The 114,919-nt window shown below is 40.7% G+C and overlaps 1 protein-coding gene across 1 annotated transcript; it reads left to right on the forward strand.

The window, feature by feature from the left end:
• Positions 1-3,295: 3,295 nt before the first annotated feature.
• On the forward strand, positions 3,296-107,023 carry ubtd1b (ubiquitin domain containing 1b). The gene is made up of 3 exons (XM_060842218.1): positions 3,296-3,512; positions 85,813-86,040; positions 104,441-107,023. Exons 1-3 carry the CDS (start codon positions 3,416-3,418, stop codon positions 104,821-104,823), a joined length of 708 nt encoding a protein of 235 aa, XP_060698201.1. The 5' UTR covers positions 3,296-3,415; the 3' UTR covers positions 104,824-107,023.
• The last annotated feature ends 7,896 nt before the right edge of the window (positions 107,024-114,919 follow it).

Raw genomic sequence — 114,919 nt, forward strand, 5'->3', positions numbered from 1 at the left:
GTCAACTATTCTCTTAAAAGGCATTGTTAATGACAACAGAGTGGCACAGTGGTTAGTACTGCTGCCTCACAACGCCAGAGACCTGGGTTCAATTCCCACCTCAGGTGACTGACTGTGTGGAGTTTGTACATTCTCCCCGTGTCTGCGTGGGTTTCCTCTGGGTGCTCCAGTTTCTTCCCACAGTCCAAAAACGTGCAGGTTAGGTAAATTGGCTATGCTAAATTGCCTGGAGTGTTAAGTGAAGGGGTAAATGTAGTGGAATGGGTCTGCGTGGGTCCCTCTTTGGAGGGTCAGTGTGGGCATGGTGGGCCGAAGGGCTTGTTTCTACACTGTAAGTATTCTAAACTCAACATCCCATAAAAGGAGGCCATTAGGCCTACTAATAAAAATTATGAATTTTGTTCCATATTACTTTTGGTCTCCTTTAACTTTCTCTGATCCATCCCTGTGGTTTCTTAACCCTAAAACTTGTCAACAAAATAAAACCCTTCTTTCCTTCTTTGATTCCTAAAAAGAATCATTGGATTCAAAATATTAACTCTCTTTCTGTCTCTACATTGTCAAACCTGCTGGGTTTCTCCAGCATTTCCTATTTTTGTTTAATTTTAAATGATTTCCCCTCTCCTGCCTTCACTTCGTAAACGTGCACATGACATACAAACCAGGAGAAGGGTTCGGCTAGTTAATCTCTCCAGCCTGCTTATCATACAACAAAATAATAGCTCACTTTATTGTAACCTCAAATCCACGTTCCCACCAACCCTGTTAACTTTTTACTCTCTTGCTTAACAAGAATTTGTCAAGATCTATCTTAAAAATACTCAAAAGGTGACCCTTTCAGGAACAGTTATTGTTGCTGTTCAAATTGAAATAATCATCTCATTTTAATTTATTTTTAAAATGGTCAATTTGAACAAATTTAACTCAAAATTAATTTATCTTTTTAAATGAGTTTTGAATAATTCCTTAACACCACAGTATTTCAGGCAGAAGGGCTAAATTTGAATTTTGTTTCATTTGTTCATGGGATATGCTAGCATTAATTGACAATCTTGAGTTGTTCTAAGGATCAAACATTTTGCTGTTCATCTGGAGTCATGTTTAGGTCAGATCATGTCAGGACATAAGCAGGAGAACGTGAGGATTGCAGATACTGGAGATCAGAGTCAAGAATGTGGTGCTGGAAAAGCATAGCAGGTCAGGCAGCATCCGAGGACCAGGAGAATTGACATTTTGGGCTTAAGCCCTTCATCAGGAATGAGATTTGTGGAGCGGGAGGAAGTTGCTGAGAGATAAATGGGGGGGGGTTTGGGGCAAGGTAGCTGAAAAGCGATAGATAGATAAAAGTGAGAAAGTGATAGGTCGGAGGGGGAGGTGGAGAGGATAGATGGGAAAGGTGATGGGCAGGTCAGGAGCGCGGTGCTGAATTGGAGACTTGGGACTGGGATAATGTGAGGGGAAAAGGGAAAATGAGGAAACTGTTGAAATCCACATTCATCTCATGTGGTTGCAGGGTGCCAAGGCAGAATATGAGGCATTCTTCCTCCAGGTTTTGGGTGGTAACGGTTTGGCAGTGGATGAGGCCCGGGACCTGCATGTCCTTGAGAGAGTGGGAGGGGGAGTTGAATTGTTTAGCTATGGGCAGTGGGTTTGGTGGTGCGGGTGTCCCAGAAATGTTCTCTGAAATGATCTGCAAGAAGGCGTCCTATCACCCCGATGTAGAGGATGCTACGTCGAGTGCAACGGATACAGTAGATAACATTGGTAGAGGTATAGGTAGGATTCTTTGGGGCCTTGGATGGAGGTGAGGGGAATGGTGTGGGCACAGGTGTTGCAACACCTGCGATGGCAGGGGAAGGTGCCAGGAGTGGGCTGTGGACTGGTGGAGGGCGGGGACCTGACGAAGGAGTCATGGAGGAAATGGTCTCTCTGAATGCTGATAAGGGTGGAAGGGAAATATAGCTCTGGTGGTGGGGTCTATTTGGAGGTGTTGGAAGTGGCATTGGATAATGTGATGTATGCGGAGATTCGTGAGGTGGAAGGTGAGGACCAGGAGTGTTCTGTCCTTGTTTCATTGGGAGGGGTGGGGTTCATAAACAGATTGCCTTCCCTGGAGAGCAGTATTGAACCAGAAAGGTGTTTAAACATCAGTCATTGTAAATTGGCCACCATGAAGCTAGTTTCCAGACTTTTCATGAATAAAAAGCTGAAAATGTGTTGCTGGAAAAGCGCAGCAGGTCAAGCAGCATCCAAGGAACATCCATTCGACGTTTCGGGCATAAGCCCTTTTCATGAATAAAACAAAGACCTGCGGATGCAAGAGATTGAAACAAACAGAAACAGAAACTTTTGACTGCTGAGTTTCTCCAGTCTCTGCAGTTGCTGGAGATCTGATACAAACAGACATTGCTGCAGAAACTCAATATTTGTGAAGTAAAAGCTGAGTTCACGTCTTGAATCTAGTGACCTTTTTTTTCCTGAAGATGCTACGAGATGTACTGAGTTATTCCCCAAGCAATTTCCATTTATTTTCCCCAAATCAATTATCACGCTGGGACTCCAACTGAAGTTATGAGAGGCTGGGTCTGAGTTACTCAACGAGTGATATTGCCGTGGTCCTTAGCCTATCGCCCTAAGTGAAGTCTTCCCCATTCAGAGCATCAGGGGATCGCCTTAGCAACAGCAAGCGTCCGGTTGCTAAGGAAGCGTACGCCAGTGGTGGGGGCGGGTCGTTAGCAAGTGCGCGTGTGCAGCGGGCCGTGCGTCAGGTGCAGGGACGGTGCTACCCAGCATGCACCGGGCGGGGTAAGGGGTCGGCGCAGGCGCGTTGGGTGTCGGTCGGCGGCGACGTCGCTCAGGTGCCCAGGTGGGGAAGGCAGGTTGTCGAGGGTGATCGGCGGCCCGGCTCAGCGCAGCCTTCGACAGACATGGAGTGAAGCGAAACATGTAGATGTATATCGGTAGACAGCGCAACTTTATCTTTGTGACATAGAGAGAGAGAGAGAGTGAGTGAGAGTAAGTGTAGAGTCTGCTTTATCGACCGAGATGGGAAGCTCAGTGAAGCGATGAGGGGTGTAGTTTTTCAGGAGTAGGTAAAGGCCGACTGGTTGCCCCTGGTTACGGGCTGGTACCTGGTTTGGGAGGGAGAGGAGGGTTAGTTCTGTATCTGCACTGCGCCTGGGGTTTGAGGGTAGGCTGGGGATCCTCTTGGTCCTAAACTTTGCACAGACTGGTGGTGATCTTCAGGATTTTGCGTTCTTTTGGCAGGGAGGGTGGGTGGGTGGGGAGTTCGACGCTGAGTCTCGGAGAAAATGATCCCATGAGGAGCTTCAGGGGGCTTGCTGCGAGTTTCTCCCAGACTTCAGGTGGGTTTGTTGCTCGTGGGTGAGACGCACCTGGGCCAAGGGCATCATTGATGGGAGGCTGCGTGGGGACCCAACGCCGCCAACAACAACAGCAGCAGCAACAACATCATCGCTCAGGGAGGCGAAGTGGCAATGGGAGAAAAACAGGTAAGGCAGCAGAAGATTTTAAAACTATGATAGCGCGCAATGTTCAGCGTTGAGGGTGCTCAGCAGGAGGTTAATGGCGTAGGATGTTCTTTTCACTTTTGATCATTTTAGTTCCAGTTATGGGATTTTTCCATTGTATAAGTGTTTTGCTAGCAACAGTTATTACAATCGTTATTCACTAGATCCAAATTATACTTCACTGAATTAATGACTTTAAGACTTAAAGACCGAATTAAAAACTTAAAAACTGTTCACTGTCTGCTTTGGAAGCTACTTCCTTGTTCTTATATTTCCATAAGTATGTAGATGGACTTTGCTATGTAGTACTGTTAGATTTATGTCTGTGCTGATGTTGATATACACACATTGTTTTCATTTCTTCGGGATGCGAGCTCGATGTTTTAATGTAGCCATTCAGTTTAGCCTAATTTATCTTAGCTCTACCGATGAAACTACTTTTCTTAGTTCTCTCTTTTCCCACCCCCATCACTGACCTTTGTATGCTGCCACACACAAAAAGCAGTGTTTATTTGTGTCTCTGAAGATTTGTTTTGCTTCCTGGATGCCAGTTTCATTCCCAGGTTGGCATGGAGATTGCACAGATATGGTGATAGTAGCAGAACTGTTATCAGGAAGCTTTATTGCTGCATACGCAACTCTTTGCTGGACTTGACTGCGTGCCAGCAAGTCTTGTTATCCTAAAATAGTCAAACTTAGAAGAGAAAGTCCCTTGTTTTCTGTGGACAAGTGAATGTTTTTAGTATCCTTGATGGCAAGGGTTAAAGTTTTAATTTGTAGCTGGACTGTATTCTTTTTCACATCAATCATGTTTGCTTAACAAAATTGTTGAACTGTGTTGAGAAGTAAGTTTATTGTCTTAGCAGAAGAATAATTATTTGTTTTGCTCAGCAGGGTGGCTGATATTCATGTCAACATACTATTAAGGTCAGATTTAAGTAGACTGGCAAATATGAACAGACTTCTAGTATCCATACTTGAATGTGCTTGTCCTAACCCAGCAGGAAAACCTTGCCCAGTATTTCATTGGTTTACAGTTTTGGATCTGAGATAAGATGATCAGGCTTAGTAATGTGAATGTTAGGAGCTTGTGATTCATGCGACTCAAGTATTTCATAACCAGTTTTCGTCATCCTGCAGTGGAAGACAAGTCAATAGGGACACACCCCGCTTAATTTACCTGTGGTTGCTTCCGATTAATAGTCAACTAAAATATTTATCCAAAATAGTTCCTAACAAGAGCTGCCATATTCGAAGAGAAGTGGCGATATTTTGCATAAAATTCAACCAATTATCTTTGAGTAGGGTTCATAACATATAATTAGTAACTGAAAAGGGAAATAATTGCAGGGCTTGGGAAAAGGCAGGGGAGGGGGATCAGGTTATTTACTTTAGCAAACAGCCAGCATGGATATGGAAGGCAAAATGGTTTTCTGTGCAGTAATTGTTCTATGATTTCCAACGTACATGAGTATAATCACAGAATAATGATACTGAATGAGGCCTCTCAGCCATTGAATGTATGACAGTACCAAGATCAGTCTCTTTTCTCCTAGCCCAACAATTAATTTCCTTAACATATTTATCCAATTTTCTTTTGAAGTCTCATGAAGTTTTATGCAGATTTATCTTTGCAAACTTAGTACTGATTGCAGTTGAATACCATTACAAGTCATTTGAACTTTTTCGTAGTTGTGACTAGTACAGTTTTTTTTTAAAGATAATTTTATTTGTAAGGTTGACTTTTCCCAGTCTCTCTAAAGTAATATGCTATACATATATTTATCCTAAGTTCACACAATAATTAAAATGATGGCAATAAGGAAGGGGAACATGTTGCTTTCTATATTGCATGACGAAAGAAGCAACTGTATTAGGGACTATTTCTCAATCTAGTGGTTTGATGTAAGAATGTGGTGTGTGATTTGCACCATAGTGATGAACCCTAGTTTTGCAATTAACTCTCCTAAACTTTTGCACATTGACATCCAGTCTAATAGTGAGCACCATTCTAAATTGTGTGCAAGCTTAAGTTCTATGTGAATCTCTTCAGGATTATTGTGGAATGCTGCTGTTTGTGTCTGACAAGAGATATTTATTTTGTATTTTGGAACGAAAGTATAAAAATGATATAAGAACAGAAATTGATGGAAAAATGATATAGCAGTATTTGTGGAAAGAAAGCAGTAAACATTTCAGTCCAGTACCTTCCTTTAGAATCCAGCAATTCCTGTTTTTGTTTGCAGCTCATGGGGTTCTTTGGTTTAGAAATGAAGTTTGGAATGTTGTGATATATATGTATACACGCTGGAGGCACTCAACTATTTCACTTAGATACTGAGGCAATAGTCATGCATGACATGTTAGTGACTAGCTTCATTAATTATAGATGCGATACTGTAATTGTACAATCTAGCCTTGAAATAAATGAAAGAACAGTTGTCTTGTCTCAGGCTGTTTATACTCTATGCAAAAAAAACTGTTTTCAGCCCTTGGTTATAAACCAATTCATTCATTTTTATTTTTTAAAACTGTCATATGACAAATGCGTCTGTGTACGTAGTTTTCATACATTTTGAATGGTATCCAATTGAGCAAATGCTGTTATGCCTGCATATCCAAACTTTTTATGCTAAAGACTTACATTTGTTCAGTTGCTTGTTGGCCCAAGCAAATGTGCCAGTCCAGATCTTGTTGAATTAATAACTTCCTATGCTGTAAATGTCTCTGGTTCTGCCAAGCACTATTCCGTCAAACCTCCACATGGCTGCTTTTCTTTGCATTAAACATTTTAAAACTGTATCTATGTCAGTGACTTTTTTTGTTTGCAGTGTTTTGAAAAGGTTTTTTTGTTTTATGTCAGTTAATTTACTACCTACTTGAATAGAAAAGCAATGATAAATTGGTATTTTGGATGGCTGTGTAGGACTATACATTGAGAACTAAATTAGTTTGAAGCTTTTGTTTCTGGTTATCTTGGTATTCTATCAGATCGAGAACAGTAAATGGTGATGGGTTTGACAGGTTATCCATAGGATGGATAGCCTAGCATCAATTCAGGACTTCTCTGCACCCAAAAAAAAATTCACTGTGTTGTAAATTGATTTTTGAATGTATAACTGAACCGAATCTGTTAATGCAGTTTTTGCAAGTGTCACTATCTAATACAGCAGGTCAATCTGGTGCTTGGATTATGTGAAACATGAGCTTGTCTAAAAGTTATCAAAGTTTTCTTAATCTATACCAGTAATGACTATATCAAGTTACTTTTCTGAAGTTTTTGAAAGAGATTTTGACTTCCTCAACCTCTGGATTGCCCAAAACATTTGAGAGTTAAGTAAATGGCATTAGATTTTTACCACATATCTGCCCTTCAGTAAATGTATGATGTCTGACCAATATTGAGCTTTTGAAGCTTTGAAATAAGTATACCACATTGCACATAATTATCCATGATGTAATTCGCATATGGTCCTCAATGGCTGTCAATTTGGAACTATTTTGGTTCTTTCTGGTGATGAGTAGTATACAAAAACTGGAAGTGTTTTTCAACGCTGCTTCCAACCGTTATCTATTAACCCTAAATCTTGCTGGAGTAAGAGCAAATGACATTCCCTTACACTTTGTCCAAGCAGCCGTCCTTCATGTGTAAGTCTTGACAGGGATGAGGTAGTTGTGAGTTATAGTGACTATTAGAATTAGTGTATGCTTTGATGTGTTCCTTCCAACTCAAAGCACCAAACTGGTGCTCCCTTCATTCTTCAAGTTCTTGTTGGTGGAAGGAAACGTGAAGGCTCTGCACTATTTAGGCCTCAAGTATAGTACTATGCATCAATTGGCAAACATACTTTTAATTCTAGATATTTTAAAATTATATAGGATATAAAGTTCTGTTTTTGAATAATTAACAGCCATTTTGAGTTTTTAAGAGAGAAATCTCCATTCGAAGGTTAATTATACACTTTGTGATGGAAAATAATTGTCAATAATTCTCTTGTCTCCAAATCCTGTGTCTTTTTGTGCCTCTCCATTGATGAGTGAGGTATTAAACATTGGTCAACGGTTCCTAATTCAATGAGGTGTTCTGAAGTTTTAATTTGGGTTAAGTCTGCCATTGAATGGGACTTGGTTTTTTTGTGGAAATATATATTTCCTCCATCAGTCTTCCATTGTAGCACTTTTAGCTATGATGTAGCTGATTCAATGGCAAATTGAAAAACCTAAAACAGTATTGAAAGTGTTGCTGTTCAGGTAAACATGATACTAAACTGAGCCTTCGGTTTTGATGTTTTTGGTTTTTTTAAGCAGCTTCTCAGTGTCATAACCATTCATTATATGGTGTTAATGACCAAGTATCAAAAGAACCTTTGAATATAAAACTGCAGCGAGTTTTGAAACTATCAGGTTTGTAGTCATGTCTAGAAGCTTTAAAAACTACTTTTAACTTTGTTTAATGGGGTGAACGTGGCAAACTTGCAACTCGGTATCATTGATTTTTGTTGAGGTCAACCACTTGTTAGAATGCAACATTAAAGATTAAGAATGCTTACTCATCTGTCCTGGGTTCACTTTTTTTTTCAGAGTAGCAATGGACACTCCAAATGGAGCCAAGAAGAGATCGTTTCCGTTATTATTTGCAGTCACTAGACCTGGTGGTAAACTGTTCTGTGGGCCTCATTCAAGGCTGAGATATTCTGCTCTGTGCTGCCTCCATATTGAATAACTTAAAGATTTTCTGTCTACTATATAAACATCAACCTCATGGGAGGTGGACAGAAAATCTGTTGCCAAGCTTTTATGTTCACTTTACTGAATTTGTGTCGTTCCATCATGCAAAATTGTTTGTACTTTGTTACAAGTTACTGATTAGTCTAAATAGCCCTAGAATAGAGCAATTAACACTTAATGAGCAGAAGTAGTGGAAAAAGAAAGGAAAATATTTTACTCATAACTTTTGAATGATTTTGCTGACCTGTTGAGCTTCTCGGTACAATATTCCTTTCATTATGCATGGAGTTTATCATTCACTTTATTGTTGAAGAGCTTGTCAGAACATCCAGGGAGCAATATCACGTCAGATGCACCTGAAAAAGCACGTTCAATCTTCCATCCAAAAAAATGAAATTTTTTTCAATCATGCTGCAAGTCTGCCATATGTGTATTCATTTCTCAGAACATTTCAATTAAATTTATCCTGATGCATTGGGGTGATTGATGACCAGTCACTTGTATTGTGTTTTAGTAACTGACTCTATTTCTAACTCTTGTTGGATTTGAGTGCTTTATAATTCATATATATGGACATTTGTAAAAAGTCTATAGTACAGAGGAGGAAGTGTTGGATGTCTTGAAACGCATAAAGGTGGATAAGTCCCCAGGACCTGATCAGGTGTACCTTAGAACTTTGTGGGGAAGCTAGAGAGGTGATTGCTGGGCCTCTTGCTGAGATATTTGTATCATCGATGGTCACAGGTGAGGTGCCAGAAGACTGGAGGTTGGCTAACGTGGTGCCACTGTTTAAGAAGGGTGGTAAGGACAAGCCAGTGAACTATAGTCTGATGAGCAAGTTGTTGGAGGGAATCCTGAGGGACAGGATGTACATGTATTTGGAAAGGCAAGGACTGATTCGGGATAGTCAACATGGCTTTGTGCGTGGGAAATCATGTCTCACAAACTTGATTGAGTTTTTTGAAGAAATCACAAAGAAGATTGATGAGGGCAGAGCAGTAGATGTGATCTATATGGACTTCAGTAAGGCGTTCAACAAGGTTCCCCATGGGAGACTGATTAGCAAGGTTAGATCTCATGGAATACAGGGAGAACTAGCCTTTTGAATACAGAACTGGCTCAAAGGTAGAAGACAGAGGGTGGTGGTGGAAGGTTGTTTTTCAGACTGGAGGCCTGTGGCACTGCACTGGTCACAAGGATTGGTGCTGGGTCCTCTACTGTTTGTTGTTTACATAAATGATTTGGATGCGAGCATAAGAGGTACAGTTAGTAAGTTTGCAGATGTCACCAAAATTGGAGGTGTAGTGGACAGTGAAGAAGGTTACCTCAGATTACAACAGGATTTTGATCGGATGGGCCAATGGGCTGAGAAGTGGCAGATGGAGTTTAATTCAGATAGATGCAAGATGCTGCATTTTGGGAAAGCAAATCTTCGCAGGACTTACGCACTTAATGGTAAGGTTGTAGGGAGTGTTGCTGAACAAAGAGACCTTGTAGTGCTGATCCATAGCTCTTTGAAAGTGGAGTCGCAGGTAGATAGGATAGTGAAGAAGGCATTTTGTATGCTTTCCTTTATTGGTCAGAGTATTGAGTACAGGAGTTGGGAGGTCATGTTGCGGCTGTATAGGACATTGGTTAGGCCACTGTTGGAATATTGCATGCAATTCTGGTCTCCTTCCTATCGGAAAGATGTTGTGAAGCTTGCAAGGGTTCAGAAAAGATTTACAAGGATGTTGCCAGGTTTGGAGGATTTGAGCTATAGGGAGAGACTGAACAGGTTGGGGCTGTTTTCCCTGGAGCATCAGAAGCTGAGGGGTGACCTGAGAAAGGTTTATAAAATCATGAGGGGCATGGATAGGGTAAATAGGCAAATTTTTTCCCCTAGGGTCGGGGAGTCCAGAACTAGAGGGCATAGGTTGAAGGTGAGAGAAAAGATATGAGACCTACGGAGCAACTTTTTCACACAGAGGGTGGTACGTGTTGGAATGAGCTGCCAGAGGATGTGGTGGAGGTTGGTACAATTGCAACATTTTAAGAGGCATTTGGATGGGTATATGAACAGGAAGGGTTTGGAGGGATATGGGCCGGGTGCTGGCAGGTGCGACTAGATTGGGTTGGGTTATCTGGTCGGCATGGATGAGTTGGTCCGAAGTGTCTGCTTTCATGCTGTACATCTGACTCTTAAGTGAATGAGTTGAACTTAGTCTGATTTTGCTGATTTAAACTATATGCATTCAATCAAAAATTGCTTTATTGCTGCTTTTTTTCCCTTAGTAAAGTGAGCTATTAAAGGAAAAGATTCCCTGATGTATACAATTGGTAAAATTGCCCTTCAATTGGTGTACTTGGTTTTTTTGTGATAATAAGCTTCTTGTCCTTTCCCTACTGCAGTCAATGACTGACTTGCAACTGCTTTTATTTTATGGCTCATTTTATGCAGTTTAAAATGTGCCATGGGAACAAGCTTAGGACATCAGATCAAATTTTTGACTTTGCTCAATATTTTTAGATTATATAACATAAACCTCAGAAACAGTGCTTTCAGGTGCAGTCCAAGTGGCAACACCGAACAACTATGTACATCCTCCAGTATGGAGATATAATTGCAGTACCATAAATAGATTAACATTGTAGCTTGGGAGTTTATGGTCTCAAATATCCACAGCTCCTTGTATTCTGTTCAGAGTGCTGATTACGCATGCTGCTGGTGCAAAGTAAAATCAGATGACATGGATACTCAGATGGGCAAATAGTTCTGTCATGTCCACTAGCTCACTGTTTTATATGAAGTATTGATTTTGAAAAATCCATTGTATACATATTTGTATCAAAAGATGATTAAAGGGGTGTCACAAATTACAAACCTTTGTTAAAACGTGAGACCAAATTTTTGATGTCAAACCGGTTTAGTGGGAAATAGTTTTGAATAAATAGCAACCCCTCTTAATGTCATTTTATTCTGATTGGGCAGACAACCATTAACAATTGTTCACCACATGGTAAGCTTGCTGTTATCATACCCTTTTAATGTAGGGATCTAAAAAGCCTACTTGGTCTGGTGTGATCAAGGGAAATCTTGGTAGTCTCTCAAGAAGTGACCCTTGTCCTAAATCAGATGTAGTTTATTGCATGTTAGCTATGAAGCAGAAGTTACACTGATATGGTAGACATTGTTCAAGAGACTGAGTCGTCCTCAAGTGGTAGATCTTAGTCCCTTTTGAGATGTTAAAATATTCTCCCACCAGGTCCATGTGACACATTATCATTGGTGGTATGTATGGCCCTCTCCGGTACTAGATTTTTCAGACCCAGGCCCCTTTGTGCAACAGTAATAACTCACCATATTTTTAATGAAGGCAAAAAGAATTTTTTTCCCCCAAATCCTCCTAAAATACACTAGTATGTACACTAAATGGTTTGATATCGATCTACTCCATTGGGTTGAGATATTGTCCTTTTCCTGTGATTTTAAGTGCACTATATATTGTGAATCTAATATTTCTAATCCAGTCAGTGTGTAGCCTCAGGAACCTTACGTTGAAAACTGCACAGAAATTGGTATTTTTACTCAAAATGGTTGGTGTCAAAGGAAATGAATGTTTCCAAGTAATTTTTCTGAGGATTTTAGGCTCTTCTGGTGCAGAGCACTTGGAAATGTACTTCACTTCCAAGAACATAATGTTCATGCAAGCATAGTCATCACAGAGGAGGATGTGTAGGCTGTTTAGCTCCCTGAGGTTGTCCTTCCATTTTTGGTGATCTCTAATCATGATTTGCTTGTCTTTTATTCCAGATTACTTCATATTCTTCAATAAAAATGTAATTCATTAGTTCAGTATCCACAGATTTTTTTCAGGGAGAAAAAGAATTTTAGATGTCTAGCTTCCTTCATGAATTTGGGAAAAAGCCCCAATGAAAAGGCAGTTTCTAATTTAAAAATTATCCCATTGTCTTGAAACTCCACAACATAGGAAGTTGTTTCTCTTAGTTCTCCTTATTGAATTCCTTTTAAACACTTCGGTGTAATGTTCCCTGAGCTTTCTAAACTAAAGAGAATGTAAGATAAGTTTTTACAGTGCATCCTGTCATTTTGCCTTTATAGCAACAGTATTCTGGGGAATCTGCACTCTCCTAAAATGCCAACAAAGCTTCAGTTGGCTCTCCTCAAAATGTAAGTGATAGGCACATGTCACTCCAAGAGCAAGTATTTCCCCAGTCCCCTCCTTTTCAACCTGGCTGAAGAGGGAAGTCAGGGACAACAGAAAAGCAAAAGAAAAAAGCATCCAATGTGGCTAAGATTAGTAGGATACAAGGTGATTGGGAAGCCTTTAAAAATTAACAGGATAACGAAAAAAACAAAAGGGGAGAAAATGAAATATGAGAGTAAGCTCGCTATTAATATATAGGAAGATTGAGTTTTTAGATATCTAAAAACTCAGACAGAGGCAAGAGTGGACATTGGACCTGTAGAAAATGAGGCTGGAGAAATGATGGAAGAAGAAATAGCAAAACTGAGTTGGTACTTTGCAGCTGTTTTTCCAGTCGAAGACACCTGCAGCATTCCAGAACTTCAAGAGTCAGGGGCAGAAGTAAATGTAGTGGCCATCATTGAAGACAAGGTGTGAGGAAGGTGAATAAATCACCCAGACCAGATGGACTATTGTCATCCAGTTTCCCTATCTCAGTATCAGTCAAAGCAAACACTGAGACACAGTGCGGCTTTACCTCCTTCATTTTTATTCCATGCCCTGGAGGGAGAGACAATGATCGCTCGTGCGTAGAGACATGAGTTCTCTGTCTTCTTTTGAACAGCAGATTCTTAAGGAATTATGTAGTCACTTACAGGGAGCAGCATCCAAATAAGGCAACATCAATATTGATTGGGTGACCGATACAATCAGTGAGCGTCAACAGTAAAAATTAATCCATCTGGCATTGTACAGTAGATGTTCTTAACCTTGTTAACTGGCATTACGTAATGTATGCTTTTCACCTTGTGAACCCACTACCCTTGCCTCCAACACCTCATTGTTTACTGTAAGTTCTTAACTGGTCAAAGTCATGGTAGCTGAGCCTTTGTCAAGCAATCCTAAACTTAACTTTTTTCCTACCTGCTCATGCCTTATACAGTTTCTCACTATACCCCAGAGTTCTGAAAGAGATAGCTAAGGGAGATTGTAGAAGCATTGGTAGTGATCTTTCAGGAATCACTAGAGGGGTCAGGGAGGGTTCTGGAGGACTGGAAAATGGGTAATGTAACATCCTTGCTTAAGAAGGGAGGGAGGCAGAAGACTGGAATCTTAAGGTCAGTTAGCCTGACCTTGGTCTTTGCTTAGATTTTCGAGTCCATTAGGAAGGATGAGATGGTGGAGTACTTGGAAGTGCACAGTAAAATAGAGATATGTCAGCACGCTTTGTCTCAGGGAGGTCATGGCTGGCAAACAAGTTAGACAAAGGAAAGCTAGTGGCCTTGATCTATTTGGATTTCTAACAGGCCTTGGATGAGCTTCCAGACAGGAGGCTGCTAAATAGGATAAGAGCCCATAGTGTTAAGTGCAAAGTGCTGACATGGATTGAAGATCGGCTGACTGGCTGAAGCAGAGAGTAGTGGAAAGGGGTCTTTTTCAGGATGACAGCTAGTGACGTGTGGAGTTCTGCAGGGGTTAGTGTTGGGACCGTAACTGTTCCTGACCTGAATTCTATGTTCTGGAAGGAGTAACTGAGGACATTGTTGCTGAGTCACCCAAGAACACAAGGATAATTGAAGGGATAAGTAGTGTTGAAGAAGCAGGGAGCCTACAGAAGGGACTTAGACTCGCTCAGTGAGTGAGCAAGAAAGTGGCAGATGGAATACTAGACAGGAAAGTATGAGTTTGTGCACTTTGGTAGTAAGAATAGAGGCCTAGACTTTTTTTTCTAAGTTGTGAAAGGCTTCAGAAAACTGAAACTCAAAGGGACTAGGGAGTCCTAGTTCAGGTTCTCTTAACGTTAGCTGCAGGTTCAGTTGGCAATTAGGAAGTCGAGTGTGATGTTAGCATTTATTTCAAGAGGGCTTGAATAGAAGAGTAGAGATACTGTATACTGATAAGGCTGTAAAAGGATCTGGTCAGACTGCATTTGGAATATTGTGTATTTAAAGAAGGATGTGTCAGTATTGGAGCAAGTCCAGAGGGAGTTGACAAGAATGAGCCAAGGATAAAGGGCTTGTTTTATGAGGTGTCTGATGATGTACTCAGAAGTTGAGAAGGATGAGGGGTGGATCTGATTGAAACTTGCAGATAACTGAAGGGCCTGGATAGAGTGGATTTGGAAAAGGGGTTTTCACTGGTAGGAGAGAATTGGAACTGAGGCACACAGCCTCAATGAAGGGGTGCCCTGTTTGAACTCAAATGAGTAGGAATTTCTTTAGGTAGAGGTGGCAAATCTGTGGAATTCATTGTCACAGAAGACTGTGGAGGCCAAGTCATTGAATGTATTTGAGAGATGCATAGGCTCTTGGTAAGGTAATTAAGGTTATAGGGAGAAGACAAGAGAATAGAGTTGAAGAACAGGTCAGCCACAGTGGAGTCGCAGAGCTGATCCGATGGATTGAATGGCCTAATTTTGCTCCAATATCTTATGGTCTGTGCAGTTCCTTAGTTTCACAGAACTACACCATGCACGTTTCTCTTTGAGCCACTCACCAACCCGACTTGGAAATATATTGACATTCCTTCACTTGCTCGGTCAAAATCCTGGAACTTCTTTCACACCATTGTGATCTACTTAAGCCAAATGGTTTACACCATTTCAAAAATGCAGCTCACCATGACCTTCTCAAGGGCAAGTCAGGATATGCAAGAAATGCTGGTCCAGTCAGCAATATCCATATCTTGTGAATGAATACAAAATAAATGGATGGATGACCTCCCACTTGCTCATGTTGAATTCCACCTTGTATTTTGCCTTTGACCTATTCTTGCTCATCTGCATCATACTTAGTGCTTTCTTACTTGGTGACATCTTGCAAACTTGGATATAAAAGTTAATACTTCCATCCCTGTTTTTGTGCATGGTGAAAACTAAGATTCCTGGAGAATCACTATCACCAACTTCTCATGATCTGTAGCTTGGTTTTAGCTAATAATTGCTGCATGACAACAGTATGCTTTGAAAAGATTAATTGGCTATAAAGCACTTTGAGACATCCTGAGATCAAATGAACTGTGTAAAATCAAGACTTTAATTTTCCTCTTCTCTCTTCCTTTCTTTAGATCTCTTGTGATACTTTCATAGAGTCATAGAGATGTACAGCACAGAAATGAGCCTTTGGTCCAACTTGTCCATGCTGAACAGATATCCCAATCCAATCTAGTTCCACCTGCGAGCATCTGGCCCATATCCTTCTAAACCCTTCCTATTCATCTGCCATCCAAACGTATTTTAAATGTTGGAATTGTACGAGCCGCCTCCGCTTCTTCTGGCAGTTCATTCCATACACGTACCACCCTCTGCGTGAAAAAGTTGCACCTTGGGTCTCTCTTATATCTTTCCCCTCTCTCCCTAAACCTATGTTCTCTAGTTCTGGACTCTCCCACCCCAGGGAAAAGACCTTGTCTATTTACCCTATCCATGCCCCTCATAATTTTATTAACCTCTATAAGGTCACCCTTCAGCCTCCGCTCCAGGGAAAACAGCCCTAGCCTATTCAACCACTCCCTATAGCTCAAATCCTCCAACCATGGCAACATCCTTACAAATCTTTTCTAAGCCCTTTCAAATTTCACAACATCCTTCCGATAGGAAGGAGGTCAGAATTGCATGCAACATTCCAAAAGTTCTAACCAATGTCCTGTACAGACGCATCATGACCTCCCAACTCCTGTACTCAATACTCTGACCAGTAAATGAAAGCATACCAAACACTGCCTTCACTCTCCTATCTACCTGTGACTGTACTTTGAAGGAGCTATGAACCTGCACTCCAAGGTCTCTTGGTTCGGCCATGTTGACTATCCCTAATCAGTCCTTGCCTTTCCAAATACATGTACACCCTGTCCCTCAGGATTCCCTCCAACAACTTGCCCACCACCCACGTCAGGCTCACTGGTCTATTGTTCCCTGGCTTGACCTTACCACCTTTTCTTAAATAGTGGCACCATGTTAGCCAACCTCCAGTCTTCCAGCACCTCACCTGTGACTATCTATCTATGATACAAATCTCTCCGTAATAGCAATCACTTCCCTAGCTTCCCACAGAGTTCTAAGGTACACCTGATCAGGTCCTGGGGATTTATTCACCTTTATGCACTTCAAGACATCCCGCACTTCCTCCTCTGTAATATGGGCATGGTCACCATCTATTTCCCTACAGTCTATGTCTTCCATGTTCTTCTCCACAGTAAACACTGATGCAAAATACTCGTTTAGTATCTCCCACATTTTCTGCGTTTCCACACAAAGGCCACTTTGCTGATCTTTGAGGGGCCAATTTCTCTCCCTAGTTATCCTTTTCTCTTTAATGTGTTTGTAATAACCCTTTGGATTCTCCTTAACTCTATTTGCCAAAGCAATCACATGTCCTCTTTTGCCCTCTAGATTTCCCTCTTAAGTATACTTCTCCTGCCTTTGTCCTCTTGTAAGGATTTGCTCGATCTCTCCTGTTTGTATGCTTCCTTCTTTTTCTTAACCAAACCCTCAATTTCTTTAGTCGTCCAGCATTCCCTATACCTACCAGCCTTTCCTTTTACCCTCCCAGGAATATACTGTCTCTGGACTCTCGTTATCTCATTTCTGAAGGCTTCCCATTTTCCAGCTATCCCTTTTATCTGCGAACATCTGCCCTTAAATAGCTTTTGAAAGTACTTTATTGAATGTCATGAACGTTTCTTACAGGCAGTATGCACAGAATTGTGGGCTAGTTCAATTGGTTAGTTTGTGATGCCGTGACACCACCAGAATAGGTTTCAATTTCCAATTTGGCTGAACTTACCCAGAAGATCCTGCCTTCTCACTTTTGAACCTTGTGTGTGATCACTGTCAACTCCCTGTTGTCTTCTCTCTTTAATAACTATCTTGCGTGACTTTTTAACCTAATATTCATAGACATTCCCGTACCAACAATGAGTCATCTCCTTAAATCTTGATCTAAACACAGCATGCCATTTATATGCCAATCTGACACTCTGATCAGCTCATACTTGTCCAAATGCTTAGTTGTTCTCCTCTTGATAGGTTCCAGTAACATCCACCCACTCATCTCATGACTGATGTTAGACTCATGGATTGCTTTGCAAGCTTAATGTGTTGTCATGTTGCATAATGGCTACCCTCAGCAGATCACTTCTCACTTGCGTATATAATATATTGGTGTACAGGTCTAAGACTCAAATTTGAGCAACATCTGAAACTAGATGTTTCACGTTGTTATCAGATAGTAGCAACTTGATTGGTGTTTGCCACGCACAGGATGCTGCCATCAAGCTAGAAAGATGTTCTGCATATGCACCATTTGCATTATGAACGTGACTACTGGTGTGATGGTAGATGTGTGGCTCAAAGACAAACTGATCATATTAAATAATATAGTTCATCAGTTACTTGCATTGAGCATGTTGCTCATGATAACCAAACAGTCGGCACTTAAACTGTTAAGTGTCCAACGGTAGATGTGATTCAACAGTTGGAGTGTTTGCTAAACAGTCTTTTACATGTGAAGAAAAGCATTGTGAATAAAGGTGATGAAGAGGGCGTTTGGTACGCTTGCCTTTATTGGTCAAGTACAGGAGTTGGGAGGTCATGATGCAGCTTTACAGGACATTGGTTAGTCCGCTTTCGGCATACTGCATTCAATCTTGGTCTCCCTGCTACATGAAAGATGTTAAACTTGAACAGGTGGAGAAAAGATTTACAGGAATGTTGCCAGGGTTGGAGAGTATGCGCTAAAGGAAGAGTCTGAATGGGCTGAGGTTTTCCCTGGAGTGCCCAAAGCTGAAGGGTGACCTTGTAGAAGTTAATAAAATCACTAGGAGCATGGGCAGAATAAATAGATAAGGCCTTTTGCCAAGGATAGGAAAGTCCAAGTTTCAGGTGAGAGGGGAAAGATATAAAAAAGACCTAAGGGGCAACTTTTTCACGCAAGAGTGGTGCATGTATAGAATGAACTGCCAGAGGAAGTGGTGGAGGCTGTTACAATTGGAGCATTTAAAAGGCATCTGGATGGGTATATGAATAGGAAGAGTTTAAAGGGATGGTGGCCATTTACTGTCAAAAAAGACTAGATTAATTTAGGATATCTGGTTGTCATGGACAAGTTGGACTGAAGGGTCTGTATCCTTGCTGTACACCTGACACACTCTGACTTTCAATACATGGACAACTAATTCAGGATTGTCAGTCTGATTCAGCGTGGAGCAGTAGTGTGTACTCGGAAGCGCATACATTCATATACAGTGCTCTGTTCTTTGTGGACAGAAAGATTGTGTACACACTGTACCTGTCTCAATAATTTTTAAAAATGACAGCTATTTGCTGGTTCTTTTCTCAGGACCAGTTGAAGTCAACCTGTCTGGTTTAAAATGTAAACAATGCTTGGCAGTTATGTCTGTCATTGTCAACAGGTGCATTCTCAGTAACAATCCATGGACCATTCGGTACACTTGTCAACCAATCAGCATTCTCTTAAAATAAACAGTAAATTTTGTTTTCCCCTACATGGTATTTCTTGAAAATTGTCGTATGAGTGTAGGGTGAAAAGCTTGGACAAAATATGCCTTTTTTTTTTCAGGAGCACTCCAATGTCTGTAGTTTGTATATTAGTTCCTTGCAAAATAATGTGGCATTGTAACTTTGCAAGCCTAGAGAACAGTGGTTACCTTCGACTTTTAGCTCCATTCTCTGCTATGAAAATGTTATCAAGTATTAATTTAATAAGTTTGCCAATTGTTTTCTTATCCACCATGGATTCACTTAAATCTGTTTTAATGAGCCTGTTATACTTTACTGTTGACCTTTACTAGTAGCTTTAATTAATTCCAAAATATGAGCAGTCAGACTTGCTTTTATTTGAATTTATTGTCCAACATTTGGCTCCTGTAATGCTGGTGCTGATACATTATACAAGTAATTGCATGTTTCAAGAAGTGATATATACATTCATGACATATCACTTCAGTACTAATCGAGACAGAGCTTATCCATGCAATTCAGCCTGAATGAGTTCCATGTCACTTAGATTCTGCTCCTAGCTGAGTCAAAGATGACTTCTGTGTCATTAATGAGAATAATGCTGTGATGTTGAAGGTGCTGTCCATTGGGTGTAAACTGAGATCAGTTGGAGCTAATCTGTTTTTTTCTTAAATGGATGTGATAGTTTTTTTGAGCAAAAGTCCTTCCAGTTTTGTAGCTGGCAGTTTTTCCTTGAAACGTTAAAACAAATAAACTGGTTATTCATCTCACAGTGGAATCTTGCTTTCTGTTACATGTCTACTGCCTATCTCTCCTGATTTTTCGAATTACAGGAATTCAGTTTGTGAGATGTAATAAGAGTATAAACTGTGTGGTTGAAAAATGACTGAATCGACTTGAAAGAATTGTTGAACAGGCTCAATGGACTGAATGGCCGACTTGTTCCCATGTATATAATGCAAGTTTTAAAAAAATTCTTCAATTACGTGCATGATCAAAAAATTACCCATCCCAAAAACATTGCAGTGCAAACCTCTAAACTTAGCAGCGAGATGAATAAAAGCAAATATGAAATATCCATCCAGTGAAATGCAGGGCAGTATTGGATATTGGGTAGTCATGTCCACAGTTGAGCTTTTAAAATAAATGTAAGCCAAATTTAATTAACTGCTTTTCTCACATAACTCTTTGAAATGTTTCTATCATATATAATTGCATAGGGACAAAACAGGGCTGAAGCACCATCAGATCCATTTCTGCTTCTTCCCAAGATAACTGACTTCACCATGCCAGTCTTCTACCAATTTAATTCTCCTCTTGTGATATTAAGAATTTGCTGAAGACACTAGATATTGCTAAGATGATTGTTAGGACCATGTCTCTCTCTTTTTCTGTGTTCCTGATTATGGACTAAGAAGGAAAGAACTGTTTTAAAAAGATTGTTGAAGATTACTGTAGTTTCTGAAAACAAGTAACTTGGCACTCATTGCAATTTTTGTTTACATGATTGCTGGCTCAAATAAGAGAGGGTTTGTGAATGAGCTGAAATGAAAATAAGTGGTAAGTGACATTGATGCTACTTAAGTGCTAGGAAATAGCCTTGTCCAGAAAGAGACATTCTAACCATTGCCTTTTGACATTCTCTTCTCTGAGCCTCCCACTGTCAACATTCTGATTATTGCTATTGACCAGAAACTGAACTGAATAGTCATGTTGAAATATGGTGGCTTTTTGTTTAATTTATTCTTGGGTTGTTGTTGACATCACTGGGCAGCATTTATTGTCCAACCTGAATTGTCCAAAGAATATTTGGAAGTTTTTGAAGAGAAGGCTGGGTATGCTGCAACAAGTAATTAATCGTCTCTTACCCCAATGCCTGTCCATCATTTGCAAGATGCACTGTGATAACTCAAGAAGGCTCCCTTCACTTCTGCCATCAAGAGGGACAAGGACAGCAGATGCATGGGCATGCCACCACCGGCAAGCTTCTGTCCAAGCCACATGCCATCCTGAATGCCATTAGATCAAAATGCTGGTATCCCCTCCCACAAATATAATGGATAACCATATATCCCAAGGGTTAGCAATTCAAAATGGTAGCTCCCCATCACCTTCTGAGGCAATTAAGAATGGTCAGTAATTGCTGGCCAAACCAGCAGCACTCACATATGACTAAATAATTGCCATTTTTTAATATGGAGAAATACTCCACAAATCTAGAATCATAAAAACTGAGCAAATAAAGAATTTTTGGGAGATGTGATTAAAATCAACTTTGATCAAGCTTTTAAGGAAGAGAGGGGTGAAAGGGAATTCCAGTGATCAGGGACCCCACTGTTCTGACAGCTGATGCCAATAAAGGGAGAAGACATCTGCAAGGAACCATAATAAAAGCAAACATGGGGTTCTCGGATAATTGGAGATTGCTTTCAACATTTGCTCACAGATGTGAGCATTGTGTACAAATCAAACCTTTTATTGATCATCCCTAATTGTCCTTTCTTTGCAGTGCTCTTTTTGAGATGTTTGGAGTGCTAATGGGTGCTGCAAATTAATACTGTATATTGTATTTCTCAGAAACTAATTTCTTTTGCTTATTGAACTTCTTTCCAAATTCATATTTTAATATTTAACCATTTTAATTACATCTGCTGTGGAACATTCCCAAGTTGTGTATCTCAGGAAATAATTGTTGTGATTTTATTTATGCACGATTGTAGTGCTCAGCCTGAGATCTCTGTGAATCAGATACTGGAGGGCTGGTGTCCTTTTTTTTTGTAGGTAGAGGTGGAAAACAGAAGAAACTTGGAATGAATCTTCCAAGTTCTGTTTAACTTAATTGTTATTGTTTTGTGTTCTGTCTTTGTATTTTTATATGGTACTGAAATATGGTTAGTTGGTTTAGTTAGGTTGGAATGTTTTTTAAAGGCTGATTCATCAGCATCAGGGGATTCTGGAGTTGGTTGATTTGAGGATACCTTGGTTAAATTAACCTTTTCACATATACCCTGATCCTCCATTATTCTGGAGATCATAGCTCATTGTGTTGTACTTCCATTTTAATTTCTGTAGCTCAATAGCCATACCTGCAGTAACTATTGGGCCAAGAATTCTATTTTAGCAGGTCTAGCTTTTCGCAATGTCTAAAATTTTCATGGTATGTAAGTTTTTGATCACATTTGTCTATAAGAAAAATCTGTCATCCCATGGGTTCATTTTTCAAAAACAAATTGAACAAATTGTGTTTCTAAATAGTATGATATCACAGCTATAGAATAACTGGCTGCAGCAAGATTTAAGAGATACTCCTATTTTAAGACCACATTCCGATCACTACCCTTGAGTAACTGAATGAAGCATCTTGGCATGGAATCCGATTTTCAGACTTTATTTTCTGGTTCTTGTCCTTTCTCTGGCCAACTGACTGAATCAATTATTGATAGTGATCACACTGAGCAATGACTCACCAAGGCTCTTAAGAAAGTATCTTCTGAGAGATTCACTGCAGCTAACATTGTTTCATCTACTTGTGGATTTCAAAATATTATTTCCAAGATGCTTGTAGTGCTGGCCATATAAACAGATGATGTTAGGCTGGAATAATTTACTGCAGCCCTAATGAGAAAGTTTTAATGATCCATCCTGGTCAGGTGTTGCAGTTTTGGGCCACAATGAAATAAATAAAGATAATGTAATCTAAAACACAGCCTCAACCGGTGGTCTTATTGTGAAGTTGCTGCCCTTGTCCTTGGTGACAAAGGCTAGTTATCAAAATAAGATGGTTGATAGTCCATGATGGAGTTAAGATATTTTGGCATTGAATTTGTGTGCTGACTACAGGTCTAAAAGTAATTTTTATGCTTGCCCCCTTAACTAGAGAAGAAAATATGTTGCTGGTTAAAGCACAGCAGGTTAGGCAGCATCCAAGGAACAGGAAATTCGACGTTTTGGGCCAGAGCCCTTCATCAGGAATGGCTCTGATGAAGGGTTCTGTCCCGAAACGTCGAATTTCCTGTTCCTTGGATGCTGCCTAACCTGCTGTGCTTTAACCAGCAACACATTTTCAGCTCTGATCTCCAGCATCTGCAGACCTCACTTTTTACCCTTAACTAGAGAATAATGCCTGACGTATTGGATGAAATTCAAATTCTTATTCTCCCACAGCAGCTTGATATTTGATGTGTATGTGTCCTCATTTGTTTTTCCCAATAATTAGTGTAAAATGTGGGACTGCAAAATGCAAGCATGGTGCCTGTGTATCTGTCTTCACCAGATTACTGATGGAATCTTGTGTGTATGTTTGCTTTGTCGATGTTGTGTGTAGCAATCTGACAGGTACCATACCTATTCATCCCAAGTGCAGTAGCAGATGTTTCATGGCATTAACTGAAAGTTGGGGAATTATTATGGGTACTAACTTTAAGCATTACTTGCATGGAATCAATGAATCGTTGCAGAGTGAAATGCTGAAGTTTTCAAATTGGTTGCATAAATTTGAATGAGTAATTCCCAGGGTGCTGCAACAGCTGTTAGAGCTTCATAGTTGCATTTATGAGTGTATTTGCTCAGAATAATCTTGTCAAGGGCTGTAAATATTTTTGGGCTGAATGATTTAAATTAGCCAGTCCAGAAGCCTCAAAAGTATTTTTTGTGAATGGCTAGAGAGTATGCAATGAATGTGCACTGATGTAGCCTTTGTTGAAAACCATATGAAACTGGTGCTGATGATCAATGCTCCTGGACTGAGTTCAGGGGTCCTTTGCTTCCACCAATCTAATTCAATTATTTTGGTCATAATCTAATGTGATTGTTTACCCTACAAAAGGTTACAATATTTGGTTCCTTAATTTGACAATGTGTTATTAACAAGACTAACACTTTTTAACCTTCAGTTCCTGTTTTACACTGTTGTTCAACAGTGACTTAATAGTAGTGATGTTTAGAATAAAAAGCATTCCAGTCTGTACAAGTTTTATGTGGATACTTAAAATGTTGAAAACTAGTATCAAGAGTTCAAGGATATTTTGAAAAATCCTCGCCTATATTCTACGAATGGGCACAACTATTGTGACTTAATATTTATGAACATGCAAACAAAAAGCAGGAGAAGGCAATTAAGCCCTTTGAGCCTGCTTGCTCATTATAGATTATAGTTGTGCACTCAAACGCAAGGTAATTAGGAAGAGTCACATGGTTTCATTAAAGTTAAATCATAGGGTCATAGAGATGTACAGCATGGAAACAGACCCTTTGGTCCAACCCATCCATGCCGATCAGATATCCCAACCAGTTGCTGAGTCTTAGAACTTTATTCCACAAGAGTCAATGCAATCAGAATGGCAGAAAAAGGGCCAGGAAATATAGAAATTCAAAATGCAGATCTCAAGTCTGATATAAAACAGAAACAACAATTTCTTCCAAATCTGTGATAGTGGAACATCATTTAGAGCTGGACTGGGAGGGAGAGACTATTCAGAAAAGGGTGAAAGGGAAACAAACACTATTCAGATTTGCAGGGTGCCACAGTACCTCATGGTGATCACCAATGGTGATGCCTATTTGGGCATCAAGATGGGAAACTGATTTGCAGAGAAAAGTTTTCAGCAACTGAAAGATAAACCCTGAATCATTTCAGTCCTGGAGAGGGGATATGGGTAGAGCCAAGCAGAGCAGGATAAAATGCAAGATGCATGAATCTACTTCGATAAGCAGTGCCACAGGAACTTTCACATGAATCACTGAAACAGTTGATCATTGAATCAGGTTAATATTTGATCTAAAGGATTGGAAGGACAATTAAGCCACCCATAACCAATGTCCAACTGTGGATGAAGGTTAATCTGTAGAGCTCCTATGCTTGGATTTTTGGAAGGCATTCAATGAAGTGCCACCTCAAAGACTGAGAAAAATAAAAGCATATTGTGTAAAGGATAACATTAACATGAATAGAATGTTAGCTAGCAGTAAACAATAGGCATAAATAAATCATTGACATGATATGCCAAATACAGACGCATAGGTGTCTGTACTGGGGCCTCAATTTGTCATGAATTTAAATTTACTTGGATGAGTGAAGGAAAAGCATTGTTTCTAAATTGTTGAAGACATCAAAATATGTAGGACGGTATGTTGTGAAGAAGACAAAAGTTGCAGATGGATTTAGTGAGTGGGTGCAAATCTGGTACAGAACATAACATGGCAATACTGAGAAGTTCTTCATTTTGGTAGGAAAAATAAAAGAATCAAAGTATTAAATAGAGAATTGCTGTGCAACTCCAAACTACAAAGGGATGTATGTTCAGGTGTGCAAGTCTCAAAGTTGGTGTGTTAGTTAAGCATGTAACCAAGAAGGCTAATTCGATCATTGCAAGAGGAATTGGAAATAAGGGTTTTATGCTTTAGCTTTCAAGGCATTGGCGAGACTGCTTCTAGCAAACTGTGCAGTTTTGAACATTTTTTATTTCAGGAAGGATAGAAATGCATTAGAGGTACATAGGAAGAAATTTACTCGGTTGGTAACTCGAATGAGCTGGTTGTCTTGAGAATATGTTGAACAAGTTAGGCTTGTTTTCACACAGGTTTAGAAGAGTATTGGATGACTTGATTGCGTTCTTTACCTCAAGCAGGGGACATGCAGTCGTTGAATATTCTAAAGATGGAGGTGGTTAGGTTCTTTTTAGGCAGGGGAGCCAGGGTTCTCGGGGATGGATGGAAATGTTAAATTTGAAATGCAAGCAGTTCAGCCATGATCTTGTTGAAAGATGGAACAGATTCAAGAGAACATAGAACAGGCCCTTCGGCCCACGATGTTGTGCCGAACATTCGTCCTAGCTTAAGCACCTTTTCATGTAGCTATCCAATTGCTGTTTAAAGGTCACCAATGATTCTGACTCTGCCACTCCCACAGACAGCGCATTCCATGCCCTCAACACTCTCTGGGTAAAGAACCTACCCCGACATCCCCCCTATACCTTCCACCCTTCACCTTAAATTTATGTCCCTTTGTAACACACTGTTGTATCCGGGGAAAAAGTCTCTGACTGTCTACTATATCTATTCCCCTGATCATCTTATAAACCTCTCTCAAGTCACCCCTCATCCTTCGCCATTCCAATGAGAAAAGGTCGAGCACACTCAACCTATCCTCGTACGACCTATTCTCCATTCCAGGCAACATCCTGGTAAAACTCCTCTGCACCCTCTCCAAAGCTTCCACATCTTTCCTAAAGTGAGGCGACCAGAACTGCACACAGTACTCCAAATGGGGCCTTACCAAGGTCCTGTACAGCCACTACATCACCTGACGACTCTTGAATTCAATCCCTCTGCTATTGAATGCTAATACACCATAGACCCCAAGATCCCTCTGCTCCTCCACCTTACTAAGAACCCTACCATTAACCGTGTATTCCGCATTCTTATTTGTCCTTCCAAAATGGGCAGTCTCACACTTGACAGGGTTGAACTCCATCTGCCACTCCTCAGCCCAGCTCTGCATCATATCTAAGTCCCTTTGCAGCCGACAACAGTCCTCCTCACTATCCACATCTCCTCCAATCTTCGTATTGTCGGCAAATTTACTGACCCACCCTTCAACTCCCTCTTCCAAGTCATTAATAAAAATAAAAAACAGCAGAGGACCCAGAACTGATCCCTGCGGAACTCCACTTGTAACTGGGCTCCAGGCTGAATATTTAACACCTACCACCACTCTCTGACTTCGACCAGTTAGCCAGTTCTCTATCCAACTGGCCAAACCTCCCACTATCCCATGCCTCCTGACTTTCTACATAGGCCTACCATGGGGAACCTTATCAAATGCTTTACTAAAATCCATGTACTCTCCATCCACTGCTCTACCCTCATCCACATGCTTGGTCACCTCCTCAAAGAATTCAATAAGGCTTGTAAGACAAGACCTACCCCTCAAAAATCTGTGCTGGTTGTCCCTAATCAAGCAATGTCTTTCCAGATACTCATAAATCCTATTCCTCAGTACCCTTTCCATTACTTTGCATACCACCAAAGTAAGACTAACTGGCCTGTAATTCCCGGGGTTATCCCTATTCCCTATTTTGAACACGGGCACAACACTCGCCACTCTCCAGTCCCCTGGTACCACTCCCGTTGACAGTGAAGACGAAAAGATCATTGCCAACGGCTCTGCAATTTCCTCTCTGGCTTCCCACATAATCCTAGGATATATATGTGGACAGTGGCACAGTGGTTAGCACTGCTGCCTCATAGCGCCAGAGACCCGGGTTCTATTTCAGCCTCAGGCGACTGACTGTGTGGAGTTTGCATGTTCTCCGTGTCTGCGTGGGTTTCCTCCGGGTGCTCCAGTTTCCTCCCACAGTCCAAAGATGTGCAGGTCAGTGAATTGGCCATCCTAAATTGGGTTGCGCTTTGGCAGGTCGGTGTGGACTTGTTGGGCCGAAGGGCCTGTTTTCACACTGTAAGTAATCTAATCTAATATCCCATCAGGCCCGGAGGACTTGTCTATCCTCAAGTTTTTCAAAATGCACAACACATCTTTCTTCCTAACAAGAATTGGGGTGGCACAGTGGTTAGCACTGCTGCCTCACAGCGCCAGGGACCTGGGTTCAATTCCCGCCTCAGGCGACTGACTGTGGAGTTTGCACGTTCTCCCCGTGTCTGCGTGGGTTTCCTCCGGGTGCTCCGGTTTCCTCCCACAGTCCAAAGATGTGCGGGTCAGGTGAATTGGCCATCTAAATTGCCTGTAGTGTTAGGTTAGGGGTATGGGTGGGCTGCGCTTCGGCGGGTCGGTGTGGACTTGTTGGGCCGAAGGGCCTGTTTCCACACTGTAAGTAATCTAAGTATCTCCTCTAGCTTATCAGTCCATTTCATACTCTCCTCTTCAACAATACGGTCCCGCTCATTTGTAAATACTGAAGAAAAGTACTCATTCAAGACCTCTCCTATTTCTTCCGACTCAATACACAGTCTCCCACTAGTGTCCTTGATCGGACCTACCCTCGTTCTCATCATTCTCATGTTTCTCACATACGCATAAAAGGCCTTGGGGTTATCCTTGATCCTACCCGCCAAAGATTTTTCATGCCCTCTCTTAGCTCTCCTATTCCCTTCCTTCAGCTCCCTCCTGGCTATCCTGTATCCCTCCAATGCTCTGTCTGAACCTTGTTTCCTCAACCTTATGTAACCTCCTTCTTCCTCCTTACAAGACAAGAGACTTTGACTTCTGCACTTAAGACCACTGAACGCAATGCAATTTCAAATTCTCTAGGGTTCTGTACTTGGTAACCAGAGTAAATATATACAAAATACCTTTTCTCACTGATGCATAGGTCAAAATTCATCCTTTGTATTTCTTGGATCTAGTGTTTGGCTAAGGAGGCTGAGAGATAGAGGGGAGGTGGGGTTGGGTTAGCTCTCAGCCACCTCGCACCCCCCTCCCAAACACCTAAAACATTCCTGATGAAACGATTATGCTCAAAACATTGACTGCACTGCTCCTCGGATGCTGCCTGACCAGCTATGCTTTTCCAGTGCCACATTTTTCAACTCTGATCTCCAGTATCTGAGTTCTCATTTTTTCCTGAAGGAATGGATGGAGATGTGTTGTACAAGTGAAAAATTAATAAGATAATGTAATGAGCAACTTAAAGCTCAACTTGGATGAGCAAGATGCTGAGGCTGCAGATCATGGTGTGGTCTGAAGAGATTTGTCTGGAAGGAGAGTCAATGAATGAATAGAGACTGGTGTGCCAAATTCAGGGAATTCAGTGTCGAATATGTAAACACTTGGTAGCAATCATATTTTTTTAGTTCATATAACAGACATGATACCTTTACTCAAAGACTTTTTTTTAAACAAGGCATGCTTTTATTACAACTTTTGCATTGCCAACGAAAATGGCTGAAGTGTTTTCCCCTTTAAAATTTCATATACCACTTCTTTTGTTGAAGATGTAGGGGCTCTTCGAAGCACACTCTAAGTTGTCATTTCCATGTCCCAGTAATAAGTGTTGGCAAAGTAGTATATCACAATGGGCATGGCTGTGCACATGTACAGTATGGACATGACTGAACCTTAAATACGAACTTAGTCTTTTTTTTCTAAACTGGTATCTTTTCAAGCAGTGAGAAGCAAGCAGTTACTTAATATGGCATCATTAAGGCTAGCAGAGGGTAGGATTGATCCTGAATCATCGTGCTCTGTGTGGTTTAATTGTTTTTAGAGTCAGTTTGGCTGTCAAAGAATACAATAGATTTTTATTGGAGGAAGTTTTAGGAATGATATCCCTGACTTGACAATCTAAAGTGCCATTAATAGACTTGGTTGCAACTTTTGGAAAACAAATTGCTCTTTTTGAGTCAAGTGCGCCTTATGGAAAGCCAACTCAGCAGTTGTCCTTTCTTTTAATTGTTGCAGATTTGTGTAAAGATGTTATAATTTACCCACTTCTTACTGTCATGAAACTTTGCTTTGTTTTCAAACATAAACAATTGTCCTTTTCTTGATGTATTCAAAAGCAGGGGAAGTTTTTTGACAGAAGGGCAATACAGATGACACTGGATAGTGAATTTATTAAAGTTGAATAGGAAGCTGAAGCTGTACTTCAGGCTAAACAGATCAAGAGGAATAAACAATTATTTTCTCACCTTGGGTAATGTGACAGTACGTTAAGATGCAAAAAGTAAAGACTGGCACAAGAATAAACTAAACCCACATAATTCCTTCTGTTTAGCCTTTGACCTGTGCATTGTACATTGGTTCTGTTGCAGCACTAAACATGGTGGATTCCTCCATGTTGTCTCCTCACTGCTTCGTCTGAAACCATGCACTGTTGCTTAAATTAAATACTGAGATTATCAACAGCGCTCTGCTATGTATTTGACCATTCCTTATAAAGCTACTCATTTAATTTCTTTTTCTCTTTTAAAGAGGCTATGTAAATTGTGGTGACCTGACAACTGACCAATTTAATTTGGGATGCTTTGCTTAGGTTATATCTTTATTTTTTTTCAAAGTTGTTTTGGTCTGAAGCTCCAAAATTCTCATTGAGGTACAATTTGATATTTAGCCAGTATGAAGTCATTTTTGTTTTTAGCCTTTACGAAAGATATAAAAGAGACCTACGGGGCAACTTTTTCTCAGAGGGTGGTACGGGTATGGAATGAGCTGCCAGAGGATATGGTGGAGGCTGGTACAATTGCAATATGTAAGAGACATTTGGATGGGTATATGAATAGGAACAGTTTGGAGGGATATGGGCCAGGTGCTGGCTGGTGGGACTAGATTGGGTTGGGATATCTGGTCAGCATGGATGGGTTGGACCGAAGGGTCTGTTTCCATGCTGTACCTTTCTATGACTCTACAAATATTTTTTTCTGAAAATTGAGTTTTAGATTGCATTATTTTGAAAACCAGCATCTTTGCTATCAGTGCGTTTAAATAACAGAAGAAGGCTCTACTGTTTATTGCTGAGTTGGGGAAAGCCAACTCAATTCAATTTTTTAGAAGCTGCGAAGCACTTCGGAGCAAATTGATCAATTTTGTAGGCCAACACATTAGTCAGTGTGAACACAGCAAGGTGTCACAAATAGCAATGTCATGAATGATCTAAATTTTTCTGCTGTTGCTTGAGATATCATGTTTGTCAGCAGAGGTGTCAAAAAGAACATAGAATTTTTTACCTCTATCTGAACAAGAATATAGCATCTTTGGCATGTGACCCAGAAGATAGTACCACTAACAATACAACACTTGCTCAGTATTGCATCAAAAAGCCAGCTAAAATATTGTGCAAACAAGTCCTGGACCAGTGTAAATTCTTTGCCCTCTGCCTTAAATGATCATGACACCCCTGAGCAGGAGCCAATTACTGCAGATGCTTGAATCTGTACTGAAAACAAAAAACTGCTTGAAATCACAGTGGGTCAAGCAGTATGCATGGGGAGAGAGTGCGTTAATATTGAGTCTAGATGACTCTTCAGAGTGAAGTGTGGAGGGGGCAGCATTTACACAATAGTGGGGAGAGAAATGCCAATCTGAAGACTCAGGCACTGTTGTGGACAACCTTGTGGACTTAATATTAAGGTCAACATCTTCAGATTGTGAAGCTGCTCCCAAAATCTTTCCTTTTTAGCTTTCTCTGTTGCATTCTCTGAAATCGTGTCCTCTCTCACCTCCTTACCCCAATCCCAGTGGGACTGTCTGCTTTTACCAGCCTGGCAGTTAGACAAACCATTGTTCTGCCATTCTCACATTCCGATCCCTTAATCTGAACTATCAAAATCCTTTCTTCCTGCAGCACTCCTGCACCACCACATCCCCCTCATCCTTACCCCCAACTATTCATAAATGCCACCCCCTCCACACTTCATGTCAGAGCTGAAGAGTCATCTGGAGTTGAAACAGTAGCTTGCCCTCTCTCCGTGAATGCTACCTGACCCACTGTGATTTCATGACCCCAACCTCAAACCACAGCTAACTCAAGTCCAATCCACTGGTTGTTTTTTACACAAGTATTAGAGGCACATCAGGTTTGCTGTTCTTTTGTGTATATGTTAGCATTCTGAAGTAGCTTTCTGTTTCACTTTTCAAGCTTGTCCTTTCTTAAATTCTAGCATTGGATTTGTGATCTTAATATTTTTCAGATGAAATCCATCGCAACAATTTGATCAAAGTACATGCTAATAAACTTTGGATTAAATAATGCATTGTAATGAATGCTAGAGTGCCTTCTTGCTCTAGGAAATTAACTCGATAGCCAGGTTATATTACATGGTAGGCCTGTCTGTGAACCAACTAAAGAGGCATAATAACTGAATTAGTGATATCAAGTTGGTTTTAAGTGTTCTCATCTTGTTATATGATGATTGAAATAGTGTTGAGGGAAAGTATTCGTGTAGATTCAAGATTGATTAGAAAGAAGCAAAATGCTGTTTCACAAGATATATTTCTGCTGGATGAACCAGTTGTGTTATAACTGTGGGAGAAAGTGACGACTGCAGATGCCGGAGATAAGAGTCAAGTGTGGTGCTGGAAAAGCGTAGCTGGTCAGGCAGCGTCTGAGAGACAGGAGAATCAACACTTCGGGCATAAGCCCTTCATCAGGAATAACTGTGTGTAGATTTGCTATTTTGTTTTCATGGAGTCAAGAATTTTGTGGCAATTGACATTTAATTTGTTTGTCTCGAGACCTGTGCTGCTTTGAATTTGCAGCTCGTTGTCCCCAATTTTAATTGCTGTACCATTAGCTAGCCTTCAAAAATACTCTTAGCCTAGGAATGAACTCCCTCAAACTCTGTACCTCATTTTCTGCCCTCCTTTTAAGCTACTCTTTGAAGTCCAACATTTTGACCTAACTGTACTAATATTTCCTCAAATAGTTCCTTATTCCACCTTGATACAGCTCATTGAAGGGAACAGCCTGTGACATTAGAAATTAAACTGGGATTGGATGAACTGTGGTTTAATATCTTGAATAGAGACTAATTGTTTATCTTATGTTCCATTTACTTTTCCACAATCTTCCTATTGGCAAAGGAGAATATATCTTGAAGTAAAACTGTTTTTCTCATTTTAAGAGCAAGCTTACAAAGGGTCAGGTACTTGGTGATATCACTGGTTCATGGGTAACTTATGCATTTTCACATTTGTTCTGAGGCACTACTTGATGTTCTACAGTTTTCATGCAATGTTCTTCGGATCACTGCGTATTGTGCAGGTCTTGGAAACAGAAGTCTCGGTGTGAGCTGGTGACCCCTTATGTTGTTTCAGTGAATTGGGGAGTAACTTAATAATGTGAAAATATTTAGTTTTTTGAAGTAAAATATATTCAAGCCATTTACACTGAAACTTTTAAGAAATAATCCTTCTAACCAATTCATCCCAAGACACATGCTTCCCCAAATTTTCCTCTACAATGACATTGTAGACATTTGGTCTTTGAAAAGTGGCTATAGAGAAGTGCCAAACTGACATTGCAGAGTTGTTTTATACAAATTCAGATATAAATTACTCAGAATAATTGTGTTGCCATGTGTGGTTTGGTGCAGCTTTGGGGCAAGAATGTGGTCACGTACAGTTTAACATTTTGACTTTATGCCCAACTCCACAAGTCTCAATCTTAAGTACAATATTATTGATTGCACTGAGAAAGATAGAGGACTGTCATGTTAACAGTGTTGATCGGGTGATGGTAAAATTGAGTCAAATTCAGATTAATCTCTCTGTATCAAAGCCATCATAGATTCCTGTCAGGGAAATAGCAAATCTAACAGAATGATACCCATGGTGAGCTGAAGTTCTGAACTGGTAATTCTTGAATTAGCCAATGTTGTCAAGCATCTCCAATAAGAAAGAGTGAGACTGGCTATATACTCTGACACTGAAAGCTAACGTGTCTACTTGTATGTTTCACAGTAACCTGAGCTGAGATGACTCCTCTTTGAACCAAGGAGGCTGATGATGCTCTGGTTTAAATGTTTTCTGAGCTGCAGCTGTAGTGGCTCTGAAGATGCTCCAGGCTTTCCATGTGCAATGAGGGATTGACTGAGTTTTGCCACTGCTAATTCCCAGCATTCCTCAATGCCTTTTATAAATCTGTACCAAATTGAATAACTAAGACCTTTTCAAATTTACTGCTCTCTCGTATTTTCAATTGGGATTTCTTTTTCAGCACTTTTTTTGCAGGCGAGAACGAATGTTAGCCTTACTGGTGACACCCATATCTCTTGAGAGAATGAGAACAGAATGGATTACAGAATGATCTCGTCGACCTTGCAGTTCACTTAACATTGACAGGTGTCCATGATTCAATTCGTTGAGATTTGATGGTTGGCTAGGTCATGAAGTCATAGCATGGAAACAGTCTCTTTGGTCCAACGTGTTCTGGCTGACCAAATATCCTAAATTACTCTCGTCGGATGTGCCAGCATTTGGCCCATATCTCTCTAAACCCTTCCTATTCATATACCCATCCAGATGCCTTTTGAGTGATGTAATTGCATCAGCCTCTACCACGTCCACCGGCAGGTCATTCCATATGCTCGCACACTCTGAAAAGTTTCACTCAGGTCCCTTGTAAATTTTCTTCTCCCTCCTTAAGCTGATGCCTCCCCTACCCTGGGGAAATGATCATGACTCTTCACCCTATCCCTCATGATTTTATAAACCTCTGTAAGATCACCCCTGAGCCTCTGCACTCCAGGGAAGTCCCAGCATATTCAGCCTCTTCCTCTTGCATAAAGCCTCCAACACCCAGCAACATCCATGTATATCTTCATTGAACCCTTTTAAGTTTAACAACATCTTTCCTGCAGTATGGAAACCAGAATTGAATGCAGTATTCTAAGTGGCCTATTACTATACTCAATACACTGACCAATGAAGGCGAGTTGCCAAGTTCTATCTCCACCACCCTATCTACCTCCACTTTCAAGGAACTGTGTACCTGCACCCCTTGGTCTCTGTTTGTTAACTCTCTCCAGGGCCCTACTGTTAATTGTACAAGTCCTGCCCTGAATTGCCTTATCAAAATGAAATGCCTCTAAATTTAATCTAAATTAAGCTCTAGTGGCCACCTATTGGCCAATCAGATCAAAAGTCCCTTTGTATTCTGTGATAACCTACTACATTGTCCACTATACCACTAATTTTGGTGTCATCTTCAAACTGACTAACCATACCTCCTATATTCACATCTAAATCATCTGCTCTGCTTTCATCAGTCTTTGTCACTTCAAAAAATTGAATTAAGTTAATTCACACTTTTCCTTGCATATGTTGACTACCTTTTTAAGTCCTTGCCTTTCAAAATGCATGTAAATCCTGTTCCTCTGAATCCTCTCCAGCAGCTTTTCCATCACTCACATCAGGCTAACCTGTCTATAGTTCCCTGGCTATTCCTTACCATCTTTCTTAAATAATGACATCACAGTAGCCCACTTCTGGTCTTCCAGCACCTGCCCCATAGCTATCAATGCTGTTTCAGCAAGGGGGCCACCAATCTCTTCCCTAGCTTCCCAAAACGTTCTGGGATACACCCTGATCAGGTCACGGTCAGTTGTGCTATTTTAAGAGATCTAGCACCGCCACCTCTATAACATGGAAATGTTCTAAACATCGCAATTTTTATTTCCCTAAGTTCTCTAGTTTCTGTCCCCCCCATGGTGAGTACTGACGTGAAATATTTGTTTAGTATCTCGCCCATCTCTTGTGGTTCCACACATGACGGCTTTAAGGGGGCCCTGTTCTCCCGAGTGACTCTTTTGTCCTTAACATATTTGTAGAATCTCTTGCAATTCTCCTTAACCCCTATTTGCCAAATCTTATGTCCCCTTTTTGCTCTCTCGATTTCCCTCTTAAGTCTACACCTTCTGTCCTTACAGTCTTCTAGGGATTCACTTGATCCCAGCTGTCTATACCTGACATATGCCGTCTCCTTTTTCTTGACCAGAGCCTCAATTTCTTGAGTCATCCAACATTGCCTACACCTACCAGTCTTGCCCTTTGCACCAACAGGGACATGCTGTCTCTGAACTCTTGTTATCTAATTTTTTGAAAGTCTCCCACTTTCCAACCATCACTTCAACTGTGAAATAGCCTCTTTTAATCAACTTTTGGAAGTTGTAGTTTCCATGTTACAGAGTGATTGATATAAAATAGTTAATTCAATTGCCGATCTCTAACGCGTAATAATGTACTTCAGGCTGCACTTCAATGTTTGTCACTAGATATCTTAATCTTGTCCACACAAGTTATGGATTGAGTTGAAACAGTACTTATTCCTGATATGAGACTGCTTAACAAACATTTAGTCTTTGTAAAACTCATTGTCAGGCCACTCTTGAACCATACTCCTCTCCTGAATTCTCTTTATTTGACCTTCATTTAGCAGAATAAGAGATTAGCTTTCATAAAACTGCTGATAAGTATTTTGTTTCAAGATAGTTCACTGTTAATGTAAACACTTGCAGTATTTCAGTGAATGATTGAATGCTATTAGAACATAGAACAATACAGCACAGAACAGGCCCTTCGGCCCACGATGTTGTGCCGAACATCTATCCTAGATTAAGCACCCATCCATGTACCTATCCAATTGCCGCTTAAAGGTCGTCAATGATTCTGACTCTACCACTGCCACGGGCAGCGCATTCCATGCCCCCACCGCTCTCTGGGTAAAGAACCCACCCCTGACATCTCCCCTATACCTTCCACCCTTCATCTTAAATTTATGTCCCCTTGTAACACACTGTTGTACCCGGTGAAAAAGTTTCTGACTGTCTACTCTATCTATTCCTCTGATCATCTTATAAACCTCTATCAAGTCACCCCTCATCCTTCGCCGTTCCAACGGGAAAAGGCCGAGAACTCTCAACCTGTCCTCGTACGACCTATTCTCCATTCCAGGCAACATCCTGGTAAATCTTCTCTGCACCCTCTCCAAAGCTTCCACATCTTTCCTAAAGTGAGGCGACCCGAACTGCACACAGTACTCCAAATGTGGCCTAACCAAAGTCCTGTACAGCTGCAACATCACTTCACGACTCTTGAATTCAATCCCTTTGCTAATGAACGCTAATACACCATAGGCCTTCTTACAAGCTCTATCCACCTGAGTGGCAACTTTCAAAGATCTATGTACATAGACCCCAAGATCCCTCTGTTCCTCCACCTGACTAAGAACACTACCGTTAACCCTGTATTCTGCATTCTTATTTGTTCTTCCAAAATGGACAACCTCACACTTGGCAGGGTTGAACTCCATCTGCCACTCCTCAGCCCAGCTCTGCATCATATCTAAGTCCCTTTGCAGCCGACAGCATCCCTCCTCACTGTCCACAACTTCACCAATCTTCGTATCATCTGCAAATTTACTGACCCACCCTTCGACTCCCTCATTGGTATGGTACTAAGCTGCACTGAATCATGAAAATTGGTTTTATTTTGGTCTGTGCTGCCAGTACATTGCAGGCAGAAGGTGAGAGTTGTTAGGATAATTAGGTCTGCATCTTTGGGCTATGAGTGAATAAATTAACCAAACATTTATAAAACCCTGTTCATAGCTTAGGGATCATTACTGGAAAGCATGAATGTGTGATTTTTAGATGAGGGCAAATTTTACTTAGCTGTGTCAGTTTGCTGTCTATTTTGAACAGCTTGAAGTCTTCCAATGGTGTTGATATGGTTAATCAGTTCAGCTTACGTTAAGCAGTGCACCTCAGGATATTGCTGATGGGGCACACTGCAATGGTATGGAAGATCAAGGAGCATGATTGACTTTTCTCTATTCAATATAGATACAAACTGGCATTTAAGTGGAGCATATGTTACGTGCACTTGTCAGCTCAAAGTTGGCCATGAAATCTTGCTGTAGGCTAGTATCAAGAGTTTATCATGGGAATTGTGATTAGTACTCAGTACAATGGAGTTCTCAATGAACTGATCTCTATTGATTTTAAAAATTGAGACATGGTCATTGAAGAATTATCAGAAGGTGATTTGGCAAAAGATGTTGTCTTGAGTAACTTTTTTTTATGATATTCTAATATTGCATTATCTTGCGACAAATACAACTATTTTCCTTACCTTTTTATGGGAGTTAAAGATTCAGTGCTTTGGTAACTAATAGCATAAGGGGCTTGTTTTTTTTCTGATTGTTGACTTGATTTGTGGTTCCAGTACATGAACCTCAAAAAAGCAAGCATCCAGGTACATCAGGCACTCGAAGGTGAATGGCATGTTATTCTTTTATCTCTAAAGGAATGGAATATCAAAATAGGAAAACATTGCGAAAAATAATACAAGGCAACAATCAGACAACATGTGAATTACTGAGACTGTTTGGGCCCCTTATCTAAGGAATGATAGTGATATTGCAGGTAGTCCAGAGAAGGGTCCCCAGATTTGATCTGAAGTGCAGAGATGTTTTCTGATCAGAGGTTAAGTAGGTTGGCCTTCCACTCTCTGGACTTCCAGAGAATGAGGAGATGTCATTGAAATAAAAAAATCTCAGGGAAAAAGGCTGTTGCTCCCTGTGGGAGAGTTTTGGAACAGAAGGCAAAATCTCAGATCAAGGAGCTGTCTGTTAAAAGAGATGCGAGAACATTCCTTTTGAGGGTGGTAAATCTGTGGAATTCTTTTGAGGCTGGCTTGTTCAGAATTCTCATGGTACAGAGATTTTTTAATCATTTTAAGGGGCTCAAGGGTGATATGGGTAAAGCACAGAAATGGCATTGGGAATTTTTGGGTCAACCACTGAATGGTGGAGTGGACTGAATGGGCTGAATGGCTGCTTCTGCTCCTACTTAACTCAAGTGCTTTCAATTCTGTCTAACCTTTCCACATAAAACAATCCACCCATTCCAAATTTGTTTTATAAACCTCTTCCTTAAATAGGGAGATGAGTACTATAAACAATATTCCACATGGGGACAACCTGTGTTTTATATAATTGAAGCATAACCTCGTGGTCAGTTTGTTCATTTGGCTGGATTGCTTGTTTGTGATGCAAGGTGAAGCCAATGGCACAGGTTTAATTCCTATTCCAGGTTAGACTCACCATTCTTCATCTCTCCCTCATGAGAGAAACAGCCTATAGTCTTCTGGGACAATGGCTATTTTGACTTTCAGGTCACTGAGATCTCTCAACTTTTGTATAACATACTATTTTATTCTTCAGAAAACAAAATGCACAATTTCACATTCCCCACATTATTCTCCATTTACCACATCTTTGCTTACTCATTTAACCTGGTTATATCACGTTGTAAATTTGTCCTTTCACAATTAATTTTCCTAACTATATTTGTCATCAGAAAATTTGGCAACCCCATGCCTTCCATCCCTTCATCCAGGCCATTTACGTAAGTTTTAACCTGCTGAGGTTTCAGCACTGATCCCTGTGGTATACTGCTCATCACATCTTGTCAACACAAAAAAGTCCTCTTAATGTTTACAGTTTCCAGTTAGGTTGTCAGTGTTTTCTCAGTGATAATGTTATTCCATACACCATGAGCTTTTCGTTTCCATAATAACGTTTGTAGCACCTTTTATGATGTGTCTTATGGAAATGGAAATACAAGACATTTACCAGTTCTGTTGTATCCGCAGTACATCTTTCTGCCTCAAAGAAGACCACCAAATGGCTAAACATGATCTCCCTTGCACAAAACTATATTCACTCTGCCTGATTACCTTGAATTTAAATATTCTGAGAGAATGTCTTTAATAGGTTCTAATATCTGCCCTACAACAGCTATAAGGCTAACGAGCCTGTAGTTCACTGCTTTCTCTCTCCTTTCTAGAGTGAACTTAACTCTTTTACTATCTTCCAATCTAATGGAACCTTCCCCGAAACTAGTAAATTAAGACCATTGCATCAACTGCCTCATTTACCACGAAGACCCTAGGATAAAATCTATTCTGACCCTAGACCTGTTAGAACGCGACTGCAACAGTTTGCTCAGTTCCACTTCCTTGTTGATAGTAGTTCTCATGAGTTCCCCCCTCAATCCTCTTTTCTTGATTTCCAAATGTAACTTGAATCCTCCATAGTAAAGACCAGTGCAAAGAAAAGTTTGTTTAATTCTCATGCTGTTCTTGTGGCACAGTGGTAATGTCCATTCCCCCTAGACTAAGAGGCCCAAGTTCAAGTCCCACTTGCACCAGAGGAATGTAAGTAACATCGTTAAACAGGTTGATTTAAAAAAATAGATTCACATGCTGTTTCTTGTCTGGCAACAAAAATTCCTTATCCTCCCTTTCTCTCGCACCAATGTCTACCTAATTTAAACTTTCCTTTTGAATTCTTGATTTTTAAAATATCTTTCTGGCTTGCTTTTTTTCTCCTACTTTTTTTGATAACTTATGACACTTAGTTATCTTTGCTTTTCTATCTTCTGTCCAGCCTTATGACCTGCTTTATAACTTTGTGCAATTGTATTTTTTTAGTTAACAAGAAAAGTAGGTCCTCCCTTAAATTTGTGCTGTATTGTCGATTCTGAAAGATCCTCTTAAATGCTTGTCACTTTATCTCTCTCTTGATATAGCCTTTAACCTAATTGGCCAGTTTACTTTTTAGCTTACTCTGCTTTCATGTTCACCGAATTGCTTTAAGTTTAAAATTCCCACTTTAGTTTCAATTCCACATTCTGTTTAAACAGTTATACTTTGATCAATGTGTTTGAAAGTGTTACGGTACCTCTCAGGTGCAGGTGAGACTTGAACCCAGTCCTTCTGGCCTAAAGTTAAGGACATCATCAGCGTGCCACACGAGCTTGTAGAATTTAGATCTATAATGGTTGCTCTTTACGCAGGGCACCTTCACTACAAAGAAGTTGTATCAATGTATGATTATTCACAGCATCAACTCTTGAGGCAGCTTCAGAACATAATTTTTTTGGGAGAGATTTTTTTGAATTTGATGATCTCCTTATCTAGTCTACAAAGTTAAAAATCTCACAACACTTTGTACGTTTTGTACACCCCAGTCCAACACCGGCACCTCCAAATCTTATCTAGTCTACCTTTGCTAATCTGATTTTTCCAGTTGATATGTTGACGAAAATCATCTTGACTATTGCTGTACCTTTTTGACTAGCTACTATTCGTCCTTTTGTGCTCCCATGTAGTTTGGTTATTTTTATGGGAATCTGTATACTACTCCTACAAGTAACATTGTCTTTATCCTATCTCATCTCCATCAAATGACTTTGGTTTAGGACACCATAAACTATAAGGCATCACTCTCTTGAACTCCTGTCAATTAATTAAAAGGAGCCCTCCTCCTGTTCATAGCTTTCTGTCCATCCTAAATGTCCTGTGCAAGATTTAGGATCCCAATCTGTCATCCTACAGCCATATCTGTCTAATGGCTGATTGTACTTTATTTCTATTTGCGCTTTAATTTAATCTATTTTGGACTGAATGTGACGTGCTTTCAGATACAAAGCCTTTAATTATGTCCTTGTATTGTTTTTATACACCTATCAAAAATGTTAATCAAGTGGTTAAGATATGCACTCCTTAAGTTGGTTAACAAGGTAGGTGATTTGATTATCTGACCAAATAGTGTCTTGCATGGTTGGGTGTCAAATTGTGCTTCTGTGATCACCTGTTGCATTAGAGGTACTGTATAAATTGTTTTATGACCCTTTGTGGTTGATTTAGGTTGCGTGTCAGCAACACTCTTTTCCTCAACCAAGATAGTTTAAGTATTCTCATTACGTCAAAAACATCATAGTCCTACCGAGTCATTCAGGAAACAGATCCTTCGGTCCAACTCCTCTGTGTCGACCAGACATCCTAATCTGACCTAGTCCCATTTACCAGAATTTGACTCATCCCTCTAAATCATCCAGATGCCTTTTAAATGTTGTAACTCTACCAGCCGCCTCCACTTCCTCTGGCAACTCATTCAATAGACGCACCACTTTGTGAAAGTTACCCCTTGGGTCCTTTTTAAATTTCCCTCTCACCATGAACCTATGTCTATTCAACGTCTCCCTATAACTCAAACTCTCCAGTCCCATTAACCTTCATATAAACATTTTCTGTGCCCTCTCACATTTTAATAATATGTTTATTATAGAAATGTGACCAGAACTTGCGGAGTATTCTAAAATTTCTGTATCTTTCCTGCACTGCATCAGTTTCCTCGATCCCTGTCCCTGCTAAGGTACAGTGACTACCCCTTCCACTCAAACTATCTCCAAACTTAAAGGGAAATCTTTGTCTCCATGAACTCTTATCCATTTATGATCTTGTTTTTTTTTCTCCTTTTTTGCACAGTCTCTCTCATTTAACTACTCCCAGCCCAACAACCAAGTAGGAAAGGCAGTTACAATTTGGACAGCCTTGTGGCTAGGAGAAAGTGAAGACTGCAGATCCGAGTCAAGAGTATAGTGCTGGAAAAGCACAGCAGGTCAGGCAGCATACGCGGAGCAGAAGAATCAATGTTTTGAGTTCCTGATGAAAGGCTTATACCCGAAGCATTGAATCTCCTGCTCCTTGGATGCTGCCTGACCTGTTGTGCTTTTTCAGCACTACACTCTCAGCTTTGTGGCAAGGAAGGGTTTGAAGGGATAGGGGTCAAATGGAGGCAAATGGGGGCAAATGGGCCTAGTTCAGTTTAGGAAACCTGGTTGGCATGGTCCAGTTGGGCTGATGGGTCTGTTTCCATGCTGTAGACTCTGAATCAATAACCCACCAACTCCTCTTTGGAAAGTCGATGTTAAGAGTGGCATGTGCATGCAAGTAGAGGTGGCCAGACTACTGGTTCCATAAGCAAGAAGAAAATGGCTGACCACCAGGCAGAGCAAGAGGATTAGGCAGGCTATGCTGGAATCTCCTGTGGATATTCCCCTGCAAAACTGATGCATCACTTTGGAAATTGTTCGGGGCAATGGCTGGTTTTTTTGGGGGTGGGGTGGGGTTTGGAAACAGCAACAAACTCACGACATTGGAGTTGGCTCTGCTGTACAGAAGAGGAGTTAAAAAGTGTGATGGTTCCCTTCTAAGGGGAATGAACAGGTGTTTCTCTGACTGTGAACAGGACTCCAAGATGGTATGTTGCCTTCCTGGTGCCAGGATGTTTCAAAGCAGTTATGTGACATTGTGGATGGGGAGGGTGAACAACCAGTGACGATGACACATATTGGTACAAATGATTTAAATAATTTAAAAGGATGAGGTCCTAAAAAGCAGTGTATGTTGACTTAGAAGTAAGTTGAAAGGTAGAACTTCCAAAGGTGATCTCAGAATTGCTAACAGTGTCACATGCTCGTCAGGGTAGAAATAGGATAGATCAGATGAACACATAGTTGAAGAAATGGTACAAGGGGGAGGTGGGACCAGTACAAACTAGGCAGGTTACCCCAGGGCTGGACTGGAATCAATGTCTTCTGGAGAGTATTTACTAGATTGGGAGGCTTTTACGCTAAAATGGCAGGGGGATTGGAACATGTGCAAAGAGTCAAACAAAAGGGAAATAAAGACCAGAATAAAAGATAAAGGGAAATAAGAAAAGTAGTAGCCAGAGAAATTGAGGGCCTGGATCAAACAGAGCCAGAGTGGAAAACAATGGGAATGGGCAAGTAATGTAAATATGACCAGTTTTAAAGCTTTTGAGTCTTTATGCATGAACATTCATAGTAAATTGGGTGAATTAATTATTCGAGTAAGTTAAAACAGGTATGATATGGTTGGGATTATGGAGACATGGCTGCATGATGACCAGGGATAGGAACTCAATATCTGAGATATTCAGTGCCTAAGGACAGACAGAAAGGACAAAGTGGTAAAGTTGCTTTGCAGGCTAAAGAGGAGATTAATGTAATAGTGAGGAAGGACATTGGTTCTGACATGGAATCTGTATGGGCAGACCTGAGAAATACCAAGATGGGGGAAAAACATTGGAGGTGTATATAGATGCCCAAGATGTAGGGGTGATGTTGGGAATGGCATCAAACAAATTATAGATGCATGCAATAAAGGAACATTGGTAATTATGGGTGACTTTTAATTTATATACAGATTGGGCAAATCAAGGTTCGTGACAATACTTTAAAGGAAAAATTCCAGAAGTCTAAATGGAATGGTTTTCTTGGTCAATACATTGGGGATCCAACCAGCGAACAGGCCATCCTAGACCCAATATTGTGTAATGAGAAAAAAAATTAATTGGCCGTCTAATTGTGCGAAGTGCCTTGGGGATGAGTGGCCATAATATGGCACACCATCTTGATGAGGAACTCTGGTCATTGATTCTGCAACTAGAGTCCTGGATCTAAATGGAGGAAATTACAATGGTATGAGGTTTAAGTTGATGATTTTTGGGGGACATTACTTAAAGGGATACGGTGGAAAAACAATGGCAAGTGTTCAAAGAGTGCATGGGTGAACTGCAACAACTGTTTTCTCCTGAGATCACAGCTGGGTAGGCAGCATCCATGGAGAGAAAGCAAGCTAACATTTCAAGTCTGGATGACTGTTCGTTAGATGAACACTCAAAATGTTAGCTTGCATGGATGCTGCCTGACCCACATGATCTCCAGCATTATTTGTTCTCAGTACAGATTCTAGCATCTGCAGTAATTTGCTCCTAAATTGTTCATTCCTGCCTGGCACAAAAGTCAAATAGGAAAGATAGCAAAACAATGACTAAGAAGGGAAATTAGAGATGGTATTAGATCCATGGATGAGGCATCAAATTGGCCAGGAAAAAACAGACCGACCTAAAGGAGTAAGAACAGCTTATAATTCAGTAAAGGACAAAGGGATTGATTAAGAACGGGAGCCACCACAACCGCACACCACCTCTCTTCTCCCCCACCCCCCCCTCCCCCCAAACAAAAATTTACAAAGAGAGGCAGAGAGAATACCAGGAATTGAGAACCATCAGACTATTGTCAATTGTGAGGCAAATGCTAGAATCCGTAATAGCTAAGCACTTTGCAAATAGTAGTAAGCCAGCATGGATTTATGAAAGGGTAACCATGCCTGACAAATCTACTGCAGTCATGCAGGGCCTTGATGAGACCACACCTGGAATATTTTTTGCAGATTTTGTTAGCTTATCTGAAGAAGGATGCTCTTACTGCAGAGGGCATAGAACAAAGGTTTACCAAACTGATTCCTGCAATGGTGCAATGGCAGGATTGACATGAGGAGAGGTCAGAGTTGTGTTCTGGAGCTCAGAAGAATGAGGAGGTATCTCTCAGAATTCTATAAAATTCTAACAGGATATTGTAACAATGTAAGAAGGATGTTCTCAGTGGTGGAGGACTCCAGGGCCCACAGATGAAGATAAATTTCTTCAAGTGCTGTGGTTCTGTGGAATTTGCTACCACAGAGCATTGTCTGATTTCAAGGAGTTGGATGTAGCACTTGGAAAAAGAAGGAACAGGCAGTTTATTTCTATTATCAGACATGATCAAAATGATGAAGCAGGTTCGGAGGCCTAAATCCTGCTCCTGTTATCTATGTTTCTGTCAGAAGAGAGTCATCAAAAACTGAGTGGGAACACCACATAACTTTCCCTTGAAATTAAAAATGCGTTCAGTTAACTAAAATATGACAATTTTCATTTTGATCAACATCTTCCAGAATTGAATGTCAGTCATGGAAGGTTGGAGATGAATGAGGGATTTGAAGTTTTTTGAAGTTAGCTGGGCATATGCAAGGCCAGAACAGTAATAAAGCTATTGTCTTTACCTGTTGATCCTCTGCATCCACACTAATCTGTATTCTGTTGATGACTGCCTGTGCACCGTTTTGCATTTCTCTTAACACTTCTTCCTTTAAGAAACTCTTGTGTCTCACCTTGAGCTGGAAATCAAGCCCCACTATCCTTGGAATTACCAAAGTTAACTAGACTTTCCCATTGCTTGAACCAACAGCTGTGTAGGCAGTACTTGGAATGAATGTCAGGTAACTTTTTAAAACAAAAACTTCAGTAACCCTTTCACAGTGCTTGACCTTTAAACTAGTTCCTTTTCCATTACGGTCCAAATCAAAAATTAAAAGTGGCCTTTACAAATGTTTGATTGCCAATTTCCATGTTTACTCTATTTCAGCAACTACTTTTTTACTGCGCCTTTGAAACATCTTCATTACTTCTACATTAAATGCAGGGAGCTTAGATAGTGCTTGATGATCCTTTCCCACTTGCTGAGAGTGGGTTTGAATTACATTTGCACAATGTAGTGAGGAATTTCTGTCTGTGTACATATCTGAATGTTTTTTCAATGAGGTTTTAATGGAATAAATGACTATGACTTGTATAAATTTCCAGGTGCAAATGATGTTGTCACCATAAATAGATGGAGAATGGAGATTGAGTATACTATGCACACAGCTGACTGAACATTATACTTGTGTTGACTGCAAAGAAGAATACAATACTGGTTCTAAAAACATTTTTCAACAAGAACCACTTTGTGGTTTACCCTCCTGTCTTTGCCCCTCCGCTTCAGTTTCGGAAAGCTATCAACCCTTAATTTCATCACTTTTGAGGCTATTTATATCTTCAGCCAATGCTAAGCAAGCACACTTCTAATCACGTTTCATAGGACAGTGATTTGGAATTAGTATGTTTGCAATTTTTTATCTTCCTTAGACTTGACACTTATGGTTGAATGTAGAATCTTTTGAGGCTGTGTAACTAAAATACTACAGCAGATGCATTTAGTCAGTGACTCATCAGAAATATCTTGTATCAGCCCTCTGCATCAACTTGGCGAGAGGCATTATTTATCCTGATGGTGAGTCAACAATTTGTTAATGATAATAGAGCTTCCAAGCACCTTTTTTATAAGGATTGTGCTGTGAAATAGCTAATTGATATATTTTGCTCCTGTGAAGCATTTTGGGACATTGGAGTACACGCAAGGTAATATATAAATACAATACAATTCATTGTAAAACTTGGTGCAGAAGGGAAAAAAATGCTGAAATATTCAACAAGTCAGTCAGTGTCCTTTTAAAGAAGCTTCAATTGACAACATGTAATCTAAACTGGGGAAAGATAGAGCTTTTAAGTGAGTACAGAGGCAGCAAATGGACAATGATGCAAAGCAAAAGATGATTGTGATTGGACGGTTATACTGCACAGTGCAGCTCTTCCATGCCAACCAAGTTTCCCAAATTAAAGTAGTCCCATTTGCCTGCATTTTGCCCATATCTCTCCAGACCTTTCCTATTTGTGCACCTGTCTAAATGTTTTTACATGCCATAACTGTACCTGCATCCACCACTACTTATGACCGTTCGTTCCACATATGAAGTTGCCCCTCCCTTTTTTTTTAAGTCTTTCTCCTCTCACCTTAAAAATATGTGCTCTAGTTTTAGATTGCAGTACTCAGGGGAAAAGATCTTTGCTATTCACCTGATCTATGCCCCTCATTATTTTATAAACCTCTAAGTTCACCCCTCAATCTCCTACGCTCCAGCTTTTCCTTATAACCCAAACTCTCCAGTCCTGGTAAAGAGATGCAAGGGAGATCTGGAGGAGTTATATAAGGAATACATACAGAAAACACTTGACATGTGGCATCCTCAGGATGAAGAAACTGAGAGATGGGAGGATGTGCTCACTTCTTTCTTGAGAAGACCAAATTCAGATTTGGTAACCTGTTTATTAAAGGTCAGTTTTCTGTCTGTGATTCTGGGACTTAATTCTCTGAGCAATGCTCATCTTGGCTCCAGCCTCCCAATACTGTTTCTGTGAAGCTCAGCAGAAGTTTGAGAAACATTTCTTGGTTAGGCACTTTAGAGCTTTTTGGACTCATTTTTATGTCATAATATCTGACCTTCATCTCCCCTCTCTTCAAAAGCAACAAAGATGTAAATGATTAAGAAGTTACTGCTTATTTCCAGCAAAAACTTAAAATTCAAATCTTTCATTGAAGCTGAATATGTAATATTCCTTTGTGTGAAACTTGTGCAACCAAGTAGTCTACAGAAGTGCATGTGAATTCAAGTTGAAACATTTGAATATAGCAAGCTCCCTGTTTACAGTAAAGATTAGAGTAGTGCTGGAAAAGCCCAGAAGGCAGCATCTGAGGAGCAGGAAAATGGACATTTTGGGCAGGAGCCCACAAACCGGCCTCCTGGATGATAGTTCTAGAGTAGGATAAAGCAAGAAAGGGAGCTTAATGACAAATTTCAGCTTGATACAAGAGCTCCACACCTGAATGTGAAAAGTAGAGAACAAATGAAAGTAAGGGGGTGAAGAGTGAACATGAGAATATTTTAGTTTGTAATCAAAGGAATTTAAAGACCTTGTAAATGTTAACAGTAAAGGGGATGTCAGAAGTGGTACGGCTTGTTTGGGATCTAAATGGAGGTATAATAGTGGAAAGAGAGGCTGACATACAAAGAGTTTTTGTGTTAATATTTACAAAAGCAGAGCCCATTTCTAAAGATATAGTGCATGTGATTGTCAGGATGCAGGATGTAATAAAATTAGATGGAGGATATACTTAGAAGGCTAGCAGGCATTCACTGGATAAGTCACCTGGTCCCAATGGATATATTTTAAGATACTGAGGAAGGTAAGAGGTGAATGTGAAGGCAGTGGCATATTGGCAATGTTGCTGAGCTCATAATCCAGTGCTCCTGCTCCTCGGATGCTGCCTGGCCTGCTGCACCTTTCCAGCACCACACTTTTCAACTCATAATCCAGTGCCCCAGGATATTGTTCAGGGGTCATAGATTAAAACTCCCACCATGGCAGGTGGTGAAACTGGAACTCAGTAAAAATCTTGAATAAAAAACTGACCTAATGTTGACTGTGTAATTGGGTTTTTTTTTGGTAAAACCCAATTTAGTTCACTAATAGGAAGGAAATTTGCTGTCCATACCTGATCTGGCATACGTGACTCCAGATCCATGTCATTGTTGATTCAACTGACCTCTGGACAGTGGAGGATGGGCAATAAATGCTGGCCTACGTCACATGAACAAATTTTTGAAAAAATTGCCGACATTCTGACCACTCGTACAGACTTCCATGAGTGAAGAGGTGATGCCAAAGAGCTAGATGAATGCAAATGTTACATCTTTGTTTTAAAAAGGGGTTAAAGATAAGCTTGGCAATTGCAGTAATTTTCTGTCCCTTGTGGAAAGAATTTAAAAGTGATAATCTGGGAGAAAATGGCTAATTGCTTAGGCAAGGATGCAATAAAAGGAGAGTTAGCACAGGTTTGGTGAATTTGATTGAGAAGCTTGGAGAAAATGAGAACTGCAGATGCTGGAGATCAGAGTTAGTGTGGTGCTGGAAATGCACATCCGATCAGGCAGCATCCAAGGAGCTGGAGAATTGATGTTGCAAGCTTAAGCTCTTCATCAGAAATGATTTTGCTGATGAGATCACAGTTGATGAATGAGGTAATGCAGTTTTTTTTTATACAAAGCAAGATTGTGCAGTAATTGACTTAGCACATAAAGGACTGTTGGGCAATGCAGTTACTGTGTATCAGAACTTTCAACAAGCATCTCATGAAATAGTATGTGTTGGCAAAATTGAAACCATTGATTAAAAGGTGCAGCACGAGCATTGACTAAGAACGAGAAAAGGACAGTAGTATTAACAAGATTATAGCATGCTCGACTTCTCTTAAATGCTAGTTCAGTGGCAATTGGAGTTTTGTGTCCAATTCTAAATACCACACATTTGGAAAGATATGTGAAGGCTTTGGACAGTTTACAGAAACTGTTTCATAAAAGGGTTCCACATATGAATTACTGTACTGTGGGTGAACTGGAGACTGGGTGAAGTTAGTCTTCTTTCAGAGAAGACTAATTTGAATTCTTATCAAAGTCAAAGGTATACAGCATAGAAACAGGCCTTTGAGCCCAGCATGTCTCTGCTGACCAACAAACACCAAACATTACCAATCCCATTTCTCAGAATTTCGTCCGGAGGTTGACACGGCTCACCCAGGTGTTTTTTAAATGTTCCAAGAGAATCTGCCTCCACCATCCTCTTGGGCAGCGCATTGCATATTTCTACCACCCTCTGGGTGAATTTTTTTTTCCCCTACCTGCTCCTTACCTAGAAAATTATGCTCTCTGGTCTTAGACATTTTTGCTGTGAGGAAATAATTCCTGTGATCTACTCTTTCTATACTTCACATGATTGTTTAAAATGCTGAAGAGTTTGATAAAGCAAATAATGACATTGTTTCTATTAATCAAATGGTTGCTTATTATATCATCAGAACAGATTCAAAATGATTGCAAAAGAACAGTTTGTGGCCAGCAGCAAAAAAGCAGAATGGTGTTGTTTCCCTGGTGCCAGGATCAAGGATGCCTGAAAGGGTGCAGAATGTTCTCACATGGGAGAGAGGCCAGCAGGAGGTCATCGTCCACATTGGAACTAACAACATAGGAAGGGAAAAGGTTGAGCTCCTGAAGGGAGATTAGAGAGTTGTGCAGAAATTTAAAAAGGAGGTCCTCGAGGGTAGTAATATCTGGATTACTCCCAGTGCTACGAGCTAGTGAGGGCAGGAATAGAGCGGATGAGTGCAAGGCTAAGGAGCTGGTATATGGAAGAAGGATTCACATTTTTGAATCATTGGAATCTCTTTTGGGGTAGAAGTGACCTGTACAAGAAGGACGGATTGCATCTAAATTGGAAGGGGACTAATATACTGGCAAGGAAATTTGCTAGAACTGCTTGGGAGGCTTTAAACTAGTAAGGTGGGGGGCGGTGGGACCCAGGGAGATAGTGAGGAAAGAGATCGATCTGAGACGGGTACAGCTGAGAACAGAAGTGAGTCGAACAGTCAGGGCTGGCAGGGGCAAGGTAGGACTAATAAATTAAACTGCATTTATTTCAATGCAAGGGGCCTAACAGGGAAGGCAGATGAACTCAGGGCATGGTTAGGAACATAGGACTGGGAAATCAGAGCAATTACAGAAACATGGCTCAGGGATGGGCAGGACTGACAGCTTAATGTTCCAGGATACAAATGCTACAGGAAGGATAGAAAGGGATGCAAGAAAGGAGGGGGAGTGGCATTTTTGATAAGGTATAGCGTTACAGCTGTGCTGAGGGAGGATATTCCTGGAAATACATCCAGGGAAGTTACTTGGGAGGAACTGAGAAATAAGAAAGGGATGATCATCTCATTGGGATTGTCTTATAGCCCTCCCCAAAGTCAGAGGCAAATTGAGAAACAAACTTGTAAGGCGATCTCAGCTATCTGTAAGAATAATAGGGTAGTTATGGGAGGGGATTGTAACTTTCCAAACATAGACTGGGACAGTCATAGTGTTAAAGGTTTAGATGGAGAGGAATTTGTTAAGTGTGTACCAGACAATTTTCTGATTCATTATGTGGATGTACCTACTAGAGAAGGTGCAAAACTTGACCACCTCTTGGGAAATAAGGCAAGGCAGGTGACTGAGGTATCATTGGGGGAGCACTTTGGGGCCAGTGATCATAATTCTATTTGTTTTAAAATAGTGATGGAAAAGGATAGATCAGATCTAAAAGTTGAAGTTCTAAATTGGAGCAAGGCTAATTTTGATGGTATTAGGCAAGAACTTTCGAAAGCTGATTGGAGGCAGATGTTCGCAGGTAAAGGAACGGCTGGAAAATGGGAAGCCTTCAGAAATGAGATAACAAGAATCCAGACAAAGCTTATTCCTGTTGAGTGAAAGGGAAGGCTGGTAGCTATAGGGAATGCTGGATGACTAAAGAAATTGAGGGTTTGATTAAGAAAAAGAAGGAAGCGTATGTCAGGTATAGACAGGATAGATCGAGTAAATCCTTAGAGGAGAAAGGTGGTAGGAGTATTTTTGAGAGGGAAATCAAGATGGCAAAAAGGGGACATGAGATAGCTTTGGCAAGTAGAATTAAGGAGAATCCAAAGGGTTTTTACAAATACATTAAGGACAAAAGGGTAACTAGGGAGAGAATAGGGCCCCTCAAAGATCAGCAACACAGCCTTTGTGTGGAGCCACAGAAAATGGTGGAGATACTAAATGAATATTTTGCATCGGTATTTATTGTGTAAAAGGATATGGAAGATGTAGACTGTAGGGAAATAGATGGTGACATCTTGCAAAAGGTTCAGATTACTGAGGAGGAAGTGCTGGATGACTTGAAATGGGTAAAGGTGGATAAATCCCCAGGACCTGATCAGGTGTACCTGAGAACTTTGTGGGAAGCTAGAGAAGTGATCGCTGGGCCTCTTGCTGAGATATTTGTATCGTCGATAGTGACAGGTGAGGTGCCGGAAGACTGGAGGTTGGCAAACGTGGTGCCATGTTTAAGAAGGGCGGCAAAGACAAGTCAGGGAACTATAGACCAGTGAGCCTGACCTCCGTGTTGGGCAAGTTGTTGGAAGGAATCCTGAGGGGCAGGTTGAACATGCATTTGGAAAGGCAAGGACTGATTTGGGATAGTCAACATGGCTTCGTGCATGGGAAATTATGTCTCTCAAACTTGATTGAGTTTTTTGAAGAAGTAACAAAGAAGATTGAGGGCAGCGCAGTAGATGTGATCTATATGGACTTCAGTAAGCATTTGACAAAGTTCCCCATGGGAGAATGATTAGCAAGGTTAGATCTCATGGAATAAAGGGAGAACTAGCTGTTTGGATACAGAACTGGCTCAAAGGTAGAAGACGGTGGTGGAGGAGGGTTGTTTTTCAGACTGGAGGCCTGTGACCAGTGGAGTGCCACAAGGATCGGTGCTGGGCCCTCTACTTTTTGTCATTTACGTAAATGATTTGGGTGTGGGCATAAGAGGTAAGTTAGTAAGTTTGCAGACGACACCAAAATTGGAGGTGTAATGGACAGCGAAGAGGGTTAATTCAGTTTACAACAGGATCTGGACCAGATGGGCCAATGGGCTGAGAAGTGACAGATGGAGTTTAATTCAGATACATGCGAGGTGCTGCATTTTGGGAAAGCAAATCTTAGCAGGACTTATACACTTAATGGTAAAGTCGTAGGGAGTGTTGCTGAACAAAGAGACCTTGGAGTGCAGGTTCATAGCTCCTTGAAAGTGGAGTCGCAGGTAGATAGGATAGTGAAGAAGGCGTTTGGTATGCTTTCCTTTATTGGTCAGAGTATTGAGTACAGGAGTTGGGAGGTCATTTTGCGGCTACACAGGTCATTGGTTAGGCCACTGTTGGAATGTTGTGCGCAATTCTGGCCTCCTTCCTATCTGAAAGATGTTGTGAAATTTGAAAGGGTTCAGAAACGATTTACAAGGATGTTGCCAGTGTTGGAAGATTTGAGCTATAGGGAGAGGCTGAACAGGCTGGGGCTGTTTTCCCTGAAACGTCGGAGGCTGAGGGGTGACCTTATAGATGTTTACAAAATTGAGGGGCATGGATAGGATAAATAGACCAAGTCTTTTCCCTGGGTTCAGGGAGTCCAGAACTGGAGGCATAGGTTTAGGGTGAGGGGGAAAGATATAAAAGAGACCTAAGGGGCAACTTTTTCACACAGAGGGTGGTACGTGTATGGAATGAGCTGCTAGAGGAAGTGGTGGAGGCTGGTACAGTTGCAACATTTAAGAGGCATTTGGATGGGTATATGAATAGGAAGGGTTTGGAGGGATATGGGCCGGGTGCAGGCAGATGGGACTAGATTGGGTTGGGATATCTGGTCGGCATGGACAGGTTGGACCGAAGGGTCTGTTTCCATGCTGTACATCATTATGACTCTATAACCAGGGGCAAAAGGAGAAAAAGCTTCTCTAAAGGATTGGTTTGAAACTTCCAATAGGAAGGTGGATATTGAGTCATTCCTAGCCTCCAAAAAGTGAATGGAATAGTGTTTATTTATTTATTTTTTTGGAGAGGAGGATAAATTGCAAGCTGGTGGGAAGGTGTGGTATTTATTGAATTACTCTTAATGATTAGACAGACCAAATGAGATAAATTGCCTCTTATTGTCCCTAACTATTTAGTATACAGGTGAAGTTTGTTTTTTTATAAAAACAAAACTAGAGGTGCTGGAATTCTGAAACAAAAAGTGCTGAAGAAACTGGTTTGGCAAGATCTATTGAGAGAAAAAAAGGGTTAATGTTTCAAGTCCAGTGACCCTTCAATAGAACTGAAAATACCTGGCAAAGGGTGGTTCTTTAGTTGATGTGGGGAGGCACGTAGTGAGTAATGTACATTTGAGGCATTGCCCAGAGAGATGAGAGAAAAGCTAAGAAATCGTAGGTGATGCTGATAAGCCAAGAGAGATGAAATGGAAACTGGGTGGCCTCCTTGAACACCCCCACTCCCAGTTTTCATTCACCTACCAGTTCAACATACCACTGTGGTCCCACGCTAACATATTTCTGTCTCAGGCCTGTGGCAATGTTCCAGCAGGGATCAACACAAGGCAGAGGAACAATACGTCGTCATCTACCTGGGTATCTTACAGCTGTCAGGACCCAATTGAATTGATCAGTTTCAGAACATGAGCACCCTCCTCCATCTTCATTACCTACCCCCTGCACCCCATATCCTACTTTGTATGGGTTTCTCCCAATGCAGCTAACTCATTTTCAACAATTTACTCTTCGTATTAGAACTTCACCCAGCATTTATCTCTCAGCTTATCATCAGCAATCTCTTAATTGTCTAACTTTCGTCTTTCTCTCTATTCCTGTCTCTACATTCTCTATGTACTCTATTCATCAACAACCATTGCACACCTGCCTCTTCTCTGTCATAAATACCACCATTTCCCAGCTATTTTCAGTTCTGATGAAGGGCCACTGGACTCGAAACATTAACTCTGTTTCTCTCTGCAGATGCAGCAAGATCTGCTGAATTACTGCTGGCCTTTTTGTTTTTGTTTTTATACTTGATGCAATTGTTGCTGTACATCCAATGGTCCTTGTCTTTATTTATGACTTGAATACTATGAAGCTTCATAGTATTCTTTAGAAGTCTAACTTTGTGTTCCCATTTCCGAGGGCATGTACATTTTAAGCTTTAGCTACCAACAGGTCCTTATTTTCTTAATGGAACAGACTTATCCACCAGAAAGACAACAATGCCACTGCACAACTGTCTTTCCCCTGGTCCTTTTTAGAAGTTGAATGTCAACTTTTCAGGTAAGCAATCGAACAGAAACTTTGTCTGCCTACTCAAATGGATTTAACCTCTCCTGAAGAGGGGCAAGAACATTTTAATGTCTAGGCTAATAGTAATCTTTAACCAACACACCTAAGCAGATTAGCTGCCCATTTGTCTTATTCACTGAGGTGACCAACTCTGAAAAATATAAGGGACACTTTTTTTGCCATGGAGAATACTGCGGGGTCTTGAGAATCGGAGAATTTTATGATAATGACGAGAACGAGGGTAGGTCCGATCAAGGACAGTAGTGGGAGATTGTGTTGAGTCGGAAGAGATAGGAGAGGTCTTGAATGAGTACTTTTCTTCAGTATTTATGAACGAGAGGGACCGTATTGTTGAAGAGGAGAGTGTGAAACGGACTGGTAAGCTAGAAGAGATACTTGTTAGGAAGGAAGATATGTTGGACATTTTGAACAACTTGAGGATAGACAAGTCTCCCGGGCCTGACGGGTTATATCCTAGGATTATGCGGGAAGCAAGAGAGGAAATTGCAGAGCCGTTGGCAATGATCTTTTCGTCTTCACTGTCAACGGGGGTGGTACCAGGGGACTGGAGAGTAGCGAATGTTGTGCCCCTGTTCAAAAAAGGGAATAGGGATAACCCCGGGAATTACAGGCCAGTTAGTCTTACTTCTGTGGTAGGCAAAGTAATGGAAAGGGTACTGAGGGATAGGATTTATGAGTATCTGGAAAGACACTGCTTGATTAGGGACAGCCAGCACGGATTTGTGAAGGGTAGGTCTTGCCTTACAAGTCTTATTGAATTCCTTGAGGAGGTGACCAAGCATGTGGATGAGTGTAGAGCAGTTAATGTAGTGTACATGGATTTTAGTAAGGCATTTGATAAGGTTCCCCATGGTAGGCTTATGCGGAAAGTCAGGAGGCATGGGATAGAGGGAAATTTGGCCAATTGGATAGAAAACTGGCTAACCGGTTGAAGTCAGAGAGTGGTGGTAGATGGTAAATATTCAGCCTGGAGCCCAGTTACAAGTGGAGTTCCGCAGGGATCAGTTCTGGGTCCTCTGCTGTTTGTAATTTTTGTTAATGACTTGGATGAGGGAGTCGAAGGGTGGGTCAGTAAATTTGCAGATGATACGAAGATTGGTGGAGTTGTGGAGTGTGAGGAGGGCTGTTGTCGGCTGCAAAGGGACTTAGATATCATGCAGAGCTGGGCTGAGGAGTGGCAGATGGAGTTCAACCCTGCCAAGTGTGAGGTTGTCCATTTTGGAAGAACAAATAAGAATGCGGAATACAGGGTTAACGGTAAGGTTCTCAGTCAGGTGGAGGAACAGAGGGATCTTGGGGTCTATGTACATAGATCTTTGAAAGTTGCCACTCAGGTGGATAGAGCTTGTAAGAAGGCCTATGGTGTATTAGCGTTCATTTGCAGAGGGATTGAATTCAAGAGTCGTGAAGTGATGTTGCAGCTGTACAGGACTTTGGTTAGGCCACATTTGGAGTACTGTGTGCAGTTCTGGTTGCCTCACTTTAGGAAAGATGTGGAAGCTTTGGAGAGGGTGCAGAGAAGATTTACCAGGATGTTGCCTGGAATGGAGCATAGGTCGTACGAGGATAGGTTGAGAGTTCTCGGCCTTTTCCCGTTGGAACGGCGAAGGATGAGGGGTGACTTGATAGAGGTTTATAAGATGATCAGGGGAATAGATAGAGTAGACAGTCAGAAACTTTTTCCCCGGGTACAGCAGAGTGTTACAGGGGACATAAATTTAAGGTGAAGGGTGGAAGGTATAGGGGAGATGTCAGGGGTGGGTTCTTTACCCAGAGAGTGGTGGGGGCATGGAATGCGCTGCCCATGGGAGTGGTAGAGTCAGAATCATTGGTGACCTTTTAAGTGGCAATTGGATAGGTACATGGATGGGTGCTTAATCTAGGATAGATGTTCGGCACAACATCATGGGCCGAAGGGCCTGTTCTGTGCTGTATTGTTCTATGTTCTATGTTCTATGGAGGGCTGGTTGGGCGAGATGGGAAGCATCAGCTATGCAATTTGTCAAGATTCAGGTGCTGTTATCCATAGATACACACAGGACAGCCCCAAACTCTCACCATGGACCTGCACAAGAACAAAATCCGCTGAGGTTGAAAACATCAGGAACAAACACAATCCTGACCTGGGATGAAATGCTAAAATACAGAATGGTTGGTTGACCTGCAGTTTGTTGAACTTGACTGTGAACATATGCCTACATTGTCATTGTACTTGAAAATTCATTCATTATGATCCGTGAAATGCTGCAGAAAATCCTGATTCGTGAAAGATGCATTTATACAAGCAAATTCTTTCTTTTGCCCCATTTGCCAAACAACTTGGACATCAAACAGCAGCTACATCCCAAAAGTTGTTGGGCTCCTCTATTCAATTAGGCTTAAAAAGGACAACATAATTTGTTAACCACAGCAACTTGCAGCTTTGCAGTTGACATTTCACTTTCTGGCAAGGCTTTGTCTTATTATCTCATCTGTCGAGCTTTATCCAAATGATTCTATTACAAAGCTGAAGAAAATAACCCATGATCCCTGGCCACTGAAATGAGTTTTTAATGTGCTGTGATGGAAATAGTTTATCGACCCTCCTTTAGTCCAGTCAATCAGCTGTTAAAGCATTACTTGGCAGTGAAATTAATTGGGTCATTATTACATGTATTGCACAGCTTGCAGTAGATTAAGCCGCCAGTACAAGCATCGCTTAACAGTATGAATATAAGATAGTATTTTGAGCCTTTGTTTTTGTAATGTAGTTTGGGAGGCATGGTGCAGTGGATTAGATGTTAGCATTTCACCTAATCTCCTTCAAATCTCAACCCGATGCAATGGAAGACTCTGTTTGGCAATGACAATTGTGTAGTTCATTTTACCAAGTCTGAATCAAATTTATGGGCTATATCATTAATAAGAATCAGGGACTGGCCATTTAGTACTTAAGAGAAATCACTTTTCCTGGAGGATTGTAAGTCTTCGACTATATTCAGAACTGTTTACTGTATTCAGAAATTGAGAGACATTGGGATGTCGCACAGAGTTGAAGTTGAGATAGAAGATGAACTGTGATCATGTTGAATGGTGGAGCAAGTTTGAAAGGCTGAATGAGCCTCGTTCAGATCCTAATTCTTACATGAAAACTAAATTGTAAACTTCCATGAGTAAAGATGGTTGGTGTTGAATAGCTGGTGAGGGAAGATACCAGTCATATTGATTGTAGATATCGTTTTGAAATGTCTCTTGGATATGTATTACTGAAGCGGAGTTCAGAACTTTTTAATCTGTTTATAAAATTATAACATACTTTCCGGAATGCTTTACCATGCCTAACACAATAATTGTCATGACTTGAGTTTGATGTCATCCACTCACAAATCAGAATTTTTTTTCATTATTCTTTCACAGGATAATGGTGTCGCTGACTAGGCAGCATTTATTGCTCATCCCGAACTGCACAAAGAGCAGTTAAGGGTCAACCACATTGCTGTGGGTCAGGAGTCATGTGTAGGCCAGAATAGGTAAGGATGGCAGTTTCCTCCCCTAAAGGGCATTAGTGAACCAGATGGGTTTTTCTGACAATGGATTCATGGTCATTATTAGATACTTAATTCCAGATATTTATTGAAATCAAAGTCCACCATCTGCCATGGCGGGATTTGAACCTGGGTCCCCACAGCGTTATCTGGAACTCTGAATTAGATAAGTATTATGCGTATGGAAAGTGTATAACACTATTGTGATAGAGCAACATAATTACTTTGGAAGCAAGCTCCAAAAAAATGTATTCTCAATCCAGACACTTGGAATTCCTTGCCACTGTCATGATGTTAACAGTTGTAAGCATCCTTGAATATGCTGTGTTGCTTGGACTTTTTGTATTCAGTTGATTAGAAAACACAAGCCTATTGGATGCTACTTCTTAGACTAGATTTTACATTAACAATTCAGTTTACTCCATTCTTGACTTTGACTTGTGTTTCCATGGATCCTAACTACCTTCTGCTGTTGTGACATTCATGTGAGAATTTAGATCATAAAACAATCCAGATAGGGAGGGACTTGAAGTGAATTCTGGTGCCTCTCTCAAAAGCCAGAGGGTCACTGAATAAAAATTAGGAGTGTGAATCTGTGCTTTACTGACCTCTTTAGCCTAATGTATCTGAACTCTATTGTTGACTTTGTGTTAAAGGATAAGAGCTCATTTTGAATGTTTGCTTCAAAGTTAGCTGAGGAGAAAAGTTACTGCTGACCTCAATGTGTCCAGCACTTTTTCATCTAAGTTTTCCAAACTGGTATTTTTAAAACAGTGTCAAATCCACCTATTTCTAAAGGTTGGATTTCACTGGAAAATGCTTCTGATTATGATCCGCTGGAAGTGGCAGAAAAGGAAACTTATGCAGTGAGATGCCTTCTGCAGACATTCCCCACCCCCTCCTTTTCAGCATTCCACAGGGACCATTTCTTTTGGGTCACCCTGGTCACTTCTCCACTGCCAGCACTACAAGCCTCCAAGGCAGCTTGCAGAAGGCACATTTGCTTATTTGCTTCCTCCTGCCTCACTATTCTGGGCCTGTGATACACCTTTCAGGTTTACCTGCACTTCAATTCTGAAGAAGGGTCAGTGTACTTGAGATGTTAATGATTTTTCTCTCCAATAATGCACCAGATTTGCTAAGTGTCTCCACTTAGTTTTTGTTTCTGAACTCCAGCATCTGCAGTTCTTTGATTTAGTTGAGCGAGTAATGCAATTTGCTTAAATGTATGCCGAGCTTAACAATAATTTCACAGATTTGATTTCAAATAGTTGGTTAAGAATAATTAGCAAGTTATAATTCCGTAAATGATGGCCACTTAAATTTTAATTTTGATCAATGTTTCCAATAACAGGTTCTTAATTTGGCACATGTTAATTCTCTCATTTACAGAATATCTGGAGGTCATGTTGTGGCTCTACGGGACATTGGTTCGGCCACTTTTGGAATATTGCGTTCAGTTCTGGTTTCCTTCTTATCAGAAAGCTGTTGTGAAACTTGAAAGGGTTCAGTGAGGATTTACAAGGATGTTGCCAGGGTTGGAGGATTTGAGCTATTGGGAGAGGTTGAATAGGCTGGGGCTGTTTTCCCTGGAGCATCGGAGGCTGAGGGTGACCTTATAGAAGATTATAAAATCATGAGGGGCATGGATAGGGTAAATGGACAAGGTCTTTTCCCTGGGGTGGGGGAGTCCAGAACTTAAGGGCATAGGTTTAGGGTGAGAGGGGAAAGATATAAAAGGGACCTAAGGGGCAGCTTTTTCACAATGTGTGGAATGAGCTGCCAGAGGAGGTGGAGGCGGCTAGTACAATTGCAACATTTAAAAGGCATCCAGATGGATATTTGAATAGGAAGGGTTTAGAGGGATATGGGCCTGGCAAGTAGAACTAGATTAGGTTGGGGATATCTGGTCGGCATGGACGAGTTGGACAGAAAGGTCTGTTTCTGTGCTGTACATCTCTATGACTCTAGGTGGGTCTTCAAATATATAGCAAGTCTGACTTTTTTCTCATGTGGCCATCAGATTATGGAAATTTGGCAACTAAATAGGAGTAACCCTTTATGGACTCTGAACTGTGTACTTGAAACACTGAACATGTTTTAAGGCTAGGTTTCAGTGCATTGCCCCTTTGTAACCATTGCAACAAAAAACCCATAACCATAATCTGTTCAAGTGGGGCTGTCCAAGCTTTGCTTTATGGAAGAAATCACTCTTATTAACAATCTTTCAAGCTCTTGGAATGTCCGTTTTATAGCTCATGAGACACTTCTAACGTTAAAATGTCGACGAGACAGTGGATAATGAAGTTTCACTAATGTTAATAACCAGATTGTTTGTTCGTAATGTCAAGAGAACGATACATATTGATCTCAAAGCAACAGTGCTGTGGCCCGTTTTATTCTAATTGTGGGCTACTTGCATGTTTTTCATGGAGCTTTAAGAACCCCATAAAACCTTATTCTTAAGCTGTGCAACCTGTTCCAACCCACAAACCCCAAATATGATTACCTCCAATTCTGCTATTGTTTTCATCTCTAATTTTAATGATTGCTACGCCTTTAGTTGCCTGGGCCAGACACATTGCAGTACCTTCCCTTTACCTCTCCATGTTTCATATCTCATGACATTCCTTAAAATCTCTCTCTCTCTCTCTCTCTCTCTCTTTCTGAACCACAAACTCGTTATGGACTCTGTGTCATGTTTTGTTTTATACTGTTGTGAAGGATCTTGATGTCTTTTTAGATAAACTTTTTAAAAATGGACATTTTGAAGCACTTGATTTTGCAATCACAAGGACATTTTGCAGGAATGCTAATTTAAGGGGAAAACCAACATTTACACTGAGAGCAGAGTGCTGATTGGTTGGCCTGATTAAGAATTGGCAATCTGCCACTCCGGAAATATTGATGAGGCAAGGGCTCTCAGTTCATTTAAAAGACTGCTAGAAGCAAAACTGAGAAGACATCGAAGTTAATATTTTAGGGTCAAGGAAACTAAATGACAAATTTGTTTCTGCCTGTAGCAAATAGTTTGCTAGAAATCCATGTCTTGAATTAAATCCATTAAAAATGGTCAAGGCTGAAATTAGCTTTTCTTTTGTAGTGTTTTTGATACAGCTGGTAATGTACATGTCCCCCAGTTGCAGAAATCTCTGGTTGTTTTGCCAATCAATTGCCTCCTGCTTGAGGACATCTTTGTTACTCAAGAACTGTCGTTTTCCACATTCTACATGGCTTTGACATCAATAAGCTGTTCCTCCTCATTCTTCTTGATCTGTCTGAATCCTTTGACAGAGTTGATGGCATCAGCCACCTCCAGTGCTCCTCTGTTGTCCAGGTGAGTGGGACTGCAATTACATATTGCACTCAATTGCCTCTCCTTTGCTCCTTCAGTATTACACACAAATGCTCCCCCTAGGTTCTGTCCTTGAGTTCCCTCTTATTTCTCATCATCAAGGTGTCCCTCAGCAACATGATTGAAAAGCCCTGCTTTGCCATTCAGGTTTAGTCCAACTGCAACCAGGTTATACTGTCCCATCATCCCTGGCTCCTTCATTGTTGCTGATCTGTCAGATGGCTTATCTAACACCAGTTCTGGCAAAACCTAAATTTTCTCCAATTGAGTTTTGGGAAAACTGAAACCATTAGGTTTGGTCTCTGCTACAAACTTTGTTCTTGAGCTATTGCCTGCAGTTCTCTCCTTGGCAACTTTGAAGCTGAGCAAGACTGTTCACAACCTTGGTGTCAGCCACAAATCTGTGATATTATTCAGACTGTTTATTTGCATTTGTATCATCACCCAACTCCAACTCTGCCTTGCTCACCTGATACTGAAGCCTTCAATCAGATGTGTTAAATTGTAAGCTTGACTATTCAAATGCAGTCCTGGTCAACCTCTGTCATTCTACTTTCCGTAAACTTGAGGTCATCCAAAACTCTGCCCATTTCCTCACTTTAACTAGATGATATTAATTTTTCAACATGCACAATATTTACTCCGTGTAGGTAATGTCTTGACTTTGAAATTCTCATTCTTCTTTACAACATCAGACCTCAAAAACTGTTATCTCTTCCACCCCCACACCCTTTGGAACTCTATGCTTGTTTGTCTCGGACCTGTTTTATAAAACTGATTTTGATCATTCTACTATTTGGTGGATGTTCTTTCAGTAACATAGCCGTAAACAGTTGAATCCTCTCTCAGAATTACTCCACTTCTGGTGCTTTCTCTTCCTTTCTTTTTAAGGTGCTCCTTCAACTGAATTCAATCACATTTTTCATTATCGAGCTACATATCAGCTTAGGTAGTTTGGTGTCAGATTTTACTTAATGCATTTAAATGAATCATATTGAGTTTTTAAAGCATTTTATTCCATTAAAGGTACTATATAAATAGAAATGATTGTCCGTCCTCTGGAATTGGTTAGCATCTTGCATTATAGATTGCCAAGGGTCTGATGATAAACATCAGGTTCAGTGTACCTGACTGCAGTCAGTCTAAATGTTGTCACTTCTCATATGTCCAAATCAAGGGATTGGATTATTTCACTTAAATATAATATTGCCAAGCAGATGCACTAGCAAAGCTGTTCTTGTAATCATTGCGACCTAATGTTGCTGGATTCATCTTGACCTCCAAAGGCATGGTAAATTTTGAAAGCTATGGCCTGACAATCCTTTGGTTTTATAGTTTGTGTGCTCTAAACCTGTAATGTTTACTCCACACTTTCCATCAATAGTAGGACTGCCTCTTCTTTAAAGCTTAAATTAACTCTTCATGCGATGGATATGATGAAGAATTACTTTTCCATTAATGCCTTGTTAATTTTTTAAAAACTATTTTGGAGTAACTACTGAGGGTGGCTCAGTGGTTAGCACTGCTGCCTCTCAGTGCCAGGGACCTGGGTTCGATTTCAGCCTTGGGTGAATGTCTGTGTGGAGTTTGCACATTCTGTGTCTGCTTTCCTCTGAGCGCTTCGGTTTCCTCCCACAGTTCAAAGCTTGTGTAGTTTGTATAGATTGGCCATGATAAATTGACCTGTAATGTCCAGGGATGTGCGGGTTGGTTTAGTTAGCCATGGTAAATGCATGGTTACGTGGATTGTGTGGTAGACTGGATCTAGGTGGGATGCTCTTGAGTGGGTACAGATTCAATGGGCCGAATGTCCTCTTTCCATACTGAAGGAATTCTATGATAATATAAAAAATGTGGTTTAAAGCAAAACTTGTAAGAAATGCTATGTCAAAGATTGTCAGGCTTTTTGACTAGTGAAACATGGAACTGATGCATTAATTTTCATCCTTATTGAAAGACTGATTTACTTTAAATGTATGCAGTCAGTGCAGCAAGTTTCTCACTTGAATATCGTCTTTGTGTGGAAGAATGTTAATGCATTGATTGTAAGTTGAACCTCTTCGTGGAGAATCTTGCTATGAATAGTTGCCGTGTCATTGTGACAAATCTGTGTCACATGCTTTGTTTAATTTCATGAACCTGTCTATGATTTTATTCTTTTGAAATATAAAAATGGCACCAGCATAACTAGCGTAATCCAACTGAATTAGATTATTGTACTACCTGGTAAATATCTTGGTTTTTCTTGATATCCACATATCATGAACTATAAAATGAGGTAGTTTAAAGATCTTGCTAAACTGGTTTTGAGAGATTCTAAAGTCTTTGATTTGATGTGTAGATACTGTAAAAATATATTCTAATTAAAATGCTTTTGGTACCCAATGTATACTTAAGAATTGATGATGCCACTGAGTCATGCCATGCCACTGTAGGGTAATTCCTGAGTTCATTTTCATCCCTAAACATGTTCAGCCCCACCACCACCACCACCACCACCACTACAAAGTATGTTTGAATGAAATTGTGCAACCAAACAGTTGCCCTGTGGAGGATGCCGTAAGACTGGTCTAAGTTGAAGATCAGTTTCAGCTCAGTTTCAGGAGGGAAAAATTGATTAGCTTTCTCTAATATAAAAACCTCATTTCCCGATCCGGGATAGGACGTGAAATTTGTGGTAGGTGTTGTTCACTGAATTTGACTTAAGGATGATGGGGGAACAGGGTTGTTAGGGAAGGGGAGGTGGGGAATGTGTGAAACAAGATTTAATGTCCTCTTTCAACATTAGTGGCTTAAAAGTGAAGGTAGGAAAATGGCAAGAGATTTGTGTGTATGAAGGGTTTGTTTGAAGTCTCAACGCAATATTTCAGTTTGCTTTTGGTGGAGAATTTTTTGGATACTTTGGCATCACCTTACTCTATGAAAATAACAATAGTTAGGGGTGCTGCCTCAGCATCAAGGATCTGGGTTCGTTTCCTGCCTTGAGTGACTGTGTCTATTTGCAGCTTCCATGTCTTTTCTGTGCGTGGGTTTCCTCCCACAGTCCAAAGATGTACAGGCTAGGTGGATTAGCTATGGGAAATGTTAGGTTACGGGAATGGAGTGGGGGCTGAGTCTGAGTGGGATCTCTTCAGAGGATCAGTGCAGGCGTGATGGGCCAAATGGCGTCTTTCCATGGCTTAATCCTTGAGCATTTGTGTGGAAAAAAAAATTGATCTGTCTCTGTTTTGAATAAATTTAAAGAACCAGCCTGCACACACTCTTCTGGGAAGAGAATTCCATACAATAGAACCCTTCCAAGAGCAAACAGTTTTCCTCATCTGAATAAAAGGAATACTTTTTCTATTCTCAAATGACTTCTATTCTTGTGTCCTCTACTTTAAGTCCTCCCCAAAAGTGGAAATGTGCTCCAGGTATCCCATCTGGATACCTAGGATCCATCCATGCCCCTCAAGAAAGATATGCAACCTTTTCTTAACGTAACACTTTCATCCTACCAATTAGTTGAGTAAACATTCTCTAAAGTTCTTCATAAGTAATGATATCATTTTTCAAATAAAGAGACCAGAACTACACATACTACTCTCATCAATGCTCTGTACAATTGCAATAAAAGTTCCCTAGTTTTGTATTCCATTCCCCTTGGAATGAAAAAAAATTCAAGTGCTCCTGAATCACCTACTGTTTAATTTGGTGATCCATGTACCAGGACACCAGTTCTGCGAAGGCCTTCCATTTAAAGAGTAGACTGTTTCTGTTGCTCCTGCCAAAAGGTCCAAGTTTATATTTACCTACGTGACACCCCATTTGCCAAGTTTTGCCCATTCACTTAACATGTCTAAGTGCCTTTGCAGACACTTCAACTCTTCTTGACAACTTACTTGCCTGATGACACCAAGGTGGACAGTGAAATTTAACTGACACACCTGAGGCTTCATAGTCCAAATTATCTTCCTATATTATAAAAGATTGAGATCAGAGCACTGAATGCTTTGGCCCTCCGCCAGTTATAGTTAGCCAATCTCCGAGACCAACTCATCCTACTTCCTGCTAGCTAGCCAGTCTATTATCCATGCAAATATTTTGCATATTCTTGGTGCTATTGACTGTTTTGGAATTTTCCTCTTTCTTGCTCCTTCAGATGCTGCTCATTGCCTGCCTTGGGTAAAAGAGATGTACAGCATGGGAAAAAAAACATTTGCTGAAAATGTGTTGCTAGAAAAGCGCTTATGCCCGAAACGTCGAATTTCCTGTTCCTTGGATGTTGCCTGACCTGCTGCGCTTTTCCAGCAACACATTTTCAGCTCTGATCTCCAGCATCTGCAGATCTCACTTTCTCCTCGAAAAAAAACCTTTGGTCCAACTCATCCAGGCCGACCAGATAACCGAGATAAATCTAGTCCAATTTGCCAGCATTTGGTCCTGATCCTTCTAAACACCCTTTTCTATTCATCTATCCATCCAATGCTTTTTAAAGTTGTAGTTATACCAGCCTTCTCCTCATCCTCTGGCAACTGATTCCATACACGCACTATCCTCTGCATGAAAAATTTGTGCCTTAGGTCCTGTTTTAAATCTTTCCCCTCTCACCTTAACCCAATAAGTTCTAGTTTTGGACCCCCCCCCCCCATTCCAGGGGGGAAAAAAAACTGTTGATTTACCCTATCCGTGTCCCTCATGATTTTATAAATCAGTATAAGGTCAGTCTCAGCCTCCCATGCTCCAGGGAAAGTAGCCCTGTCTCATTCAGCCTCTCCTTGTAGCTCAAACCCTCCAACCCAGGCAACATCCTTGTATATCTTTTCTGAACCTTTCAAGTTTCACAACATCCTCCGTATAGCTGGCAGATAAGAATTGCACGCAATGTTCCAAAAGTGGCCTAACCAATGTCCTGTACAGCCACAACATGAACTCCATGCATTGACCAATCATGTCAAGCATACCAAATGCCGCCTTCACAATGCTGTCTACCTGGGACTCTACTTTCAAGGAGCTACAAATCTGCACTCTAAGGTCTCTTTGTTCAGCAACACTCTCCAGGACCTTACCATTAAGTGGATAAGTCCTGCTCTGATTTGCCTTTACAAAATGCAGCACCTGACATTTATTTAAATTAAACTCCATCTCCTACTTCCCAGTCCAGTAGCACATCTGATCAAGGTTCTGTTGTACACTGAGATAGCCACCGTGGCTGTGCACTACACCACTAATTTTGGTGTCATCAAACTTACTAACCATACCTCCTATGTTCACATCCTCATATTTTATTAGAAACAATCTTCCTTGAATAAAGGTTTCTATTTTTAAAACCACTGGGACTTTTCTGGAATCTTGTGAATTTTGGAAGAAAGTAATGAATGTATCCAGTATCTCTGTTTATATCTCTTAAGATTTTAGAATGCAGGCCATCTACTTTAGTAACTTGTCTGTCTGACATTACAATAAAGGATGTGCAGGAGCATGGAGACCTGAGTGTATATGAGCATGTCTCATTAAATGTGGCAAGACTGGCTGTGGGTCTTTTTAATAAACCATGTAATATTCTCAGCTTCATTGTTAGTGGCATAAAGTAGAAGAGCAAGGGGATTATGCTGAACCTATATTAGGCACTGGTTAAACCCCAGCTGAAGTATTGTGGTTATCACACTTTAGGAAGGATCTGAACGTTTTGAAGGAAGTGCTGAAGAACCTGAATGATTCAATAAATGAAAAGCTTGGTTATTGAAGATAGATTAGAGAGTTTACCATGAAGAGCAGAATGCTAACAGGAGATTTGGTCAAGTTTTCAAAATCATGAGGGGGGCTGGACAGAATAGGTGAGAAATTGTCACCACTCAGGAGGATTGACAACCAGGACATAAAGATTTAAAATTCTGCAGAAGAAGCAAATACATGGTGAGAACAAACTTTTTTTCACACGAATAGTTAGGCTCTGAGGGTGCACTGTGGAGATATGTGATGGTGGTGAGGTTCAGTTGAGGCAATCAAGAACATATTGTTTGTTTTAAACCATATGTAATCTGCACAGTTTGTGTGGAAAAGTTAGAATAGTACTAGGTCGAAATGCTCGAAGAGCCAGTGCAGACTGGATCGGCCAAATGGCCTATCATTAATCTTGGCAAATTTATACCATTTCTTACAATTTAATATCTTAATTTATTTAGCCATAGCTGATGTATCTTTCTCAAAGAACCTTTCTTTCTCACAGGGCTATATCTCCTTACAGTCTGCCAATGCAACTTTGCAATCCTCCATTTTAAGCTAGCTTCCCAGTTTATCTTGGCCATCTCTACCTTCAACTAAAAAGTGAGGTCTGCAGATGCTGGAGATCAGAGCTGAAAATGTGCTCATCTCTACCTTCTTGCTCAAATTTTTACCTTTAGATTTGAAATACTCGTCTCTTTCAATCTGGGCAAGAAATTCTATTAATTTGTTATTACTGTAACCTAGAGTCTCTCTTTATCATTGAATAATTGTCGTATTGCACATTACTGATTCCAGGATAGCCTGCTCCCCAGCTGATTGTAGAATACACTGCTCAAAGAAATTATTCTGAAAACACTAGCTCATTTTAGAATTGAAATCTACAACTCATTTTCCAGGCTACTTTTGCCAATCTAATTCTCCCAATCCAGATGCTAATTAAAGTCACCCATGCTCATTGTTCTGCTACTTTGTCTTCCGTGTCCCATTTATCTTTTCCTAACTTCTATCCTACAGTATATCTATTAACTTAATTTTGGGGATACGTATAAACAGTGGCACAAATGATGTCCTATTTTCGATTACCCCAACCTAAACTGATACTGCATTTTGATATTTCAATTTAAAGTCAGTCTTAGGCTTCAATACTTCAATATTCAAGAACTCCTGCAATGCTAAATGAATAGCATTGCTTAGCCACTCTTCTGTAGTTTCCTTTCATGCTGATTTATCAAGACCCTTCAACATTCAGGTCCCAGCATCAGTCACCTTACAATCATGTCTCTGTAATATCTTTCTTTGTTTCTCTTGACTATATCTTCCCTAATTGGGCCTCTTCACCGCTCCCTGTCCCCATACTATTTTGATGGAAGTCCTTCTACTGCCCAGGTTATGGATTTGCCTGATAATAGGTCTCAGAATAGCATAGGTATAGGCTTTCCTAACTGTGCAACTCCCACCTTCCTCAGTGCTAATGTCCATGTAACATAAACCAAAGCCCATTTTGCCCACACTAACCTTTTGAGTCAAGTATACATTTCTCCCCTCTTATTTGGTGCATATTAGTTGTTTCTAGCTCAGGTAATAATTTCAATCATAACTTTCAAGGTTACATTTTTCAATTTAGCCCCGCGATGCTCATACTGCCTCAGCAGAGACTCTATCCTAGTTTTGCCCATGTCACTGATACTCATGTGGACCACAACAACCAGATCCTGCCCTACCCAATAGGTTTTTCCCCAGCCTAGTGCAAAAGTCCTGAACCCTGGCACCAGGCAAGCAGCTCTTGCTCAGCTACAAAGTATGTATATTCCTGACTACACTATTTTCTACTACCGGTATATTCCTTTTTTTTTAATTTCCTCTGTTTGAATAACTCTGTATACCATTACCATTGTAGAGTCCCCCACTACCAATATCTTTGGGACTACATACTAAATAAAAACACAACTGTGAATGCTGAGTTTTGAGGAAGGGTCAATGGACTTCTTTTCATAGATGCTGGCAGACCTGCTGAGCTTTTCCAGCAATTTGTTTTGTGTTTGGGATTATTGTTGACTAGAAAATAAACTGGACCAAGTATATAAATACTGTGACTAAGAGCAGGTCAGAGGCTGAGAATTCTGCAGTGAGTTAACCCGCATGTTCCTCAGTGCAGCTGACTGCCCCCTTTCGCATGTTCCTGCAGATACTGCTGGCTGTCTTTGGGGCTCTCTGTTTGCATGCTTTCTGATGCTGCTGACTCCATCTTGAGGTGGTTCTGTCTCTCAGCCCTCTAGATTCTGGTGTCTCCGGATTCTCCTCTTCCACACTTCTCTGCTGCTGACTGTTTTGGGATTCTCTGCTTATACATTTTTCTCTCCTGCTGGTTATCTGAGGCAGAGGGCATTGGTTACCTTCTCCTGATTTACCTCATCTTATAAGTCTTTGTGTATGTGACTGGCTTCAATTCTTCCAATTAAATACTGGAATCGAAAGTAATTGGGGATAGATGGGAATATGGAATTTGGAACTCGAGCAGATCCTGTCATGATCTTAATGGATACCTGGTCAGACTTGAAGTGCTGAATGGCCAACATCTTAATTCTTGTGTATGCAAGCAGATATGTCTGATCCTCCAATGTCACCTCTTATATTCATGCCACTTAAGACCTTTGCCTTTGATAGGACTGCTGCATTTGTGACTTGTTCAACCAGACTATACCCATAATGTACCTTGGGTAACAGCTGAAGAAATTGATCTTTTTATGGTAACTGCATGTTGTCTGTTTCACAGCAGTATAGCATGTTGCTGAGAATACAACCTGAAGGCCCATCAGCTTGGGTCAGTTTTGTTATCTGATGCATGTTTCACAAGTCGGTCAAAGGTGCCGTTTTGGGAACCATGACCTTATCCACTATGTTAAAAGTCATACAACACCAGGTTATAGTCCAATAGGTCTATTTGGCAACACTAGCTTTTGGAGCACTGCTCCTTCATTAGGACAGTTACCTGATGAAGGAGCATTGCTCCGAAAGCTAGTGTTTCCAAATAGACCTGTTGGACTATAACCTGGTGTTGTGATATTTATTTTAACTCTGTCCACCCCAATCCAACACACACACCTCCACATCATGGCTAATCTATTGTCAGTGTGTGAGGGCATGACTGTGCTCCCCCCTGGAGCATGATAAAAAATGTTTATATTGTGGGGTTCACCAGAGAGGAAACATTAAAAGATTGCCCTTTGGTTTAAAATAATCAAAGGTTGTTTTTAATTTTAAACTCTGAGACTGAAGGCTTTTAGGGCAGTTTTGGGCAAGACCTGACTGGACTCAGAACCAAATATAGTTTATCTTCCAGAAATGAATGGACTAAAGCTTAAGCTCAAGCAAAGTTCCATAACCTTTGTGTAAAAGTTTAGTTTGTTAAACTACCAGACTCCCATGTGACTGCAGAAGGTGCGACATCTGCCCCTCCACCGCCTCCCTCTTCACCATCCAACAGTCGAAACATTTTTTACAAGTGAAGCATACCCCCTTTAATCCAACTCTTTGTGGCCAGCTCTACGTTAGAGAAACCAAATGCTGATTGGGTGACTGCTTTGCTGAACACCATCTGAGCAGGACCCCGACCTTTCCGTAGCTGGTCACTTTAACACCGCGTCCTGCTTGCATGCCGACATGTCTGTCCTCTGTACACTGCGGTGTTCTAGTGATTCATAGTACAAACTGGAGGAATAACATCTCATCTTCGGACTAGCCACTATACAACCTTCTGGACTTAATGTTGAATTCAACACCTTTTAAACTGTGAACCATTCTTTCCCTTTTTTTTTAGCTTATCATGTGTTTTTCTCTCCTCTCCTCCCACCCCACCACTACCACCCATTCCAGTTACTGTCCTTTCAAGTCTGGCAGGACACAATACATATGGTGTTCTACTTTCACAGCATTGGCTTCCAGTTCCATAAACTGTTATGCACGTGGACCTAGGAGGTTTCTGCAGAAGTAAATTAGCAGTACCATTGGTTGAGTTGGTGCCTGACAATTCATGAGTATTTGTGGTTGTGTTGCTATGCATGTAACTAGTAATTTTAATAATTACAGTACAAATATAATGGCAATGCTAAGAAGGTTCACATAAAAAAGGATGGTAATGTTTTTTCATCAAGGTGCTGAACTTATTCAGTAATTTAGCATGGCAAGTCACTTTCAGCAATAATTTTAAATGGACCAAAGAGAAGGGATTCAAGAATAGAACCTGGAGAAATGTCCATGGAATTTATTTTTGTGGATGAATTTCAAGTTTGTTACATGATGTTATTTATTCAAAAGTCCCTTTTCTTATAATGTAGGTTCTGTTGAGCCCAAAATGTATGCTCCGCCTATGTCTGGGGGTAAAACCTGAACCTGTATGAGTTCAGACAGAATTGGTGAGCAAAATAGTGGCACTCCGCTCCATGCAAGTGCACTGCCAGCACCACTTCAAAATGAAAAACCTGGAATGTTATTTAAGTCCAAGTAAAATACAACAGATGCTGAAAGTATGAAATAACAACTAAGTGCTGGAGAAACTCAGTAGTTTCTGGCAGCATCTTTGCAGAGAAAAGCAGTGCTAACATTTCAGTGTGCATTCTGAAGAAGTAATATCTATGTCCAATTCCTTTCCTCTGCAAAGATGCTGCCCCGTCTATTGAGTTGCTCTAGCACTTTGTTTTTAACCGGGATTTTGCCCAAAACGTTGATTTTCCTGGTCCTTGGATGCTGCCTGACCTGTGGTGCTTTTCCAGCACCACTCTAATTTTGACTCTGATCTCCAACATCTGAAGTCCTCATTTTTGCCTAATCTGTTTTGCATGGCTACTTAACAGAACAGAAAACTGCAAATTTTAATGTTCCTTTCCAGGCACTGAATGTGACTGTCTCACTTGATCAAATTATCTATGTCAGTACTCAATTGTCAATCATTTAATCACTTTAAAGTCACCACTGCATCATAGTACAGGAAATGACTTTGCATATCATGCCAATGTGTGAGGTTATTGCTGTTGCATCCTCTCTATTTGTACTAGAAACAGGGTGCAGGCCCTCTTTCTTTACAATTAGTATCCTAATTTGTTGAGTAAGATGTGCATGAAATTCATGACAGAATGATAGACACACAAATTTAAGGTCTTCAAATATGTTGGTTCACAACACCAATGCTAATTTAATACAGTAACATTTATGCTTCGATTTAGGGTAAGTGGCAAAAAAAAGTTTGGTTGTTTTAGAATGCAAGGTATGTTGGCATTTTTTGAGTTTCTATTGATTTAAGTGGTTTAATATATAAACTTCATTCGTTTTGAAATGCATTGTCTGATGTTCACTGGATTTCGTCTTCCCTGCTCCCTCCATTTTGGTTTTTGATCCTGATATAAGTTTTATCAGTCATCAAAGTCATTGGGGATAAGAGGTTTGGTGCCAAAGAAAACTTTGCTGTTAGGTTGGTGATTATAATTTGTTTTTCTGGGAGGCTTAAATAAACTCAACAAATAGTCTCCTTCTGTTCTGTGCCACTTTGGAACTTTTAGTTTGCTACTCATGATTGTAATACTTGCTCTCTGTTTAGAAAAACGCAACTACCGAAGAGGGGAGAATACAGTAATTGTTTAAATGTGGAGAGATGCAATAGTAAATATGTTCCCCATTAGCTTTTTCAGTTAACCAGTGATGATAGTTGTAAAACAAAAGTTGAAATTGGTTTTCAGTGTGATTATTTTGCAGGCTGATCGGTGGGACGGTCAAATTTGACTTCAGTAGTCATTGTGGCTCTAATCTGTGAAACTTGAACATGAACTGTCTTTAACACAACCAGATTTAAGCATTTACCTTATTATTTTGGCAGTTTCCTTGATTCAACATTCCAGAAATATTTGATTTAACAGAATCAGAAAATTAACGTGTATGCAAATGTGTTCAAATTTTGTTAAAGTTTAGAAATTGAATGTACTCCATTTTCAGGCAAATGTGCACATGAGTTACAACCTTTGCTGAAGGGCATGTAAGTGTGAGAGTCTAAAGTTCTTTGATAATTTCAAGGGCCTTTGTTTTGACGTTCTGGTGCTATTAGCATTCCTTGTGGAATTGAAGGTGTACACAATGCAAGTAGTTTTTGGCCACGAGCAGCTTTTCGTCCTTTTTAAATATCTAAGTGAGTATTAGTCCATGAGGTAGTGTGTCACAAGCTGATAGTTGAGTTAAATTTCTAATTTATACCTGTTTTGTTGAAATACAATGAATTCGTTTTCTTTGCAAGTGAGAAGAAGATGTTACAATCTGTGCTGACCTTGTGATTAGCACTTTGTTTGCGTGTTGGATTTTGGATTGTTGCTCAGGGGAAACAAAATTAAAACCTTAAGTTCTTCCTGTGCCTCAATCACCAGCACCTCCCCACTGCATCCATTGATTGGCTGAATAGATTAAACCAATCTACCTCCCTTGAGTAAAATATAGAAGGCCTAACAGAGGTAGGAATATTTATTAGTATTCTATGTGAAGTTGGCCAGATTTCTATAGGAACCTTGGAATATCTAGTCTGAACTGATTCAGAGCAATGAATACTTAGAATAAGCAGTCAGTCATACAGCATGGAAAAAGACCCTTTGGTCCAACCAGTCCATGCCTAAAATCCCAAACTAAACTAGTTCCACCTGCATGTTCCTGGCCCATATCCCTCCAAACCGTTCCTGTTCATGTATAGTGGTTAACTTTTTAAAGCACTAGATTTCTTTCAGAAACAGGTAGGTGTACGTTCATAATCAATGGAGAACTGCTTTGGAAGGAATGAGAATTTGGGCCTCAACTTTCCACTCTGGACTTTGGCACAGTAGATGCCAGACTAAGTCTACCAAGCCTGCTAACTCAGCACTCTGTTCTCCAGTGGTAAGACCTAGATAAGATCAGTGAAGTGGAAAAGAAAGCCAAATGCTTTCCACCTTCACAGTGCAAAGTTTATTCCTGTTTCTTGGCAGGGCAAGATCACTCAGAGCGTCTGGAGTATGCTAATTCAATCAGCATACATTCATTGCTCAAACCAACGATGTCTGTACTGGGTTGGTTTTGTTCATGGAATGAGTGACAGCCATATGTCCCCAAAGACCTCTGATTAAGGTGAAGTGGCCACTGACTCAAATTCTCCAGGTTGTCTGTATCTCTGCAGCAACACCAGTGAGCAAGATATGGAAGTGCTGGACGGAAGTAAATGGGATGCAGCTGTTGATGGTTGTGACCTATATTCCCTTGTAATTTTTTTCTTGTATACCGAACCGGAAATCAATGTTTGCACAGAGCAGCATGTGCAAAGCCTCTGAGCATCTGCAGCCATGCAGAGCACGACCTATAGAAAAGTGGTTTAGAGGCAAGAACTGGAAAGCTCAGCTAACTCAGAAGAGATCCCGGACGAAACAAAGGCCCGCGTATCATGTGCCATCTCAGCCACCTGTCTTTCTCTGCAGCAAATTTTGGGATAATGGGACTCATGAGTTATACCAAGTGGTGTGTAGCACAGGGTGTAGGTTTGCTCCCTGAGCTGTAGGTTTGATATCCAGACATTTCATTACCTGGCTAGGTAAAATCATCAGTGGTGACCTCCAAGTGAAGCGAAGCTTTTGTCCCCTGCTTTCTATTTCTATCTTTTTCCAGGATGGGGTTCTTGGGATTTGTGGTGATGTCATTTCTTGTTCATTTTCTGAGGGGTTGATAGATGGCATCTAGATCTATGTGCTTGTTTATGGCGTTGTAGTTGGAGTGTCAGGCCTCTAGGAATTCTCTGGCATGTCTTTGCTTAGCCTGTCCCACGATAGATGTGTTGTCCCAGTCGAAATGGTGGGTTTTTTTCATCCGTGTGTAGGGCTATGAGGGAGAGGGGGCGTGTCTTTTTGTGGCTAACTGGTGTTCATGTATCCTGATGGCTAACTTTCTGTCTGTTTGTCCTATGTAGTGTTTTTATGGCAGTCCTTGCATGGCATTTTATAGATGACGTTGGTTTTGTCCATGGGTTGTACTGGGTCTTTTAAGTTTGTTAGTTTTTGTTTGAGAGTGTTGGTAAGTTTGTGTGCTACTAGGATTCCGAGGGGTCTCAATAGTCTGGCTGTCATTTCTGAAACTTCTTTGATATATGGTAAGGTGGTTAGGGTTTCTGGTGGTGTTTTGTCTGCTTGTCGTGGTTTGTTCTTGAGTGTTCTTTTTCAATGTATAATTTCAGTTACGTCACACTGCAAATTTTTGCTATAAATTCTTTGTTACGATCAAGCCCTCCACAATCACCTGATGAAGGAGCGTCGCACTGAAAGCTAGCGTGCTTCCAATTAAACCTATTGGACTATAACCTGGTGTTGTGTGATCTTTAACTTTGTACACCCCAGTCCAACACCGGCATCTCCAAATCATGACCATTTTTTAAGATACATAAGATCATGGCCATGCATATAAATTGGACTCAGTTTTTTTTTTCTATTCTTCTCTCTCCCATCTGTTGGTTATCCAATGATTAAAGATAAGTGAATTGGACCTGTGTTCTCTGACATTGAGAAGAATGACTGTGATCTCTTGAAAATCCCCATAATCTTGTATTTTTGACAGAAAGGACATTGGGCATATTTCCTTTGGCTGGGGAATTTAGAACACTAGGCCCAATCCCAGGATAGAGGCTGATCATTTAAGATTGGGATGAGGTGAAATTTCTTCAGCAACAGTTAATGTTTGGAATTCAATATCATAGATGGTTGAGTACCCCATTGTTCAATACATTTAATGCTGAGGGACAGATTTTGGTTTCTTCAGATCAAAGTATATAGGGAAAAGGCAGAATAGTGGAGTTCAAGCCTGTACAGGACATTGGTTAGGCTACTGTTGGACTATTGTGTGCAATTCTGGTTTCCTTCTGTTGGAGACTGAGGGGTGACCTTCTAGAGATTTACAAAATTATGAGAGGCATGGATAGGATAAAGAGACGAAGTCTTTTCCCTGGGGTCGGGGAGTCCAGAACTGGAGGGCATAGGTTTAGGGTGAGAGGGGAAAGATATAGAAGAGATCTAAGGGGCAGCTTTTTCTCACATGCGGTGGTACGTGTATGGAATGAGCTGCCAGAGGAAGTGGTGGAGGCTAATACAATTGTAACATTTAAGAGGCATTTGGATGGGTATATGAATAGGAAGGTTTGGAGAGATATGGGCCAGGTGCTGCCATGTGGGACTAGATTGAGTTTGGATATCTGATCGGCATGGACCGAAGGGTCTGTTTTCATGCTGTACATCTCTATGACTCTATGGCTGTAAGTATCAGCCCCGATTGTGTCAAATAGCAGAATAGATTCAAGCGGTCATATGGTCCACTTCTACTCATTTCTTCTTTTCTTGTATTCAGCACACTTAAGCCAGATGAATTTACCATGGTGTCATTTCTTGTTGACTTCAGAAGCAATTCCTTAATTTATGCAAAATATTCCACTTTTCGTTCACTGTCCTGTCTGCTACTCTGAGAAATAACTAAAGCTAATTTCTGGAACACTAAGTTGGCAGAATCGGTGTATGAGTGAGTTCTCAAACCAGTACTTGAGACATTATTACTTAAGTGCAGAATCAAACATAATATGCCTTAAAGTAAAAGTAATAACTCGCAGATTTAATTTCATGAAAACGTTGAGGACCTTGTAGGGCTTGGCTATGTAGGCCTATTCTGGAATATAAAGTAGCAAGGCCAAGCTAACTGTGTCTCAGTACTTTTGTCACCAAACCATTTCTGTCAATTGAAACAAGTTAGTATTATTTATTTTAAATGGATGATTGAATCTTTCACTATCTTTTTAAGATATTACAATACATTTGAATTAAGTTGTGCTAAAGATTAATTTTGTTTTCTAAAATGTTTCCCCAAAACCCAACTCCAAATCTTTTTGAGTTTTGTTTCTGATTTGTAACAGTTGGTATCACACCGAAAGGTGCCAGCAGCATTTTACATATAATTTAAATAATGAAAATCCACAAAGGTGAGCAAGACTAGAGCCTCCAGGGGGTTTCCCATTGGTTGAATCTAGTTTGGATGGCTTACCACTAGATTTGCATTAATACAAGGCTGGCACTGTTTTCTGATTGCACAGTGTGATTAGGCTAGTTATTTTCTGTTTAGTTCCTTGTTTGCAGTCATGTTTGTAGTTAAATTTTGGCTCTGCTGGATATTAGTTTTTGTTGCTGAATCATCCACTTGACGTGAATATAGATGTCTGCTTTGTCAACATGTTGGATCAGCTGAGCAGGCTTGGAATTGCTGCCTCTGACTTTCTCTAAGGACTATCTCACAATGTTGCTTCTTCTCCTCCACATAGAAAATGGCTACTGAGGCTTACTTTGCTTAGAGCAATTTACCCAGCAGCTGTTTGTCGCTTGAGGAATATGAATGCTGATTAAGTTTTAGTGGTGAGAATGCAAGCTGGAATAAAGATATTATAGGTTGAAAATAATTTGACATTAAACTAGGGTCCTCTAAATGATTTTATCTGACCAGATTTTCATTTTGACTTACTGAGGCAAGTTGTGGCTGTGGCAAGAGATGATTGATTGAATAAATATTGCTAGCAAGCTTACAGACTCTTCAAACACAGTACACCTGGGGTTAATATCTCTTAGTCATTAGTTTCAGGTGCTGGCATAGCCCTAATAGTTGTTAATGCATGTGTACATGTACACCAGACACACCCAAACTTGTATGTTTGCTGCCAGTATGTGATGCATGCCTAAGACATTTGTCATACCTTCCACATAAACAAACTAACAATAAAATGGTTATGTTTTGTATTTTTGTTTTTTTGTTGACACATCAATATGAACCAGTTTATTGTTTATTTTAATTGGTTAACATTTTAATTGTATCTGTTTCATCTCTTCCCCCACCCCAATCTGATTTTCTTCCTATTATCTCCAGCAGAGTTCCTTCATGCTTGGATATATTCCCATTGGGTATTCTTAGCCCTTGACACTAAAGTTGTGATGGCTGAGAGGATTTTCATGGCTCAATCTATCATGACACTTTTTCCCATTCTTCATCTTTGAACTGAAAGTCCACAGTACTTTTGGAGAACCTGGAATTATGTTGTGTTTAAAATGGCAGCCAACAGCAAATGTGCAGTTCACCTGCACTCGTTCTGACAATAGCAGAGACCCTTTTTGAACAGGTCTCGTGAACTCACTCCTAGATTCACCACCTTGCTGCCATTTCCATATTGCATGTTACACAGTGACTGATTTTGGAATACCCAGACTGCATACATGTACTTATCTGTTCTTGGTATTTCTGTTCTCATTACCTGTCTCTAGACACAGGCAAAAGAGTTTTGAAAGATTATTCTTCTGAAAACTGAACATGTAATGGTAGTTGGCACAGATTTCAAAAGGGAAAATTGATTGGCCAGCCACATTGACTTTGATTTTCAACAACATTGAAATTAAGAATAAACACCAGTTCGTCAAGGGTCGTGTAGTAGATCTAATACTTCGATTTTCAAAAAGCTGTCTCATAGTAATTTCGTGACCAAGTTTGGCACAAGTGCTAGAATGGGTAGAAAGCTGGGTATAGAACGGAGTACCAAGTGTAGAGTTAAGGGTAGCTACTTGAATGACACACAGTGGGATTGGTGCTGGGAAGGCTGACTTTCTCCATTTATATTAATGATTTGGAACCTGATGTACAATTTAGTAAATTTGCAGACTGTACTACATTAGAGGAATAGTTGATTTTGCGCTTTCTGCATTGTATCATTGAATTTTTAAAATTGAATGTTTAATTAGCAAATTAGTTTCAATATAATGTGTGAGCTACAAGAAAGCCACATTATTGGATATTAATCATGATAGATGAGGCCAAATATTCATGGACAAATCTTGAGGGGATGTGGGAGAAAGAGAAAGTGAGACAATGTAATTATCAGGAAAGGCTAAACCAATAGTGGCTCTTGTAGAAAAACCAACGTTGAGAAGTGACCTAATTGAGGTTTTTTCTACTTTGAGGAGTCAAAACCTAAGTGCCATAACGACAACAGTCCTTATTAAACCCTTGATGAAATTGAAGAGAAACTTTTTCACTTAATATTTAGCATGTGAAACATGACCACTGTTAAGGCAAATAACAATTTGTATTTTATACATTTTAAGCAAAAACTAGGTAAGCACATGCATGAGAAAGTATAGAATAATATGCTGATTTGACAGTGGGTGACAGGGAAGATGCTTGTGTGGGTTATAAGCACAAACCTAGATGAACAGGCTTGATAGGCCAGATTATTTATTTGGAGAAAGTGAGGACTGCAGATGCTGGAGAACAACAGAGATCGAAGAGTGTGGTGCTGGATAAACACAGCTGGTCAAGCAGCATCTGAGGAGAGAAGAGTTGACACTTCAGGCAAAAGCCCTTCATCAGGAATGAGGCTTGTGGGCCAGTGGAAGCTGAGAGATAAATGGAATGGGGGTGGGGGGGAGCTCGGAAGAAGGTAGCTGGGAATGCAATAATAGATGAAGGTGAGGGTGAAAGTGATAGGTTGGCGGGGTGGAGGGGATAGGTAAGCAGGGAGATGGACAGTTTAACAGGGCAGTGCCAAGCTGGAAGGTTGGGGCTGGGATAAGGTCGGGGGAGAAGAAGTGGGGAAACTGGTGAAATCCACATTGATCCTTTGGTGATGGAGAAGCCCAAGGCAGAAGATGAGGTGTTTTTACCTCCCAGGCTTGCTTCAGTGATATTAACAGTTTGGTTTCATTTCTTGCATTGGCTGAGAACATCATGAAAACCTGCCTTCTCAACCTTGTCCCTCACTTGAAGCATGCAGAGCCTCAGGTTCAACTCTGCACTAGTCAGTGCTCTCCGAGAGCAGTCCTGTGATACGTTGGGTCTATGGCAACTAATACTGACATCTTTTCAAAACCATTCAGAATCTTGTTTGTTCAATGAGATAAATTTCAGAAATTACAGACCTAATTAACTCAGCCTTGTTTGTATAACAGCCCTTTCACCCATGGAACTAAATTGAAAACAAATTTGAGTTGGAGGACAGAGCTAGACGCAAGGACCAAGTTCTTTTCTTGGGTGATTGTGATTTTGGAGGTACTTTTAACTTCTCAAACTCCAATTCACCCAATTTTTCAAATATTTAATATCCTCTTTGAATTATTGTTGTCTTTATTTAGGCCTCTTGCGTGTGGTACCTCTTCCTTTGTGGGGAAATACTTGTGGATCTTGATATCCATGATACTCCTAACTACTTTCCAGTCCATCCTTTTGTTTGTTTGTAATAACCTGCTGCTGTAGTGGTATTTCACCGGCGGCCGAAGCCTCCCACTTATTCTACACCTCTCATGTCTCTTCACAGTGCCAGACTAGAGTCAAGCTCAACAGGGTCTTCTTTCCCCGCTAATTCTGCCAAGCCCGTTCCCTTGGCTGTGGTTTCGCTAGGTAGTAAGTAGGGACAGTGGGAATCTTGTTCATCCATTCATGCGTGTCACTAATTAGATGACGAGGCATTTGGCTATTTATTGCACTCATAATACATGATGGAGTATCCATTCCGAGTTTTAACGTCGCTCGTCAACGTATGACAAACCCCTATCTAGTGAAACCACAGCCAGAAGATCTAAAAAGGGGGACGGTAAAAACAATAAATAATTAAAATGACATTGTGCGGCAGAATTCCAGCAAGGCAAGGATGAGCTAAGGTTCTTAACCATTCAACAGGATACCCACTCATCCTTTGTTGTGTGAAATGTGAAATTTATTAATTAACACCTAACTTACCCACCACCTTTAATCTAAGTGATCTAAAATCAAACAATTTTTTATTAATAAAACCTAAAAAGACCAAAATTCTACTTAAAAACCCCAATTAAAACTATAAAATATCACAAAAACTACTAAAACCATAGACTTAAATTTCCTAAAACTGAACATAATATGTCGCACGGAGCTCCTATGAGTCCATAAAAATTCTTAAAAGCTCAAGAGTCAACGATAAAGTCAGGTTTGAAATGTTCTGTGCAAACGATTTAAATCTTGTAATCCCGAGGCTCTTCATCAAATCTGTGTTCTTTTCGAACCATTTTCCCCGGGTTCCCATAACAAACCCATAAAAAGATACGGTTCCACCTCCAGCGAGGTCCAATATCTCCTTGACCAGATGTTTGTACTTCTTTACCTTCTCCTCCCAAGCATCCTCGAGAGAGTTAATCTGAAAGTCCGACCTTACGGTAACATCAACCACCACGATCTGTGTATCCTTTTTCAAAATAAGATCTGGAATCCAGAGCTTCCCAGATCTATCCTTGATCCGAGGCTCAACAAAAATTGTCCAACCAAACTTCTTCACATACCCTATCAGCTCATCTATAATTTTATTGTGCCTCTTGATCTGCATGTTCTTCATATAGGGACACCATCCCGAAATATGTGCTACTGTCTCTGAACCTTCATTACACCGTCTGCAGCTTTTCACATTAAATGGCCTGCCATAGGACAATGACGCCCTTGTTGGAAACAAATTGGTCTTTAACAAAAGTGCGCTAATCACTTTGGACGATTTCATGTATTGTACTCTCTGCAGCCAACTATTAGAAATACCATCGTTTTTAAAATAGTGAATTCCTGCCCCTTGACAGGGAAGGGCCATCCATTTTCGCATCTCTATTACCCTCCAGTCAGCATAGTTCGTACTCGCATATTCCTCCAAGCCATCTTCACTATTATCGTTGATTAGTATCTGTCTCTTCCGATCCTCGAAAGCAGTTCGGGTCCCAAATATTTTCCATCACTTTCAACTTGCTCAGTCTATACATTCTCTCCGCCACGCTACTTCCATCAAACCGAAAAGACGCATGCAACACATCTTCTGATTTCAGTAGCGTCCCATACTTCCGCATTATCGATATGGGAATAAACGTTGACAGCCGACTTATGGCAAGGCCGCCATCATGGAATTTTGCATACAAAACACCATCCGTGATGGATTGTGGAAGGTGCAGAATCTCTTTAATCGCACACTTAATAATATTATCTAATCAACTTAAGTAATTTAAAGAAACCTCTGATAGAACCAGGTAATAAAATAATCTAGGAATAAAATACGTTCTTAAAAGTTCTAATTTTTGAACCGGCTTTAGGGGAGAGCTCTTTAAATTCCCCAACCAAATCTCTCATTGGCCTTCCAAATCAACTTTACTAATCCCTAACCAGGGGTCAATCTAAGCCCCTAAATATTTATCAGTAGTCCCCGGCTCAATAAACTGTATACTTCCGCCATTAAATTCCCAGTTTAACCTATCATTAAATATAAAGGTCTTATTCTTGTAGGTAAAATAAAATCCTTTAGTCTTCTTAATATTAACCTCCAGCCCCGTATTTTTACAAAATCTTTCAACTATTTTTAAATTACACCCCATCCCTTCATAAGACTGACTAATCAGGGCGATGTCATCTGCAAACGCCAATGTTGCACAATGACACCTATTCCCTTCCTCTCCTAAAAATATTCTCAATGTTAGCACATGAGGCTCACCTATCTTCGCTGTCTTTTACTGCAGATCTTTCTTCATTATTAGTGATTTTGTCGCAACACCCTACAAATCTAAGTATTCTCTGGAGGAGTATTTTTTTTTGCCATTACCTGCACTTTCAGAAATCATGTTAACTTGCATGTCCTGCTTCTTTGTGCAAATCAGGATATGGCTGAACTTTCCTGCTGCATACTATTATTTTGTCACAAAGCTTGTATACAAACTTAACAAGTGTGAATCTATTTTAAAATGTTTATTTTAAAAGTATATCAAAATAATTTGCTAAGTGTTAAATGGGTTTCCTGCACACTTTATAAACTTTGTTTCTTCATTTGTGTTTTCACATTTGAAAATTGCTAACCACTCATCCTACATGAAAAGTTTGACTGTTTGAGTTCAGGAAGGGAGAAATGTTTGCAGAAAGACAGGAGGTAGGTTGGGTTACAAAGTAAATGAATGTTAGGTTATTGAGAGAGGTCTGTTTTCTCGATATGGTTTTTGTGTTGATTCTCTCTCCTCAAATGTGGATCAGATTGGGAGAATTATCTCCAGTTGAACTAATGTTCTTTAGAAAATTCTTTTGATGTCAACCTGTATCCATTAAGCTTTTAATCCCTATACAAGGTAAAATAGAGAATGCTGGAAATACAGCAGGCCAAACAGGATCAAGAGTGAGAAACCATTCACGTCTTTTCATTAGGTTTTAATCCTGCTGCACTTGATCAGCAATTCTTTTTGTTACTTCAAGAATAGCTTAGATTTTATATAGAACCTTAATTAAATGCCCCACGGCACAAAACAGGAGCATTTTAAAACCATGCCAAGAAATATTAGGCCAGATAACAAGTTTGAGGAAAGAAATAGGTTTAAAGAATGTCTTGGAGGAGTGAGAAGTGGAGGAGTTGAGGGAGGGAATTCAAGGTTGAAGCTGAAGCAATTAAAGGCATTGCCATTGTTATGGACCAGACCAAACCCCTTCAGAACACCGAGATAGCCTACACCCTCTCTTTCATCTTAAGGTAAGTGTAGGGTGCTGTGTTCTAGATGTGGTTTGATTGGTCAAACTACCAGACTTTAAGCAAAATGCACTATATTCCTTCACCACAGTTAAAATACAAACAAAAAAATGGAATAACTTTGCATCAAAATCCTTAACAGAAAAAATTATTTAACTACTCATGAACTGTTCCAATATAGCAGCATGCCATTAACACACCTTTGGTGAAGACAAATTCAGCAAAATCGATTTCTCTGACATGCTATCTTCTGGAGTCTAGGAGAAGGAATGCTGACAGAATGAATCCAGCAACAAAGAGAGAAGTCTGACTTTCTTCAGCAGAGAGAGAGGTGTATCTAGCAGCTTCAATTCCAAAACCTCAACTGAAAGCAAAACTAAGACCCAGTCTGTGTGAAACCCTGACTCCACCCACTCATGTTTTAATTTTAAAAAGAGAAAAAACTATTTACTCTGCTTGCTATGGAACAGACGCCTCAGCACCAAGTTGACAGGACAGAATAACTCCCTCTTAAAGGTACATTTTATCACACCACCAGTGATGTGCATTGCCAATTCTACAAGTCATCCCTCTGCAGGTACCCTGTGTTGTGGGAATAGAGATGATTTGAGACATGGGGGAGCAAAGCCATAGAGGGGTATGTAAACCAGGATTAGAAGCCAGCATAAATCAGTGAGCACAAGAGTGAGAGGTAAATGGGATTTGCTGAGAGTGGTTAACTAGTTACATTACAACATGTATCATTTGGCTGTTACTCCCACTAAAACCATTGGGAACGCAAGTCATCTTGCCCTCGGCAACAAAAGCTGTCCCCTCCAATTTTCCACATAATCCACTCTGCAGAATGCCATGCAAACCAGTTCGTTCACTTGTGATTGTCTGTTTCAGAGGAATTGGGAATCCCCTGCTCAAACACCCAACAGCAGCAGCACATGTCAAGAAGACTACAAAAATGGTGCAGTGACTGCAAGACTGAGTAGTAATAATATTCCAGCTGCTTCAATATTACCTGCTCTTCACTCTGCAGGTCTAGCAAGGGCAAGATTTGGAGATGCCGATGTTGGACTGGGGTGTACAAAGTTTAAAAAATCACACAACACCAGGTTATAGTCCAACAGGTTTAATTGGAAACACACTAGCTTTCGGAGCGATGCTCCTTCATCAGGTGATTGTCCTGAAGGAGTGTCGCTCTGAAAGCTAGTGTGCTTCCAATTCAACCTGTTGGACTATAACCTGGTGTTGTGTGATTTTTAACTTAGCAAGGGCAAGGTTGTGACTATGTTGGTAAATGTTAGCCACCCTTGAGCTAACAGATACAGAGAGTGACTTTATGAACAGAAATTGGCCATGTCTCAAATATGTAAAACTTTCTGACCTGTCTCAGTAGCTGTTTTGATGTTTAAAAGTCAAGGTTTTAAAAATAAAGAATAATCCAGTCATGTATCACATTGTTATGAGCAACAACTAGGGATTGAGGTGGTAGTACTGGACAGTAAGTCTAGGACTGCAGAGTACACAGGACAATTTGACATGTAGAAAGCGAGGACTGGAGATCAGAGATGAAAAGTGTGGCGCTGGAAAAGGACAGGAGATCATGCAGCATCTGAACAACAAGAGTCAACGTTTCAGGCAAACGCCCTTCGTCAGGAATGTCCTGATGAAGGGCTTATGCCCAAAATGTCAACGTTACTCAGATGCTGCCTGACCACCTGTGCTTTTACAACACCACACTTTTTGACAGTTTGACATGTCTTTTTAGAGCTCTGCCTAAACATTTGTGCCTCCTAGTTATTCAAAGTCATAATTCAGTGCTGAATGAATAATTGGACTTCACATTGTATGCATGATTACATGGATTGACTTGGTCAACCAACCTGTACTGTCCTTCATTGCAAGGTCACCTAAAATACTATTTTTTAATATATTTTCAAGTCTGACATCATTTATTTGCTGATGCACATTTTTTTGTGTTCTGAGTTGGGAGGGGGGTGGTCATTGGACCCAAACGCTAGCTCTGATTTCTCTCCACAGGTGCTGCCAGACCTGCTGAGCTTTCCAGCAACTTCTGTTTTTGTTTCTGATTTACAGCATCCGCAGTTCTTTAGGTTTTATTTTTATAAGGCTTTTTTCTTGATTTCAGGTCGAAATGAGCCTCTGAAGAAAGAGAGGCCAAAGTGGAAAAGTGATTATCCTATGACAGACGGCCAACTGAGGAGTAAAAGAGATGAATTCTGGGATACAGCACCAGCTTTTGAAGGTCGCAAAGAAATCTGGGATGCCCTTAAGGCAGCTGCCTATGCCATTGAATGCAACGATCATGAACTGGCCCAGGCTATTGTAGATGGCGCCAGTATTACCTTGCCACATGGTAAGGACAATAGTGTCAAATGGTGTTTTACAGCATGTTTTTGATCCTACAAAGTCTCCAATGATATCTTCAAAATTGTAGGCTAGTTTCCCAAGGTTTCTCCAGTGATCCACTTTTTAGTGGATACTCCCTTAACTCCGCCCTCATCCTCAGTCTAAGTTCAGAGTTGTGCAAATCTCCAAAAGTTGATCTTTTTACCCAGCATCTTTTACATACCTGAGTATTGCCATTTAAAGATGTAGCCCTTTCCCAATATTACTTCAACTGTCCACCATAGAACATGCCAGATGGCCGCCTCCTTCATAGATCGCAATTTCCCCTCCCACGTGGTCAATGATGCCCACTAGCACATCTCATCCACTTCCCACACCTCTGCTCCCTAACCCCACCACTGCAACAGCAGGAAGGACAGAACCCCCCGGTCCTCACCTTCCACCCCACCAACCTCTGGATACATCACATCACATCCTCAGCCATTTCCGCCACCTACAAACAGACCCCACCGCCAGGGATATATTTCCCCCTCCACCCCCATCTGTGTTCTGTAAAGACCATTCCGTCCATGACTCTCTTGTCAGGTCCACTCCCCCAGCCAATCCATCATTCCCTCCCTGCATCTTCCCTCACAGGAATTGCAAAATCTGCAACCACACCTCTCCCTCATCTCCGTCCAAGACTCCAAAGGATCCTTCCACATCCATCAGAAATGTACTAGCACTTCCACAAGTGTCGTCTGCTGTATCCATTGCTCCTGATGTGGTCTCCTCTACAGTGGGGAGACAGGATGCCTACTTGTGGAACGCTTCAGAGAACATCTCTGGGACACATGTATCAAATAACCCCACCACCCTGTGGCCAAGCATTTTAACTCCCACTCCCCTGAGGACATGCAGGTCCTGGGCCGCCTCCATTGCCAAACCCTTAACACCCGATGCCTGGAGGAAGAATACCTCATCTTCTGCCTTGGGACCCTCCAACCACATGGGATCAATGCTGATTTCACCAGTTTCCTCATTTTCCCTACCCCCACTTTACCCCAGATCCAACCTTCCAAATCGGCATTGCCCTCTTGACCTGTTTTATCTCTCCATCTTCCTTCCCACCTATCCACTCCACCCTCCTCTCTGATGTATCACATTACCTGCTACCTCACACACACACACACACACACCCTCCCCCACCCCCTAATCCTCCACCCATTTATCCCTCAGCCCCTTTAGCCCACAAGCCTTATTCCTGGTCAAGGACTTATGCTTGAAATGTTGACTCTCCTTTTCCTCGGATGCTGCCTGCCTGGCTCTGCTTTTCCAGCACCACACTCCCAATAGTATCCACCTTGAAGGTTGACCTCCAGTGTTCTAATTGTTGAGCCCATTATGCGTATCTAAAGTTAATAGGGAGCTAGGTAAACATGAAGGACAAAGGAGCATGAGTTTATGCTGATAAGCTGAGTCAAGGAAGGTGGTGGCTATTATGGTTGATAAGCAAAAGATGAAATATTTATTGCTAATGGCCACCTCCTATGCAATATTTTATGTAGTTAATCTGACATCCAGCAACTTGTTTTCAATTCACCATGTTCATCTGCCCCAATATGGCTAAGCTATATTCTAATATGTCCTAGTGAATAGTAAAATGTCTTTTTAGCCTTGGTCTGACATATTTTTCAGTTGCTAGCAACATTGATCTGCATGTACATGTTTTGCTTCTAGATTGATTTTCTTTTCTCCTTTCATTGGAGCCTTATTGTTGATTCCTTGTGGAGTATACTCCCAAAATCCCCTGGGAGGCACTGAAAATCTGAAGTAAAGCTAAGAATGCTGGAAATACTCAGGTTAGGTGACATCTCTGCAGAGAGAAAGAGTTGATGATTCAGGTCCATGATCTTTCACCAAAACTGGGAAAAATTAGAAACTTGGACACTTTTTAAGTTGGTGGAGGGTATACCTGGGGAGCAGGGCCGACAGTTTATATCAGTGGAAGACGGAAGAGATTAACTGGCAAAAAGGTTGATGGTGCAAGGCCAAGGGTATGGTAATGGGGCAAGTAAAGAAACAAAAGATAAGTTTTAGAGAAGGCAGTGAATGGCAGAATGATAAATAGCTGCCATCTGAAAGCAAAAACAAGAAAAAATGAATTGAAACGTAAACTAGCAAAGGAAATTCAATGGAGACAAAGGTTACAGACTGAAATGCAGAACTCGTTTTTAAGTTTGGAAGGTTATGGGATGCTTAATCAAAAGATGAGATGTTCCTTGAATTGACATTGAGCTTTACTGGAACAGAGTAGGAGACTGAAGGATGAAAAGTGAGCATGAGGATCAGGGTGATGAATTAAAATAACCCGGACCTCTCTTCACTTGTCATTAAACTGAGGTTTGTTTTTTGACTTGCTACTTGCCACTTAACTTCTAAAACCTCACTTTTCTCTCTCCTACTCTTTTGAAATGCTGACACGTTATTGGGTATTCAGAATATTAATTGTGAGGAACATTGCATTAATGCTTGTACATGTGCAGTATATCTAAAACAGAAATTTTTTGTAACTTTATTTTTATTTCAGATTTGCAACACCTGCAATGTGTTGATTTTATTTTCAGGGGAATATTTTGTGTTGGTTCTGGATAACCATATCTAAATACGAAGCATCTATGAAACCTTAAATTTCCTAAGCACATATACGGGTACAATGAGGAGAACACAGACATGGACCTAGGCCTCTGAAACCCATGTTCATGCTGGGATGTGGGTGTTGCAAATGAGATGCTTCACTATTGGCCGTTTCAGATATGACTGATTTCCTCAGTCACTTTCAGGGAGCAATTAAGAGTCAACCATAATGCTGTAGAACTGAAATCACCTATAGCACCAACCTAACTGTAATGAAGACTATTTCCTTCTGAAAGGAACATTTGTGAAAAGTTGAGTTTTCAAATCCAGCAGTTTCATGGCAACTTTTCCTGAAGGCAGATTTTTAACGGAATTCCACTTCTCAAAATACCACAGTACATTTGAACTCCCATTCTTTGAATTATTATTTCAGTAAACTAGTTACTACTTTACCAGTCCCAGAGCATTCTGAATCAGCAAACAAAAAGATTTAGCTCTATAATATGTGCCATATCCACTGAAGCAGCAATATTGAAGCAAATCCATTGGCATCATGGTAGTCCACAAACCCGCCAACACGCTAAAACAGCAGCTAATGAACTTGAAGCACCCTATGCAGACAGCAATCAAAACTCATGTCATTTACAAAATACCCTGCAAGAACTGTAACTAACAATACATTGGACAAATGGGCAGAAAACTAGCCACCAGGATATATGAACATCAACTAGCCACAAAACGACATGGGCCGATCTCACTAGTATACTTCCTTACAGATAAGGAAGGACACCACTTTGTAGGACAAGCCAAACAGATACACGCATGAGAGTTCCTAGAAGCATGGCATTCCAACTGGAACTTATCAACAAGCACATTGATTTGGACCCCATTTACCACCCCCTGAGAAAAACAGGAAATGACATCACCAACTCACAAATCCAAACACAAATAGAAGTCAGGAATCCTCAGCAGTGTTTTGTCCGGAGGCTCACTGAAAATGTTACGTAGTATGGTGACGAAATGTCTGAAAATGAACCTTCCAGCTCAGCGCACAAACCTACATCCAGAGCATGTTAGCTACTATAGAAGATATCTGTTGCAAGTATACACTCAGGTTTTGAATGGTTCATCTAGGTTGCTATCAAAAAGGTGTTCTCTTTATTTCTTTTAGTCAAGTTAGTTAATTTAGTTGATCAAAATCTAGTTTTGTCCAGCTGTTTCTGACGCAGTGGGCAGATATTGAATGGCAATCTTTTAACTTTGTTAGGGTGTTCTTGCACTTAACTTTCATCTCACGTGGGACTTCACTGCTTGTGTGTCAGCAGCCCACCATAGCCTACTCATTTTGAATTCTTCATCTGTGACCAGAGATGAAGTGCTTGAAGGGTACCTTCCAACTGAAGCTTAAGCTGCTATTAATACTGTGCTGTTGTCATTCACTATTGCATGGCCCCTGTACAACTGAAGTAGACAGGCAGGAGGTTGGAAAAACACAACAAGCCACACAGCATCAGGAGGTAGAGAAGTCAATGTTTTGAATGTAACCCTGCAGGACTGGGGGTGTAGGGGGAGCTGCAGATAAAGGGGTGGTGAAGTGGGGACAGGTGGAGGGGCAACCTGGTTGGCCCGATTGCATGGGAAAGTACCTGGGTGTTAAGGGGGTTGGGAGGGAGAGTTGCGCAAACAAAGGAATGTTAAATGGAATGGTCCTTGCGGAAGGCAGAGAAGGGTGGGGAGGGAAAGGTGTTCTTGGTGAGGTCTAGTTGGAGTTGGAGGAAATGTTTAAGGATGACGCTTTCAATGTGGAGACTGGATTGCTGGGTGAGGACAAAGGGGACTCTGTTTTTATTGTGTTTGGAGGGGGAGTGTTTAGAGCAGTGGAACAGGGAATGGAGGTGGTGCAGTGAGGGTTGTCTGGATAACGGGGAGAAAATAAACACGTTGTTTGAAATAGGTGGACGTGGGGAATGCTTGGGAGTGGAATGTCTCCTCATCCAAGCAGATGCAACGGAGGAATTGTGAAAATGGGATGGAGTTCTTGCAGGATACTGGGTGGGAGGAGCTGTAGTCCAGGTAGTTATGGGAGTCTGTGGGTTTGTAGTAAACGGAAAGCAATGCTGGAGATATTTGCTATTGGTGAAGTCCTGGAACTGCGAAGTCCCAGTGAAAAGAGACCTCTGGCATGTTAGATATTTTACTTTTGTTAATTAATACCAATGTGTGTGTGCATTTAAAACAGGTTATAATTATACATCCCTAATCTGGATGCTTTCTTGATTTGACACATTCCTGACTGAGACATTCTTGCTGAAGAAGTAATATGTATGCAGTCTGTCGGGAAAACTGTCATGATTTTGTTTTTGCCCCTGGTCTTGCAAGTTTAGTCTTGCAAGTCTCATCGAGCAAGGAGAAGTTACTGAATAGGTGTTTTGATCAAGCACATACCAATGTAGTTGCTGTCAAGTAAGTACTGGTGTAGCACAGAAGAATTAAAACTGAAAAAAAATACCAAAAGTGTCAAATTTGAAATTCAGATCTCCATTCCTGGTTTCCCTGCCCTTATCTTACAGATACAAAAGGTGACTTAGGGGCAAGAATCATAAATCTCCATGACTACCATGGAGTCTTCATGAATTTTGGATTAATCCCCTGAATATTGCTCAAGTAAACCAGGGAAATGCCTTTAACTTCCATTTTCTTTGAATTTTTGGGTTTATGAAGATATTAAAGGAAGAATAAGACTTTATTTGACCGGATTGGAGGCCAATTGATGAAATCTCCAGCTACATAATCAGTTGGTGATATTACACCCAGTCTCCATTGGGTTACTATCACTTTTGTTACAACACAGACAGCCAAATCATATCGGCCTTCCTGTTCCCTGTATTCGCAACACTGTAAAACTAAAATACACAATGACCCTCAAAATTGCTCCAATGTTTCTTAACAGGATTACTTTGACAACTAATACCAGGCACCAAGTCCATCCCTTAAACAAAAGAATTCACAATTTATTTAGCTTCATCGGGGCATAGTTAAACAAAAGTTTAGCCTAATTAGTGTCTGTGGTTTAAACTGAGTCATCTTTGATTCTAGCCCCCCCCCCCACTCAAAGGTAAACTTGAGGGATAAATCAAAAGAAAAATAAGATGAAATTGGTCAGTTCACTTAAGCAGTTTCCATGATCTATAATACCATAGGAACATGGATTGTACTTTGTGTGGTTTCCAAAGACACTGGTCAATGCAGATAGCTTCCAGTAAGGTCAGGAATATTCATATAATGCTTATAACTGAGATTCTATCTCCAAATAAGTTTCAATAAGTTGATCATGGAAGGATAGCCAGAATCAATCTGATCTTCCTGTAGCTTTGGCAGTCTCAATACTTCTGACCAAAAGTCCAATTTAATATCAGCTCAGACTTTAGTTTATCTTTGTGTTTTTGGTTTTCATTCTCTTTGTTAGACTGGTTAGCACCAACCCCCCCCCCCCCCCCTGCCATGATGACCTCTACTAACATTTGAAATATCTGACGTGTGTTTGACCATAATACATCTCTGGAACTGAAACATCTATAACATTCTTTGAACAAGAATCAATCTGCAGTTAACTTCTAGGCCTGAGTTTATTTGTTCTGTTTTCTGGGGGAAAAAAAACTAGCAGCCGATTACAGTGCAAAGGTCAGCTTCCACTCTCCGTTCGCAGCTCCACCTGAGACAGGTATTGCCGTAGGTATCTAGCAAAAGCAATCTTTCTGTAGTTATCCTCCCATCTTTATTTTTGTTGACTGATCCTGACCTCCACTTACTTTCTAATTAAGAGTACTGTATTGGTAGTGATCAGGGGCAGACTGCCCTCCTTTTTATCTTCTAAGTCAGTATACCAAGGAAAAGGAAAACCATGAAGAGTTTCCTATTCTGCGTTGCTCATTTCACAGTGGAGCAGTCTCACTGAGTGTCAAAAAATAAAATTGTGTTGGCAAGCTTATGGTGCATTTCCTGTGTGTGGGTTTATACCTCTGTTCAGTGTCAAAGAGGTTTCATGTTTTATTTTTGTAAACCATCTCCTGGCATGCCCTAGTTGTATTGACATTTGGTTTTATTTTAGGCTTCAAATACTTTTGGACTGATTCTCGGTTACAGTTTGCCTTTTGCTCTTCAACCTCTTGCAAAAGCGCGTCTATGGCCACAATCTCATGAGAGTCATGCATCTGATGGCACCGGATGGTTTGTTTCTGTTACTGTTTCTGTATTTACTGTCCCTGTAAATACCAATTCTCTTTGCCTGCATTTGAATTGCTTAAACAATTTAAAGCATGCTTGCTGATCTCCCATGACTTTGCTCATGGTGAATCGAAGTGTATGCAGTTACAGATGGTGCTCTAGTAAGAAAGCTGTATCTAACTTCACTGAGAATTCAAAAAGAAATTTCTATAAAGCTGGAACCAGGTTCGATTCCCGCCTCAGGTGGCTGTCTGTGTGGTGTTTGCACATTCTCCATTTATCTGTGTGAGTTTCCTCCGGGTGCTCTGGTTTCTTCCCACAATCCAAAGATGTACAGATCAGGTGAATTGGCTGTGCTAAATTGCCTGTAGTGTTAGGTGCATTGGTCAGGAGTAAATATAGGGTGCAGGAATGGGTTTGAGTATAGACCAGTTGGCCCTCACAGGTGAACTAATAATCCTCAACTTCACTTTCTTGGCTTTTCTCCATAATCTTTGATTCCCCTGCTGGTTAAAAATGTTTTATATCAGCCTTGAATATGCTTTCCAACCTAGTCTCTCTAGCTTTAATTCCAAGATTCACTACTTTTAGAGAGATGAAAGTCTTCCTTGTCTGTCATAAATGGCAACCACTGACTCTGAAATTATGGCCTCTGGTCCTTTACTCATTTTCAAGTGAAAATAACTTCAGTATCTACTTTGTCAAGTCCCTAAGAATTTTTATGTTTCATTCAGGTCATTGATCTAAATGCTGATGAGTATAAATCCATCCAAACTTACTCAACCTCTCTTAATAAAAACAAAAAATCCCTCCATAGCAAGGATCAACCCAGTGAGCCTTCTCTGGACTGACTCCCATGCTCATATCACTTTTCTTCAATAAGTGACCAACACTGTTCACAGTAGTCCAGGTGTGGTCTGACTAGTACCTTGTATAGTTTTAGCAAGATCTCCCTTTTTTTTTATACTCTATTTACTTTGAAGTGAAGGTCAACATTCCATTTGCCTTTCCTATTACAGCTGAACTTGAATACGAGCTTTTTGTGATTCATGCACCCGAGCCCTCCAATCCCTCTGTGCTGAAGTTTTCTGCAGACTTTCTCCATTTAACTAATATTCAGCTTCTCTATTTTTCCTGCTAAAGTGCATACTTCACATTTCCCCCCTCATTATAGTCTCTCTGACAAGTTTTTGCTCACACTCTCAACCTGTCAATGTGCCTCTGTAACTTTTATTGTATTATCCTTGCCTTTTAATTTTGTAATCTGAAACTTGACAATAGTGCATTCACTTTATTCATTCAAGTCATTAATTTTTATTATAAATAATGTGGCCCAAATACTGGTCCCTGTAACACTCCTCCAGTTGCAGCTTTTCATTCAGAAAATGCCCTCTTTATCTCAGCTCTAACTTCTATTAGTTAATTGGTCCTCTATTCAAACTAATATACTACCCCATGAGATCTTGCCTTTATGTAGCCTGATGTGGGGTTCCTTATCAAATACCTTTGGACAACTTGTCGCCAATTTCACTAAAACACTAATATGTAAGCTTTTCTTATTTCTGCATATGAAACAAACACTCAGCTGTACCATTTTAGAGATTTTCCTAAATTTGGATTGTATTTTGAATCTTAATAGCTTTTTTTGGGACTGGGGTGGGGGCAGAAGCGTGAGATAAGGTGGTGACTTTGGAAATGAAATTATGGCACCAAAGTCTTGTGATCTTTACCTTGCATTATTTTTGTTTGGTTACGAAAAAGAAGGAAACATATGTCAGGTATTGACAGGATAGATTGAGTGAATTCTTAGAGTATAAAGGAAGTCGGAGTATACTTAAGAGGGAAATCAAGAGGGCAAAAAGGGGATATGAGATAGCTTTCGCAAATAGAATTAAGGAGCATCCAAAGGAGTTTTACAAATATATTAAGGACAAAAGGGTAACTAGGGAGAGAATAGGGCCCCTCAAAGATCAGCAAGGTGGCCTTTGTGTGGAGCCACAGAAAATGGGAGAGATAGTAAATGAATATTTTGCATCAGTATTTACTGTGGAAAAGGATATGGAAGATATAGACTGTAGGGAAATAGATGGTGACATCTTGCAAAATGTCCAGATTACAGAGGAGAAAGTGCTGGATGACTTGAAACAGGTAAAGGTGGATAAATCCCCAGGACCTGATCAGGTGTACCTGAGAACTCCGTGGGAAGTTAGAAAAGTGATCGCTGGGCCTCTTGCTGAGATATTTGTATCATCGATAGTCACAGGTGAGGTGCCGGAAGACTGGAGGTTGGCTAATGTGGTGCCACTGTTTAAGAAAGGCGGTAAAGACAAGCCAGGGAACTATAGACCGGTGACCCTGACCTCCGTGGTGGGCAAGTTGGAGGGAGTCTTGAGGGACAGGATGTACATGTATTTGGAAAGGCAAGGGCTGATTAGGGATAGTCACATGGCTTTGTGCATGGGAAATCATGTCTCACAAACTTGATTGACTTTTTTGAGAAAGTAACAAAGAGGATTGATGAGGGCAGAGCAGTAGATGTGATCTATATGGACTTCAGTAAGGCATTCGACAAGGTTCCCCGTGGGAGACTGATTAGCAAGGTTAGACCTCAGTACAGGGAGAACTAGCAATTTGGATACAGAACTAGCTCAAAAGTAGAAGAGAGGGTGGTGGTGGTGGGTTGTTTTTCAGATTGGAGGCCTTTGACCAGTGGAGTTCCACAAGGATCGGTGCTGGGTCCTCTACTTTTTGTTGTTTACATAAATGATTTGGATGCGAGCATGAGAAGTACAGTTAGTAAGTTTGCAGATGACACCAAAATTGGAGGTGTAGTGGACAGCGAAGAGGGTTACCTCTGATTACAACAGGACCTTGACCAGATGGGCCAATGGGCTGAGAAGTGGCAGATGGAGTTTATTTTAGATAAATGTGAGGTGCTGCATTTTGGGAAAGAAAATCTTAGCAAGCCTTATACACTTAATGGTAACGTCCTAAAGAGTGTTGCTGAACAAAGAGACATTGGAGTGCAGTTCATAGCTCCTTGAAAGTAGAGTCGCAGGTAGATAGAATAGTAAAGAAGGCGTTTGGTATGCTTTCCTTTATTGGTCAGAGTATTGAGTACAGGAGTTGGGAGGTCATGTTGCGGCTGTATAGGACATTGGTTAGGTCACTGTTGGAATATTGCATGCAATTCTGGTCTCCTTCCTATCAGAAAGATGTTGTGAAAGTTGAAAATGTTTAGAAAAGATTTACAAGGATGTTGCCAGGGTTAGAGTATTTGAGCTATAGGGAGAGGCTGAATAGGCTGGGGCTGTTTTCCCTGGAGCATTGGAGGCTGAGTGGTGACCTTATAGAGGTTTACAATATCATGAGGGGCATGGATAGGCTAAATAGGCGAAGTCTTTTCCCCTGGGGTCAGGGGGTCCAGAACTAGAGGGCATAGGTTTAGGGTGAGAGGGGAAAGATATAAAAGAGACCTAAGGGGCAACTTTTTCACACACAGGGTGGTGCGTATATGGAATGAGCTGCCAGAGGAAATGGTGGAGGCTGGTGCAATAGCAATATTTAAGCGACATTTGGATGGGTATATGAATAGGAAGGGTTTGGAGGGATATGGGTCGGGTGCTGGCAGGTGGGACTAGATTGGGTTGGGATATCTGTTTGGCATGGACAGGATAGACTGAAGGGTGTGTTTCCATACTGTACATCCCTATGACTCTCTCGGATAGGACTCATGATGCACAATATGCTCCCCAAGAACAGTTGGATATTTCAAAAGTTGGTTCCGTATTATGCTACTTAGGTTGAGGTCAAATAAAAGAAAACGTTTTAACCATGCACAATCTGCCCTGTTGGAGGTGCTATTTTTACATGAAATGTGAAGTTGAACTGTAAGCTAAGTGAGGTTGAACATGTAACATTATTTTGCTTCCCACATAGCTATGGAACCTTATATGGTGCTATATGAAGAAACAGAGGTAAACTTTTTTTGTCTGGGCTAATATTTATGCTTCAATCAGTAATAATTAAAAAAAAATATGATTAGCTTATTGGATACAGATTCATTGTACTGAAATCATTTAATTGGCTGTGATATTCTGAGAATGTAGAAGGATTAGTTCACTATTCCTTCTGACCTTTCTCAAGCTTTAAACAGTTGATATACTCCATTCAATGCCTCTTTGTTCAATTGGATAGGACTGTGGTTCCATTCTTTTTTTATCCAGTCATAGCTGAAGAACTACTGACGATTACTTCTCTTCCCAGCCTTGCACCATTTATCTCTGGTGTTATTGGTTAGAGCATAAAAGAAGACTATTTTGCACTCTCTGCAACTGTATTACAGTTGATCCCATTCCTGCGACCTTTTATAAACCTGCAGTGTGTGCTTTTTCAGGTGCTGCTCCAATTCCATCTTGAAAGCAATGATTAAATGTTGTTCCACCAAATTCTTGCAATTTGGAATCTAATCTCTTTTTGTTTTGTCATTGACCTTGAATCGGTGTCCTCTGGTTCTTAACCTTTCAGTCAACAGGAACAATGTCTAAGCTATCTAGACCCTTCATGATGTATCATTTTCTTCTGTCTATTTCTTATCTTTAAGCTGCGCTTCAACAACATCATAGTCACAAGAGTCATGCAGCATGGAATTTTCACGAGAGTCGTACAGCACATCCTTCAGCTCAATTCGTTCATGTCGAACAGGTCTGCTCAACTGAACTTGTTCCATTTGCCTGCGATTGGCCCACATCCCTTCAAACCTTTCCTATCCATGTACTTGTCCAAATGCCTTTTAAATATTGTAGTTGTATTCATCTTTCTCTATCACTTCTCCTGGCAGCTCATTCCAGATACGCACAGCACCCTTTGCTTGAAAAATGTTGCCCCTCAGTACCCTTTTAAATCTTTCCCTTCTCACCTTAAGCTTATGCTGAATAGTTTTGAAGTCGCCTGCACTAAGGAAAATACCTTGGCTATTCACTTTATCTATGCCCTTGATGATTTTATAAATCTTTTATAAGATCACCCCTCAACCTCCTGCGCTCCAGGGAAAAATGTCCCAGCATATTCTGCCTCTCTTTATAAATCAAACCCTCCAATTGAAAAACATCTTTTTTGCATCTTTCCAGTTTAATATATCCTTCCTCGCGCAGGATGACCAGAATTGTATGCGGTACTCAGAATGTCCCAACTCCTGTACTCTATGCTCTGATTGATAAAGATAAGCCGCCTTAACCTTCACCACTTCCAAGTAACTGCGTACCTGTACCTCTCAGTGCCTCTGTTGACAACACTCTCCACAGCCCTGCCATTAACTGTGTAAATCCTGTCCTGGTTTCGTTACCAAAATGCAACACCTCATATTTATCTAAATTAAATGTCATCTGCCATTCCTCGGCCCACTGACCCAGTTGATCAAGATCAAGTTGTACCCCAATTTTGGTGTGATCTTCAAACTTAATAACCATGCCTCCTATATTTTAATTCAAATAATTTATATAGTGACAAACAACAGTGGTCCCAGGACTGATCCTTTTAGCACACTGCTGGTCACGAGTCTCCAATCTGAACAACAACCCTGTACCACTACCTTCCATCTCCTACCACCAAGCCAATTTTATATCCAGTTGGCAAGCTCTCCCTGGATCCCATGTGATCGAACCACACTAATCAGTATAATAATCACATTAGATTCATAACTATGTTAACATTTCCCAGCAATATCACCCTCTCTCACCTGCAACCCTCAGCAGACTCCCCTCACCCCCAACACCTATTTGACACCAACTTGCCAAACATCTAATATTGAATAAATAGCAACTTTCCCTGACTGTATGTCAAAACCAGCCTTCAGTCCATGTCCCACACTTCTTAGTTACCAAGTTCATCTTTTTCCCTAGCAATTGCCTTGTTACTGAATCAGCCTGTACATAATCTTGGGTATCACATTTGACTCCGAGGTAAGTTGTAACTGCATCCAACCCATCGCTAATTCTATCTGCTTCTCATTAATATTGTTACTCTGTCTTCCCTCCGTCAATTTATCGACTGATATTTGCTTTCATATCTTTGGTCACTAAATTTGGCTGACTTGACAACTCCTGACCAGCCTCATCTTCCATTCTCTGTAAACTTGATCATCCAAAACTCTGCCTGTATCCTAGCTTGCATCGTGTCCCATTCATTCTTCATTTCTGGATGTTCAGTAGCGCCTCGACATACGAACGATCCTGTTCACATACAAATCGGTTTACGAACAGGATTGTATGTAAAATTTTGCTTCAATTTACGTACAAAGTTCAAGGTACGAATGAAGGTACGAACACAAAAAGCCCGTCTGCGACCACGTAGTTTCATTGTTCTGGTTTGCTACGCTTGTTGAACGCAAAAGCTCTCGGGCCGCACGTGATCTCATTCAGTTCGTCTTTGGCGCGTGTGCTGTGAACAGCCGTTCAAGCGTTCTTACGTTATCCAAACAATGGGAAAAATTGATTCAGTTCGCGAACCGGGTCCCAGAATGGATTAAGTTTGTAATTCGAGGCGCTACTGTACTAATAAATTTTCTCTCCTGGTTGAACAATGTCTCAAATTTGAGATAATGCTTATCCTTGTTTTTGAATCTTTCCATGGCCTCATTCCTGTCTGCAACAACTTCCTTCCAGCTCCAACATTGCACCCACCATTCCTCCATAATGGAATCTCTGCTCAGATCTAAGCATCTTAATTTCTTGTCCCTATGTATTCCTGATTTGAATTGCTTCCCATGACTGCTACGTTTTATGCCAGCACAGTCCCATGACCAGCAACTGAATTACGATTTAATGTGAACCATTGCTCAGCCAATTAATTGTCATAAAACTCAGCTGATTCATAAACTTGTTTCAGCGAAGCAACCGTGCCATCCTTACCCGGGCTGGTCAAGGAGTGACTTGGTTGTGTTCCTTCACTGTCTTCTGACATAGTCTGACAAACATTCAGCAAAACCCACCCGGGCAACTCAGAATGTGAAATACATCCTGGCTGTGCCAGTGACACCCACAGCCCAAGCATTAATTTTAAAGTAACTATTATTAGTGGGCTAAAGTGTTCCCCTGCTCGCAGTTTAATAGGCCTTTTATGGTTGCAGTATTTTCCTGCACAATAGTAGTCAATGACTGATTCACTTGACCAAGATGGTATCAGAAGTTTTAAGGCAATGAAAAGTCACTTCAGTATCAGTTCCTTTGTCTTTGAGGGTAATTACTAAGTCCTGCCCAAAGGGAAATCTATGAAGTAGCTTGTAACTATGAAGTAATGTGTATGTGAACATCGGAAATGTGGTTAGTGGGTTTTCAGATGACAACAAAAGTGGTATAGTGGATAATCAAGATGGTTATCTTAAGGTTAGAATGAGACTTTGATCAGATAGGCCAATGGGTCAAGGAGTGCCAGGAGGAGTTTAATTTAGATAAATGTGAGGTGTTGCATTTTGGTACGGCAAACCAGGGCAGGACTTGCACAGTTAATGGTAGGGCCCTGGGGAGTATTGCCAAATAAAGGGGCCAAAGGGTGCAGTGCATACTTCCTTGGAAATGGAGACACAGGCAAATGAAGAAGGCATTTGGCCTTCATTGGTTAGAGCATTTGAGTCTAGGAGTTAGGATGTTATATTGTGACTATACACGATATTGTCACTTTTGGAATACTGTATTCAATTCTGGTCTCCCTGTTATAAGAAATGTGTTAAATTTGAAAGGATTCAGAAAAGATTTACAAGGTTGTTGCTAGGATTGGAGGGTTTGAGCTTTAGGGAGAGGCTGGATAGACTGTGGCTATTTTCACTGGGGCATAGGAGACTGAGTTTTATAAAAACTTATGAAATTATTAGGGCATATATATGGTGAATAGTCGTGGTCTTTTCCCTAGGGTAGAGGAGTCCAAAACTAGAGGACCTAGGATTCAGAGGGTGGTGCATTTATGGAATGAGCTGCCAGAGGAAGACTTGGAGATGGGTGCAATTGCAACATTTAAAAGGCATTTGGACACTTAAGACAGATGGGGGTAAACCCCTCTGCTAATTTAAACCCAACACAGAGAAGCTCACCTCGAGCTAATAACTGTCCCAGTGGTCACTATTTAAAGTAAAAATTAACAATTTTATTATTTACATCCAACAGAGATCGTTAAAACAACAGCTATTTACAACTCCTTTCTCTTAAACCTGTCTTTTTCCTACCATTCTACAATACTGGTCCAATTTTTTTAAAAAAATTAAAATTTGCAAAATAATTTTCAGCTTTCAAAACCAGCCAGGTGTCGAATCTTCTTTGTATCCTCCTCTGCAGATTTTCTTCTGTCTTTTCTTCAGTATTCTGCTTCACGGTCTTTCATATGAACAAGTACCTTTCAGAGATCTATTCATCTAGCAGTCTATACTTGTTGTGCTTGACAGTTCTTCCCTAACTGTTCAACATGTCCAGTTTTTTAGCCCAAAGCATTGGATCATTTCATTGGTTTGATGTCATCCCAAACAACAAAATTCAAATTCGATTGGATTTTGCTGTGTGGGACATAATTTGAACTGGTCGAACTTGAATTTGTTTTTGTTCCATGGCAATACAACACCATTTGTTTCCATTCTCTACTTGTTTCAACCAAGTGTTACATTTTTATCTTCAGGGCACTTTGTGCTTTCGGTCAGTGCTTGCTAGCTTCCCCTCTCTCTTAAAGGTACAGAGTTACCTCTACACCTTCATAACAGCACCTACCTGGATTGAAAGCATTTTGAAGGATATGGGCCAAACACCGGCAGAATGCACTGGTTCAGTTTCGGAAACCTGGTTGACATGGTGTATGAGTGACTGTATCATTGAGGGACAAATGTTGGCCACAGCTGCAGACAATTTCCCCACTGCTTTGGAGTGGTTCCATGGGATTTTTAAAAATCCAACTAAGCAACTCGATGAAGCTGTACCTTAAGTTCTTCATCTGAAAGATGATAGAATGTCCAACTGCATTATATTGCCTTTCTTAAGTTATGCACTCCACTTCCAGTGTCTCATTTGAACCCATAACCACCTAATTAAAGCAAGTGGGCCACCAACTGAGTCGAGTTTATAAGTTTGCTTCTGTTTTCCTGTTCATCGTTCACCTCGTCACCGCATGCATTTGGCACCTTTGCTTTATGTGTAAAGTGGAATGTAGTTCTGATTCGGCTCCCTGTGGATTTCTGCGGCTGATGAGTCTTGCTGCATCAGGACGCTAATTTTAGTTGGAGATAGTGCTGGCTTCATCAGATTTTTTACTCTGCATACTGTTACAGCCGACTTTAATGATTTTTGTCTATACGTTCTAAGTTCATCCTGTTGTATTACTGATCGACCTGCATCACTAACATAAATTTCTTTCCTTGAATGGTCAGTCAATGAAGGCAAGCATGCTGAACACTGCCTTAACCACCCTGTCTACATGTGATGCAAATTTCAAATAATTAGATCCTTGAACCACCTAGGCCTCTCTGTTCTGCAAAACTCCCCAGGGCCCTACCATTAATTGTGTGAGTCCCGTCCTTGTTTGTTTTACCAAAATGCAATACTTCACATTTACCGAAGTTAAATTCCATCTGTCACTCTTCAGCCCATTGACCCAATGGATCAAGATCTTTTTGTAATCTTAGATATCCCTCTTCACTATACCGCCAGTGTTAGTGTCATCTACAAAATTACTAACCGTGCCTCCTATATTCTCATTGAAATTGTTTATATAAATGACAAAAGTGGATCCAGTACCGATGGTAATGGAACACTGCTGATCACAGGCCTCCAGTCTGAAAAATAACTTACCTTCTCCACTCAGTCTCTACCATCGAGCAAATTTTGGATCCAGTTGGAAAGCTCACCCTGAATCCCAAGTGATCTAACTTTACCAATTAGTCTACCATGTGGAACCTTGTCTAAGGCTTTACTGAAGTCCTCATCAACAACAACTATCACGCTGCCCTCATCAATCTTTTTGGTTACTTCCTCAAAAAACTCAATCAAGTTTGAGAGACAGTATTTCCCTCGCACAAAACCACGCTGATTATCCCTGATCAGTCCTGCCTCTCCAAATGCATGTAAATCCTATCTTTCAGAATTGTGGAGAGTTTAAAGACAGTCTTACGAGCAGAGATGAATTTAGGCCATTGGAGTTCTCTTGCTCAGCCCTAAAGGGTGGGCTAAATAGCTACATATATAGTTGATAACGGTGAAACATGGGGAGAGATTGGTCAAAACAATTTCACGATTCTCTTTCGGCTGTCAAGGGTAAATAAAGTTCCAGATAGAAGGAAATGCAAGTCTGTGAAGGGAATAAAAAGGAGAATGATTGTTCACATTCAAGGAGCTGCATGTCATGAACATATGTGGAAGTTTGGTCCATGTCTGCGTAATGATCACACATGAACATTGGACATAGAACATAAGAACAGTGATAGTGCATTCAACTTTGAGCTTGTGCTGCCATTGAATACGATCATGGCTGATCTGATTTTGGTGTACACTCCAATTTTCTGTCTGCTTACAACCCAGAACTCCTTCATCAGTCAAAAATCTATATAGGTGAATGACTGATTTTATTGTTACATGTTTTTACAGTGAGAAAAATAGTAAGAGACAAACTTTTCAACTGCCACCACAGGCCAGTAGCATTTTGAAAAGTTTTAAGAATGATGGGAAAAAAAATTAAGATACAAGTTAAAGCAACTCTCAGTACTGAGCCAACTCATTAAGTAGGTGGAAATAGGTGACCTTAATAGAGAGAAGCCATAGTTGCTCCAATTTTAACCTAATGCCACTTTGTTTTGGCTGTCTTAAATATTATACACACGCGCGCGCGCGCGCACACACACACACACACACACACACCCCTACAATACCTTTGAACTCACCTAGCTTTTCTTGGGAGTTAGATTAGATTTCTTCCTAGAAATATACAGTATGTTAGTGAGTTGTAAGCTCTGAGGTGCCTTTTTCAGTCTTAAGGAAAATAGCTTATGGATTAGAAGCAAAACAATCTCCTCCAGTTCATGAAGACACCACAGCTAACAATACTTACCACTTGTCTGGAAACAGTGGTGAGTACTGCAACAAGCTCAGTAGTGCTGCCCCTTTTGGATGAATAGCCTGCCATAATCACAACACTCAGGTGAATAATTGTCAGGCAGGTCAGTTGCCAGAGGGATTTATAGCTGTGGAACTGAAGAGTAAGGGAAGAATCGTGTCAAAGCTGGGAGGAGATACCACTAACCTGAAGTTTGAAGTTTTTAAACATTTACTCCAAACCTAGGAACTAGTTGCAAAATATATCTGATTAGCCATTATGCTCGTGATTGATAAGCAGAACTGATGTTTTTAAAAGTAGCTAATGATAGCAGCACTGCAGGTATTTGTAATATATCCATATAAAAAGTTATAATGATGAACTGATAGGTTGAAGTATTAATGCCTGACCGTCTGTTTGTCTGGTCTAGCATGCTCTGCCTTGAAAGGAGGAACAGATTGAGTGCGATTGATTTCTCACTGAAAATGTTTTTCCACTACCCCCTCCAGGTTCGTTAACGGAATGTTACGATGAGCTTGGCAACCGTTACCAGCTTCCTGTTTACTGCCTGGCGCCTCCTCTGAACCTCATCACTGAAAAGTGTGATGAGGAAACAGCTGACATACCCGATCCTCCGGCGAATGCCAAGCGAGAGTTCCAGCTCAAGGTGCGCCTGTCTACAGGGAAGGATGTCAAACTGAACGCCAGCATGGCAGACACCATCGGGCAGCTGAAGAGGCAGCTGCACACGGAGGAAGGTATCGAACCCTCCAGGCAGCGCTGGTTCTTCTCGGGGAGGCTACTCACCGACAAAATGCGACTGCAGGAGACAAAAATCCAGAAAGACTTTGTGGTCCAGGTTATAGTCAATGAGGTAGCAGCAATTTACTGAACCACCAGGCAAAAAAATTATATATATATATAAAATATGCAAGACACTTGACTATGTATCTTATGTAAGAAAAAAACAGAAGGGCTCTGGAACATGGTCGGCATAGGGAGTGTACTTGAATGTGTGGAGGTCTACCTTGGCCATTATCCGTTGGTCAGTCAAATGTAGCTTGAGGCCAAAAAAGGAGCCATTTTTAATGGCATCCGGCCGCCTTGATAATCTGCCTTTGGTTGGCCAATGGATATTTGACTGTAAATGAAAATTGTTTATCTCTCTCTCTCTCTTGTCTGTCTGTCTGTCTGTCTCCCTCTGTTTGCTCCTCTGTCACTGTCTCTGTCGTTCTGTCTGTTTCTCTGTCTCCCCTCTCTCCTTCTGTCGGCCCCTCTGTCACTGTGTGTCATTCTGTCTCTTCTGTCTCTTCCTCTGTCTGTGTCTCTGTCTGCCCCTCTGTCACTGTCACTGTCTCTGTCTGTCTTCTCTGCCACCTTTTCCCAGTTCATATTACACCCCCAAAAATGTCTGATTGATTGATTTGAATATTTCACTGTGGCCCTTTGAACCTAGGGACTTTACAGTGAGGACCTTTTTTTTTAAAGGTTGCTATATAGTAGCAGTATTGAGGCTTTATATAGAAAGTGTACTGAGAATGTTTTACACTGGCTTTAATCGTGCTGTGGTTGATCACTTTTGTTTTATGCTGTAGGTCTATAAGGGCCCAGCTAAGCACCAAAAACTTGCTCTTGTGTGTTTATGTAAAATTATACCAATTCAAGTCTCAATGTAACTGTGCTTCCATTTTTTAAAAAAAAATATACTGCAGTATGGTTTCAGCAAAATTGAAGTTTAATACAGCTGCTGGAAATGTGTAAGGACGTCACCCTCTGTACAGAGAAGGGAAAAGTTAACATTTTGGATATAAATATGTTGTTAAAACTGGAACATACAAAGGCCTGTTAATGAGAAATCAGCCTTTTGTCTGGTCCTCTTTAACCATGGAGTCTCATGAACAAATGTGCAAATATTTTAACTAATGTTCCCATTTTAATTTGAATTATATATTTTAAGGCTGTAGATGTGAACTTGTTACCTTATTGGGTGAATTGCAGGCTCCAAGAACAGCCCTTTCTAAAAATGTGCCCTTCAAGTTCCACTGTGGAAATGCAACAAATGATGAATTAAAGCACAAATGAACATGAAGTTTCCTGTGCTTCATGGACAAGAACTGCTACAAGTGACCCTTGCGCTGTAGCTTGAATGTACCTTGCATACAAGACCAAACCCAAAGAGGGGTAAAAAAACAAATACTTACAAATGAATGTACTGGTCATATCAGATCTCCATTTTAAAATGTACAAAACTCTGCCAGTATGAGTCATTTGCAAGTTTTGTGGGTTTTTCCACCTCAAGACATGGCAGGGATTGGAGAATTATGGGCTGAAGTCAAGATTTTGCTTGTGCTGACTGTCCAAAGAAGCTGGTCATGCTTTCACCTTTCGTTATTGTACTTCCTCTTTGACTTTTCTCAATCCACAATACTTATTTTCCAATTTGGATGAAGGATGTAAAATGAGAAAAATTAAGTCTTCTTTCCCCCTTTTCATATGCTAACTAGTCAGCTTTGTGTCTTCATTTCTGGACATGCCCTGCAATTCACCAAGAACAGCATTGACTGTGTGGTTGTGTAAGCAGGAATACTGTATACTGTGGGCTCAAATTGTACATGCAAGATTTGTGACTCACTTCATAGCCATCAGTTCATTGTCTGCTGATCACAGCTGTGACGATGGTAAGGCATGTCTGTGGTTTGGCCTCCAGATCACTTAGAAGGTAGAACTAAGAGGCTATGCCTGTGTAGACTTGGGATGAGGATGGAACCTGACTTGGTGGATCTGGCTCTTTTGAAGGGCGATTAATAGTTCCATCCTTGCTCACTCATAGACTGGTCTATGGTTGAAGCACCTAACAACTGCTTCCTTTTCCACGTGTCCTTACTGTGTATCCAACTTCAGGGAACTGGGAATTGATGGCCTGTTGATTACAACTGTCACAACAATAAGGTCTTTTAATCGCCAACATTAACTTCCATTTTTAAAAACAGAGTTAAACCTATTTCTTTAGCTGACAACTTAATGAGGGAATCTATAAACATCTTTCTTTACATGCATTTGAGGTGAAAAATATAAATACAATATTGAAATTATCTTGTCTGAGGCTTTCATCTTTGAATTCAGTACTACAAATAAACAAATCCTTTCCTTTCACAAAAATGTAAAATTCCAGGAAGACATTCTCAGGGTATATAGAAAATTGTGAAAATACTCAGATCTGGTACATTTGGAGAAAGATTGACTCTCAGTACTGTGCGTACTCAACTTAAGAGTTTTGAAGCTGGGCAGAGATCAGGGAGCAGGAAACAAAAGAGATTCAGGATCAAGAGGAGAATTAAAGGATCAGGGATGCTGGGGCAAACCTACAAGAGATGATAATAGGCTAAATAAAGAAATAAAAAGGTCTTTTGATGGAGAATTTTTTTAAACTGTCCCATTAGAATTTGGAGTGTTCAGAAATGTAAGGCAGTATCTGACTTAGTGTAGCATCCAGGCCCCCAAGCAAAACTGGAGTCCGTGGGAATTGGGAAAAACTCAACTGGTTGCAGCAATGCCTACCTAAAAAGGAAGACAGTTGCGGTTGTTGGAGGTCAGTCACTTCTGGTCTAGGATGGTCACTGCAGATATTCCTCTGGGTATGTCCCAGGCCAACTTAATGTGTAGCACCATTTGCGTTGAGTTAGATACTCAAATACTGAAAGACCTGACAAGTGCTAACATTTGCACCTCAAATGCCAGGAAATGACCATCTCCAACAAAAAGAAACCATTGTTTTTGATGTTTAATACCACAGCCATTGCTGAATTCCTCCACTCTTAACATTCTGGGTGTTACCACTGACTAGAAACTGAAATGCTTGGGCAAATCAGAGGCTAGGAATTTCACAGTTACTAATTTGCCTCTGGACTTCCCAATGTCTGTCCATCATCTACAAGGCACAAGCCATGAGTATGATGGAATACTCTACACTTGTCTGGATGACTGCAGCATTAAAAACACCGAAGCTTGACACCATCCAGAAGTAAGTGTCCTCCTGAATTAGCACCACACCTACAAATATTCATTCCCTCCATCAGAGATGCTCGTAGCAGCAGTGTATAACATCTGCAAAATATTGCAGCAAGTCACTAAGGGTTCTTGTATACTGCTTTCCACTTTCAGCTTGATGGATAAGTGCAGCAGATATATGGGAACGTCGCCAACTACAAATTTCCTTCCAACCTATTCACTAACCTGATTTAAAAATACATCAGTGTCACTGGATTAAAATCCTGGACTCCTTCCCTCCATGGTATTGTGGATGTGGCTACATGAGATGGGCTACAGTTCATGAGAAGGCAGCTCACCACCATCTTCTCAAGGACCACTAGGCATATGCAAAAAATGTTGGCCCAGTCACAACAGACTCTCACTTCATGAATCAACTAATATAAATTCCTGCTTTTTTTTCTCTCCAGAGACCGCTAGACCCGCATAGTATTTTCTGTTTTCCCCCACTCCACCCTCATCATATTTCTAGTATTTTCAGTCTTTTGCTGTCTCAGCATTAAAATTGATGCATAGGAGAGGCATTTTTGAATTGCAGTGGAACATTTATTCAAACTTTAACTTCTCCATGCCCCTTCCCCAACTCCCACTCCCAAACCCCACTTTCTATCCAGCGTGGAATTTGGACATTAAAAGGCCAATTTGATTCCTGGTGCCTCCTTGCTTGGTAGTGGTGGGATGTTGGGAGGACTTTGAAGCAAAGCTGCAAAAGAACTGAAGGTGCAACAGCAGTATAACTGTTCCCTTGTCCAAGAAAAATTGGCTGGAGCATTAGTGTGTGTTGCTTACAATAGAAACATGCATACATTGGCTCCTGCAGTGATTTCTGTTAACCCTCCTGAAATATGGGGGAAGAAGTGGTGGGCATAGAAATGGGATCTCAGTACCTTTGAGAAACCTAATACCTGGCATCTGTCTTTGTAGCACAACTATACCTTCAAAAGGATGTTAGTCTATTTTGTCTTCTTTCAGACTGCAAAATGGTGGCCCTGAGTTTTGCTAGGATTTCTGTCATTGTGTTATTGAAAACCATATCTCTTGAGCAGCAGCAAATCATCATTACTCAGTGGTAGGAACTTGTAACTTCAGATCTCATTCCTGATCACCCCTCACCCCTCCTCCTATCAGTGCAGCCATTTGCAGAGAGGAACAGAACTATAAACCCAGGTTAAAGTAAACCGGATTTGTTTTCTTTTGTTTTTGAGCTGCATGGTAGATTGTGGCTTTGAACCCATAGAGGGGGCTAGTCCTCAGCCCTGGTCTCCTTGCTACCCAGCTGTAGATGTGTATCAGACATGTAGGTAGAAATGAAGACCCTATTGGTGTGGTAAGGCACTAAACGTCTCCATTAAAATGACTTCAGTTATCTTTTTCAGTCACCTTGTTCATGGTGGGGTAATAAATTTGGCAATATAAATTATTAGCAAGTGCTATTATCTACAAAATACTTGAATTGGCCTGTATCACTAACTGTGTTCCCCATCTCTTCCAGGGGATAACATGGCCATGGTGATAGAGTGCCTGCCTGTAAGGTCTTCATGAGCTTCCCTTTACTCAGGCAGGGCCCCCATTAGTGAACCACGTGGAGTTTTACAACAGTTGGTGGTACTTTCACAGTCACTGTTGTTGAAACACCTTTTAAATTTCAAATTTATTAATCAAATTTAAATTGTAGTGGTTCTGTTCGCCGAGCTGGAAGTTTTTGTTGCAAACGTTTCGTCCCCTGGCTAGGAGACATCATCAGTGCTCTGGAGCCTCCTGTGAAGCGCTTCTTTGATGTTTCTTCCGGCATTTATAGTGGTCTGTCCTTGCCGCTTCCGGGTGTCAGTTTCAGCTGTCCGCTGTAGTGGTTGGTATATTGGTCCAGGTCGATGTGTTTGTTGATGGAGTTTGTGGATGAATGCCATGCCTCTAGGAATTCCCTGGCTGTTCTCTGTCTGGCTTGCCCTATGATAGTAGTGTTTTCCCAATCGAATTCATGTTGCTTGTTGTCTGAGTGTGTGGCTACTAGGGACAACTAGCCACGAAACGACATGACCAGCTATCCCTAGTAGCCCCACACGCAGACAACAAGCAACATGAATTCGACTGGGAAAACACTACTATCATAGGGCAAGCCAGACAGAGAACAGCCAGGGAATTCCTAGAGGCATGGCATTCATCCACAAACTCCATCAACAAACACATCGACCTGGACCCAATATACCAACCACTACAGCGGACAGCTGAAACTGACACCCGGAAGCGGCAAGGACAGACCACTATAAATACCGGAAGAAACATCAAAGAAGCGCTTCGCAGGAGGCTCCAGAGCACTGATGATGTCTCCTAGCCAGGGGACGAAACGTTTGCAACAAAAACTTCCAGCTCGGTGAACAGAACCACTACAACAAGCACCCGAGCTACAAATCTTCGCACAAACTTTGAACAAATTTAAATTCCACCAGTTGCCATGGTAAGAACCCTTGTCCCCAGCTCATTAGCCTGGGAGTCTGGAGTACAAGTCCAGTGACATGACTGCTACCATGCTATCTCCCAGATTTTATAAACAAACGAGGTGCAATTATAATAAAATCAATGAAAAATATTTTAACTGTGACAATTCAAGACCGGATTCTGTGCTCAGATTCACCTGGAAGATGGAGAGAAGAATGTAACAAGAGGTTGGGGCACTCCAAAGGTTCATTGGTGGATTTTAGAGCAGGGAAAGAAATTATTTCCTCTTGCTTCTCTTTCTCCAACCCTACTCCCAAAGACACTGAAATGGCATCTGTTCTTCTGATAATTGCTGTGTCATCTGACTATCTAAATGCTGATACGGTACTTCCCAATGGCTGCCTTGAGCTGCAAACTCTAATGCAATACAGACTCCTGTGCTTAGGCCTTTGGGAGTCTAATGTCTATAAATATTAATAACTTGTGTGTATATTTAGCTGCTCTGAACTGAATTGTTTTGAGAATATAAATTCCAATGTTAGATCCGTACAAGTTCTTTATAATATGTACATTTATGAAATGGCTACAATGGTTTTGATTCTTAAATGTCTATTCATGATGTAGCCCTGAGTAATACATTACTAGATCAGTTAAGTTTGTACAAAGTGTGTCTTGTATTTTTTTAATGTTTGAAGTTTGGTAGGGATTAGGTATCCGGAGCGATATCAGTCAAAACTCTTCACCTTGTGTTACACAGTGACTCCTACTGGCCATATCTTTGGAACGTCAGTTGAAAGTACTACCAAGCCAATGTGTTCTGTTCATAAACTGCAGAAAGCTGCAACACAAAGGAACTTGCAGATACTTGTGCATTTAACATTAGAAAGCTAGCACACAGGGGCAGCAGGTAATCTGGAAGGCTAATGGAATTTGGCCGTTCTTCCAAGGGGGGTTAAAACATAAGAGTAGGGGTGTCTGGCTGCAACTGTACAAGGTACTGGTGAGACCACATCTGGAGGACTGAAAAGTTTTAGTCCCCAATATCATCGGAGCCAGTTCAGGGAAGATTCACTCTGATGATCCCTAGTATGGAGGGACTGTCTTGTGAGCAAAGATCAAACAGGAGATACTAAACAAGTATTTTGCATCAGTGTTCACTGTGGAGAAGGACATGGAAGATTTGGAATGTTGGGAAGTAGATGATGACATCTTGAAAAATATCCATGTTACAGAGGAGGTGGTGCTGGATGTCTTAAAATGCGTAAAGGTGTACCCTAGGATTCTGTGGGAAACTAAGGGAGTGATTGCTGGACCCCTTGCTATTTGTATTATCGATAATCACAGGTGATGTGACAGAGAACTGGAGGTTGGCTAATGTGGTGCCACAACTTAAAAAAGGTGGTTAGGGAATTGTAGACTGTTGAGCCTGACATCAGTGGTAGGCAAGTTGTTGGAGGGAATCCTGAGGGACAGGACTTAAATATATCTGGAAAGGCAAGGATTGATTAGGGATAGTCAACATGGCTTTGTCTCATTAATTTGATTGTTTTCTTAAAAAATGTCATGAAGAGGATTGATTAGGGCAGAGCAGTGGACATGATCTGTATGGACTTCAGTGAACATCGGAGGTATAGTTAGTAAGTTTACAGATGATACCAAAATTGGAGGTGTAGTGGGCAGCAAAGAAGGTCGCCTCAGTACAATGGGATCTTGATCAAATGGGCCAATGGGCTGAGGAGTGGCAGATGGAGTTTAATTTAGATAAATGTGAGGTGCTGCATTTTGGAAAGGCAAATCTTAGCAGGACGTATACACCTTATTGGTAAGGTCCTGAGGAATGTTGCTGAACAAAGAGACCTTCGAGTGCAGGTTTATAGCTCCTTAAAGGTGTAGTCTCAGGTAGATAGTGAAGGAGACATTTATTTCCTTTATTGGTCAGAGCATTGAATATAGTAGTTGGGAGGTCATGTTGCAGCTGTACACAACATGTTAGGCCACTTTTGAAATATTGAGTGCAGTTCTGATCTTCCTATTGGAATGATGTTGTGAAACTTGAAAAGGTGCAGAAAACTTTTACAAGGATGTTGCCAGGGTTGAAGGGTTTGAGCTATAGAGAGAGGCTGAATAGGCTGGGGCTGTTTTCCCTGGAGCACTGGAGGCTGAGGGGTGACCTTATAAAGGTTTATAAAACCATGAATGGCATGGATAGGGTAAATAGACAAGGTCTTTTCCCTGGGATGGGGGAGTCCAGAACTCAAGGGCATAGGTTTAGGGTGAGGGGAAAAAAATTTAAGAGACCTAAGGGGAAACTTTTCAGAGGGTAGTGCATGTAGGGAATGAGCTGCCAGAGGAAGTGGTGGAGGCAGCTCCAATTGCAACATTTAAAAAGGCATCTGGATTGGTATGTGAATAGGAAGGGTATAGAGGGATATGGGCCAAGTGCAGGTAAATGGGACTAGATTAGGATATCTGGTTGGCTTTGACAAGTTTGACTTAAGCATCTATTTCCATGTTTTATATCTCTGTGAGGTTAAAACTCTACTTGATGGAGTTTAGAAGTATGAAAGGTGGTCTCATTGAAACATATAGAATTCTAATTGGGTTAATAGGGTAAATGCTGAGAGGATGTTACCCTTCATGGGAGAGTCTAAGACCAGAGGGCATGGTCTCAGAATAAAGTGGTGCTAATTTAAGACTGAGGTGAAAAGGAATTCCTTGCCACAAAGATCTGTGGGGGCTGTCCTTTTGTATATTTAACACTGAGCCTGATTAGATTCTTGATCAGTAGGGGAATCAAGGATTACAGAGAAAAAGCAGGGAAGTGGGCATGTGTTGGATCAGCCATGATCCTGTTGAATGGTACAGCAGGCTCAAGGGACTGAATGGCCTACTCCTGTTCCTATTTCTTATGATCTTATTTCTTGCCTGGCACCAAAGGCTCCTTTTTCAAGAGGAGAAAAGGAAACCATCTTCATGTGGCTCAGGTTGTGAATCAATTGCCAGTCGTCACAGCAAGAAATATTTGCACTTGGCTGACAGTTACAGTAGCAAACCCTTTTAATGGGATTAGATATGGGGGCAAAAAGTGAATCAAGCATTGATTATAAAATAAATCAGACTCAGTATTGAACACAAGAGGATTGGAACATCAATATCTTAACTGAGGGAGAGACTGTTTCTGTGTCCCCAACACCTTTTTAAATGAAACTGCTCGTGGTAGAAACTGGAATGTGGAAGATTCTCAAACTTAACTCTGCTTCAGGCTCTACTTCTATAGTTGTATGATGTTTGACAGCCATGTTGAAGGAAATAATAAAGGTATGTTTGCTATGACAGAGGCCTGAAAGCGTGATCTATCAGCCTGCTGTCTTCCAGGGAGAGGAGAAATGTTTGATATTGTGGTACATTCTAAATTAGAAATTGCTGGAGAAACTCAGCAGGTCTGGCAGCAGTTATGGTGAGAAGGCAGAGTTGAAGGCGAGACCAGTGACCCTTCAGGTGTGTACTGAAGAGAGATCACTAAACTTGAAATAGTAACTCTGCCTCCTCTCCCCAGATGTTGCCAGATTTCTCCAGAAGTTTCTCTCTTAGATCACAAGCATTCGCAGTTCTTCATTTTAGCTAAATTAGAAAAGACTGGGGTAAAGACAGAGACCAGTTATTGTCAGGAAAGGACCAGAAGGGTTTGAAAAAAAATGCTGGAAATACACTTGCCTACTTTTGGATACAGAAATTGTAATTCTTCTAGGTCTATGTCCTTTCAACAGTTTTGCAGGTTAGCTTACAGCTTTAATGGTTTCATAAGAATTGAGATTGTGCATGGAATGCAAAATGGCTGAAGAGTAGTCAACAGCTTTTGGACTTCTGCCACACTTCATACCCCATGTCTTCAATGGTTTAATCTTGAGACCTGTACATCCAGCAGTGACAGTTCTTCAAAGATTGAGAATGTTGTTAGAACAAGACTTCCACCTACCTGCTCAGCTAAATGAGCCCAGCTCTTATGAAGGGGATTATTCCATCCATTAATCAGCTGCCCAGGTAACAAATTATTGAGGCTGCCACAGAGTTTACTTGTCTCCAGTCTGAAACTGCCATGTGTGACCTCACAGGTTGATGTGATATTGAAGATGTGACCATTTAATGTAACAAACGGACTGGGCTTGGATATGCTGCCACAAAGCCCTGTCTACTCCTACACAAGAGTGTTTTGAGGGGAGTGATACATCAGAAAAGTCAGTTTTATGTGGACGGTTAGCTGTCATAGGATTTATCATGCACACCCCATACAATAATTGAAAGCTGCTGAATAAAAATGGTCTAATTTGTATTTGCTCCACACGTAAACCTCAGTGTTCAAAGTCCTCTGGGTTTTTGGCATTTCCTGGTAGGGATGGAGGCTTTTATTGTTTTTTTTGCACAACAGTGCTAGCAATTTCAAACGCTGAAAATCTTTCTGCTCTAAAAAGTAATTATCCTTCTCAGTTTGCACTGGATGGAGGTCC

This window comes from Hemiscyllium ocellatum, chromosome 22, assembly GCF_020745735.1.
Source record: "Hemiscyllium ocellatum isolate sHemOce1 chromosome 22, sHemOce1.pat.X.cur, whole genome shotgun sequence".
NCBI lineage: Eukaryota > Metazoa > Chordata > Chondrichthyes > Orectolobiformes > Hemiscylliidae > Hemiscyllium > Hemiscyllium ocellatum.

Coding starts and splice junctions, on each gene's coding strand:
- ubtd1b (XM_060842218.1), top strand. CDS start 3,416: ATGGGAGGCTGCGTGGGGACCCAACGCCGCCAACAACAACAGCAGCAG. Junction 3,513..85,812: donor TGGCAATGGGAGAAAAACAG/GTAAGGCAGCAG, acceptor TCTTGATTTCAG/GTCGAAATGAGCCTCTGAAG. Junction 86,041..104,440: donor CAGTATTACCTTGCCACATG/GTAAGGACAATA, acceptor TACCCCCTCCAG/GTTCGTTAACGGAATGTTAC.